This window comes from Onychomys torridus, chromosome 6 (genome assembly GCF_903995425.1).
Source record: "Onychomys torridus chromosome 6, mOncTor1.1, whole genome shotgun sequence".
NCBI classification, from domain to species: domain Eukaryota; kingdom Metazoa; phylum Chordata; class Mammalia; order Rodentia; family Cricetidae; genus Onychomys; species Onychomys torridus.
This window is the reverse complement of record NC_050448.1, coordinates 105173367-105295262: the sequence shown is the minus strand read 5'-3', so window position 1 is coordinate 105295262 and position 121896 is coordinate 105173367. Positions and strand designations below refer to the sequence as shown.

At 43.1% G+C, this 121896-nt stretch overlaps 5 protein-coding genes across 6 annotated transcripts in view; 3 read left to right on the top strand and 2 right to left on the bottom strand.

Moving 5' to 3' along the window:
* Positions 1 to 659: 659 nt before the first annotated feature.
* Pla2g12a (phospholipase A2 group XIIA) lies at positions 660 to 17082 on the bottom strand. 2 transcript variants are annotated; one of them, XR_004945213.1, is made up of 5 exons: positions 16757 to 17082; positions 7386 to 7462; positions 5753 to 5918; positions 4070 to 4370; positions 1527 to 1588 (listed from the first exon to the last, which is right to left on the bottom strand). XR_004945213.1 is itself a non-coding variant. In XM_036190369.1 (4 exons), the coding sequence occupies exons 1-4, from the start codon at positions 16971 to 16973 to the stop codon at positions 1470 to 1472; spliced, it is 579 nt and encodes a 192-aa protein (XP_036046262.1). In that variant the 5' UTR covers positions 16974 to 17082; the 3' UTR covers positions 660 to 1469. The 2 variants fall into 2 exon arrangements, 1 of the variants encoding a protein (XP_036046262.1); XM_036190369.1 differs by lacking the exon at positions 4070 to 4370 and having other exon boundaries at positions 660 to 1588.
* A 5561-nt stretch (positions 17083 to 22643) lies between these two features.
* Positions 22644 to 75283, bottom strand: Cfi (complement factor I). Its single transcript, XM_036191381.1, has 12 exons — positions 75227 to 75283; positions 52947 to 53226; positions 49996 to 50149; positions 46416 to 46597; positions 41898 to 42011; positions 41534 to 41644; positions 31485 to 31529; positions 29097 to 29200; positions 28827 to 28930; positions 24702 to 24979; positions 23193 to 23297; positions 22644 to 22861 (listed from the first exon to the last, which is right to left on the bottom strand). Exons 1-12 carry the CDS (start codon positions 75281 to 75283, stop codon positions 22644 to 22646), a joined length of 1752 nt encoding a protein of 583 aa, XP_036047274.1.
* Gar1 (GAR1 ribonucleoprotein) lies at positions 75243 to 82214 on the top strand. The gene is made up of 7 exons (XM_036191530.1): positions 75243 to 75496; positions 75714 to 75939; positions 77345 to 77499; positions 77892 to 77951; positions 80018 to 80174; positions 81210 to 81278; positions 81624 to 82214. The coding sequence occupies exons 2-7, from the start codon at positions 75726 to 75728 to the stop codon at positions 81635 to 81637; spliced, it is 669 nt and encodes a 222-aa protein (XP_036047423.1). The 5' UTR covers positions 75243 to 75496; positions 75714 to 75725; the 3' UTR covers positions 81638 to 82214.
* Positions 82215 to 86064: 3850 nt separating this feature from the next.
* Positions 86065 to 98698, top strand: Rrh (retinal pigment epithelium-derived rhodopsin homolog). Its single transcript, XM_036189443.1, has 7 exons — positions 86065 to 86189; positions 90160 to 90350; positions 93770 to 93869; positions 94401 to 94554; positions 95347 to 95515; positions 96471 to 96649; positions 98539 to 98698. Exons 1-7 carry the CDS (start codon positions 86081 to 86083, stop codon positions 98633 to 98635), a joined length of 999 nt encoding a protein of 332 aa, XP_036045336.1. The 5' UTR covers positions 86065 to 86080; the 3' UTR covers positions 98636 to 98698.
* Positions 98699 to 103582: 4884 nt separating this feature from the next.
* Positions 103583 to 121896, top strand: part of Lrit3 (leucine rich repeat, Ig-like and transmembrane domains 3) — a 19673-nt gene continuing 1359 nt past the window's right edge. Inside the window, exons 1-3 of the mRNA XM_036189783.1 lie at positions 103583 to 103698; positions 106981 to 107453; positions 119930 to 120235. Coding sequence (XP_036045676.1) covers positions 103583 to 103698; positions 106981 to 107453; positions 119930 to 120235 — 895 coding nt within the window. The remainder of the gene's footprint in view (positions 103699 to 106980; positions 107454 to 119929; positions 120236 to 121896) is intronic.

Here is a 121896-nt window from a genome sequence, read left to right as displayed (position 1 = left end):
CTATAGCCCATTTCAACATATATAGACTGCAGTTAATTTCTGTGACTTTGGAACAATGTAACACAGTGTGCACAGAAAGATTCTTGCCTGTTTCATTCCCCTCCTGAGAGAGTCAGTTGAGGGCCCCATGCATTTTTACTGGAGCCTGGTTGGCTCCCTTGGCCCCAAGGCACACCCTTGCTTTGTCCAATAGCGGACACATCCCTCATCAAGGTGGGTGCCATCATCTCACCTTTGAGAGAAAACTCCATCAGGGCTGCAAAATGCAGCCTTTCTCGGAAGGCCGTTCCTTCCGCCAGGGCCACCTGGAATGACTTACAGAGAACCACTCAGCACTGTGTTCTCTCCTGACGTTCCAAGCAGTGGACCTTCGAATTCCAGTTACATGTTACTTAAAAGATACACGTGGTTTAGTGTCTGGGATGGGGAAACTCAGCAGCCAATGGCCAGTACAGCTGAACACTCTGAGGCTATTAAAAACATTTCCAATATTCGTGGACATTTTAAGAGACGGCCAAGGTTTTCTGGGATCAGCTCGCACACCTGTTAATTTTGGTGTAAATAATAAGAGGTCCACAGAAGGCAGTTCTACGTGGCCTTCCCACCCTCTTTGATTCCACAATTAGAGATGTGAAAACACTCAAGAAATAAGAAGAAAACATTATCAAGAATAACTTTTATTAAGATCTCCATTAGTAAAAGGTCAATCTTTTAAAAATACTCCAGAATATAAGATGAGGAATGGGTATTGGGGAATAAACATCAAACCCGACAGCGTTCTCTGATTTGCCTCATTAAGCCCATCTTTTCCTAGGAATCCTAGGAAAAGATGACATTTGTTAGAACTGGTTTGTGAAATGGAAGTGCCATGTTTCCGAATGTTGTTCACATCACAATACTTAGGTGTCCTGGGTTGTCCCTGAAGAGAAGTACCGGCCAGGGTTCCAACTGTACAAGCAATGCACACCGAGAGGCTTTGTTGCTGGACCAACATAATATATTCTATCTCAGAAGGCTCTAGAGAAACAGTAGTTCCTTCCTCTCTGCGTTGAGTGCATATTTGACATTTCAAAGTAAATAGTACTTCTAAGGGAAGATTGTCCTATATGTCAAAATAATGTTAGAAAGTCCTTACAACGAATTTTACATCTGCTCTCATTTTTATTGTTAAGTACATCTATGAAAACCGAGTCACAGTCTCCAAGCTTTCCATCCTGTTTTGGAGAGCCACCAAGATGGCGACACTCATGAAGGCAAGCACGCTTTCTTCTCTACTTCCTCCCAGCCCCGAGCAAGCTCTTCTCTCCACTTCTTCCCGCCCCCCCACTCCTTTCCACTTGGAGGTTTTCAAATCAAAACACAGTCTAGGAAGGTCCTCAAATGACCCATCACAGAAGTAAGGCCGCTTCAGGCAGTTCTTTAACTGTCCTCCTCTCTCATCTGCTCACCAGCCGACCGACCCCGCTTCCTTACAGATCAGTTTTTTCCTCATAACGGCACCAGCATGCGGCTCGCTGGCTGTCCAGGTAAGGCTTGCAGCCCAGATGTATGACGCTGTCGAACAGGAGCTCCACCGTTGTTTCACACGCTGCAGAGTAAAGATTGGTCATCACTGCCGGGCCAGGGTCAAGCGCTGCTCCGTCCCCACCTCTGTTCCTGCTGGAGCACAGGCTCACACCCCTCAGCGGGCACTCAAACGTGTGGCAGGCCAAAGCCATGCCAGTCCCTCACACCAGAAGCACACCCTCCAGATTCCATTTCAGTCTCTTATCATAAATATAGGAATGCATGCTCCATCTCCATTGTTCACAACAATTTTTTTGTGGGCAGTAATCTTTATGAAACACAAATTGGGTCATAGGTGTTAGTTTTCCCTTCAGCTGGGAAATGTCATCACAACAAAGATGTCTGCCACACTGGATGGTGGTGGCGCATGCCCGTGATCCCAGCACTCGGGAGGCAGAGGCAGGTGGATCTCTGTGAGTTCGAGGCCAGCCTGGTCTACAGAGCTAGTCTAGGACAGGCTCCAAAGCTACACAGAGAAACCCTGCCTCGAAAAACCAAAAAAAAAAAAAAAAAAAAGATGTCTGCCAACTGCAGAGTTTACATGGTAAGGGAGGCTCTGCTGTGGCTGCTGCTGGAGGGCGAGGCTGGGCCTCTGACATGTTAAGCACGTGCTGTCCTCTCAGTCTTAGAAGGAAGCTTTAAAGAGGAACCTCTGCACTAGCGGCATGACTCTGGACAAAGAACCAACCCCAGGAGCTGTGCCCCGTGACCTCCACACGTGTGCTGTGGTCTATGTGCGTGCACATGCGCGCACACACAAATTTAATAAAAAAAAAATTAAGACAAGCAAAAAAAAAAAAAAAAAATCTCAGAAACCTCAACGTGTCAGGACGACCAGTGGCTTCTAAGAACCAATCACACTTATTGCAGATGCTCATACTAAATGGTACCCATTCTCTTTCTTGGACTAATTCTAAAATTTGGCTTCTGGGTGGATGCTCATGGGAATCCAAAGCAGTTTCTCCTGGTAGGTTTAAAAATATTAAGAAAGTCATCGACTTACCTTTCCTATTCTAAGAAAACTTAGACATGCAACATTCACAGAGCTAAACCACAATAGCGTTCAGCAGCCAAAACAACCTTTTTCAAATATTCATATGAAGGAAGAATCCTGCTCTAAAACTCATCCTTTGTAACGTTCTCCGAAAGACTGCACCATTAGAGCACAATCAACCAGAGAAACACAGACTGAACTTCACCTGGCTCCACTTCTCTGTCCTTTTGAGGTAGGAAAACAAGAAATCCATCCACGTACACTTCAGTTTGTTACTGTAGCCAAAAGCAGGCCAGTGGGCGGAAGAGTCAATTCAGGCTTCACCTGAGGCAGAGGCCCCTTCCTGGACAGTTTTTCCTGGGGTTTCAGAACAGGAACTATGGCATGGAGCTGTCTAGAGCAGCCAATAGACAGAGCATGGGCTCCAGATTAGACAGAGTCGGTCAGACAGTAAGTCAAAGGCTTACTCGGGACAAGTTCCTGGCCTCACTGTCCTTCCCTGAAAGATACAAGGGTCCTGTCCAGCACTGGGGGTGGGGTGGGGTGTGAGTATCAAAAGAAAACATGAATACATTATCTAGCACAATATTTTAAGGAAAATGCATAAAAATGTTTTTTTCTTTCCTACTTCTGACTTTAGTGTTTAGTACATCCTTTGGCTTTACAGTAGAGAGTCTTATAAATGTTCATATTTGAACAGTGATGGATATCTCCACAGACATTTCAGGTCAGCTATAACAAGGCTGACTGGAGGTTGGGACTCCAGCCATGCAGCTTTTGTGAGTCATCATCTACTCTAGGTCGGACGGCCTATTGTGGGTAGAATAGTTGGCCATGTCCCTGTAAGTCACACAATAAATTTACGGGTTCACCACAGACTTGGATGGAATCCTTTCTACTGCCGCTGTGTGTCCCACATAACTGGACAGTAAGTCTCCGGGTTAGAGGACATGATGAAACAGGGTTGGGAGCGATCTGGAAGCCTCTCCCCTGATGGCTAACATTTGTAGGTCGGAATAGGACAGCTTGTTAGGGAAGTATTGTCAAAAGCTGTTCTGCTTTGGTATGGCCCTCTATGCCATCAACATGCCATGCAAGAAGTGCCCACTGATGCACCGTGGAACACCAACTGCTTTCTGATCAGATTTAAGTGAGGCCTGTTACACACAGGGAACTCATGTTTGGTATGGGAGTCAAGGCAAAACCCTGGGGAAATGGCAGGCTGCACTGTGACGAGTATTACTACTGTTTTGTTACACAGACGTGATGTGCTTGTTAAACTGCCAGTTACATAAATGTTCCCTCTTGTTTACACCCACAGATTCTTGCTGCTCTCTGTTTCGTTCATGGAGGAAGGTTTATTTTTACAGCGAGTATGACTTATCTCATAACTGGTTAAACACTGAGGGTAAGCATCTGTTGTCATGGCACAGAGATACATTGCTCAGAAAAGAATTGCCCAAATGCGCGTGTGCGCACAGACACACACTCTCTTACATACCCACCTACCTCTCACTTCTCCAAGGCTCAGGCAGAAAGGGGCAAGAAAGAGCAAGAAGGATGGAAGAGCTGAAGAAAGGGTGGAGTGTTGCAGTGAAGCTGCTTGCTCTGGACCTGCCCCGACCGTCAGTCATCATGAAGCAGAGACTGCTGTGGTGACCCACAGAATGCCTTGGCACCACGGTCATGACCATAAATAAGCAAAACAATACAGTGTTAGCTAGTCTGTGGTAATAGTAGAGGGGCTGTTAACATTCCTTTCCTGAGACTCCAGTCACCTTTTCCATGTGCGTCCCAGCTGAACTTGGTCCTGAGGATGCAAGTGTACACAGGAGGAGGAAGGTTGGGACCCAAATGAAGCAGCATTCCCACACCCTCATCACCCATGCTAGAGTGGAACTTCCAGTGAGATGCTGTTTCTGAGTCACCTGTGTTCCCATAAGTAACCTCAGGGAACTCACTGTTCAAGCTGGACTCTGAATAGAATTGTTTCCTTGGTATGTTATTGGTGCCCTATCTAGTATGAACAGATGTTTCTTTACACATCCCCAGGAAAGGCCATGCAACCTGCAGCCTCCTGAATTCTGGGATTGCGAGCACATTAGCCATCAATCCAGCAGCTGTACTGCACCCTTAAATTCACTGGTGCTGCGAATGTCTATCATTGAGGGATATTTGTTCGCATTGACACTCTGAGGCTGATAATAAAATTTATCTTGAATCACAGGGTGGAGTTAGTGACTAGCTGACCAGAATTGACCATGGAGGATTTGGAGGACCCAGGATACAGATAGAGAGACACAGGAAGTAGTAGGGAGGGACTTAGGAAGATTCATAGCCCTTTTGGATCAGGGGAAGAGAGAAAAGAGGTCTCTGGTCACTTCTCTGCTCAATCAGGTTTTTACCCCGATATCTGAAACCTGAGTTTATTTAATAATAAAAAAATATACGCAAATGCTTCAGTCTATGTTCTTCTGAGAATTATCTGTTGAAGCGTTAGCCTCCAAGGTAAAGGAATTAAGGTAGTGAGGACTTTGGGGAGCAATGGGAAGTGATTAGGTCACGAGGGTAGCACACTCATAAATGGGATTGGTCACATTAAAAACGGTATTCCTTTAGGACACAGCTCAGGAGGACAGGGCCTGCCCAGCATGATCCTCAGTGTAATCCCACCACGTGCCACACAACAGGAGTGCAGGCAAATGAAACAGGATCCTGGAGAGCTGCTCAGTCCTTCCCCCAGGCACCATACAGCTGGAAGGTGCAGAAAGCTGGATAGACAGTGACTGCTCACGCCCTCAGCTTGTACTCAGCCTCCTGAACTATGAGAACACATTTCTGTTGCCTTTGACCACCTTCAATCTATTACACTTTAGTACAGCACCCCAGCTTGCTTTAAGCCTTCAATGTTTAGTTTCTGAACGCTTAGCTATAGTCCAGGGCACAAGGGAGATGAATTCTTCCCTTCTCTGCCTCAGACACTCCTCCGAGTTTTCTGAACACTGCTTTTGTAGCTGAATATAATTTCAGATTACAAAACGATGGGCTAGCTCCTCGCTCCAGGCAGCTGAAGAGGCTGCATCGTCACGGCTAATGACTGTGCAAAGGCTCCTGGGGTGTGCTTCTAGACAGAGTGTGTGTTCCCCACAGTATTAGAAACACCGGAATCCCGGCCGGCAGGCCCGGCCTTACCCTGGACGTGCTGAGCCAGGCCTAGGGTCTTCTGCACATCGCGGCAGATCCTGGAGAGGCAATACTGGAACTCCTCATCACAGTCACTCTTGCTCCTCCTGCAGGTCTCGTAGCACCTGTCATGCTGGTTGCAGCATTTCGTCAGGGAGGGGATGCCAATGTTCAGCTGCGAGATGCAGTTCGATGAGGGACAGTCAGTGAGATGCGGACCTCCTGGCATAAGGGGACTTCACGGAATAAACGGCAACGGCCCGGACAGCCCCAGACCCACGTCTACCTGTGAATGCGTCCTGCGTTACAACCTCCCGACTCTCCTCATCCATTCTTAGCCATCCACACTCCTCTCTATTTTGCAATGTGAGTGCAAACTGTCAGTGACTTTCACCTATCCAAAACACAACACACAACTAACTAACTTTCTCCCCTTATTTATTTGTGTGGGGAGTCTGTGGGTGAGGAACAGCGGCCACAGGAGGGCGGCTCCGGGGACATGGAGTACCCCCTCTACTGCTGTCTGCCTCACTACCCTGAGACACATCGTCTAGCTGAACCCAAAGATCACTGTTTTTGTTACAGGTGATCTAAAGAGCTCCCAGGATCTGCCTGTCCCCATCCCTCAACATTAGGGTCACAGGCACATGTGGCATGCCTGGCTCGTATGCTGGTGTGGGGGATTCAAACTCAGGTCCTCATGCCTGCATGGAAACACTCTTACCCACTGAGCCATCTCTGAGGCATAGCTTTAAAAAAAAAAAAACAAAGAAACAAGTAAGCCTACACACATTAACAGACTTCTCCAGGGCCTAAACAATTAAGATCTTAGGATATTTCAAAGTATTTTGTGTCTCCCCCTCCAAAGAAATGTACTTTCCATGAAATGGTCCACAAAAGTCTTAGCTGCCTACACTTCAAATGGTGGTTTTTTGGTTTTTTTTTTTTTAACTTTCAGCATTTTTCCATTTTCTAGAGGTGCCATTACTTTAAATTTATAACTGATCTTCAGTTATTTCAATTAACTTACCCAGCCCTCACACAGGTCCACCTGTGGCCACTGGCTTGTCTAGTCTCCCCAGTAACAGTTGCTATAGTAACTGCACTGCCAGCCCCAATCAGCCCTTGCTTTAGAGAGAAAGAGTACCTAATCTCCTTTGGTCTTCCCAAGCAATTATCACTTTGCACTTGAAAATTTTAAGTTATGTGTGTGATACTTAGAAAATATGATTTCTGTGACATCTATACAAGATAAAATAAATCATTATTTTAAACCCATTTAGTATTGTTTAGTTGTTCAATGTGTTTTATTAGAAAACAATAATAGGGGCTGGAGAGATGGCTCAGAGGTTAAGAGCACTGACTGCTCTTCCAGAAGTCCTAGAGTTCAATCCCCAGCAACCACGTGGTGGCTCACAACCATCTGTAATGAGATCTGGTGCCCTCTTCTGGCCTGCAGGCAGAACATTGTATACATAATAAATAAATAAATCTTTAAAAAAGAAAACAATAATAAACACAATCATTATAGAAATCAAAAATTATTTATGAGCCTGAAGACAAGCACACTTAAGTCTTGTATTACTAAAAGCAGTAGACTAACAGTCACAAAACTTATCAAAGGAAAAAAAGAAGTATTTACATGAACACCGAACAATGGGGAGCCACATCCATTTGGTGGGGACGGTTTGTATCCGTATCGTGGAAAAGGCTTCGATCCTATGTGAAATACAAAAGATGTCATATTTAGTTTAAAATATGGATGAAATAAAATACATATTTATAAAGGTAAACAAGGTGCTTGACTAGCCTTGAGGATGTTCAATATTTAGTTGGATAAAACAAATAATGATGTATTTATTTTGATGAGTACTAGAATGATTGATCATGGAATTATTTTTAGTTCTCTTGTAAAGGATGCAGAGCATATACAAATGTGCAGCATTCATTAAGGTAATTACTTATTACCTTATATTTATATATATTTATAAGCATATATGGTCAAAACATGCAATAGCTTATCCTGGACCGCTGGAGATCTCAAAGTTACACATTATACGACATTACATGTGTGAAAGAGCAACACAGCCTGTCTTCCTGCACGTCTAATACTTGAGCTTTATGGGTAAAAGCCTGTAAGGAATGTGCTGTATCTTTCTAACCTCCAACAAATCTTTCATTGCACAAAAAAGGCCATATAACCATCAACTATCAGGGGCTTAGCTAGAGCCTAATCTAAGAAAGATGAGGTTATGCCATGATAACCTAAGAATTTTCATAACCCACCCAGATTATGGCATTTTTCATAATAGCCCAAGCAGACTAACATTCACATTTCGGCGTGGCTTTTCCTGGCGACACTTTTGACTCGTATGATTTCTAACACTCACGTCATTAATCTGCCTACTTCATTTACTATTTGTTTCCTCATTCTGAAATGTAACCTGAGGCAGGACTTTTTCTAGAGCATGCACATGCCTAGCACAGTTTCTGGCATGTAGTTACATTCTCAATGAATACTTGTTGACAAATGGTCAAGTCAATGAACACTGGGTAGACTTAGAAGAGTAATCCCCATGGCAACACTAATATTCATTGTGAATTAATAAGTACTATTGCTGTTTACTTCTTTTTTTAAGATTTATTTATTATTATTATGTACACAGAAGAGGGCGCCAGATCTCATTACAGATGGTTGTGAGTCACCATGTGGGTGCTGGGAATTGAACTCAGGACCTCTGGAAGAGCAGTCGGTGCTCTTAACCCCTGAGCCATCTCTCCAGGCTTTTAAGTTTCCTGGGACTTCATTCACTGGTCTCTAAAGACTGACGACATCTAGCTTGTTACATCTCTTTGAAATGTGACAGCCAGGGGCCACCAAGATAGCTTAACCAGTAAAATATGTTACCCAGCTTACCTACCTGAGTTCAATCCCCCAACAACCCACATGGCAAAGAGAACAGATTACCACGAATGGTCCTCTTGACCTCCACATGCACACCGTGGAATGCATGCACCCATATACAAACATCATACACACAAGAGTGAATAAACTGCAAAACGTGGCACCCCAAACCTGATGTCATTTATATGATGGGCCCTTTTTGAGGCAATAAAACATTCATTTTGACACGGCTTATGGAAGCTATATCTCAGGGCTAAACTATCAAATGATAGCAATGAAAGAAAAGCACTTCCTAAGATTGAGCTTTCAGAATATCTACTCCTAGCTGGGTGGGTTGGCGCACACCTTTACTCTCAGCACTCAGGAGGCAGAGGCTGGAGGATTTCTCTGAGTTCAAGGCCAGCCAGGTTTACATCGAGAGTTCCAGGACAGCCAGGGCTACATAAGAAAGATGCTGTCTCAAAAAAAAAAAAAAAAAAAAAAAAAAAAAATCAAAACATAAATAAATACCTACTTGTAGAATTTCATAATTTCTGTAATTATTTTTTTCGACCAGTTACAGAATTTCTGTTGGCTTTACTCAGTCATCCAGCAATGTTTCACCCACCATTGTTCAGTGAACTTTTTATCTGGAGGTCTGGAGTCATAAACTTGAGCCATAGATATTAATCTGGACTAAGGCCAGCTGTATCTTGCTATAGATAAACCCTCTCTAGAAGCAGTTATGATGTTATTAATCCAAACCTTTGGGGAGACCACTCAGCCAGTCGAGACTTTGCTTAAGTCAAGTGATTGCTAGTTTACTGTTCCCAGGGGACTATCATGAGAAACTACACATTCTTATCTACAGTTTAAAGTCTTAGTCCATTTCTCTCTCTCTCTCTCTCTCTCTCTCTCTCTCTCTCTCTCTCTCTCTCTCTCTCTCTCTCATAGTTTTGGTGCTGGGGAGTGCCTGAACTCAGGGCCGTGTGAATGTGAAGCCAGTGTTCTAGCCCAGGCTACACCCCCAGCCCAGGCTACTTCCTGCTGCTAATATCAAAATGGCCGAGGTAATTTTTTAAAGGTTTGTTTTGGCTCATACTTCGGGTCAAAGTTCAGGAGCTGCAGCTAGCTGTGGTCTTCTTTCTGGCTTCACCTCTGAGCGGGCAGAGCGTCACGTGATTAGAGACCAGAGCGGGTGGGGAACCAGCCAAAGAGGTTTTACTGCACACTCAGTCACAAGATAACCCCATCGATCCATGAAGTAGACACAGACTAATCAATGCATGAGGACAGAGTCCTCTGCATCTTGTAAAGTTTTCATCTCTTCCAACTGCACCTTGCAGTGGAGATGAAATTTCGGTTTTGGAGGGGACAAGCCATACTCAAACCACAGCAGGAAGAAAGGCTAAATTGACAGAGTTCCTGGGAAACACACTCCAGTTCCTTAAACATCAGTAGAAAGCTTTCTCTTGAACAGGTTTTAACAGTGAGTGATTTCAAATGCGTACAGGTCTCTAGAGCAGCGGTTCTCAAGCTGTGGACCCCCCTGTGGTTAACAACCCTTTCACAGGAGTTACATATCGCGTATCAGATACTTAATTATGATTCATAACAGTAGCAAATTTACAGATATGAAGTAGCAATGAAATAATCTTATGGTTGGGGGTCAGCACAACATGAGGAACTGTATTAAAGGGTCGCAGCATTAGGAAGGTTGGGAACCACTGCTCTAGAGATATACACTAGTTAACGAGCCAGACTATTAATAATCTTCTTTTTTCTTTGAGGGGAGAGTCAGGTATCTGGAACTCTATATTAATAATCTTTTTTAAATACACTATAGTGTGTTCAAATCGGAAAAGAGAGGGCATTTACTATATATAGTTTTTCCAGGTTAACAACTGTTTTAAATTCAGAAACACATCACCTAAAAAACTGTCAGGAAAACGGTGCACTTAGCATTTGAAATGACAGCTTGTCCTGTTCCTACTTGTTCAGATGACGTGTACATTCCCCTCCCACCTACAAGTCTCCAGGTACCTGGTACCATTCATGTCCAAACATTACCACCCTCAGACAGCTGATACAAAGCAAAAACAAAAACAAAACTGGAGGTAACTGGAGGCTTCTAATATCCTCTTAACTGTCTATTGTTTCCTTTTAGAACTAGAAATGTATTTCTTTTCCTGCTCAGACAACAGTACTTCTACCTTTGCTTCTCTTTGTACCTTATCTAATTTCTCTCCCGTCCCCATCTAGAGAAATGCTTCCTGACATCTTGATGACTGTAGGGACAGTGACCTAACACAGGCATGTAAGTATTCCACTAATACACGGACACACTTTCTTCATAAGAGATCATTCCTGTTGAGCAAGAGGCTGGTCAGAAGCAAATGAAGTTATTTAAAAAATCCCAAATAAACATGCCTACTCTGGAGACCTGGCAGAGTGGGGAGCAGAGGCAGTAGAGAAACTTCATGGGCAAAAAAGAATGTGATGGTGTAGCGTTGCCATCTCACACATGCCGGTGCTTCCTGCAGAGGGAAGCTGTTAACACTGAGCGACAAAGAGCCGCGCCTACTGTATACGGGACACTGGAAAGAATACTGGAATAAATGCTGGGGCTGACTCCCTAACATTCGCACCGAAGGGGGCAGTGCGTGGGTGTTTGGTTAGTCTGGGGTTTCTGTAGAACAGCTAACTGACGTCATTTCTCTCACAGCCTTCCCAGCTCACCCCATCTTGGCTTCTGTATCTACTGTGCACACCAAGGCCGGTGGCTTTTCTTTCTAATGTTTCTGAGCCAAATCGGCAGAACAGTTTCTATGAAAACAGCTTTGTCCTCCTTTCCTAGAAGATGCCTAGCGTGTAATGAGTGCCCAAGAAATCACCGGATGAGAAATCGGGAAATCCTCCGCCAAAATTAAAACTTCTGTTTTATTTCAATGGAACGGAGACATAGGCCTACCAGAACGTGAGAGGGGGCTGTTTTGCTCAACCAGCTCTGTGTTTTAAATTTCTAAATTCACCTTACATTAAAATAGTATTTCAAAGCTTGAAAGATGGTTCAGCGAGCAAAAGTCCTTCCTCAACAAACCTGAGATTGATCCCCAGATCCCACAGTGACAGCAGAGAGCCGTTCCCAAGGTGTCCTCTGACCTCCAAATGTACACCACGGCATGTTCGTGTGCACATTCTCCCTCTTCCTCTCCCTCTCTCCATCTCTCTCTGACCCCCCCCCCCGTAAAATTACATGGATACATAATAAATAAGTTAAATTTACAAGATAATTATTTAGAACAAATTATATAGAAAGCTACTTATTAAAAACGGGATTGATTCATGAGGCCTGGAGAGTTGGCTCAGCAGGTAAGTACACTTGCTTCTCTCGCAGAGGACTCAGATTTGGTTCCTAGCACCCATATAGAGGCTCACAACAGTCCCTAACTCCAGCTCCAGGGTCGGTGCCCTCTGCTGGTCTCTAAAGGCACGACATGCATGTGATGAGCATACATACACACAGGCAAAACACTCACACACACATAAAATAAGATAAAATAAATATTGAGTCAAGTACTATTATTTAAAATATTGTTGTAGGTGGTGTTAAGAAATGCTGAACATTAAGACTTTTTTTTTTTTGAGCTGAGGATTGAACCCAGGGCCTTGTGCTTGCTAGGCAAGCACTCTACCACTGAGCTAAATCCCTGACCCTAAGACTTTTGTTACCAGCTTTTACAAAGTAACAGCAGCTCACTGATGGAAGGCCCACAGTAAGAGTCAAGGCACAACGTCATGATGTGCTGTGGCCACGCTCCCGGACTGCACACAGACACAGAAGAAAGAAAAGTAAGGAAGAGCTAGACCCAAGAGTACACCGCGCGGGAAGGCCGGTCACTACTCGTACCGTCTGACATGAGCCAGCGCTTCCCAACCTGCGGGTCAAATGACCCTTTCGCAGGGTCACCTAGGACCACCCTGCACATCCCACAGATACATTATGACTAATAAGAGCAGCAAAGTTACAGTTATGAAGTAGCACCAGATAATTGTGTGGCTGGGGGTCACCCAACAGGAGGAACTGTCTTAAAGGGTCACAGGATTAGGAAGGTTGGGAACCCCTGACATAAGCGGTGGACTTCTTAATGTTTTCCCATCGCCCCATGCAGCCAAAACCCAAGTATTTACAGGAACTGAGAAACTCACCATTCTCTCATTCTCTGTCTGTCTGTCTGTCTGTCTGTCTGTCTCTCTCTTCCCCCACCCCACATTATTTTTGCCAAAGCTGATAAAAATGCTCGCGAACAGACGCACCCATGAATGAAGCAGGTGAGAGTCTCGAGGAGGGAACTGGGTCACAGAGAGATCTTTCACTGGGTTTGTAGGACGTACAGCGGGGACTCCCAACCTGCTAAACACTGAGCCTTAAACCACTCAGCTCCATGTGGCCCTGAGAGTAACTCTCTCCTCCGAGGCCATCCACTTCTTAGTTCCCTCAGGTCTCCCGACATCATTCTTTGGACTTCTAGAAGCTGATGGCTTCGTTCCTTCTTCCCTGCAAAATAGGCAATCAGGCCCCACGCACCTACCATGTGCGCCCACATCCTACCTCCACCCTATTAACGGGGGAGGCTGCCTGCTCCTGGCCAGCCTCTTCCTTTGCACACTAGAAACTACACTTTTCAGGTGTGCAAGGACATGACTCGAGTATTCCCCTCCATCGCCTCTGCTATCATTTCCTGCCTTAGTCACAATCCCTGCTAAGCCAACAACAGATCCTTCAGGTTCTTCCTTCAAATTACACCTCAGATTCAACCCTCAGCACTCCATCTCCTACCAGCTTAGACAAGATCACTGTGACCTTTGGTCTGGACCCTTGCACACAGTGGCCTAGCTCTAGTCTGGCTTCCTTACCTCCGCTGAGGCTTAATTCTCAGTGCAGCACTTAGAGGCTCCTGTTAGCACACATATCACCAGAGGAGTGAGCAACTTACTCAAAATTCTAAAAATACTATTTTTAGAAACAGAAACCGCTGTCTAGAAACAGCCATTTTCCCTCTTTTTCTCAACAGAAATGGAAAACTATTCTCCATTTCCTTGATGTCAGAGAGGAAAAAAGCTACGGGCTGGGAAGCTGGTTCAAGTGGTAAGGGTGGTGGTTACGCCACATGGAGTCAGCTGAGTTCCCATCCCTAGCACCCAGGTAAGCGGCTGGGCGGAGGAGTGTGTGCCTGCCTGTTGCGGGGCAGATCCCAGGAGCTCACTGGCCAGCTAGCCTAGGCAAAGTGAAGTACGCTTCACTTTCAGAGAAGACAAAGGTGAAGAGAAAAAGTCAGGCAACATTCTCCCTTTTAGCTTCTACATGTGCACACATGGGCCAGCACCCAAACACCCACATGCATCATGCATCACACACACATACACACACACACACACACACACACACACACACACACACACACGAGTTAAGGGAAAATGGCAAACATAAAATTGCTCCCATTAAAAACTGCACATAACTCACTAAGGCCTTTCCCCATTCAAGGGAAGAGGACCCGAAGAGGTCCCTAACACTGAGCTCTCGGGGAGAGGGGAGTTACACGGAAACACACACGTCTGCGGCATTCAGCAGTTCCTGCCTTACCTAGGAGCCTGGGGGCAAGTTTTGTGAGACTTGAAGAAAATGAAAACAAGGAAAAGGGAAGTTTAGGTAACCCTTCAGAGGAGTGGTATCATTTTGAGGTGTTCTAAATGTAAACACTTCTACAGCCCGGGACGCACAGCTGTGTAGGAAGACTGTACCTTTGAAGCCATCCTCCTCTCTGTAAATAACAGCTGCATCTTTTCGTTGCCACAGATGGAACCCTCAGTCCCCTTGACAGCCCTTCTGATGGTCCTGTCCCCTAGAACTGTGTACTCCTCGGCCTGGGGTGATCTTTCCCTGATTATCACAGAGCACTCTTGCTACTTTCCAATTCTGAGACGTTCTTCTGTCCTAAAACATCTATCTAAAGGGCAAACAGCTCCCAGTCCTTTGCAGTACCCCTGCGCCAACCTTCTATTCATGTTGAGAAAGTTTATTGTTTAAGGCACTGGCTCACAGCAGGTCAGTGACCACACAGTTCTTCCGTCTCATTGCCTGCTTCTCCCCAACAGAACAGGGACAGGGATTTCATCTGTCACCACTGAATCCCCAGTCTATCAGCCACTGACATGTGGTCAAGACTAATATTTGCAAAATGGTCAGGAATTAAGTTAGAACTTTTGCCTTAGCAAAGTTATTTAATCCTTGTTACCCATGAAGTCCCCAAATACATTTGGCACTCACTGGTGGAATTTCAGAGGCAAAGGAAGATCGTTAGAAGCAATCGTTGGTCTGTTTTCTATATGAACGTAAAGGCGGAGATTATCTGGAGACTCACAGGCTGCAGTTGGCATCACAGTTTTACAGGATAGAGGTTTTTATTAAGATCACCAACTCTGCAATCACACTATCTCACTGAGGTCATGGATTTCCCTATTATTTTCAGCTGGTAGCCTTGGCTAATCTCATAAGAAACTTGATTTCTAAAGTTCTATCCTAATATTTTGAATTTCTAAACTCCATACACCCCCAAAATTTTAAATGCTAAAAAGACACCACTCAAACAAATAAACAGCAAAAAACAAAACCCCCAAACACTGAAATCGCTGCCTTGAGTGCTGGTTTTATCACCATCCACACTGCCATCAAGCAAGTTCTTGGATTCAAATAGTTTAAAACCATGAGGGCTGGAGAGATGGCTCAGAGGTTAAGAGCACTGACTGTTCTTCCAGAGGTCCTGAGTTCAATTCCCAGCAACCTCATGGTGGCTCACAACCATCTATAATAAGATCTGGTGCCCTCTTTTGGTCTACAGGTGTACATGCAGACAGAACACTGTATACATAATAAATAAATAAATCTTTAAAATAAAACCATGAAAGGAGTAAGCATACAATACTGACAGAGAGTAAGGAAGAGAAGTCACTGATATCCAAGGAAAGAAAGTTACAAAATGGACAAGGTGGGTGTCTCATCCCAGTACCTGAGTTCAAGAGTTCAAGGCCAGCCTCAGCTACACCAAGTTCGATGCCAGTGGGGGCTACCTGAGACTCTCAAAAACCAAAGCAGAACAAAGCTTCAACTGTTTTCTAGAAGTTAGAAGAACCCTTTCAATCCAGGACACCTCTCTCAAAAAACAAGTACACCAGAAATCTATACAAAAGCCACAATTTATTTTTCCTTAGCTTTGGGGGGGATAACAAAATGCCACTTAATATCAACTGATGGCTCGAAAACTCTCGTTTGGCTTTATATGCTCAGCTGACTCAATTACAATGTGTGTGTGTGTGTGTGTGTGTGTGTGTGTGTGTGTGTGTCCGCCCGGGCTAAAATCAGTATGTTCCACTCCACTTCCAGCGTTCCTACATCTTAGGCAACTCTGTGCAACTACCGGAAAAGAAAATGGGGAGGGAGGGAGGGAGGGAGGAAGGGCGGAAAAAAATAATACCAGAAGGAGCAGAGCGCAGAGCGCACTCCGGCGACCTCTCACATTTGTTCCCAGCTTGCTCAATCCCAAGGACAGCACACTCCAAACGCGGCTCATTCTTTCCACACCCAGAGGACGCCCGTCTACGTCTGCCTGACACCTGTTCCCCCATCCCCCCTGCCCGCACTTGCCCCTCCATCCCCCCTGCTCTGCACTTGCCCCTCCATCCCCCTGCCCCGCACCTATCCTCTCATCCCCCTGCCCCGCAGCTGTACCCCCAATGCCCCTGGCCCGCACTTGCTCCTCCATCCCCCTGCCCCTCACTTGTCCTTCCATCCCCTTGCCCGATACCTGTCCCCCATTTCTCCTGCCCCACACCTGCCCCCCATCCCCCTGCCCCGCACCTGCCCCCCATCCCCCTGCCCCGCACCTGTCCCCCACCCCCCTGCCCCGCACCTGTCCCCCACCCCCGTGCCCCGCACCCGTCCCCCACCCCCCTGCCCCACACCTGCCCCCCATCCCCGCACCCGTCCCCCACCCCCCTGCCCCACACCTGTCCCCCACCCCCCATCCCCGCACCCGCCCCCCACCCCTCTACCCCGCGCCCCGGCGGCGCACCGTCGCTGCACTTGTACTGGCAGAGCCCGTCCTCGCCGCCCAGCAGGTCGAGCGCGGCGTTGAGGTACGTGTCGATCTTGTGGATGCCGTTGCGGATGGTCTTGAGCGTGGCCCTCCAGTCGGTGGTCTGGTCCTGTTCCTGGCCTCGCGCCGTGGCCAGCAGGAGCAGGAGCAGGAGCGCGGGCCCCCGGGCGGGTGACGGTCGCGGAGCCACCATCTATCTGCAGGGCCGGGCGGCCGGGCTGGGCGGCGGCGCGCGCTCCGGCTCGGGTCCCCGCCTCCTCCGCGCCCCCCGGGGTCGCACCCCGTCACCCAGCTGCGCGGAAAGGCAGGCTGCGCGGGCGCGCGCCGCTGCCGGCTCCCCGGGGCCGCGTCCTGCACAGTGCGCCTGCGCGGGAGCGTGGGAGCCGGGAGGGTGAGGCGGAGACTTCCTCGCCCACGTGGTCTCCGGAACGCTCCCGGTTCTTTCCGTCCTACCTCTGTGGAGTCATTAAAAACGTCCACGCCCTAGACGGATACACGCACCGTATTGAACTTTTTGGGTTTTGTTGTTTGTTTTTCAACCGTCACATCGCGCCCCAGTGGAGAATGACCCCCGTGGCACAGCCTGACTTGTGGGGCTCGGCTGGGCCTTTTCTGAGCGTGGCCAAGGTCCAGTGCAGGGGCTTGTTTTGAGCACGTGACTTGGTGGGCGGTGCTTGCACTCTACAGAACTTGGGTCCTCATGATCCCTTGCAATCCAAGCACTGTAAGTAGCTTCTCCGTCTGAGGGTCGTCGAGGATGGACCCCTTTCTCCATCAGAGAAGTAGTGCCCAACCTTCCTATTGCGGAGACCCTTTCATACAGTTCCCCATGTTGTGGTGACCCCCCAACCACAAAATTATTTCGTTGCTACTTCATCACTGTAATTTACTACTGTTATGAATTGTAATGTAAATATCTGATATGCAGGATATCCTCTGTGCGACCCCTTGAAACCTAAAGGGTCGGACCCACAGATTGAGAACGGCTGAGCCAGAGCATTTCCTCTAGTGTCTCTGTCTAATTTTATGGAAGGAGAAGTTCACAATCACCCCTCCTTAAAATTCTAAGTACCATAGTGAAAGGATAACCACAGATTAGGGAGAAGACACAGAGAAAGCAGAGATCATTGGATGTTACTGCACTAGCTGATCGCTGAGGTCCCAACCGACGGTATCACCAGAATTTTAAAGCAAGGCTTGCCTCATTTAATTCTTCTACCAGAGAGATGTCCTGGTCCAGGAATATGTCTTTCAGAACAGCACAGAATGCACTAAGATTATGTGGGACCAGCCCTCAGTTAAAACCCAAAGCCCTTTTGGTTTATTTTTCTGGGACAGGATCTTGGCTTGTAGCCCAGGCTGCCCTTTCACTTGCCTTAAACACACCATCCTCCTCCACAGGCCTCTCTAGTGCCAGGATCTTGGTGCCAAGCCTCTCTCTTTCCTATTTCTTTAAACAGTTACATCTTGGTGTACTAATACCTTTTACCTTAACAATAACTTGCCCTCTGAGAACCCAGTTTGCTGTCTCTCTCTAGTGATTACATTCTCAAATGCAGATTCCCTGGATCCTTGTCTGCTCTATAGCACACTGCAATCTCACTGAGCTCCCATGTGAGATCACAAATTCAAAGTAACCCAGCTGGTTAAACCTGCTTCAGTCCCTCACTTCTTTTATTTATCTGCCACCCATGGCCACACCAATTACTTCATAATTAAGAGAAAATCTCATAATTGTCATAGACTCAAATGCCTCTCCCTGGTACCATATTTTATCTAACGTCTGGGTCAGTTTCTCTGACCCTGCCTTGGCTTCTGTCTTCCTGGTTTTCCCATTAAATAGTCTAAGATTCTCCTGTCTTCCATGTCTTGACTCAACCCTCCACCCTCCACTACACATCTCCCTCCCTGCCTCCTGCTTGGACTTTCTAGAATTCTTCAGTGGTTTCAGCTCCTGGAGGCCACACCCGGCTTGTTCTTTTCTCTGATGCACCCTGGGCTCCAAGGACACTGAGCTGCTCTCTAACCTTGTATGTGGCTGGCTCCCTAAGTTGCAAGGCCTCTTTGCGTGTGCTACTCCTTGGAAAGCTCTTCCGAGCCTTTGTTTTCTTTTCTGTTGCCATGAGAAAGCACTCAGGCAGAAGGGACGTTAAGGACCAGTGAGATAGCTCAGTAGATGGCAGTGTTTGCTCCATGAGCTGGATAAGCTGTTGAGCCACAGAACCCCATGGTGGAAGGAGAGGAGAGAGTCCCCCAAGACATCCTCTGCATCCTCTGACCTGTACATACATGTTCTCTCTCTCTCTCTCTCTCTCTCTCTCTCTCTCTCTCTCTCTCTCTCTCTCACACACACACACACACACACACAAATAATTAATATTAATAATAATAAAATATAAAGAAAACACGTAGGGAGAAGTTTTGTTTTTCTGGCTCAGTTCTAGGGTCCAGTTGATCATAGTGAGGAGGACAAAGAGGCTGGAGCTTGAAGCAGCTGGTCCCATCGCCATTGGAAAGCAGAGAGTAACAAATGATTCACTTTCTCCACTTTATATAGCCGAGGATCCCTTGCCTGGGAAATAGTCCTGCCGTCTATTGAGATAGGTCTTCTCACATCAATTAATGTATTGAGGATAATTCTGCACAAACATGTGCAGAGAATCATCTCCTTAAATTATTTTAGATTCTGGCAAGTTAACAATATTCTGGCAACTAACAATAACCATCACATTCCATCAGTCAGATTAAGCCCACCTCTTTTGACACCCCAGGCTAATCGATACTGAGTTTTTACTATTATTCCTGCAAAGTCCAACTTCATATTTTATTTTCCAGTTAGTCCCATATGACATAAGAATCTCAATTATGAGAGACTTAAGAGCCTAGTTATATGACCCAAGGGACCTAGACATGGTCATCAGATCAATCTGGAACAGTAGCTCTGAGTTTATTGTCTCATGCCAGTGAAGAGTAAAGATACGGACAGTTGTAGGTTGTGCTTTCATAGGAAGAACTACAGAAAAAAATAGCAATTGAGGAAAAGTGAGAGACCCTCCCAAGAGTGGGAAGCATTTTGAAGAGAGGAAAAGGCCAGTGAACTTTGTCTAAAGGTTCTAAAAGGGCTGTGGCAGAGACTGGACACACGCTGAGATTGCCATGAGATTTATTAGTTCTCTGAACTATGATGAGCCACGCCAGTGGAGGGTTCATATGCTCTCTGCATGTCCGCCTGTCCCAACCAGAGAGATGATCATGAATCGTGTGCTGCCCACCCAGGTAGTGGGTGGTTGAAGCCCCGCTTTAACCCGACTCAAGCTTTAACATTGACACTGACTGTCCGCTGGCTGATAGTGGGCAGGTGTTATTACCACCGCCACCATCACCACCACCCTCTACCCCCACCTCACCCCACCCCCATGACTTCAGGATGCGCACCCGTTTGGTTTGATTTCTGTTGCTGTGATAAAGATCATGATCAGAGGGAACTTGCGGGTGAAGGGCTTCCATCCTCTTATAGTTCTGGGTGATAGTTCATCACTGAGGGAAGTAAGGGCAAGAAGTCAGGGCAGGAGCCTGGAGGTGGGAACCGAAGGAGAGACCATGGAGGAACACTGCTTACTGGCTTGCACTTCCTGACTTGCTCAGTGTTTGTTCTTAAATGTCTCAGTCTCACCAGGAGTGACACCCGCCCCCTACCCCCAGTTTCCCTGGCCCTCCCACATTAATGATTTATCAAAAAATTGTCCCACTGACTTGTCTGCAGGCCAGTCTGATGGAGGCATTGGATGGATGTTGGCATTGAGCCAATGGCATTATTGTGATTCAGGATCCTGAGAGAGACCTCCTGATAAGACCCTGCGCTCAGACCCTCCCATCCCCCCTCTACTTGGTCTTTTCCGATGTGCAGCCACTCCGTAGAGCTGTCTCATTGCCCTTCGGAAAGAACCTGACTCTAGTCTGTCCCAGGTTTTTGTTTGTTTTGCAGGTGTCAGGTCCCTGCAGAAGGGGGTTCTGAGCCTGCAGCCTTTACCACTTTTACACTTCCACATGCAGGTAGCCTCGAAGGTATCTTCCACACATTGTCCCGGAGCTGTGACAGCTCTCTGCTAGCATCTGGTTGCTACTATGAGTTCATGGCAAATTGTTCCATGTTGTTAACACAGAACAGACAATAAAGCACCCCCTTTCGGGACTCTGCATTGTCTCACCAGGACAGTTTCTGGAGGAGGATGGGACAAGAACCCAGTTGGGGACCGATGTCTCCACTCACTGCTTCAACAATGACAGCATTGATTTTACATCAAATCCTAAAGTCAGTTAGTGCCGATTTACTGAGTATCTCTGAATTAAGAGCAAGAGCTGCAGCCAAGAGGAGGTCCTTTGGGTGACAGCTGGGAAAGAGGTAGTAAACCAATAGAAACAATGTTGGGAGAATGGTAAGTGCTGTTTGAAGATTAAAGCAGGACAGGGTGATGGAGATGGAGCTCTTGCTGAGGCCTCAGAGGATGGTGATGTCACGTGCAGAAGAGCATGACTTGTTAAATGCCTGCTACTCAGTGGCACAGTCAGTCTGCTCTTCTAGGACATGTCAAGGCTGGGCACATGCACGCATGAGTCCTTGGACTGTGAGTAGAACTGGACACTGAGTCAAGATGCAGACCGTCGTCCGAGAAAGCAAAGTAAAGGAAGCAACCAAAAGGACGTGGCTGCCGAGGAGCCTGAGAACACCTGAAAAGACTCCGTCTGCTGGCCTGAGAGTCTCGTGGCTGTGGCAGTTTGGGGGGCTGGGGAGGGGTTCCAGAAAGGGTCGAGGGGTGCTTGTGACATGAAGGGCAAAGACAAATTGGAGGAAAACGTTTCAGTACTTAAAGAAGCCGAGGAATGGGACAAGAGCTGGGAGATTGCCCTGTGACAGAGACCACAGCAGGCTTTCAACATAAGCACAGGGTTTCATCCTCACACAGTTTCTTGTGGGCTGTCCTGTGGCTTTTCCTCCTCCCTGAGGAAGGAGAGAGGTTCATACAGGGCAGGAGACAGAAGAGACTCAGCAGATGCAGGAAGCTCAGAAAGGTCCAGGAATCACTAGGTCCTTCGCCTAGGGAGTGTTAACGGTAAACAGTGGCTGCGAGAGGAGACTGTCTTTCATGGAATTGCCTGCAGATTGGATGGGGAGCCCCAGAGATGCAACTTTTGTGAGTTGTTGCCCATGTTTGGTGAGCCTCTTGGTGTGCCAGCTGCCTTAAGTAACTGCTCCCCCACGTTCCTGTAAGGAACCCTAATATATTCATTGGTTCACCAAGCTAGACTTGGGTGGAAAGATTTCTGTGGTCTTCAGTTGGTGCCCTATCTGGGGTGAACAGATGCTTGTTCATGTCTCTCCAGGGGGGAAAATATCACAAAATACAGATGAAAACAAGACACAAAGAAAAGACTAAATCACCCAAGGTCTAATACAGTAGGTGGCAGATGTGTGGCGTGAACAGTCTTGTGTGATTCCAACGTCACCGAACTAGCTCTGCCTTTCCTGTAGTCAAAGCATCATTCCTGCCTGAAGAGTTCATCTCGTCCAACTTCCTGTAAATAAAATTTGTCGGTCAAAGGTGTAGCTGAGTGGTGATAACACTGGAAAACAAACCAAAAAACAAAACAAAACAAAACAACAAAAAAACCTTGTATGCTTAAGCAGAATATTTATTTGGAAAGTATACAGCAGAATTCTAAAATGGCATAAACTTTGAAGAAACCTTTAGAACTGGCCAGCAAGACTCGCTTCTTGCCAGCTCTGAGAAATAATCACACAGTTTTATTTTAATTAAAACATGACTCCTGAATTAATAACTGTAGAAAGAAGGAGGCCATAGCTTCAGACATTGTGTTGGGAAATAAGGGACCTTCCCACATGATTGCTAATCCAGTTAAAATAATTAGCCACTCTGGTGTAAACCCCTGGGAATTCTGGTTTTCCACAGTTTTCACCCCAACTCACAATGCCCCACACGTAAGTCACATTGTTGATATCCTTGCAGACCAAGGGACCTCCAGAATCTCCTTTGCAGGCATCAATGGACCCATCGTTGGTACCTAAGAGAGAAAATCACATTTCCTTCCATGTGTCAGGGCCGCCATGCCTCTTTTTTGCCACTCACACTGATGCATGGGAAGACTTGTACTTTTTAAAAACCTTTCCTCACAGGAAATAATGGGATGCCCTAGGGTCCCTCTTGGGATTGCAGATTGAGATGCAACATAGGAAATAATTCATAAACCTTTTGTTTGTATCCCTAAGTTAGCATAGTCCTCTTGCTTGGCATACGTACTTTACAGCACAGTGTAAGAAGATGCAATTAGAAACTGGCAGTGTCAAAAGCAAACTAATACAATGCATAGCCCAGATTAACCCCTTGGCACTTACCTGCACATTGCATTTCTTTTTCATAGTAGCGATTTGCATAAAACTGAGAGCAGTTGCCTATCAAGTTAACTTCGCCCCACCTAAGTGAGTAGACTTTTTGGTTATCTACACAAAGTGAGAAAACAGACATTTAGAAGCCACAAATGAGAAATATCAATAAAGGTGGTCATAATTTAGTAAACAATTAAGGAGATAAATGAATATACATGACTAATTATTATGTATATTAATTATTGAGGGCACTTCCTTAGCATATTTACACCATATTCAAATCATATTCTCTTCATAGCCCTAGATTCTAGAATTACATTTCTAAATTTAAATGAACAGTGAAGGAAGGTTATTGAACACGTGGCCTGAAACACAGTCATTTAGTAAAGCATTGACCCTTATGACTGAGGTGCAACCCTATCCTATTGCTGGGTTCCATAGGGGATGGTGTAGAAGGCAGTGATGCAGCTATCTCATGTACACATCTTGGATATCTTCTCTTACAGCTAGTAATTTCCTTGGAATTACTATTTGAGAGGAAGCAGCCTTGAAGAAGTTAGAAGTTGAAGTTGTCCGTGTATTCATGTTTTTGTGCTTGAGGAAGGGTCTGTTTAAGTGATCTGAAATGACGCACATGGAGATAGAACATCCTTACATTTAAGTGAGTTTGCAGACTTGAACATCTTTGGTCTGTGGGAAGAGAAGGGCCATGTGCTACTGAGTGATGGAGCATGGGAGAAGAGAGAAGCATAAGCACGCAGGGGAGACAGATGGAGTGGGGAACGAGACTGGTCCCTTCTCCTCTCTGCCATTTTCCAGATCACAGAGTTTTATGATGCAGCTTTTCATTCCGTGTCTGCTTATTCACCTTGCAAAGTTCCAGAAGCTCGGGAATTAGGCCTGCCTCATTCCTCACCAACATCCAGAATCTTCTTACACAAAGTAGTTTAATAAATACTTAACGCAATTAGTGACTGCATAGAGTCACAGTGATTTCGTTACAAACACCTTACAAATGTTTGATGCCAAATTACTCTCCTGCCTGCATCTCAGCACTGTGCTGAGCAACACAGTATATGGAACTGTGATCTCCCTTCTGCACTTCATCTCACAGGAGGTCCATTTGGAATAAAGCTGCTTAACACCTCTCTAGGTCAAAAATGGAGCAATCTTACTGGCCTCAAGGATGGTTTTGAACTCCTGATCCTCCCGTTTCTGCTTCTGGGATTATAGATGTGCGCTATCACAAGAACACATTTGGTTTCTTGTTTTCAGTCCTGGGGATCAAACCCAGGAACTTGCACATGTTAGACAAGCACTCTGGAATTAAGCAACAACTCCAGTTTCATGTCGTCCTTCTGACGCTGGGGTTCTGAGCAGCTACTCAAGTTCTGAGCCCAGGCGGGCGGCCCTTCCTGGATGGGCACTCCCTTTTCTGTACAGGATATTTCTCTGAGTACTAGAGTAGTTTCCATCCATTTCCAATTCAATCCCCACCCCGAGAGGTAAAGTACATACCTCTCTCTCGACCCCATCCAGAGATGATGCATGTCTCATTCGGTTGGAATAGATACGGAGACCATGGGACGCAGGCAGGGACAGAATTAAAGAGCTCACATTCTTTCCTTCCTCGGAACTTTTTCATTTCAATCAAAGCTATGTCATTTTGGTAGGTGGCTCCATTATAGTTTTCATGAACAATAACTCTGCTCACTGTTCGAACTCTCAACTCAGCGTTAGGATTCAGCCAGTCTAACAGCGCTGTCCATACTTGGTAATGGGAAGCTCTACTGGGTCTGTAAGAGAAAGCAAAGGGAAACAAAACATATCAAGAAAAAGCTAGGGGTTTTGACACTTCATCTTTATTTTCTTCCCTTTAAAGGATAATTTTCAATTTCTGAATGTTTTTATCCTCATTGATATGAAGCTGTAAAATTAAATTTAGTTAGGACAGGATTAGCTGAGTGGTAAATGGAGAACGTGATCATTTTCCAACTGTTCCTATGATCTTACTGTGTAACCTTTCCAAATAATGAAGTATCACAAAATGGAGTGTCCAGAGCAAAAAAACTTGAACATTTACAACATCTTAAATTATATCATCTGTATATCTCTTAAAAATTGTCTGTGATCTTCTGTTTTCTCATCAAATAGCATAAACTGAACAGAATTTGGCTTCCTATAATAACGACTCAGATAGTATAGTTCAACAGCAATGTCCGAGGAGATAATGTGATGTTTGGACGTTTTTATTTATCCTTAGGTGTTCTGAGAATGCTGGCATCCTCGTTACTTTGGGTTGTACGATAGGCTTGGGGATCATAACTATTTCTTGAAGGTTAGCTCTGTTTGTATGGCTTACTGGGCACATATATAGTGTTTACCAACTGCATAGACAAGGTGTTGTACTGGGCACAGGGGTGCAGAAGTCAGCAAAACCAGAAAGCATCTATAAAACATGCATCACCAAATGGGTGATCACAGCGATGCCGAGATATATTCTGTGAGAAGTGAAAAGAGTAGACAGGAAAAAGCTTTTAATAATTTACCAGGAGGGCTTTGGTGAGAGCCTTCAGGGGAGATTCCGTACAGAGATAAAGGGTTGACTCTAGATCTGAGTAAAGAGCAATATTAACTAGGTAAGAGAGTCAAGAGATCATTCTAGGAGGGGAAAGAATATATAAAAGTCCCTTCACAGAAGGGAGCCATTGCTTTTGAGCATCTGAGGAAGCAGGGGTGGGGGGGGGGTGGATCAATGAGCAGGAAGTGGTGCTGTGTGCACAGTGGGATGAGACCTGCAAAGAGGAAGGCCAAATCATATAAGGCCTTAGATGATTTATATGTGTTGACATTTTGTTTAGATGCTCATCTGAAGAGGACTGTAGAGCCCTTGAATTGCCATGGCTACACAGTGGAGGACAGACAGCTAAGGCAGTGGGTAGGCGGTGTATGTAGGTAAGGCAATTGGAGGCAAGTCATGTAATCCAGATGACAAGCAGACGCAGGGTGATAGTGAAGGAGATGAGGTCTGAGAAGTGAATGGTGAAAAATTAACATTAAGAATGCCTGTGCCTGCCTCGCAGTGATGGCGCACGCCTTTAATCCCAGCCCTCGGGAGGCAGAGGCAGGCGGATCTCTGTGAGTTTGAGGCCAGCCTGGGCTACAGAGTGAGTTCTAGGAAAGGCCCCAAAGCTACACAGAGAAACCCAGTCTCAACGCCCCCGCCCCCCCAAAAAAGAAATGCCTGTGCCTGAAGGTTGAGAGAGCAAAATATGATGATTCTTAGATTTCTAGCCGGGTTAATCATGTAAATGGTGTTTCTTTAGACAGGGAAATATTTAAGAGAAGTGGCATATAAGCTAGGCCTTGAACATTTGGAATTTGATTCTCTCTCTCTCTCTCTCTCTCTCTCTCTCTCTCTCTGTGTGTGTGTGTGTGTGTGTGTGTGTGTGTGTGTGCTCATGTTCATGTGTGTGTTTACAGGTGCACATGCATATGTGTGCATGTGCAGACCAGAGATCAGTCTTGGGTATTGTTCCTTAAGCACTACTAACCTTGTTTTTGTAGCAAGATCTCTCTCATTGGTCTGGAACTCACCAAAAGTAGGCCAGGCTGGCTGGCCAAGACCCCAAAGAGCTTCCTCCCCGGTGCTGGGATTACAAGCACATTCCACTCCACCGAGCTTAAACGGTCTGTAATATGGGTTCTGCAGCTCATACTCAGGACTTCATGCTTGTATAGCAAGCAGTTAACTGAATGAGCCATCTCTCTAGCTCTCAATTTTGATGTAGCCAAGGTAACTATGGATGGCTGTTGACTATACGTCAGTGGTTGGAGGAAAGGCTCTACTGTGGCTACCGTTTAGTGACCTTAGAGTGGGATTTAGGACCACAGATAATTTTAGGAAGAATGAGTAAGAGGAGAAGAGGAAGCCAGGCTGAACATTGAACTTCAACTGTGATGCAGGCACAGAAGAACCTAGTAAGACAGGTGAGGGGGTACAGCGGGAGGGGCAGGGAGAAACCAGGGGCATGCTGGCCATAGAAACTAAGAGAGGAGCATCTTTAAGAAGGAAGATAGAAGAAGGGCTTTCTGTTCCAACCCATGAGGATTTTCCCAGGTGTCACTCAACACACACTTCATCATTCAGTGTCAATGCCACCTCTCAGAAAGTTAGGCCCCCTGAAACTCCACTAAGGAGGCATGCATCTCAATTGCAGTCAAATGCCAGATGATGTCCTGGCTCTACTGTCTGACTGGTTAGTCTTCAGCTAAGGCATTATTTAGCTCCTCTGTTCAGTATGCTTATCTGCCAAATTGGAATAATCTTAGTTACCCTTTACAACGGCTGAGAATACTGAACAAAATGTCACCTGTAAAAGTGCCTGACCTGGGACCCAGTCTTTCCGTAGCGCTCACTAAATGACACTGCATTCACTCTAAAGTCCAAACGGAGCAGAGAGTCCTGAGCTCTGCCCTTTTGCAAGTTGACCGTGGTTTGTCAGGCAATCACTATTATGGGATGAATTTTATCTGCTGCGTTGTGGAGGTCCTGAGCCCCAGGGTGACTGTCTTTGGAGATGGTGCTTTTAATCAGGTCATTAAGGTCTAATGAGGTCGTAAGGGTTGGGTTTTCATCCAGTAAGACAGGGGCCTCCATGGGGAAAAAGAAATCTCAGAGCTACATGTGCATAGAGGAAAGAAGGGTGCTGAAGGGCACGGTGAGAAGGGAGCACATGCAAGCCAGGAGAGATTCCAGCAACAACCAGCGCTGCACACTGGTCTTGGACGGCCAGCCTCCAGAATGGTGAGGAAATCAATCTGTGCTTTTAAAGCCAGATGCTCCGTGGTGTCTGTCAGCAAACTAATACAGCTACTTATGCTTCTGAGAGAACCCATGTCAGACGTGTATTTCCCATTTGTCACATGCCAGAGCCGAGTCCACATTATGCCTACCCTCTTTCCCTGTCCTAAGAATCTCAAAACCCTGTCAGAGGGGTCCACCATATGACTGATCTTCCTCTGACGACTCTGCCAGCTGGCTCTTCAGCAATTGCCTGCTGCACTTCAGGATCTCCCCAATAGCAACACAAGTGGTACCTGGTACAATGCCTTGTCTTCAAAGCAGCTTTGAGTCATGGACATGTGTAAACAATTGATCCAGACTCAAGGAGTGGGTCAGCCAATGATGAGACAGTATATCAGATAAATGGCGCTTACCTTTGGACACGTCCTTTATTGCCTAGAATACACATTAAATTCATTTAAGGGTATGTGGATTTGAAAAACTCATCTGTGATTGTGGAGTAAAACTAGCTCTTTAATGTCCTTGTGGAAAAACCGGAGGGGATGCCATGTTAGTGTCACCCGTTCATAAATGCTCAAACTCTTCTGGACAGTGTTGTCCTAGCACAATGCAAATGAGCCCAACTACGATCCTACAGTATCAAAGCTTTACCCTCATCAGAACAGATTCTGAGGGACTAGTCCCTACAGTCCTGGTCATGCATACCAGAAAAATACCTTCTGATGACAGAGTAGAACTCAATTTCTCACATAAGCTTGTATTTATCATCTATCACCATCTCTATTATTTATTTCTCATGTATCAAGACATCTGAAACATACTGAAGACATTTTTACCTGACACAATGTGCCGCAGTCAGAACCCAACAGCCACCAATATAAATTCCCCCACAGGTGATTCTTTCGCCATCCTTAATTGCCACCTGCCATGGGTAGTCTCCCTGTAAGAGACATCGTGTGGTTACTGCCCTTCTGTTGGATGGTGTCACAGACAGGCAACCCTAGACATCTCCACGCAAGGTCTTGATCCCTGTCAGCACACCATTCCCTCACTTTTGCCTGACTCAGGCTGATCCGTGGAGGACTGTGATTTTCATGCAGGCTTACCACGTCTGCTGGCTTCCCTCCAACCACTCTTCTCCTTCGAGTGTGTGTGTTTCTTTTAACTCCACAGGATACTTTAGGCAACAAGGACTTTATTCGTTGTCTCTCTTCAAGAAAGGAAGAGTCCATCATTATTTTCATGAAGCCATTATCTTGTGGATAGACACTTCTTGGTTCTATCTATCTATCTGTCTGCCTGTCTGCCTGTCTGTCTGTCATCTGTCTGTCTATCTATCCACCCATCTCTTTCTCTTGGTGTGTGTGTGTGTGTGTGTGTGTGTGTGTGTGTGTGTGTGTGTGTGTTATATGTATTCAGGTGCATATACACATGTCTATTTGAGACCAGAGGTCAACTATCAGATGCCTTCCTCAATCACTTTCCACCTCATTTTTTGAGATAGTCTCTCACTAAACCTGGGATTCACTAATTGGCTAGGCTGGCTGGCCAATGAGCTCTGGTTATCTGCCCCTTCCCTCACCTCTGCACTACCATTACAGACGTGTACCACCGCTGGGCTTTTTACATGGGTGCTGGGATCTGAACTCAGGTCCTCCTACTTGTTAGTAGATTATTTATATAATATATGCATACATATTATATAGTATATATGTAATACATATATACATATTATATAGTATGTGTCAAAGCAGGCCACATTCATTAGTAAGTAGTTTTGGAGACTAAACTGTACTGTGTACCTTATTGGGAAATTCTGGCTCAGCATTAAAATTGACTTGATTCTCTGAAGTTCTGTCTAAAAGTGTACTTGGGATGGAAAGCTGGCTGAGAGGTTAAACGTTTAAACAAACCCTGACAGACAAGAGATGCCACATGTCCAGGAATTCCACAGTGAGATCTCAGGGTGGAGTGCGGGTCACGTCTTGAACTCACTAGAATGAGCTTGTGATATAGAGCAAGGCATTTTTCACTGTCATGTTTTTCACTTTCCAAAAGAAAATCTCTTTTCAATAATATCAATGTTAGCATTACGATAGCAAGTACTTTGTGGATGGGCCCATATTGAACATCCATATGTATTTTGTCTCATTATAGAATTAGTATAATCAATGATTTGTCAAGATATATTAATCAAGAGAGGCCATATGCCAGGGACCCTGGATGGTTGGATCAGCAGGCCTCATCGTACATTTGCTTCCCTCCTAGGTGAGTGGGTGTGTACGATGCATATGTCACCAAGAAAACACAGTAGAGCAGGGCTCAAAGTGTGGGGTGCAAGAGAATGCCTAAGAAAGGAAAAAAATGGGAGTGTAAAGATGTTTTCTTTATTCTTTCTCTGTATTTGCCATGGCATGAAAAGTTTAAGGAATTAGTTTCTTCAAATGAGAAGGACACTTCATATCAATGGTAATTATTTTGGGCATATCAACAAGAGGTAGGGTCCCAAAGAAGAGAAGTTGTGAATGAATATGGAGAGATTTTGATAAAATCTCTCACCTATCCTACAAACTGGGTTGAGGGAAGAGTGTGATGATCTAAAGTTTTTGTTTAGACTCTAGAAATTAGAGGTCCTCATTCCCTGAAGGCTGTGAAACCAGGAGAGATGGAATCTGAAAACAAATGTTATCTTCAGTAGACAAAAATGGTGTGTGTGTGTGTGTGTGTGTGTGTGTGTGTGTGTGTGTGTGTGTGAAAATCCTTCTTGCCTGGCATCTCTAGAAAATTGTTTACTGATTTGAGACCCTGGAAATTAGAAGTTAATATCACATGAATTTTATTTTAAAATCTCCCCAAACCAATTGGCTATATAATCTAAGTTGAGAAAGGTGATAAAATTAAATAGTTAATAAAAATGATGGAATCAAGCTCAAAAGTCAGTCTTGCTAACTTTAATAAGTCACTGCCTTCTCCAGAACTTCTATCTAACTCGATTTGGCTCTTGGTGACAGCTGCCCAGGGTACAGAGGTCAGAAACTTCGTAGTACCATGATTTATAACACAGAGAAAGGACAGGCTCACTTAGCTAGTGTAGATTATCTGCCATTTTAGAGATGGATTGTATGTCATGCTTGAAATCAAGTTATTTTTGACAAAACTAAACTGGCAAAGCTCTTATCTGGTAGGAAAAACTTTAGGTAAGACTCTAATGTTTCATTTCAGAATCAGTCATTTGAACTAACCTGGCTTTAGAAGCAATTCTCAAGCGTAACAAGTTGAGTTTGCTCTTCATAAAAGCAATGAGGAAGGAGAAAGAAAGTGTTACATTTTACTTAAACCTATATCAAAGTCATTTTTTTCTTGAATTGATTTTATATGTAATACATACACATATATTACATAATATGTGTATATATTATACACATGATGTATACATACTTGGTATTAACATGCTAGCTGAAACCAGTGAACTAGCACAAAAAAAATTAACTCACCTGTGTCCATATTGGGAGTCAAAATTTCTGTTTCTTCAGTTTCCTCTCCTGTGATAAAACAACAGAAAATCCAGGTGGTTAATGTTATGTCTCCATTCAATCACTAAAATGGCTTAACTCTGACGACTTAAAATATGGCCCTCTTCATTTTATAGACAAGTGCCCAAGCATGTCATCTGGTTTCCTTCCTAGAGCTGGGCAACTGGAAAAGATGCAGATGAACCTTGTAGACATTCCTGCTGGTGATGGTGTCTGTTGGTGCAACGGAGTAGCGAGACTCAAGCTCTGCAGACAAAATAAGAAAGAGATATTTCCCTTTCTGCCCTCTCATTCCAGCTCTTTCTATGAGGAAGAGAACAGCCATTGGACCTGACCAAGGAGTCCAGGTGGGCATTAAAAAGTCCACCCTACATTGTACATCATCAGGTGCCTCCCTCAGGAGCCATGTGCCTAGAGATGTCTTAATGACATCTTAATTTTCATGTATGAATGGTTAGTTAGCATTATGATCTAGGGTGCCTCCTTAAACTTTTTTATGGATCTTTTCACCCTGCCATCCCAGGATACTTTGGCAGACAAGACCATAATCCCTATGGCTTGGAGATCCAGAGACAAATTCCTACCAGCATGTTGCTCTGTTTGGGATGAGGATAAAGCCGGGGACAGTACAGTCCACTATAGCAACTTTGCTTTGAATCAGTGGTCTTGGACTTTCTCAAGTGGTCCTGGGTTTCTCAAGTCCTCTTTGGAACAGACATACAGGGGGTCTACTGAATTACATACTTAAGTTGTGTCTCAGGGCATGAAGGGTTCTCTCAGATATTCACATGAGTACATGTATGAATCAGAGAAGACTCAAATAGTAACATTAAATGCTCAGCAAAGGCAAGGGGGAAAGTCCAGTGCAGCTGAAGGGTCCTGGCATTAGAAGAGCATGACGCTTCAGAAGCACAAGCCATGGGAAAAATGATTGATGTCTTTGGTGATTAAAAAAAAACAAAAAAAAACAACTAAGTATTTCATTTTCTACATTGATTTATTTATTCACTACTCACAATGTGTGAGTATTGTGTAGGTGTGTGTATGAGCACATGTGTGGAAGTCAGGACAATTTAAAAGTCAGTTCTTCCTCTGAGTTCCTGGGGATTGTACTCAAGTAGTCAGGCATGATGGCAGCTGCTTATCCACTAATCAATCTTGCTGACCCAAAACTAAGAATTTCTTTTCGAGAGATTTCATCGTGGATGGAGCTAATAAACAGATGGGGGACAGAATGAAGATGATATCTGTGATGTCTAAAGCTGGCAAAGGGTTAATGTCTAGACTGTAAAGGGGACGCCTTCAAATCCGTGAGAGAAAAGGCTACAGTGAAAGAAATCTAAAATTAAGCAGAGCATGTGAGCTGGTGAGGAGACGTGGATTGGTGAAGGAGAAGAAAAGGCAGGAGGCAAAACTCTCAAAAACACAAAAAACCTGGTAGCTATGCCGGTGTGAATCGGACCCAAGCCATTGGCTATTACCAGAGTCCAAGTTACTAATTAACAACGCCATCACTTGGCAGTTGGCAACTGGCTCAGTGTAAAGATGGATAGTGTTGGTGGGCGAAGAGAAAGTTCAGACTGTGTAGCCGGATGTGAGAACTGGTACTTAAAAGCTCTGGCAAAGCACATTCACTGTCCGTTAAGGAGCTGCTCACCCCAAGACTTACGCTCTTGCCAGGTAGATGTTTCAAAGGCATTCACACATTCTGAAGAAGATGTTTATCACAGTGTGGTGGTGGGCCAATAGTCCATTGCTCAAAAGACTGAGTAAGTTGGAAAGCTGAACATGCACTTTATGTAAGCAGCCAGAAGCAACAGAGTAGATGAACACACGGTAACATAGACAGAGCCTTCAGAGGCAGTGCTTTGGGAAAGAAAGATAAAGGAAACGTAAGACACACAGCGCAGTGACAGATGTGTGATCACAGATGTGTGAACTGGAGGAGAATGCACATAAACAAACGACACAGATACTCAACCACACAAGAGTGGTCGGTGGGAAAATAGGAAGTAGGGGTAAGAGGTAAGCAAGACGGGCCCAGAGAGAATAGTCATGATCACATAGAAAAGACCTGAGCAGTATCATTAATTCACGCCCCCCTCACCTGTGCCACTGATGATCAAAGCTAGAGAAGGAAGAGGAAAAGAATGGAGGGAGAAAGAGGAGAAGAGGAGGAGGAGATGGGGGCAAACAGCAGCTGCAGAGGCGTGAAAATGACAAATGAGACAGAGCACGAGGTGTTCATTGAGATTGACATTTAGGGCAAGGGTTGATTCTGAAATGGCTCCTCCCCAGGAATCCCAAGACACTAAGGAAAACCAGGAACTTGTGGTATTATGTGTGTTGGGGACTTGAGTTGTTTTATATGGTAACTAAGCTAGGGGAGGTAAGGGAGGGGGGTGAGGCAGGAGAATCTACTAAAACACACTTTGTTTGAAAATGTCATAATGATAGCTAATAATTTATACGCTTTTTTTTGTTTGTTTGTTTGTTTTTTGAGACAGGGTTTCTCTGTGTAGCTTTGCCCCTTTACCTGGAACTCACTTGGTAGCCCAGGCTGGCCTCAAACTCACAGAGATCTGCCTGGCTCTGCCTCCCCAGTGCTGGGATTAAAGGCGTGCGCCACCACCGCCTGGCATATGCTATTTTTTTTTAAGTGGCTCCAAAGAGTTCAAGGATTTGAGGATACCTAGCTTATAAAATAGATATCAGAATATGAAATGCTTTGTATTTCTTCCAGTGGCAGTTGCTTTAAAAGCTTGGTTTGGAAGGGGAAAAGGAGAAAAGAAAGGTCCCATGTATGGGGGAGCACCCCCTGTGTGTGGTTTTTCCCATCAGTGTGACTGAAAGGCTATATCATAGTGAACAAAGATCTCTGGTAGCTGAACTGAGAAAACTGGGGTCTTGCTTGTACGTACTCAAACCATACTCAGTTCATATAAAATACAGGAAGACAAATATCACCTGTTTTTGCAACATCCCAAGGTTTTAATAAAAGCTTACGTTGATCTGAACGTCCAAGTCCTGAAGAAAAATAAAATGCAGAAGCAGAGTTTTATCACAGTGAAGAATAAAACCTTCAACTAGGGGAAAAATAAACCCCACACCATGTTATTACACATATACCCCAAACTAGAATTATAAATTTTCTATTGACAATGGACTTACCTTCATGAATTTGAGGATGTCTGGCTTCTAAAAACAAAACAAAGCATTAGCATGAAGAGATTATTTTTATTTCAGCAAAAAAACATGCAAATCATTAATATATCAGAGACAATGTAGCAACTTAAAATTAATAGTTACAAAAGGTTGAATAAAGGAGCCAAATAGCATGTCATTTTAACTTAATGTTAATTCTAATAAGATTTTTATCTTGCATTTATGCATATGACAAGTTCACTTCAGCAAGAGAATTAAGTTTAAAAAGAGATTAGTATTTTAGTTACATCTGTACACATACTCAAAAGGAAACTTACTATACAGTTATATGAAGTTATAATTATTTTTAACTTACACTAACAAAGAGGGGGTATCCTGGCTGGTTTTTGTCAACTTAACATAAACCTAGATTATCTGGGAGTAGGGAATCTTAACAGAGAAAATACCTCTGGGGAGACTGGCCTGTAGGCAAATTTATGGGCATTTTCTTGACTAATACTTGATGTGGGAGGGCCCAGTCCACTAGAAGCAATGCCACCTTGGGCAGGTGGTCCTTGGTTAGAAGAAAACAGGCTGAGCAAGCAAGCCATAGAGAACAAGCCACACGAAGCAAACCATTAAGGATCGTTCTTCCAGGGCTTCTTCAGTTCCTGCCTTTGGGTGTCTGCCTGGACTTTCCTCGGTGATGAAGTGTGACCTGAGGGTTTGTAGGATGGAGTAAACCTGTTCCCGCCCAAGTTGCTTTTGGTCATGGTGTTTTAATCGCAGTAATAGAAACCCCAGGTATGACAGGGAACTTATACAAGGTAAATGCAATCAAGAGATGATATGGATTTGATGTGACTTAGTGATTTTGATCTGGCCACTTAAGAGTCAGAGAGCGTTAGTAATTATACATCTCTGCTCTCACTTGCTCTTTCTTTAAAAGGGAAGCAATCGGAACCATTTCTGGAATATGAAAGGTGGCAGTCATCCTAAAGTAGGGTGGTTGAAGTAACAATGGTATTTTACTGAGTATATGATAGACATTCTCAGAAAATCTGTAGGAAAATAAGCTTGGCGTTTTAGGTAGTTACTCTATTGCACATTTTGTCCATGAAAGCTAATGGATTGTGTCCCTTGACCTTAATTCCCATTATTTTAAACAGGAGAGGAAAGGAAACACGAGGGAGGCGTTACATCGGCAATGAAACTGTAGCTTCTGTTGCAGCCTGGCTCACCATCTCCTCTTTGGGGCTTTTCACTTTCTTGCTTCCTTTAGGATGAACTAAATTTAATAAAAATAAAGGTACTTTCCCTCAACTGTTCAGATGTTCTTTAAAAGAAATGATTTAGGGCTTGGAGAGGTGGCTGAGCACTTAAGAGCACTGGCTGCTCTTCCAGAGGTCCTGAGTTCAATTCCCAGCAACCTCATGGTGGCTCACAACCATCTATACTAGGATCTAATGCCCTCTTCTGGCATGCAGGTATACACCCAGAGCACTCATACATAAAATATAAATACATAAAATTTGAAAAAGAAATGTTTAATCTGATATCCATCCTTAAAAGGATTTTAAAATATAGTTTATTAAAAAATATTTTTTCATATGACATATTCTGAACAGGATTTACCTCCAAAAATCCTCCGAGATCCTCATCACCCACCCAACTCCATGCCATTTTGCTCCCTCTTTCTTAGAGAAAAAACAGGAAAACAAACAAAAAACAAACACACACACACACACACACACACACACACACACACACACGGAGGGAGGGAGAGGGGGAGAGAGGGGGAGAGAGAGAGAGAGGGAGAAATGTGTTTAAGAACTGATTGTCTCAGTTTCCTTCCAGGTTGCTGTGATAAATTCCCTGAAAATAGCAGGTTGGGGCTGAAAGGGTTCACTTTAGCTCACAACTGCAGGTGACAGTCCATCTCAGCAGGGTAGGAACTGGCCAAATCAGATCTATAATCAGGAACAGAGAAGGACCAGTGTATGCATGCCTCTACTCAGCTCTTTGTCCCCTCTTACACAGTTCAGAACTGCCTGCCCAAGGAATGTCACCACCTATAGTAGGCAGGTTTCCCCTCTCACTGTGGTCATGATAATCCATACAGACATGCCCACAAACTGATCCTATCTAGACAATTCCTCATTGAGATTCTTTTCCCAGGTGATTCTAGACTGTGTCGTGTTGACAAGTAAAACTGTCACACTGATATTAGTGGGAAATTAAAAGTCCAGCAAGCCTAAAACCGGAACATCAAATAATGTCCAAACACAATGTCAATCCATGCACATATGTTAGCATGTATTTACTCCTTACATTTGACAAACTTGTCCTAGGACACTATGAAAACAGTTAAATCGATTCTACTAAAAAGATAAACACAAGTAGGAAAATCTAATGGGTACTGGTGCTGCCGGACTCCATCCAGAGAGTTTGTGGTACCTGCGGTTTCCTAGCTTCTGCCCATGGCAGCATGGCAACCACCTAGACTCCCCCATGGTGAGCATAAAACTGGCGAAAGCCACACATCAGGTTTTCTTTCTCCCTAAAGCTGATTGGAAACACTCATGGGCACAGTGCTAGAGCAGATCCACGAGCAGGGAGGGTACCCCGCCCCTCCCACCGCTTTCCTCATCCCTACAGACAACACTGCCAGCCTTCATCTCTCAGGCTAGCACCCCTGCAAGTCACCTCCACTGCTCATTTGCTTCAGTCCTTGCAGCCAGTGGCAAATCTTGCTGGTTGCACCCTCTAAATATATCCAGAATCTATCGGGGGAGGCAAGCGTAAGCAAAATGCCATGATATTTATGCTTGAAAACATCACAGTGAAATTTAACACTTTGTATGCTAACTGATAAATTGAATTTAACTTTAAAATGCATCACAATTATTTGTTTGCTTGGAAGGTTGTGCTATGACATACATGTGATGTACATGTGGAAGTCAATGGATACCTTCACAGTTCTCCTCTTGCATCATGGGGGTCTCAAAGACTGAATTCAGGTCATCGAGGTTGGCAGCAAGCACCTTTTACCCACTGAGCCATCTTACTGTTCTATGATTTTTTTTAAAGATTTATTTATTACATATACAGTGTTCTTCCTGCATGTATCCCTGAAGGCCAAAAGAGGGCACCAGATCTCATTACAGATGGTTGTGGCCACCATGTCGTTGCTGGGAATTGAACTCAGGACCTATGGAAGAGCAGCCAGTGCTCCTAACCTCTGAGCCATCTCTCCAGCCCATTCTTCCATAAATTTGATTTTTTTTCTTTTTTTTTTGGAGCTGAGGATCAACAGGGCCTTGCGCTTGCTAGGCAAGCGCTCTACTACTGAGCTAAATCCCCAACCCTAAATTTGATTTTTAAATCAAACCACATACACAAGTAGACACCACTGCTTCTTACCACTTCCGTTTCTAGCAGCTTGTCCTCTTTGTCATTTCCCTGCGTTACTGCGATAGCTTCTGAGCTGCTCCCCACATCCCCCCTGGCCTGTAAAGCCTCTTTCCCACCTAACACTAAACGTCATCCCAGTTTAAGATGGCAGTCACATCGTGCTTGCCTGAGTCACCTTTTCCTCACAGACTTCCTCAGGTCATTGCTCACAGCTTCTGCCGATCACCCCAGGTTGCTAGTTCTTCAAACACTGGAACTTTCCTGTGCCAGGGCCCCTGTGCTGACTGTTGTCCAGCACACTCTTCTGTTAGACACCTGCTTGGCTGTCCCCACCATTTCCTCCAGCTCTTCATCTGGAAGTAATCCCAGAGCACCTCCTCTAAAGTTTCGACACCTCTCCACTCATATTCCTGTCCTTGCTTTGCTTTTCTTCACAACACTTACAGATTGCCATATTTGATATATTTAAGGGGTGTGTGTGTGTGTGTGTGTGTGTGTATGTGTAATATATAAGTGCGATGGTTTTTAAGTAGGAATGCCCCCATAGGCTCATATATTTGGATGCTTATTCATTACAAAGTGGTACTACTTGACAAGGACTAGGAGGTGTGGCCTTGTTGGAGGAGGTGTGTCTCTGCAGTAGGCTTTGGGGTTTCAAAGCCAGGCCCAGTGTTTCTTTCTCTGCCTTCTGCCTGCTGATCCAGATAAAGGACTCTCAGCTCCATCTCTAGCACCATGTCTCCCTACATGCTGACATGCTTCCCACTATGATGACAATGGACTAAACCTCTGAACTGTAAGCCAACCCCAAATAAGTGCTTTCTCTTATAAGAGCTGCCGTGGTCATGGTGTCGCTTCACACCAGTAGAACAAACAGACTAAGACAGTAGGTACACATGCCACGGTTCATGTTTAGAGAGGACGACCTGTGTGTTAAACTCAGGTCAGCAGGCTTAGTGGCTAACACCTTTACCCTCTATGCCATCTCACTGGCCCCTCTCATAGCACTTTGGATTTCACTTAATATTTTACTTATTTCTCTTATTTGCTGTCTTTAAAAATCTATAAATAGGGGTTGGGGATTTAGCTCAGTGGTAGAGCGCTTGCCTAGCATGTGCAAGGCCCTGGGTTCGATCCTCAGCTCCACATACAAATAATAATAATAATAATAAAATATAAAAAATAATCTATAAATAGTAGAGACATTTATATTTATTTATTTTTATTTATTTATTTATTATTTATTTATTTATTTTTGGTTTTTCGAGACAGGGTTTCTCTGTGTAGCTTTGCACCTTTCCTGGAACTCACTCTGTAGCCCAGGCTGGCCTCGAACTCACAGAGATCCTCCTGGCTCTGTCTCCCGAGTGCTGGGATTAAAGGCGTGTGCCACTACCGCCCAGCTCATTTATTTATTTTTTGAGATAAAGTTTTGCTCTGTAGCCCTGGATGTTTTCGAGCTTGCTAAGTAGACCAGACTGACCTCAGTTTTACAGCCATTCCCCTGCTTCTGCTTCCTGAGTGCTGCTTCTTGAGTGCTGAGATTTCACGTCTGGTTGGGTAAGGATTTTTAAATGGTATGTATGTTGTGACCCTGGTATCTAGAACAGAGCCAGGGACATAAAACAACAAATACTTAGGAAAGAATGGATGTAATGCTGATATTTTTCCTTCAGAATTCATGGATGAGAACAAAAAGTCAGTATGTGTGGCACAGAACAGGTACATAATAACTGAGGTTTTTGTTGTTGTGTTTTTGTTTTTTGTTTTTTTTTCCATTTGGAGCTGTCCACAGCACTGATCTATTGAGACTTGGTAAATAACAAGAAAGTATTACACATTATTATACATTTCTACTGTGAATTCTATCCTATGGAAACAAACAGGGAGAGAAAGTTTACTTCTATGGAGTTTCAGTCAGTAAACACAGCAATCATGATGCAATCAGAAACAAACATTTTGTAGCTTCTTGCTGGCACACTGGATGTAGATGACAGTTTCAAGTCTGCCAAAACTATAGGTGAGTGACTGTGGGGGAATGTTTCATCAGACTTACAGGGGGGAGGCGGGGGTGGGGGGGTAGGAGGGTGGGGAGTGTTAGCATTAGCAGAAGTGAGATGAGGAGGCAAAAAGGATTCCCTCTAACACCTCATCAGGAATCCAAGCCTAAAATATTCAGCCATACCTCTCACCAAGTTTCTGAATCCAGAATAAGCAGCATTCCATACGAAGATGACCAAGGTTATCACAACAAAACCTTTTTTTTTCTTTTTAGCTGAGGATCGAACCCAGGGCCTTGTGCTTGCTAGGTGAGCGCTCTACCACTGAGCTAAATCCCCAACCCAAAACCAAAATCTTACTGATACAAAAGAAAAGTGGAGTGAGGAGGTTGGGGTAGCTGTTGGAGCCCATTTAGGCTTTACCCAGCAGGTCCGCATAGAGGATGACTGGACCACGGCCTGAGTGCAGGTGTCTCAGACGGTCTGCACTTGGCTGTGCTGGGGGAGGTCTTTTGCTCCACCCTTGGGCATTCCTTTAAAAACCCCAGGGCAGAGACAGTCAGGGCCCGATGGATTAGGATCCAGGCCCTTCCGAGGGTACCCTGTATTTTCTGTTTCTCTCCCCTCTTTACTTCTAATATTTCCTGCTGCTCCTACTCTGGGGGAAAGTGGGGATGGGATGGCCCCCCACAGGGAGCAAATAATAAAAGCTATTTTTAAAAGTTAATAAATGTAACATTCAAGTTCTTGGGTATCTTGGTTTGTACACATTAACTCAAAAGAAACATTTTTGAGTTAGGAAAATTTGAACATGGCTGGTATTAAATGATGCTAGGGAGTGTTACTATTTTCAGAAATACTTATAAGAGAGTAGTTTGAAATGTAGTGTTCTTAGTCAGTAGTGGTGGTGTACATCTTCAATCCCAGCACTCGGGAGGCAGAGGCCGGCGGATCTCTGAGTTCAAGGCCAGTCTGGTCTTACAAAGCAAGTTCCAGGATAACCAAAGAAACCCTGACTCAAAAACCCAAAATGTGTGTGTGTGTGTGTGTGTGTGTGTGTGTGTGTGTGTGTGTGTGTGTGTGTGTAGTGTTCTTATCCACGAGAGAGGTCTATAAGTTAAGTGGCATGATATCTGAAACTTTTCAACTATCGCAACAAACAAACAAACAGGCTGGCAGATAGAATCAGCGTGGTTAGCAAACATCAGTAGCTGTCGCAGTTGGGGGCAGTTCCCAGGAGCTCGTGCTAATAGTGTCTTTTGTCATAGGATAATTGGTAATGAAAGTGCTGCTATCACAATTAGGCGTGCAGAGAGGGTCAGAGCACTGTTGTTCACATGCCTCAGTTACAGTCCTACGATGCTCAACTTCAGGGTGAGATTTACCTAAAGAGAAGTCTCTTGCTTCAGGGCTCAGGAGTGAAATGAAGTGACGACAGGAATTTCGGATTACCTTTACAACCACTCTCGTCTTCTCCCGTAATGCAGTCCACTTCACCGTTGCACTCATACTGCTCCGGAATGCAAACACCCGACTTACAGAAGAAAGCTTTACCTTGGCAACCTGTGTCAACACAAGCAGAAGTTATTTCCACTCTTTACCATCAAGAGAGGTGGGGGCTGAGGCAGTAGCTCAGTGGTAGCATACCTATGTGAAAGGCCCTGGGTTCAGTCCCCAGTACACACATAGACTCGTGTGTGCAAACGTGCATGTGTGCGTATACATACACCCCATATGCGTGCACACATATGAAATGTTTTGACATTTTTAGTCAGAATAATGATCATGGGGGATTTGGAAGGTGGTTTATCCCCACCTTTGCAACACAGCTCATCACTTTGATCTCCACATTCATTGACCCCGTTGCAGACACTCTCCTGAGGAATGTGTTTTCCGTTCACACACTGGAAGGACTGATTGGTTGAAGAATCTGTAAAGCAGGGATCATCTTTGTGACATTTATTTACAGATTTGTAGTATAACATCCTTAACACATTACAGGATACAGGGAAAACTAAGATAAAAATATGACTTCCAGAAATGATATAAAGGAGTGGGCATGATTGCACATTTCTCTAATCCCGGCACTGTGGAGGCTGAGACAGAGGGATCACTGCAGACCTGAGGTTAACCTGAACTAAATAGCAAGATCCCATCCCTTAAACAAAAATAAGTTAATACATTAAAATGAAGGAGCAGCTTACAGAATGGCAAATACTTGCCAGTTACACATATGATTAATTTTAATACAAAAGATGATATTGATATTAATACAAAAGATTAATATATAGAATATACAAGACTTTTTTGGAAATCAAGAAAACAAGCAACATAATCAGAAAACAAGCTATGGAACTGAACACAGAGTTCTCAAAAGAAGAAATTCAGGTGGCTGATAATCACTTTAGAGAGGGTTAAATGTCATTAGCCAGAGGGAAATTCAAATTAAAACTACTTTGAGATTCTACCTTACCCCAATGGAATGGCTGTTAGAACCAAGTCAGATGACAAGAAATTCTGGTGAGGATTTGGGGGAAAGGGAACCCTTGTTCACTTCCGGTGGGAATATAAGTTGGTGCAGCCACTATGGAAATCAGTGTGGAGGTTCCCTTTAAAAAGCTAAAAATATGCTGGGTGGTGGTGGCACACACCTTTAATCCCAGCACTCCGGAGGCAGAGCCAGGCAGATCTCTGTGAGTTCGAGGCCAGCCTGGTCTATAGAGTGAGATCCAGGACAGGCAACAAAACTACACAGAGAAATCCTGTCTCACCAAAAAAAAAAGCTAAAAATAGAATTTTCATGTGACTCAGCTAGATCACGCCCACATGTATATCTAAAAAACTCTATACCTTATGATAAGGATACTCCCACATCTGTGTTCTCTGCTGGTCTATTCACAATAGTTAGGAAATGGAATCGGCTTAGTTGTTCATCAACTGATGAATGGATAATGTGGTATACATGCACAATGGAATTTTATTCAGTCATAAAAATTAAATTGCATGGAAATGAAAATGTTTATGCTAAATAAGACAGTCTAGGCCCGGAAAGACAGATGCTGTATCTTTTCTCTCAAATGTGAATTTGAATTTCTAAATTTCTGTGTGTAGGTTGGCATGAGTGTCAGTGGAGGCCAGGAAGCAAGAAAGGAGCCATGGGGTGGTCGGAGGCAGCAGGGGAAAAAAACAGATTGTGAAAAAGCCATATAGAAGCCTACTTTATAAGCTAGTTAAAAATAACAAAAAGAAGTTGGCACAAAGATATCCTACGTAGGTCGATAATGCTACTCTCAGACTTATGAAATTGTTTTAAATGAAAACCCCTGCACTAGGCGTGGGAGACCTCCCTATGAGTTTTTGGTCAGAGAGGTCCCAAGGAACTCCCCAAATAGTAAAGACTCCTGCCATTATTCTTGGCTGTTCATCATAACTAGATTGTAAGGCCCTGTTGATGATGACACCACACTTTGTCTGCAAGCCACATAGAAATCAGGCTGGATCTAAGCTGTGAATTTCCTCCTCGATGGCTAGCTTACATGGTGCCAGAAAGTGCTATGTAAGCTGCTGGGGAAGAAAACGTACCAACAGTCTAGTGGGGACTCTGCATACTATAATATCAACCGTCTAGGCAAGATACGTCCACTGGTGTGATAGTAGCCTGACTATTTGGGGGGCAATCACCAATTACTGATTGGATTGAGGCCTACTTTGTAGGAGGGACTACATGCCTGGTACTGTAAGCCAGGTGAAATCTCTATGAATGACAAGTCATAGACCCTAGGGGAGAACCTTCTTATAATCGTTTGAATAAGAATGACCCTCATAGGCTCATATATTTCAATGCCTGGTCACCAGGGAGTAGAACTGTTTGAAAGGATGAGAAGGATTAGGAGGTCTGGCCTTATTAAAGGAAGTATGTCACTAGGTGTGGGTTTTAAGGTTTCAAAAGCCCAAGACAGGCCCAGTCTGTCTCTGTCTGTCTGTCTGTCTGTCTCTGTCCCCCTTTCTCTCTGTTTCTCTCTCTTCCCTCTGTGTGTGTCTCTCTGTGTGTCTGTCTCCGTCTCTCTCACACTCTCTCTCTGTAGCGCTCAGCTATTTCTCCAGCATCATGTCTGCCTGCATGCTGCCATGTTTCCTGCCATGACGAAACCTCTGAACTGTAAGGAAAGCCCCAATTAAATGCTTTCTTTTAATAAAAGTTAGCCGGGCAGTGGTGGCGCACGCCTTTAATCCCAGCACTCAGAAGGCAGAGGCAGGCGGATCTCTGTGAGTTCGAGGCCAGCCTGGTCTACAGAGGGAGATCCAGGAAAAGTGCAAAGCTACACAGAGAAACCCTGTCTTGAACCCCCCCCCCAAAAAAAAAAGAAGTCATGATGTCTCTTCACAGCAATAAAACCAGTGACTAAGATATTACTACTATCATGTGCTAAATGGTCATATTGTCCAGATACCTTCAAAATACTTGTTTATATCCATGGACTAGTGTGACTCTGCCTTGGGGCAGAGACCTCCTCTGTGATGTGGATGAAGGTTGATGCTGCAGACACTTAGGTCTGGTTAGTGTGCTGAGAACAGAAGTGGCTACGGAGTGCTCAGCCATAAACAGGACATATCTCCATCACCCTCTCTAAGGCCGAGGGACCATTGCAGATGAGGGGATGGAAAGAAAGTGCGAGCTGGAGAATTGGGAGGAGTGCTGAGAAACACTGTCATCCACATAATGCAGTAGCTACACACACACACACACACACACACACACACACACACACACACACACACTCACGTACATGCACACATACTGCCAGTAGTTCCTCAGGAAGGAGTGTGGCCTTGTAGACACCTCTTCTGACCATGAAGAAATGCTGAAGGACCTGTGTGTGTGTGTGTGTGTGTGTGTGTGTGTGTGTGTGTGTGTGTGTGGTTTTCTTTGGTAGTGTAGGCACTGGTGAGTTGCTCATGCTCCAAAAAAAAAATAACTCCTTGCTTATGCTTATACAAGCAGCCCAAACTAAACTTACTGTGGGGAGGGGTGAAGGAGGAGAGCTGGGCACGTCTTTAACCCCAGCATTTGGGAGGCAAAGGCAGGCAGAGCTCTGTGTGTTCAAGGCTAGCCTGGGCTACAGAGGGAGTTCCAGGACAACTAAGGATACATAGTAAGACCTGTCTCTCAAAAAAAAAAAAAAAAAAAGTAAAGAAAGCAAAATGGAGACTTGTTGGCAAGAAGAAAGGGTTCACAGGGAAGGGATAATAATAGAGGTTACTAGGGAGTAATTTAATCACAAAATATTGTATATGTGTATGATTATTAAAACTAAAAACCAAAACAATCTGAAAATAAAAATAAAACAAATCATTAAGTGTTCTAGTTACTAGGACAGAGGATTCCGGAGCCTGGAGTATCACCTGTCATGGGGAACGACTGTTCACTCCTATTCTTTTGCTCCTGCACTAACCCAGCCTCCACTTTTTTGGACACACAAGGGCCAGACATTTACATGTTCTAGTACTTTGCTTTTCTTAGAACTAGAAAGGGTATAGTTCTGGTCTTTGGCCCCATACATATGCCAAAATATTTCTAAGTTAGGGGAGAGAAACAATGCAGCTGTGGTTTCTGGGGAAACTGAGGCAATGAGGTAGTCACTTAAGCATTTTTAAAGAACTATAATGATATACATAGGATTTAATGCTCAAAGAAGTGCCAAGGTGTCTATTTATATTTAATCAACGTATTTGCTATAGTATTTGAGTCCATATATTCAAGGAAGCAAAGAGGAAGCAGATAATTTTGCTTCCACAAGGGAACCTGGGTGACAGGTTTCGAGTGACAAAAAAAGAACAATGGAGGTCACAAATATAGCTTCTTGTGGTTGTTTGAATGTAATTGCCCCCATAAGGTCATAGGGAGTGGCCCTATTAGGAGGTGTGGCTTTGTTAGAGGAAGCATGCCACTGTGGATGTGGGCTTTGAAGTTTCATATATGGTCAAGTTATGGCCAGTATCTCAGACCACTTCCTGTTGCTTGCAGATCAAGATATATTAACTTTTAGCGCCTCCTACAGCACCATGTCTGCCTGCATGCTACCATGTCCCGCTACAATGATAATGGACTAAACTTCTGAAACAGTAAGCCACTCATTTAAATGTTTTCCTTTATAAGAGTTGCTATGGTCCTGGTGTCTCTTCACAGCAATAGAAACCCTAAGTAAGACAGTTCTAAACCCCAAACTTAACAGAGGTATCATTGTCTTCTTGACTGACAATTGCATATCTGTCATTGTTTACTTAGTATAGGCATTTATGAAAGAAGCAATCTTGATGGAAATACTCTGCCAACCTGCATCCTTTGTGTAACACACTACATCGGCTAAGCCCTGGTAAGTGTTAGTTCTTCTCTTGGTAAAGATGCACTCCGACAAACTGGTCTCTACTCCCCGGCAACGTACATGCAGGCATTCAGTGGAGTTGATACGGAGACTTCCAGGTATATTAAACCGTCTTTGTATGACAAGAGCACCCCTGTGAACAGAATGAGTGAAATCTGATGGGGGAACAATTCAACTTTGTGTTAATAACCTTATCATAGGAAGTGAGGGGCTACAGCCATTTTTCCCCAAAAATGATTTACAAATTATAGGAGACACTAACATTCTCCTTCTCTTTGCCTTAAAACCTTCACTTGAACCATAATCTGGGTTTTGTAACGATGAACTAAAATAATCAATTTCAACCAAGCAGTCAGAGTTGAAAACATGGAGTCTTATTTTCCAGCTTTTACTAAGGAAGAATGCTTCCTTTACATTTGATGTTTCCTCCCATCAGAGAGGGTCACACCTGACTTCGTATCATGTTATTACTTTTTTCTTCACAAAACAGAGTGGATTGCCTTGATCTGAGGATTCTGGAAGTATACGTCAGAAACTGTTAGTACAAACTTCCCATCTTTTCTTTTGAGGAGTCTTCACATCTGCCCCCCATTTTGGAACCCTTACCTGGTTGATTTGGGAGGCCAACTTGTTTGAACTCTAACAGTTTTGTTTGGTTTTTTACAATAAACTACCTCTTTGTTTCAGCCTTGATAGTATTGAGGTGGTATTTTGGCATCTCTGAAGATGAATTTTGGTTGTCAATTTTTAACATTCTTTTTAGGAAAGCACACTGATGGCTGTGTCTGTGAAAAGGAACATTTCCAGAGGGAACTAGTCATGAAGACTCTGACCTAATGAATAATTTAATCCTTTGCTGTGTTCATAACATGATAGCCTTATTTCGAATGGTCAAAGGGTGTTGTCTTATTGGAGGAAGCAGGTGAGTAGAGGCATATGCTTAGGGTCCCTTGTTTCCTGTCCACCACGAGTATCCTCTGCTCCACACATTTCTACCCCCTGATAATCTGCTCACCACTAGAAACAATGGACCTGGTCATGACAGGCAGTTCTCTGAAACTGAGAGCCAGAATACACAGTTCTCTCTTATACTTTTTTTGGTCAGTGCAATGCAAAAAGCAATTAATATAATGCTATTCTTTGAAGTCTCAGTGTGTTCAAAATAGGTGAAAAGAAGCTTCTCTGTTTTACCCGACAGTCCAGAAATGATGACTCATGGTGAACTGTTATTCTAGGATATTCAATTGCTTCCTGCTTCTCCTTATAGAGGAAAATAGGTTAAAATTAAAAGTTGAGCAAAGATGCATCAGAAAAGGAAATAAAAATAAAATACTAATTGCAATGTCAGGAGCAGATTAACTAGAATGAAAGCAAAAAGAACAGAGAAGTATTTCTAGTTTCTCTGAGTCTACAACGAAGATTCAGAATAATCATACCAAAAAACAAACAAACACACAAAAAATGAGCCATTGGGGGCAAATTGAGAAGTAAATATGAAAACTTCACATCTAAAATTATTTTTAAAAATATGATAAATAGTGCTGAGGTGTAGTTTAGTTGGTTGTGTGTTTGCCTAGCTGGATTTCAGTTCCAACACTGTATGAACTGGGTGTGGTGGCACAACCCTATAATCCCAGCATTCAGGAGGTGGAGGTAGGAGGAACGAAAGTTGAAGGTCATCCTTGTTGAGTTTGAGGCCAGCCTGGGCTACATGAGACCCTGCCTTAAAAACAAAACAAAGACGATATAGTAAATACCAACAATCCTCACTGGCTGAAGTCAGAGAAGTCTGTCCAAGAACTTAGGCAATTTATGGCAAAAGACAGTTATCATGTAGTTAAAGACCGAGAGTTCACCACTAGATGGAAAAGAGAGGTTGCAGGCCCCAAGTATGAAAAATCAGAAGTATGCTGTGGCCCACTCAAATAATAAAGGCCCACTCAGGAACTCACAGCAGCTGTGGTTATCTGCTCAAGATCTACACCAGGTCAAGCCAGGAAAAATATCCAGAATGGGTGGAGGGACTCCTGAGGCCCTGCCCCTAGCTGAGAAGCTATTGGCAAGTGATAGCTCCTGGGGAAGGGGCAGTCATTTTTCTTTGGGGGTGTAGCCACTAGTGAGTTGTCCATGCTTCAGTACGTGACTCCACCCATGCACATATTGGCAGCATTAAAAGGACTCAGTGGGTTATAAAATATGGGAGAAATAAAAAGAAAAATATATGGTGTTGGGAGGAAGGAACTGAAGGATCAGTTGATACAGGGACAATATGGATGGATATGACTAACATATATAGTAGACATGTATGAAATTCTCAAAGAATAGTATATTAATTAATATATTTAAAGAAGATAAAGACAGAAAGAAAGAAATGGAAAGATTTGAGAAAAACAGTTAACAGCTTGCTTATTGTACTGGATATCTATTTCATAGACCTTTGAATATAAGTATTTAAAAATAAAAAAACAAATTTCAACAAATGCTTAAAAAATAATAAATGGGGTTGGGGATTTAGCTCAGTGGTAGAGTGCTTGCCTAGCAAACACAAGGCCCTGGGTTCGATCCTCAGCTCCAAAAAAAAAAAAAAAAAAAGAATAATAATAATAACGATAGAGGGACATTCTGTGACAATATAGTTTAAGTAGGAAATCAATAATAAATAGTTAATTAAAAGAAAACTAATGTATTCACTTGGAAAAGCACAAAAGAAACTTCAAAACTGCATAAAAATTGCATTAAAAATTAGGATATGTTATGAATAACTTATTAATAAAATGTTACTTATGGAAATATAAACATAAATGTTATTTATGTTATGAATAACAATAAATAAAATGACACTTATAGAAACATAGAGAGTATAGATGAAGCATTCCCAGAGGGAAATGTACCTTCAGTACATCTGTCAATAAAGTAAGAGTACCTGCAAATGGTTTAAGTTAAGCATTCAACACAAACCAGAAACAAATCAGAAGGGTGGGCTGGGGCTGTACTGACTCATGGACATGAGGCCCTGGGCTCAACCCCCGGCACTGTCCCCTTAATATAAAAATAAAAATAAAAATAAAAAAAATAATAATAATAATAGGGAAATTAAATAGGGAAATGGCATAGTTAAAGATAGCAGCAAAGAATAAGGATATAGAAATAAAGAAATAAGAGCATTTGCAAGTACAAACATCTCTGCAAGGCTAACAGGATAAAAGGGAAAGGCCATAAATAAACAATATGAGATCTGAAAAAAATGGACACCACTCTAGATGCATGAACTCGAACAGTCAGGAGTGTATTTGAGGGTGTAAAAGTCTCCACAGGATCTGTCCAGAAGCATGGTGCTCTCTGCTCACAGAGCTCTCACAGCTGGGCAAACTCAGACACATTCAGTGCTCAGCACAGTGCTGGGAGGTGGGTGGTTAGATTCTCAGCTTACATATAAGGGCATTACAGCCCAGGGAGATTAACCAGTCAGAAAGAAAACGGCTGGAACAATGAAATTAATTGTCCAGCAACTCCTCTGAGACAAGCACTCACTGTTGAAATCCAAGGTCAAAGCAGGCTACATTGGCTTCTGTCATGCTCCAGCTTTTTTTACATATGAACATTTTCTCATCTTGGTCCACAAGTTTGACTTGAACAATTCCCTCCGCATCTGTAGATCCATAACTTAAGGAAACATTAAATTTCCCTAAAATAAAAAATCAAAAGGTTGGACAGAGAATATTTCATTTATTTTCTTCCTTTTTAACTTGTCTTTATTAAAATACCTAACTTCAGATTTACTTTGAACATCATGATGGTTTTAACAAATGATAAGCTATTATTTTATGAGTCCTAATCGTGTTAGTGGCCATGTTGTTCATTGGCATAAACCACTAAATTCTCATACCAGCTCTTAAAGATAAAGTTATATTTATCTTCAGTTGAAGACATGAAGCTGAGAAGTGGGATTTGCTTTACTAACCGTAGTGGTTTGAATGAGAACAGTCCCTCAGAAGCTCATCTATTTGAACGGCTGGTGGAACTGTTTGGGAAGGTGGAGGAAGTGTGTCACTGGGTGGGAGGTGAGGGTCCAAAAGTCCATGCCAGGCTCAGTCAGTCTCAGTCTCTGTCTCTGTCTCTGTGTGTCTCTGTCTCCCTCTCCCTCCCTCCTTCCCTCCCTCCCTCCCTCCCTCCCTCCACCTTGCAGATAAGATAAAAGCTCTCAGCCTCTGCTCCAGCACCATGCCTGCCTGCCTGTTGCCATACTCCCTCCCTGCCATGAAGGTCTTGGACTTACCCTCTGAAACTGTTACCGAGTCTCCAATTAAATGCTTTCTTTTCTAAGTCACTTTGGTCATGGTGCCTCCACAGCAAGAGCACAGTAACTAAGACACTACACTTTTCTAACGTTACTCCAACACCCACCCGCTTAGAAGGAAGGGAACAATGGAAGACAGCATCTGAAGGATCTCTGCAGTCTCACAAATGTAAAGAATTCAGTGATTCAGGAGAAAAGTGATGCTGAGCATGTCAACCGCTGCCTTCTTGCCCTTCAGCAGGTAGTAGAGACTGACCCAAAGGGGAGCCTCATTCCTCTGTGCACAGTACCTCACCACTTTCACCACTTTTACCTAAGCACCACACAATTACTAAGCTACTGTGAGCAGACCTGGAGCACGGTACCTTTAAGAGGGATGTCTTAAGCATTCCTGTCCAAATACAGCGTGTGAGATAACTTTGTATCTGAGGACAGAGCCTGGGCTTACTGGGATAGCTAAACTGTAATAAGTCTTTGCCTGTGCAGACTTTGCAAAGAGCCTACATGCTTCCTTTTATTTACTTCCTCCAAGAGTCTCAGGACTTACAGACTGCTGCTGTTCATACTTTACAGGTGATGGAACATGGGGCCTGGAGAGGTTACTAAGTGTGTCTGTCACTCAACAGCTGGGTAAGCTTACAGGAACTTGAAATTAAACTTGACTGGCAGTGAGGTCCCTACTCTTATAGACTTTATAGATTCCTGGGCTGCATGCCAGGATCCTAGCTGCCTAGTTCCATCAGGCCCCTGGACTGAGTGTAGACAAGCTCCTGCCTTGCCTTGGTCCCAGGCCAGCAGTGTCTCCAGCTATCCTTGGATAATCAGTGTCAGTGGGGTGGGGCCTGGGTAGGGGGAGGACAGTGTTGAGGGGACAGACACTAGAGACATTACTGAGGTTAGATTTCCGGTGGGTGAGCTGAGGCCAGGGCAGACTGTCTCAGTACCAATCTCATGGCAATTGTAAGCCACCTAACAAGGGTGCTGGGTTCTGAGTTCTGCTCTGGAAGAACAAGAGCTCTCTTAACTGCTGGGCCACCGCTCCCGCCCTCCATAGCAAGACTTTTCATGGAACTCTGAAACAATTGTGTGGCCCGGTGAACAGTCCCTTCAAGCAAGTGGAAGTGAGAGTGAGGACATTCTGAAGGGCCGAGCAGCAGACAAGACAGCAGCACCTCAGAGCCACGGGGACTCAAGAAAAGGCTGTGTTCTGGTGACCCCTGGATTATTCCAGATGTCACTTCAGTCACTACTACCTAAAAATAAACGGTGGGTCATGGCCCTCCACGGAGTTGCTTAGTTGATTGTGGATGGCAAAAGTTGGTTAAAAGGTTCCTGAAAACACAACCAAAAGTTAATCAAAGATCAAATGTGTAGCTGGCAGGTGGTGCACACTTTTAATCCCAGCACAAGGGAGGTGGAGGCAGATGCAGGTGGATCTCTGAATTCAAGGCCATTCTGGTCTACAGAGTTCCAGGACAGTCAGGGCTACATAGAGAAACCCTGTCTCAAAAAGAAACAAACAGAACAAAACAAACAAACAAACAAACAAAAAAGAATAAAAGGGGGAAAAAGAGAGGAACCATCATATGTGTGCAACGCTCTGAGGCGTCTCTAGCAGTGCGTGACCCTGTTGCTGCATGTGACTTCACAACATGCTCTCTTTCCACAGGGCATGCGCCATGCTGGGCAATGTGGATGCGTGCTGCCTGAAATACCCTGGTTCAGATCCAAGGCCACTGGGACATTTTTTTTTACTGTACAGCATTGAGGGGCTCTAGAACCAAAATACTGATCAACTCTGAAAAACACTGAAGATTATGCCCTACAATGTCAAATATTCAGACAGGATTAACTCATGTTAAGTACATCCATCTCATTAGAATGCAAATTTGCTTTCATGTTTAATAAATGGTAAAATTATACCCATATCAAAAACATTTTTAAATCACCTTCTTAAAATCATTAGCCAATATTTGATTTGTAGCCCTTTTCGTATATGCATATACTCGGAGTCACCTAAAAATTCTCCTGAGTGAAAAGGGGGTCATGAGTGGAAACAAGTTTAAGAAGGCCTTGTGTAAAGATTTGTCATTAGAATATGTCACAGAGGAAGCCTTTGTGACAGGAGGGATGGCTTGCCATTGCCCTCTCGATAGAGTGACTTGGTCACACCCGTCTTCCCTACCTTCCTCTGTGCACGTTCCATTATTTGAGAACTTTGTCGCTGGATTAAGACATTCAAAACTCTTCTGGTGACAGTACGTGGGGAACTCCCTTCCGTTGGTGGCACACACTGGGGTGCCGCTCTTGGGGCACATGTAAGGGAGTTTGCAGACACAGGTTCCGTCGACACATTTCTGCCATGGCTGGCAGAAGACTTTGTTACAGGAACGGTGCGTGTATTTGTTCAGCAAGCACTTCCAGTCCACCAGATCTTTCCGAGGCCGTCCCGATGTGAAAGTGCGCTGTGAGCAGGGAATAACAAACGAAAGCTTTTTGTGTTCTCGAAATGTGAAGAAGTGAAGGAAAAGAACAAAACAGACCCAGCCAGCAGCATAGGCCAGTGGTTTCACGAATCAGATGGACCTGCCTCCTAGCCCCAGTGGTGGGTACTTTGGGCACGTTACCCTCTTGAAGAGTGAATGTTCTCATCTGCACAGTGAGGGTAATGTCCCCTACTTTTAGCGGTTTCACTGGAAGGATTAGAAGCAATATCAGTAATGGTTGGCAAGTTCCAGGAATGCAATTAATTGAGCTATTAGAAGGCCCGCATAAAAGTGGGTCTTGGAAGAGATCAGTGAATCTCAGTGCCATGGTAGAGAGTAACACATCTGATGCTGAATACATCTCACAGGATTAATTTGAAGCTTGGCATTTATTAATCCTGTTAATTAAATGCAAAACCGCTTAATGAACTACTACTGCACGGGAAAACCATGTTTGTTGGTATGGAAAAACACGTTTATGTTTTGAAGTAGAAATAGAGAAGGCTTCGGCTATTCGGGGCCAGCCACTTGTGTGAAACTCATCTGAGGGTCGGACACTACTTCATTTCTTCATGCCGACACCCTTTCCCTGTCTCAGGACTTGAACCTCAGCTGCGGCACCCTGCTGTCATTTAAAATGACCCATCACGTCGAATGCACTGTGCCAGGTCCAGGAAGGAGAAATGCTCTGCTCTGCACCCTATTTTAAAAAAATTCCCAAGAAGCAGGGCAGATGTTGCTCCCTCTCTGGAGCCCTCGCCCATTATCTATGGGGCTCTGGCTTTTTAGCTATGAATGCTTACGTGCTATCTTTGTTGAAATAAGTCTTGTGGACTGCTTATTTCTGGGCCTCCAATTCTCTATTTTTTTGGAGAAACAGACCACAGAGGAGCTAGCAGGCAAGAAAATGACATGCATACAGGAGAAGACGCAAACATTTCAGGTCTTGCTGACAGTTGTGGTACAAGGCATACAGTCATTTTCATTTCATTCCTCAGCACTCCCTCTCCCTTGCAGCAAGGGGTAGCTCCCTACCCTTGGACTCTGGGCCTGGACATGTGACTTTGACTAACCAATGGGAAGTTGACTACTAAATAAGAGAGAAAGGCCCTTCCCAGCTGAGCCCATCATAGTTCAGTTGGTTCCTGTTCCGTCTACAGATTTGTGTACTAAATAAGTTTATACCAATGATATTTTGAGGTGATCTAATTATTATGGCATGATCCAACTGGCACAATGATTTCCTTGGAAAACACTAAGGAAAGTAGGTAGAAAGGTCACAAAAAGAAGCAAGATGAAGCTTTGTCTCTTTTTCTGAAGAGAGTAAGTGACCTGGATCTCAAGAGTAAACATCCATCCCAGAATCCTTCCCAATGAAAGAGTGTTGTTAGGTCCACTCACTATAACTTAATTTCTCTCACTGTGGTCTTCAATTGTAAGCTCTCTCACTGGGTTGACTGGTCCATTCAGTTTGCCTCATCCTTAAGGGAGAGCCCATGGAAAGTCATGGTCCAAATACCCCACAACTTCTTACCCAGCAATTAGTATGATTAGATTCAAAAGTAGAACATCCCTTTATTAGTACCAAATAATGAACTGTTTCAACTTACAGAGGAAGTTCAATATGGTCTTTATTGCTTTGGCTGGTATTTATTATTATTATTTTTAAGTAAATATTCCTCCTTTCCCAGAATCAGAAAGCCATTGGCACTTGTGGAGAGATGACTGAACGGTGTGGGCAGGAAGAGTGGGTCTTGCATACTTATCCTCAATTGCTCCAAAGAAACAGGATGTATTGTTTTTAAATCAACTCTATTATTTTTGCTTTGGGGATTAAAAAAAAAATCATTAACCTAGTTCTTGTAGTTTTCCAGAGGTCAGTAGTGCATACATGAGATCCCCTGACCATTGCAATTTGCATCTAATGGCCCCATCTGAAAAGCAATTTAATTTGTTCCCTTGTCTCACTGCTGTAAATAATGCTACAATAAATTTACCTATTAATATATGTCTCCCACTGTGCTGCTTATATCTGTCAGACACACATCTGGAAGTGAAATGACTGGATCTAAAGAATAAACAGCTTTAATACTGGAAGGTATCACTCAATTTTTCCCAAGAGAGGTGAAAACCTCCCAGCATTCTGTTCCTGCTGCCTAAACTCCTATTTCCATGTCTCTACTCTCCGTCATAGACTTCTTTCCCTTGGGAACTGTAAGACCAAATAAACACCTCCTTTTATAAATTGCCTTGGTCACGGTGTTTGGCATTTATTTATTTATTTATTTATTTATTTATTTATCTATCTATCTATCTATCTATCTATCTATGATCTCACTATGTAGTTCTGGCTGTTCTATGTTGGGGGATATTCAATCACACTGTGAACCCGAGTTTGCATTTACATTAATTAAATAAAATTAACCTTCGGTCAAGAAGCTGAGTTGGCAACTAGTTGACAGAAAGTAATCATAGAGCATCCAAGGGCATCTGGAAGAGGTAGAGAGACACACCAGGAGTAGTAGGGAGGGGTTTTGTTTTGGTGGAACAGAAGGACGAGTTTTTTGAGAAATACCAGAAAGGAGAAAAGGTTAGCTAGTTGCTACTCAGCCTCTCTGAGCTAGCAGGTTTTCACCCCAGCCTTTGAATCTCGAGTCTTATTTAAAATAGAATGGTAGAGATTTAGTTAAAGCTATCTTTAGTGGCAGTGACAGAACCTGAATGGCTAAGCTACTGCCAGAGAAGCAGGCTGCTAAGTGTGGAGTTGCAATTGCTGGCTGAAATAGCAGTAGATTAAGGTGCAGCCACTGTGCTGAAGATAAAACAACAGTCCTGGAACTCACTATGTAAATGAAGCTGGCTTTGAACTTGCCTCTGCTTCCCAAGTGCTGGGATTAAAGGTGTGCAACATGTCACCAGAAGGTTATGGTATTTTAGTACAGCATCAGAAAAGTAACTATTACAAGTCCCAAGGCAAAGCAGATTAAACAAGTAGAGCTAAACAAAAACAGTGAGGACCTACAGAGTTCTTAGAACTTTTGAAGCAAATAGATCATACATAGATATTGATACAGAGACAACAGAAACGGCATAGCTGACTTTCATTGGTGGTCTAGTTTGGTTTCTGTTACTGTGATAAACCACTGATCCAAAACAACTTTGGCTTACAGATTGCAGTCTATCACTGAGGGAAGCCAAAGCAGGATCCTAGAGGACTGACTCAGAGACCACGGCAAACATTTCTTACACTTAGACAGCCTAGACCAATCTGCCCAAGGGATGGTACCTCCCACAATGCACTGAGCCCTTCCCCATCAATCACCAGTTAAGAAAATGCCTCACAACATATGTCCGCAGGCCAATTTGTTGGAGGCAATTCTTCAACAGAGGGTTCTTTTTCCTAGTGTCAAGTTGGCAACCAAGGTGAACTATCATTAATTGGCTAGAGTACCCCCAAAAGATAAAATAAGTAGCAAGAGATAGATAAAGCCCTACGGATGCCAGTGTTTCAACTGGTCAAATCTGCCTGTAACGTTTTCAGTAGCAAGGACCAGGTTTAAGAAAGAACGGCGCATCAAAAGATGAAATTAGCAGGTGCATGGATCAAAGACCATTTAGTCACTTGCCACAAGGAATAACTAGACCTATGATAGAAAACCCTGGCCTATGGGCGGTGGTGGCACATGCCTTTAATCCCAGCACTCAGGAGGCAGAGGCAGGCAGATCTCTGTGAGTTCGAGGCCAGCCTGATTTCCAAAGCAAGTTCCAGGAAAGGCACAAAGCTACACAGAGAAACCCTGTCTCGAAAAACCAAAACCAACCAACCAAACAAAACCGAAAACCCTGGCCTAATCCCCAAATTGGGTGGGGCACCCTACTGTGAAACCTTTAACCCAGTGCCCATTTAGCCAGCACAAGGACCATTAAAGACTAAGAACAAAGGATGACCCCACTTACTTGGAACTCTTTTCAAAAACTTTATGTTATTTTTAATCATATGTAGATGTACATGGATGCAGATGCCCTCAGAGGCCAGAAGAGTGCATCTGATCCCCTGGAACTGGAGTTACAGTGGTTGTGAGCCACCTGATGTGGGTGCAGGGAACTGAACTCAGGTATATTCTCAAAGAGCAGAAAGTGTTCTCAGCCCGTGAGCTATATCTCCAGCCACACCTAGAATTCTTGAGGAGAGTGGACAGTGAATAGTTCACCAAATGCAGAGGTCACTGATAGTGAATAAGAATGAGTTCTGGAGCTCACTCTGACCTCACTCTTCCTGTCAGAACTTCCTTCATGGAGCCCTAGTGACTAGGATGGTGAGAGACACACTGTCAGATTTTCTCATTGACACAAGGTCAACTCCTCAATTTTGAATGTAAGCTTCTTAATCCTTCCAGAAAAACAAAGACTCGGGGGAAACCTCAAACAAAACAAAACAAAACAAAACAAAAACAAACAAACAAAACCAACCCTATTTTCTTTCTTCTTAGACGTCAAATGAGAAACACATACTAAAAGAATAGTTTCCAATGAATGCTAAATGTGCTGTTCAGACATTGGGATGAGATTTATTGAAAACCATGCCAGAGTGCCCCTTGAGCTGATGAATGGACATCTAACTGCCACCTGAATAGAATGTGGTGGCCTCTAAACTGAAACGAAGTTAAGAAACCTTCTAAGAGGTAAGACTGGACATATGGGAGATGGGAGTCTGAAATGGGGGGAAAATTTTTATTTTGAGGAAGATCTCATGAACATTTACATTTGTCCCACACCAAAAAGAAAAAAAAATACAAATTTGAAGCTGTAGCCACTAAAATAATATAAAAAGATATAGAACTTCTACTGACTACCTTTCTTGTACATGGCCTCAGGTATCCTTTCTGGTCCCACTTAATACCTGATTTTACTACTACAAAAGCCAAGACTTAGGACATTAGCCAAATTGTCGAAGATGGTGACCCAGTGGTTTCAAACCCTAACTTACCACCCTGAGTGGAGATCTCAGTTGGCCTATAGTTCTGGATCTCAAAGTTGCTTTTTCTTCCATACTATCCTAATATCATCCTGGAAAAAAAGTCACAACATACTAAAGAACCTGCGTATGCTTGTGTCCAGGTTGAATGAGTTTATTCTAGCCACCCTGTTCTAACAGTCCTGCCATGGGACGTCCACAGCTGGAAGTGGTGCTATGGAACAAGAACTTGTCAAGATGAGTGTCCAGTGGTGTCATACAAGAGTGGAAACAGAAGCCCCTTCATCCAGAAGATGGAATTTATAGCCCTAGCAAGGACCCTCCATCTGGGTAAGGCTGAGAGAGCACAAAATGTGCTTTTCCCGGGTTTTTTGCCCAGGAAATCATTGCTGTTGGTGGTGGTGGCGGCTGAGGCGGAGAGACACTGCCAGCAGCCGCCATGACAAGAGAGACGTAAGGTACTGGTAAGCCACAAGCCACGTGGCAAAGTATAGATTAATAGAAATGGGCTACATATAAGAGTAAGAGCTAGACAATTGTAGGCCTGAGCTAATGGCCAAGCAATTTAAATAATACAAGTGTCTGTGTGTTTATTTTATAAGTGGGCTGTCTAACAGGGCTTGGTGGGAGCTGGAGAGAACCTCTCCAGCCATAGGTGGTAGTCATAGTGGTGGTGCTGAGAATCAAATCCAGGATCTGGCACATGTTAAACAAACACTGTAACACCAAGCTATACTCCAAGCCCCGTGGATCAATTTGGAAAGAGACAGACTGTTAAACACTTAAGGGAGAGAAATTTAACATGCTAGCAAGCTTCAGATCTATTTGAAGTTGTCCTGGACTCACTGGCCATTGTCTATGACAACAGAAGTTGCATAATATTTGTTTAACTATGCAAAGATGTGTTGCATTTGTTTAACTATGTAAAGATGTGTTACTGCTTTATCTTGCCTGCCTAAGGCACCTGATTGGTCTAATAAAAATCTACCAATAGTGAGGGAGGAGCTATAGGTGGAACTTGTGGGCAGCGAGAGAAAGTAGGAGGAGAAATTTAGGCTCAAGGAAGCAAGAAAAAGAGAAGACAGGGAGCCGCCAGGGGCCAGACAGACAGACATGGAGGAAGCAGGAAAGTAGAACATAAAGAATGAAAGAAAGGTAAAAAGCCCTGAGGCAAAATGTAGATGAAGAGAACCAGGATAAATTAAGTTAAAAGAGCCAATGGGATAAGCCTAAGCTAAGGCTGAGCATTCATAATTAATAATAAGTCTCCATGTCTTTATTTGGGAACTGTCTGGCAGCCCAAGGAAAATTACAGATACTGATAACAAATTACCTGCCTGTTCAAGGAAGCAATAGAGCAAACCAGAAAGCAAAGCTAATGGCCAGGCCTGAGAGGCCCTAGGTTCCCCCAAAATGTCCCTGATTGTTGATTCTTGGGATTTCAAGAATATTCTCTAAGAATGGTCCCAAGGGGCCTGGGGCAATTGCTGAGAGGGTGAAGTGTTTTCTGTGTAAGCAAGAGTACCTACCTGATTTTGGAATCCCAGCACCAGTGTGAAAGCCAGGCATGACAGGAGACCCTACTCACAACATAAGCTGGAGAGCAATTGAGGAAGACACATGAAGCTGACCTTTGGTTCTCCCACTATGCTCAAATAGGTGAGCACACATGTATAGACCACACACAAGAATATTCCTGGGGGCTTAAGAAGAGCCCACAATGTGGATTCGATTGGAGTTCTTCCTACTCCCAGACCCAAAGAAGGCTGGGTCTCTTATATAACATAGAAGATAAAGTCTTCATCCGTGAATGTGTCATGAAGCATGTAGTAAGTCAAACATACCAGAGCACCCTATATGGGGGGGGAGGTCCCATGGATAAAGAAAACATTACAGGACTTCAAAATGTGTTCAAAAGGGGACTCAGAGATACATATAGCATGTCCTGAAGCAAAGGGACTCCCCTCAGAGCAAAAGCTTAGTCCAGAGGCACCAGAGCTGGAGAATTTCAGCAATTTTGGCAAACTAACTTTCCTATGATGCCCAGAACCAATGGAGATTTTATGTACTTAATAGAATTTGTAGACACTATGGTTAGGTCAAAGCTTTGCTTTGTGAGTCTCAAAGGGCTTCTGAAACTGAGTGTTAAAACCCTACTGAGGTTCAAGCTGTGTCAGAGTGACAATGGAAGAGACTGTGGCAAAAATAAAGTCGAGAAGTATTTGGTGGCTCAGGCTTCCATCAGGAATTACAGAGTTCTTGATGACCTCAATCTGCTGGCCAGGTGGAAGAGATGAGTCATACTCTCTGTTTGGACCTAAAGACCCATGGTTGAAGCCTTGGTTCCCAGCTTATAGCGTGACAGGAAACTTCTAAGTGGGACCTAGCAGAAGAAAGTAAGGTCATGGGAAGTAAGTTAATAAAAATTTTTTTTTTTCAAGACAGGGTTTCTCTGTGTAGCCTGGCTGTCCTGGAACTCACCCTGTAGACCAGACTGGCCTTCTGCCTGGGTCTGCCTCCCAAGTGCTGGGATTGAAGGCTACCATTGCCCAAATGTAAGTTAATATTTTATTTTTCATTTTTTCGAGACAGAGTTTCTCTGTGTAGTTTTGGAGCCTTTCCTGGATCTCGCTCTGTAGACCAGGTTGGCCTTGAACTCACAGAGATCTGCCCGACTCTGACTCCTGAGTGCTGGGATTAAAGGCGTGCGCCACCACCACCCGGCGTAAGTTAATACTTTTAAAGGAGATGTTGGGACCCTTACCCGGTCCTATTTCTTGTTTTCTGGTCATCATAAAGTGAATGGGTTTCATCTACCAAGCACTCCTGCTGGAGTGTACTGTGCTGCTCCAGGCCCAAGACAGCAGTCCCTAACAACAAGGGACTAAGACATCTGAAACTCTGATTCAAAAAAACAAAAACAAAAAACAAAATCCTTTCTCCTTCTAAGTTGATTACCTTGGACATTTTCTTTTCGCAGCGAACAACAGATACTCTTAAAAAACACCTCACTTTGCTGGAAACCATTGTAACTTGGGCCCAGGCCTTGGGGGTTGGTTTTCTTGCAGAGGTTCCCTACACAGACCGTCCAATTGAGCCCTTATGGAATGTTTTACAGAAGCCCTTCTTGAGTTTCAAGAGACGATATGGGAGACTTGGAGAGAACTTGAAGGTGACAGAGTGTCAAGTATGAATAATCATTGGATCTACTCTAACTGCTATACAATAGGGTTGCTTCTAGCAGCTGAAGTTTCCTACAAATGGCCCCCTGTACCACTTCTGTCCTAGAGCCTGGGTCCTCACGGCATTTAGGAAAGCAAGCATCGAGATTAGCTCCATTGTCTCTGGGCTGAACTTTATGAAGTACTACTGATGGCCAGTCCCTTGGTGGGACTGAAAGGGGTCCAGCCACAGATCTATCATCACAAGTTAAATTTATCTTGCAAAAGTTTATGATTCTAGTACATCCCATCTATAGGAACATTACAAAAAGGGGGGCGGGGAACCATGTTGTGGGAAATACTATGGCTGAAATCACCCAAATTTGATTGCCTTTGAACTCTAGACCTTGGATTCTCTAAGTGAATTCCTGATTGAGCTCAGGTTACTGTCCAGAAGAACCTACTAAAGCTCAGTATATAATGAATGAAGAGTGACCAATTGGATGACTGAATGTATATGTTCCTATTGCTAAGCCAGTGGGGGTGGTCTTTAATGCAAACTCACTACTCACTACCTGAATAGTTCCAAATGCATGCCAAGCAGTTCCATTCCTCTGACTCAGACCTACACCATGGTTTGGTAGGAAGTACCAGAACCAGTCCCTACCCTGATTCCCTAAAGAGTTAGAAATAGGCAAAGCCAAGGGGAAGGAGGATCTTAAACTGAGGAGAATCTAGAAAACAGCAAACCCCAAACCACTCCAGATTGAAGCCCCTCACCTGCTTTTACTTATTTTCTTTAGCTCAGCCTCTGACATGTGACTAGCAAGGTAAACTGCTGGAAGCATCTGACTATGTGTGCTTCCTAACTTCCAATCTCCTGCTGCAGTCCTCTGCTGTAACCAGCCCGAGGAGAGGCAGACACTAGTTCCCCCTGTCTACAGCTGGGTGAACAAGCTCTCTGTTACAGTCTGCCATTTCGTTTATTTTGGCTGTGAGCCTAGCCTTTAATGGCTGAGCCATCTCTCCAGCCCCAGTCTGTCATTTCTATGACCAGAATATTGAACAGCAGGCAAAGTGGGTCCTGTTTGGTAACATTCTTTCTTGGTTCTTTTTTGTTTGTTTGTTTTTTTTGGTTTGTTTTTGTTTTTGTTTTTTTGAGACAGGGTTTCTCTGTGTAGCTTTGTGCCTTTCCTGGAACTCGCTTGGTAGACCAGGCTGGCCTCGAACTCACAGAGATCTGCCTGGCTCTGCCTCCTAAGTCCTGGGATTAAAGCTGTGCGCCACCACTGCCTGGCTGTTTCTTGGTTCTTAAAAGCAACTTATGTGTATCTTACAGCCCTCGTTGACCTAACCATTTTCACGCCAACCTATCATGATGTTCTGATTTAAGAAAACCAAATCAGAAATCTGAGGAAGAAATCTACCTCTAGCATTAAAAATAATAAAAACGTCTCCCAGCTGACTATAATTTCATTTTGAGAACACAGTTCAAGCTATTTGAACACATTTAGGTTGCTTCTATAAGAAACTACATTATAAAAGGTGAGATAAAAAATTTCACTTTCTTTCAAACTAATATTATTTAAACTTCTGAGATTTTTGCAAATTTTATAATAACCTTTCTTTTATTTCACTACATTTATTTATTTTTGTGGGTGGTGGGGTGCATGAGCCACAGCCTGTGCGTGTGGAAGTCAGAGGACAACTTGTGAGAGTTGGCTCTCTTCTCCTGCCATGAGGGTGCCAGGGATTGAACTCAGGTCATAAGCTTTGGTGGCAAGTACCTTTACCCATGGAACTGGCCCCAAATGCTGCTCTTAAAACACTGAAGAAAGCTTTATTTTTGGAAAACTGTTTAATAAAAGAAAGACACCTTTTCTTTCTTCAAGTGGGGTATTACTATATTTATTTCATTTTTAAATTTGTTCCAGGAACAAATGGGACCATATTGATTAATTTTACCTGCCAACTTTACCCAACCCAGAGTTACCAGAGAAGAAAGTCTTGATGACCAAGTATGTAGATCAGGTCGGCCAGAGTGAAGTGCATGTCTGTGCGGGGTCTGTCTTGGTTGCTAATTGATGTGGAAAGACCCAGTTGCAGGCAGCTCCATTCCCTAGGAAGTGGTTCTACCCCAGTGTGTAGTGGATAGCCATCCCAGCGTTGGCCTGGAAGTTCCAATCCCCCTTGAGGCTTCGGTAATGGTCACGCCCACAAGGCGGGGCAGAGGAGGAAACTGAAGACCCAGGATCGAGAGGAGGTCTCGCTCTCAGTTCTGGGACGCTGGACACAGGAGGTAGACTGAGCAGAGTTCTCCAGAGAACACCGCCAGACTGCACCATACCTTTGCCAGACCCTACCTATCCCTTCATTTGTAAGTTACCCCACAAAATAAACCTCCCTTTTAACTACGTGGAGTGGCCTTAATAATTTCACCAATACCAGTGTGCCGGGGGAGTCTTGCTAAGAGCAAACAAGGATTCGTGTATCTGTTCTCTCTGCTCTTGACTGTACATGTGATACTTTACTTCTCTGTGTTGACTTTCCCACAATTATGGGCTATAACTTGAAATTAGAAACCAAATAAGCGCTTTCTTTTAAAGATGCTTTTTGTCAGGGTATTTATCACAGTAACAGGAATGAAACGAGAACACAGAGAGAGATTTTAAATAAAATTTCTAATTATAAATGTTTTGACAAAAATAGCTTTTTTGAGTCGTGAAATTTAGAAATCTAGAAAACACAAACCAGCAGTGAACCCAGTTCCCAGAGATAACAACTGTTAAATATTTGTCGGGAACACTGCAAGAACCTTTTAATGGTCGTGTATAGAAGCAGTTATACTATACATTTATGTGCTGTGGTTATATAGCTGTGCACATGGGTGTAGGTGTATTTTTCTATAACAAAATGTACTATATTTCAATCCATTTTTATCAATAAATGTTTAGCTTAGTCCATTTAAAATATAACATTTTAAATGGTATGTGTCAAATAAATAATTCAGATCTCATAAGTGGTTTTTGATTACATAGTTGCTTCTACAAGCTGCAGGAAGACAAAACATTTTGGCAATGCCAACTCAAAGTTCCTTGATCACCAAAGTTGACAGTCATCAACAGATATTTAAGAGTCTTAACCATGTTTAGTGTTAACAGACAATGTAGTACTGCAGCTTTATCTTCTTTTGGAGATTGCAAAGCCTTTACTCTGATGGGATGGATTTGCTTATCTGGAAGAGAAGTGGTACTTAAAATATCAGCTCCCTTTTCTGCCTCAAAGCGCTGCAAAGCGTCGCTCTTTCTCACCGAAGATCCAGTTGAATCTGGAATGACAGTCCAGCCTAAATCCCTCTTGTCCAATAGTCTCTTCCTGACCTCTCAGCTTCGGGTGATTTGTCCTCTCACCAAAGTTATTTGCCAAGTGGTATTTTTACAGAGATATTTTATAACCCTGTTCTTTACAATAGTGTGAAAACGATACATATTTAGGAGAAAACTATGCTACAAGTTTTTTGTTTGTTTGGTTTTTGTTTTTTTGAGGTGGGGATCAAACCCAGGGCCTTGCGCTTGCTAGGCAAACGCTCTACCACTGAGCTAAATCCCCAACCCAACAAGTTTTTATCTTTCTTGGACTATTGACATCCTGATGAAAGACTGGGCCACAACTCCCCATCTGCCACACGATCATTAGGTGAGCAATACCATCATGCCAGTGTACCCTAGACATTGTGTTTTGACACCCTGACATGTATACAAAATGCCCAGTACTCAGAACTGTAAATTAGTGCTCTATCAAATGGGCTTTTATTAGGTGGTTTTCTCCAACTTCAGGATATGCTTTGAGCATGATTAAATTAGGCAACATTGTGAAGTTCAGTTACATTGAATACATTTCCCACTTAACAATACTTTCAATATATGATGGGTTCATCAGGATGTGATACCATTGTGAGTAAGGAATATACTCATGATCTTGTGCTAGTCCCCCATTTTGCATTTTCAAATGTAATTTAAGTCTGGTTTATTATTTTCCATTTGACATATTTAATTCTTCGTACAATTTCCTTAAAAGGATACTGAAAGAAGAAACAGTCTTACTTTCCTATGCCTTACATACAGAAGCATAGTGAATGTTTAATGATTTAATATATCAATAACTTATAGCAATGAATCAATGAAGCTCCTGTTCAGCTCAATGTTAATGAGCATGTACAAGCATATAAAAAGCTGTTTCCTTAAACTCCTCCTATCAAGATACAAATAGGGACATCTGCTAGTGTATATTTGCATTCTTGACAACTTACCTAAAGTAATATTTAAGTCTAAATCACATCTTTTAAGGATTTTCCTGTATTTGTATAATCTTTAAGATGTCTCCTTAAAAGAGTTTCCATAATGATCTCGTCACTCACCTTGCAAGAACTCAAGTGGAGGTACAAAAGTAACAGAAGAAGATGAGCGGGGTTCATGCTGGAGGTGTGCAGGCTGTCTCCACGGAACACTCTTGTCTATCCCATATACTCCCCTCAAATTTAATTTTTAACCTCTGAAAAAATATTTAAAAAAGAAAAGCCTCCTAGAGCTTTGTACTTTTGAACTCTAGGAGGATTTGGCTAACATTCAGAGTTTTACCGTAACTGAAACAAAAAAACAGCCTTTGCAGTATCTGAGGCAGGCGACCAATAGGAAGTGTTTGGACCAGGGGAGACTGATTGCTCCATCTCGGCCCTGACAATGCCCCAATTCTGTTTTCCATGGAACACAGAAAGTACCATAGAAGCCATTTTTTTCTTTTATGTCTTTTGGCAAATAAAATCACACCCTTTGCCTTAGGATTGAGGAGGGGAGATCTGTGGCAGCTGAAATGCCGCCTGTCTGCGTTCTCTAGAGGCAGATATAAGACAGTCTTGGTGTAAGATTCCCATCAGGCACCAATACCCACAGAAGAGAGAAACAGCAGGAAGCAAATGGAGAAATGGGGTGCCTGTGTGGGTCCAACAAAGCCTTGGCCTGCTTATGAGGTGCTCTGGAGAACTGTGATTGGCCAGTTCCCTGCTTCAGAGAAAAAGACTGGACGATTACATCCCACCTTGTTGGGTCACAGGCGCTGCTCAGGACACCATGCCCTTTGATAAAGCAGACGCAGACCTTGAAGGATCTAACAAGTACTTGTCATCGGGTGTTTTCTGGCACTGTTCGCAGCTAGCCGGCAAGTCCTTCCCTTCAGGACATGTCTGGGGACTCACCTGTCTCTTCTGGTCCCTTTGATACCCTTTGAATGCCTTCCATATTATACTCCAAAAGCAGTTCTTCCAAAATTCCCATGGGCCTCTCCTTCCTGAGAGAAACTTCACAAGAGGGAGTTATTGGGAAAACTCCACTAACTCAGGCATGGCATTCGATGCTGGGGCCAGTTGAGGCTTAGCTGCTGTCTCTTCTTCATTGATTCCCTACACTTTCCCCTCTGAGCTTGACCTCTGTGGTTTCAGCGGCTTACCTGGCAGTGTACCCCACAGCCTCTTCTGGGCATGGGCGGAAGTCCTGGCTTCCATCTGAGCTCAAAGTTGCTGTTCCTTTACTGTCAAAACAGGCACTCCAGCAGTCACGTGACACAGGACACATACTCCTTCCACCCTTACCCACCACCCCCACCCCTGCTGTGATAACAGGAGCTCTGCTTCCCCTGAGTTATGAAGGCCAATTATCCCATCCAGACCAAGGCTCCTGTTCCTTCTTCCTGATCCGTAGACACAAAGATCTCACTGTGCACCAGGAAACAGCCTTAGTTTTCATTGGTTCTATGGGATTTTGATAATATTGAGGCAGGGTATCAGTCTCACAATGGAGCCTTGGCTGGCCTGTCCCTTACTATGCAGACCAGGATGGCCTCAAACTTATAGGGATCCTCTTCAGTCTGTCTCCTAAGTGCCAGGATTACAGGTGAATGCTACCATTCCTGGTTCAAGAGAATCCTTACTATACCCCTAGTGAAAGTGTGGTACTTTGGGGGACCAAGAGTGTAACTCCATAGAGTATACAGTTGTAAGAACAGGAAGCATTGAGCGCCCACCTAATCACTGGGAGTGGTGGTAAGTGTGGTCATTCTTGTATTCCCTGGATGTTTCCAGACCGTGTATTCTTCCTATTAGAGTCACACTGTTAAATAACAGGCCGTCGTTAAATGCACATATTGATTCCTGGAACACAGCTGCAGTCTTCTCAGAATGCCATTAACTAGCACCTTAGCTCTGCACACAGCAGGGCCTCCAATGCTGTACTACCTGTTGCGGGTGTGGTATGTGATATGATCAGTGGAATGCATGGGCATAGGCCAACTTCTGTATCGTTTTTTTTTTTTTTTGCTGTCACGAGAGTACTCTTATCAGGCAGGTTTTTATGTGGGCTCTCTTGCTGGAAGACGTGACTACTCTGAGATCCTTCAGTTTATGCTACTAACTAGATCTGTAGGCCCCAAAGGCACACCCATATCTCAAATATATCTACTGTGGTGATAATATACGACTCTTGTTTCTAGGACTGAAGGGATCTGATGTTGGACCTTGGTCTCCTTGATGAATTGTGCCATCTTGTGGGCACAGTGTTAGACTCTGGATACTGGATTGAGCATTTGTTGATGGCAGTGGCTAAATAAATAGTGGCTAAATACCTTGTGGGTAGCTGCCATCTCTGCTTCCAAGGCCACATCTGCCTTGTGTTCATTATGCCAGCGCTGGGCTGACAGATGGCTGAGTCTGGATAATATCAAACTGTCCTAAAAATTAGTGTCTTTTCTCTTGGAGTGCTTTTCTGATAGATGTTGTAATGTGGTTCTAGACACATGATAACATGGTATCCTTGGCTTATTTATTCCACATTTATCAGGAACCAGAAGAGTACAGGTTGCTTTAGATGAAGTCTTTTTTCTTTTAAAGTAACTTTTTAAAAAGATTTATTTAATATTTATGTATAAATAATAATAGAAGAGGGTGCCATGTGAGTGCTGGGAATTGAACTCAGAACCTCTAGAAGAGCAGTCAGTGCTCCTGACCTCTGAGCCATCTCTCCAGTCCCAGAGGATTATCTCTTTTTTTGGTTTTTCGAGACAGGGTTTCTATGTGTAGCTTCGTGCCTTTCCTGGAATTCACTTGGTAGACCAGGCTGGCCTTGAACTCACAGAGATCCACCTGGCTCTGCCTCCCGAGTGCTGGAATTAAAGGCATGCACCACCACTTCCTGGGGAACAGTCTTATTAAATAAGAAACACAGAGCCAATTGCAGAGTTAAAAGCCCAAGAGGTCAGAGCAATAGCTGAGAGCTGAAAACCCTTTTTACCCTTTACTGCCGCTGCTGTCTTCCCCTCAGCAAGAGACCTACTTCCTGTGTGTCTGTCCTTTTATTGACATTCTGTTCTGCTTTCTCATTGGTTGTAAACCCAACCACATGACCTCCTCGTCACTGCCTGTCTACACAAACCTCCAGATCTTCTATGGTTGGTATTGAGATTAAAGGTGTGTGTCATCATGCTGGCTGTGTCCTTGAACACACAGAGATCCACCTGGCTCTGCTTCCCAAGTGCTGGGATTAAAGGCATGCACCACCACTGCCCAACTTCTGCTATGGCCTGCTATTAGCTCTGACCCCCAGGCAACTTTATTTATTAACATACAAATAAAATCACATTTCAGTACAAATAAAATATCACCATGGGTTGCTTCTCAAAGTGAGTATAGTTCTGTTTTTGGTGGACTGGCCTGTCCTGTCTCCTCAATGCTGCATTCCTGTCTCTCACTGAGTCCTCCTCAAATACCACACACTGTTCTTCTCTGTGGCTGAGACCTCATGATATCTTTGGGTTTTCTGTCAGTTAAACGAGTCTAAAGAGTCCCAGAAATCTTACTAGGTGGATGTTTCTTTGGGGGCGGGGCATCTTTCACTGTAGAGAGGACATTCTGACATTATGGCTGTGCCCAGGCTTCCTCTCTTGTTCTTAGGAGTACACATACCTTAATCAAAACACTTGCATGCTATCACTACTCACTGCAAAAACAATAGCATGTTTTATGGAAGTCCAGAGGACCCAGATTTCTTCTGATTTTATGATGACACAAAATAGGAGATAAGACTTGTCTAACTTAAGTTCCCGATTCTGTGATTGGGACCAAAGCAACCTGGGGAGGAGAGGGCTGATTTAAGCTTTCACTTGTCAATCATGAAGGAGGGGAAGGGAATGTACTCAAGGCAGGAACCTGGAGGGAGAAACTGAAGCAAAGGCCGCGGAGGAACACTGCTTTGTCCGCTAGCGTGCTCAGCATGCATTCTTACACACTCCAGGACCACCCTCCCAGGGGGGGCACCACAAGCAGTGGGCCAGGCCTTCATTGTCAATCATCAATTGAGAAAATGCCCCACAGCCTTGCCTACAGGCTGATTTGATGGGAGCATTTTCTCAATTGAGGTTTTCTCTTCTCAGATGAGTCTAGCTTATGTCAGGTCAACAAAAACCTAATGAACACAAGAACTGAGGAGACACAGAATGTACACTATCCCAGGGAATGCAAACTCTTTCTGATTCTCTTTTCTGCTGACAATTTTCAGTTTACCTTTTGTTACCATGCTTTAAAATACTGCTAAGCTAGAATCAAGGTTGTCATTTGTAAGAGAAATCCCACTGGACAAGTTTTAAACCTTAGGTAATGAGTAGAATTTCTTTAGAGAGAGAGAGAGAGAGAGAGAGAGAGAGAGAGACACAGAGAGAGACAGAGAGAGACAGAGAGAGACAGAGAGAGAGAGTGTACCTTGTGTATTCAGGTGCCCAGGAAAGTGCATTGAATTCCCTGGAGCGGGAGTTTCAGATGACTTTGAATCTCCGGAAACAGGTCCTGGGAACTCAACTTGGAAGAGCAGCAAGCACTCTTAACCACTGAGTCATCTCTTGAGCCAGTCAGTAGAATTTCTAAGCGTAGGAACAACAGAAGAAAGTAATGTGAAGAGACGTTTATACATCTAAGTCATATTAAATGTTTTTGCAACAAAAAACACTTAAAAGTGAACGAAGGCACACAAATGAAGATATTAAAAAGAAAATGATGTAAAGGGGACCATTCCAGTGTTCAGAATTATAGAGAGTAAAACAGGGCATGATGGAGGATGAAGATCTAAGAAGGTTTCACTTTCAAGGCCTGATCATTGGGGCTGAAGAGAGATGGCTCAGCACTTAAGAGCCCTGACTGCTCTTCCAGTAGGGCCTGGGTTCAATTCCCAGCACCCACATGGCAGCTCACAACAGTCCAAAACACCAGTTCCAGAGGATCCAATGCTGTTCTCTGGCCTCTGAGGGCATTGCATGCATGAGGTACATAGACATGTTCACAGGAAAAACATCCATACATATAAATATAAATTTTATAAATTTTGATAAATTGAGATTGATGTTGTGAGTCTGAATAGCACCCCAAATCCCAACCACCTCTCACCCGGGGTGATGGACTATCAGTTCTGAACAAGGGCTGCATCTGTAAACTCAAAATTCTAATGGAATTGAAGGGAAAATTGATATAAAATGCTGCCTCCTGCAGCATGGGACAGTGAAGATACACTTAATGATGTCTTCCTTTGGGAAACACAAGGCATTTCATGGAAGAGCTGTGCTTGTGCTGTAACCCATGATGCCTGTCAGGGATAGGCTCCCTGGTGGTTTCCACTCCTGTGACAGAAAGACACATCCTAATAGATTCACAGCACACTGCTTCAACCCCGCCCCCAACCCTGCAGAGAAATGCTGGTGTCAGAAATGTTTTTAAGGGTGGGGAGATTGATTATAGACCCTGGTTTCAGAGTGTCAGTCTGCCAAGGCAGGGAGGGCATGGCAGAACATGGCACAGCACAGCAGTTCACCTTACGGTCTCTAGGAAGCAAAAGAGGAAGGGAAAAAAGGAGGAAGGGATTGAGTAGCCCCTGCCACCAACTCTCTTCCTCCATTCAGGCTTCACCTCCCGGAGCTGTGCCGTCAGCCAAGTTCAAGCATTCAGTACATCAGCCTGTATGGAATGGTTCAAAATGAAAACATAGTATTTATCAAACTTGGGCCAGTTCCCTCAAGAACGTTTTTAAAAACAAACTGGTCAAAACCCATATAAATCTCTTATTACTCGCACAAATCCTATGGCTGATTTCTGAGAGAGGCCACTAAGCGTCCGTGTAATTTATTACGCTGTAAGATGAATGCTGGTTTGAGTTCTTAAGAGCATGTCTGAGTTGAAAAGTGTGGGAATAGTTCTCAGAAAACAGCTGGCCAGGGGTTCCCACGAGACTTGCTGATCAAAGGTGGCTGTAGAAATAAGCGTCCATAGCAGACAGTTTACACCGCGTGAACAGTTTTCAGCAAGTATCTCCAAATCTCTGGGAAAATATCTAGACTCGGCTTTAAGATTCTTGGGCTTGAATAGATGAATTTTTGAAAAAAGTCATACTGCAGAGAGACATTTAAAAGCACTCCAACCCTGCTTAGATTTGAAAGCGAGGAGGTCTCATGCCTTATTGAAATCCATGTAGGGGAAATCGTAGCATAAACTGAGCAACGTTTTCCTTTTCCTCAGACATGACATCCATGTGACTGGATGAGAGCCCCTCTCCCAACATTTTCTCAGCCTGGCACCGGGCTTCAAGAGAAGTGGAAGAGCTGCGAAGGCCTGTGACTCAGCAGGTGATGAACTGTCCTAGATTGCTTGTTTCTAAGTTCTGGATTTTAGTACGAGAAAAGTCATTCTGCCCTTCACAGGAACAGAATAGAAAGTTTACCATGCTTTTCAGTTTCTTGTTTGTGCAAGCAGGCTTCTCCTCCTGTTGTTGTTGGACATCATGAAAAGCAATCAGAAGCACAGAAGGTGAAATCTGTGCCCATGTCACATCTCACTGGGCATGGAGCACCTATCTAGCGAATCATATGCAAATATCTCAAACTAAATTGGTAAATTTGATTATTTTTTTGATTTTAGAATACTACCTTATATATACATCTTGACATGTAAGAAGAAATTACCATTCCTTAAAATCAAATTGCAATCTTTGCTAAATTAAAAGGAATTTTTTCTCTTCCACTTACTGCAATAGTTATGGTTAATTGACATTCGTAAAGCCTACCTAGAGTAGACAACAAGTTGAACAAAATAAGCAGATTCAAATTCTCTCTCATTTGTATATCTCTCTCCTCTCTCTCTCTCTCTCTCTCTCTCTCTCTCTCTCTCTCTCTCTGTGTGTGTGTGTGTGTGTGTGTGTGTGTGTTTATGCACATGTGCTCCCATGGGTACACACACACTCATGGATGTTCGTGTCAAGGCCAGAGAAGATGTCAGATGTCTTCCCCTCTCACTCCCCACATGCTTTTTTTGGAGACAGTATCTCTTGCTGAAGTTCACTCTTCCGACAAAGCTGGCTGGCCGAAGAGCTCCTGGGCCCCACTTTTCTCCCTTACCCAAAACTGGAGTTGCAGGCATCCAGAGCAAGGTTCATTTTTTTATTTGTGTGTTTGGACTTCTTGCTTGTATAGCAAGTGCTCGTATCCACTGAGCCATCTCTGTAGCTCCATAGTTTCACAGTGAAAACATTGTTTTCTATTCAAAAGAGGACTGTATCGCACAGCTGTGTGAATGCACTTAATATCACTGAACAATTTAAGAATAATGACAATGGTGACACTTGCATTATGTGTATTTTGATACCGTTAAAAAAGCATTGGCAACTATTTGGTCATATATTGCTCACTGTGCTATCTTGTGCATTCATACATGTGTTGTGTGCATGTAACTTATGAAGGGGCCCTGAAAATGGTAAAATTATTTAGAGCATTCTTCTATGGCCAAAATACAGGATTGTTCTAGAGGATGGAAAATGGAGCTTCTTCAGGAAAGAGGATGAGTTTTGACAAAGGCCAATAAAGACAAGTAGGCAATAATTCTGGCCTGATGGGCCAGAGGGATGGTTTGTGCAAACACCAATTAGTAATCATATAGAAAGCTTCAGTAATAGGCTTGAGACATACTCCTAAGGGATATTGTAGAGATACCTGGTGGGCTGAGAAGGAGACTGTACAAGACAGCCATTTTACAAAGTTCACTATGTCATCAAATGCAGGACAGATTTGTCTGAAGATATTAAGTCTGTAAGTGTTTATTTATTCTGAGGTAACAAGCATCCTCAGAATGTGAGGTGTTGTCTGTTGTGATTTGAATTCTTATAGATTATATCGAGTGATTTGGGGTGGGAATGAAACAAGTGACAGTGTCCAAAGGCCTGTACTCAGCTAAAGACAATACAAAGTCACTTCACAAGGAATCGATAGAAACCCATCATGTTTGAAAAGACACAACAAGCCTAGGCTAGGGGTAGTGATAGTGCTGTTGAGAAAAGAAGAGTATGCTAAAGGTCTGAGCTCAGGCATTGAAAACCAAGGGTCTGATGCTGCTACCATGAGGACACACGGGGGCATTGAAAAGATCTACAATCTGGGAGAAAGAAAGAGGGGTGGGCTGGAGAGATGGCTCAGCAGCTGTGAGGCTTCCACACGGCAGCTCACAACTCTCTGTAACTCCAGTTCTAGGGGACCCAACACCCTCACACAGACATGCACGTAGGCAAAACATTAGTGCTCATAAAATAAAAATAAATTATTTTAAAAAAAGAAGGGAGAGGGAAAGGATGGCCTCCTGGGAGTTTGAGGTTTGAGTTGTCCCCCTTACTACCTAGGGAGGTTTCTTCTCTCCTCTGAATGTCAGTTCCTTACTTAGATATAAAATGGTCAGCTACCAGGTGTTCCTGAAGGTCTTGTACAAGTTGGGCGGTTTTATCACAGAGTCGGAGATAACAATGGGACATCAAATGGAGATACAAACATTGAACTTAATGTTAGATGACAATGTCAAAATCAAAGATACAAATAACTCCACCCTCCTATGATGTACCTATATACAAATGTATATATCCAGCTATAACATCTGAATTTAAAATACATTTGCCAAATTCTTCATATGTGGGGCTGGTATGTACTTCTAAAGTTTATAAATTAGGGTAAATGACATACTTGAATTCCTAATGTTTCTGTATCTTTTACAAAGTTCTTTCAAAATTTTATTCGCAATAACCTTCTGATATGGGGATCAATATTTGCCTTCTTTCAAATAAAAAGTGGTCTTGTCAAATATCGAGATGTTTCAGACGATTCGGATATAGAACAAATCAATCAAATTTAATAACTAAAGGTCACTTCCTTTATTATGTTTTAGCAATGTAGAGAAACCAGTGTCGGAGATGAGAGAGTCAAAAGGAGACGGAAGGTGAATGTGCATCTATAGACTGGTACACAGCCTGTCGGCGTTCAAAACATACTTGATGAATGAATAAACTACCTGGGACTAAATATTAAAAGATGGTTACCTTCCTATCAGATCACACACACACACATTTTCCTATTTTAATAATAACAGGGGGGGAAAACACCCAATACAGTATACAGAGTTACATAGTTTTTTTTGGGGGGGGGGGGGGGAAGGCAAGAAACTGCAAAGAACGCAGTTGGCGGTGACAGGTTCTGACGTGCCCCGGCCGGACCCGGAGCGGAGCACCGCTCAAACTAAGATGTAGCCACCCTCTGTGGAGCTGAGTCAGGCTGGGACCTTCTCGCAGCCCGTGAAGCGACAGACACCAACGACAGCCAAGCTGTCACGGCCAGAACGCCTTGCGGGTTATTAGAACGGAAGGATTCAGACGCCTGCTGTCTCCAAGGGCAACGCGCGACCACACTTCCGGAAACGTCGCGTGCGGAGGGCGCCGCTGTTTTACGTCACTTCCGCCACCCCGGGCTTGGCGCATCTGGAGAGGTTGCGGTGGGGGGGGGATTCCATTACGCGAGATTGTTTCTCTTCCGGTGCTGTCCCCTGTATTAGGGAAGGCTTTAGGGCCGCAGCGTCCGCTCGTGACAGGCTCTTCCCGCAGAGCAGTCCTTTCCGTTCCTAGCCTGGTAAAATCGTACTGGTACGGTGGCCGAGGAGGTTTGAGCGCGCCGGAAGTGTTCCCCGGCGCTCGCGCCTAGCCGGGCCCGAGACGCACGTGGCGCGGTGAGTGCTGGGGCGGGCGGGCGAGGGTGTGGGATGGAGCGGGCCGGGATGTGGCGGCGAGGCGGGGGCCGCGGGGCTGCCTCCGCGCCCCTCACTGGCTGTGTGGCGGGGGCCAGGGCAGCGTTCCTGCTGTCCCCGATCTGGTGTCCTGAGTGGAGCTGAGGGGACTGCTCAGAGCCCGCAGTGACCAGAAGGAGCGGGCCTTCTCTTTCACCAGGCCGGAGAGAACATGTCTTTCCGAGGCGGAGGTCGCGGAGGCTTTAATCGCGGTGGTGGAGGCGGCGGCTTCAACCGTGGCGGGGGTAGCAACAACCACTTCCGAGGGGGAGGCGGAGGCGGCGGCGGCAATTTCAGGGGCGGCGGCCGAGGAGGATTTGGACGAGGGGGCGGTCGTGGAGGCTTTAATAAATTCCAAGATCAAGGACCTCCGGAACGTGTCGTCTGTAAGTCGTCCTCAGAGCTTAAGCGCCTTTGCCGTGGGAGTGGAATCGGGCAGTGGGTTGTGTTACCAGCACGTCTGGTGGTAAGGCTCCGAAAGGCAAGTCTGTAGGGCACACTGACTGAGAATCATAGCATATAAGGAAGTGATCGTGAGAACTGAAATACGATCGGAGGTGAACTTGAGTTTGGACTGAAAAGGTGAGAATTAGACAATATTCAGTGCCCAGCCCGGACTAAGAGAGAAAATGATTCAGGATTAACTTTCTTTGCTATCGTAGTAAGATTGGTGCTGGGATCCCTAGTGACAGTTGAAATACAAAGCCACGTTTTTTAGCCTCCATAGCCCGTACAGTTGATTATCAAAAATCAAGGGAAATGGGAAATTTGCTTGGGAGAAGGCAAGGAAAATGCCCAACTAAAGTAATTTTGAGTAATTATCAGAAAGGTGTGATGAAGTCATGGGAAGAGGAGAGAGGTGGATCTGTATGCGCGATTGGTTTGCTGGACAAATTGGTAAAAGTCAAGGGGATGGTGTAGTAAGCCACATATGAAATATTTAGAGCCATGTTCAATAAGGTGGCATGAAGGAAAAAAATGGAAAGCTAGGAGATATGTCCAACCTTTTAACATTGTCATCTACAAAGTTCACACTACAGAACTGTAGTCTAATTAGTACACACACACACTCCCTTGCGCAACCGTGCAAAAACATGTTTTAAATCAGTGTACCGTTTTGTGTTGGGCCACTCTCAATTCATAGCTATCTTGAAGGCTGTGTATTGCACACATGGATGAAAAAGAAATTTCAAAGAAAACATAATAAGTAGAACTTGCTTAATGCTGAGAATAACGGTTTCTGGTTGTTAAGGGCGGGAGGGAGTTTTGTATTCTTACGGTATTTAATTCTAGGTTATAGAAACAGTGGTACTTATTTTGTAATTCTAGACTTCCCTGAAAAGTCTGATCGTTGGTGAAGAAGTGGTGGTAACGAGTTCTAAGGGAGGAGGGGACAGTCAACAAAAACCAGACTGATTCACGTTTCTAGGCTGGGGAAAAGGAAAGTGTTTAATGAAATTGTAAAAGCCATGGCAGGTAACTGTCATTTATTTGATGGATGATCTCCGTGTACCAGGCACCGTTCTAAACACTTCATTTGTTGTTCTGGTTACTCGTGTATTAGGTGTGGCTGCAGTGAGATGACTAGCTTCAAGTACAAGGGTGCAGAGAAAAGGGGAGTCTCTTCTAGGTCCCAAGGTAATGGTGTGCTAACTTAGGACCACAGTGTTGATAACTAAGCTCTGCCTTAAAGGATATCAGATACGGGGAAAGACCAAGTGACCAAGAATGCGTCTAGCAGTTGGTCAGTATCTGAAATGGTTCCATGTCTGTTTTCTTGTGCTGTTCCAGTATTAGGAGAGTTCATGCACCCCTGTGAAGATGACATCGTTTGTAAATGCACCACAGAGGAGAACAAGGTGCCTTACTTCAACGCTCCTGTTTATTTAGAAAACAAAGAACAGATCGGGAAAGTGGATGAGATATTTGGACAACTTAGAGATTTTGTATCCTTTCTCAAGGGATGAGCCAGTGATCTCATTGAGGAATTACTGTCCCTCCCCTCCCTGCAGTTAAATATCAGTTAAAGCAAATCCGTTGCTTCGTTTAGTAGACTGTCCTTTTGGGATGTTCTGGGAATGGTAGCCCTTTGGACAAATGCCACAGAATTGTAGTGGCTCTACTGTTGCTTTGCATAGGATGGTTCCACTGGAATATTGTGCTAGAATTGGGGTACTGATTGTGTGTTTTTGTTTTTGTTTTTTTAAAGAAAATATCATTTCCTCTTGGAAATTTCTTTGTTTCTGATAGCCAGGCATTCCTTTTAAATGCTTAAACTCAAAAGTTTAATGTCTTCTTGCATCTTTATTTCTTAGTTGTTCCTTAATGTAATTAATAGTATTTTTCAGTTAAATTGTCAGAAAACATGAAGGCATCTTCCTTTAAAAAGCTACAGAAGGTGAGTCAAACTTAGAATTACAGTTCTTAGATTCAGAAGAGAATGGTGTGTGCCTTAGGGATGGTCTTAACTTGAGACCCTTAGGTCTCCTGCACTGTGATGCAGGGAAGCTGTGGAGCTGGGACTATTGGTTTGCAAAACCATGCCAGGCTAAAACATTACTTTTCAAGACTAGAGAGCTTAGACTGGGTGCAATAGCACATACCTGTAATCAAAGAACTCAGGAGGTGGAGGCAGGAAGATCACATCAAGTTTGAAGTCAACCTAATCTCAATTAAGTGAGTTCCAGGCCAACCAGGGCTACAACACAGAGACACTTGGAGAACAGTAAACTCAATGCCTGTGTTACTGTGCACCAGCTCCACAGCATCCCTGCATCAGCTTTATAAGTCATGAGAAAGAGTAGGTTCTAGTTTTAGCACTGTTTCTAAAGGGTGAGCTTGATCTTTACATTTGTGCTTTAAAAGAACACTGGAGAAATAAAAAAAGCCCATTGGAAAGGGGTCAGCACTTTTGGAAAGGGCCAGCCATTAGGCTATACGAAGCCATGGAAGCTGTGGGGCCCGATTTAGAGTCCATGGAAATGGAGAAGAGGAGGCGGGGTTGTGAACATATATCTAGGAAGAGGAATCAGTGGGACTTGGTAATTAACTCAGCCAGCCATTTCTTAGAAGTTTGATTTTGACATCTTTGGGTTATGATCCTGCTTACTGACTTGGGCAGCAGTGGAGAACATAGGTTGAGAGAAGATAGTGAATTTCATTTGGGATACGGTGAGTTAAGATAGTCAGAGATAGGACTGACACAATTGCCAGTCAAGAGGGAGGGGGCATAAGCATGCTCTACAGAGACATGAAAGTAGAATAGTTTGTGTGTGTGTGGGGGGGGGTGTACACGAAGTAGTCAGTGGATTCAGGAACGTGGTAGTCAGATGGCAAAGAGCTGGTGGAGTGGTGGTTCCAGAAGCCAGATTGGAACAGGAAATTAGATGGAGACAATAACTTGCTGATAGCAAGTGGCCGCTGGTTGTAGATAACTCTGAAGAGGTGTGCTTGGAGCTGAAGAGCTTAGAGAGGGCTTCTCATGGGGTGTGGCTTGAAAAAAGGAAGTTCCCTGTTAGAATTTGAAACTCTTCTGATCCCTACCTTTCTTACTGCAAGATTATTTGAGGATTTATTTAGTTATATGTCCCCCAACCTCCACCCCCTGTGTCCTGGTTTGGTTTCCAGTTTACTGCTGTCTGAGTTACCCAGCTTAGGTTGTTCTAAAGTCTAAAGGTAGCATTTTGGCCTAATTGTACTTTCTGTGCTGATGGAATTAATTCCCTTGACCAGTACAATAGCATTTAGTCATACAGAGCACTGGACACATGGAATGCCTTGATGTGTCTCCTGAACTTACGTTTTAATCCCATGTTTGATCACTGATTTAAACTTAAGTAGGTCTGCATTGTGGGTGGACTGGGCAGTGCAGATTCAGACAGTGCTTTTGAGTTGATGGGGTGTGGGAAGTTAACAAGGGTTCTGTCGATGGTGGTAGACATGACTTTTCAGTGCCACACTATTTCCGTTTTGAAGCCCTTCCTCACATGTATTTTGCATCTGGAAAACCATATACCTCCTTACATTCCAGTACCTGTACAATGTCCTATTTCGCCCTAAATATAGGCTGGACTTAGCTTTTAAATATCATATTCAAGAAATACTAATGGAATCCCTTCTTGAAATAGCTAATTTGCCAAAATTTTGAATTTTAGTGCTACAATTCTGATAATTTTTCTCTTGGCAGCTCTCTTAAATGAAGATGTAGATTTTTGGAGACATGTATTTCTAAAAACATGAGATTGAATTGACAGGTTTTTTGTGCATATGTATATAGTCTAAAGTACTGATCTATATATCTTATGATCTTCATGGAACTTTGTCTACATTTTTATAGATAAGAAAACCAGGTAATTAGAGGGGGCGGGGTATGAATGGTAGGTGTGGGATTTGAACCTGAGTAGTTTGGACTGTAGCATACTGCCCTTCAGGTTAGCGCACTAACTGCTGCTGTTCCACTCCCAGTTTTATATAGATCCCTTTAAGCTGCTACCGCTGCAGAGGTTTCTGCCTCGTCCTCCTGGTGAGAAAGGACCTCCCAGAGGCGGTGGCGGCAGCGGTGGTGGCAGGGGAGGTCGAGGAGGAGGAAGAGGAGGTGGTGGCCGAGGTGGTGGAAGAGGTGGTAAGTTCTTGGGTTTCTAATGAGGTGTAGCCACGGGTGATATACACAGTGTAGTGGAGTTTTGCATGTAGCCAGACTGCTTGCCTTTGCTTCTCTTACATGTTGTCCACATCCATAGGAATGCATGTTTCCACAGCTTAAAGAGAAGACAGAAAATGAACTTTTCAGGCCCCCACTGGGTTCTTCATGTTTTAATGGAGACTTTAATAGAGGCAGTCACCATTGCATAATGACAGATACATTCTGAGAAAGGCAGCGTTGGGCAGTTTTATCATGTACACTTACACAGATCCTTAAGTTGATCACTCAGCATGGCTTCTCAGTGCAGTGGAGAGTAGAAGGATGGAGGCTAATGCTGATGAAATGGGGCCGCTCTTTTATGATCGGCTGCTTGTGAAAGGGATGTGCTGTAGAGTCGTAGTATAACGGGAAGCAAACACACAAGCCTGTAGCAGTTGGTTTTAACCATTGTCAGGTATCGGGTGCTGTGCACAACTATCTGTGCTGTACCCTTAGATGACTAGGCTTATGTATTCCCAAAGTGCGGTGAGCATGTGAGTGCTGTCTTCCTCTACCATGTGAGATAGTAGCTTTCTAGGGCCATTACAATTTTAGGAGACATTTATGTTATGCGAAACATCTTTATGTATTATATGACTATATAGGACTTTCTTAACTAAATTGTAGTTTCTTAGTTATCAGTGAGTATTTTGATTATATGCCAAGAGCTGGTCTTATATTATTTATGTCTGTGCATATTCTTTTAATTTCTCCAATGAGTTTTCCAGTGACCTGCACATGCTGTGGCACACATGCACACGTACAGAAGATAATGTGGAAAGCGGAAGGCGGTGATGCTGAGTTTACTGCTGCTCCACTTGGGAGATGGCTGTTGTTTCATCTTTAGCTTTTAGACGTTCTGTAAAACACAATAGATGAACTTACATTTAGTTTTATGATTATAGGAATTGCAGTTTTTACAGCTTATCAGAAAGCGAGAGGCTGTCATTGTTTAACAAGTATTTCCTTTTTAAGGTGGCTTCAGAGGTGGAAGAGGTGGAGGTGGGGGCTTCAGAGGAGGAAGAGGAGGTGGAGGATTCCGAGGTGAGTATGAGAAAAGATGTCTTTAAATAACTGGATTTGTAGATTGATACCATCTCTTGATTTCTTTCCACATAGGTTTATTTCCCTCCCAACAAGTGTGGCAAACACTGGGATGTTCTTGGCTTTAACTTCATTTATAGCTCTGTTCTATACCATTCTTTATTGATTTCTCTTAATTTTTCACCAAATTACTTTGTTGTATTAATTTAAAAACCAAAAAAATGTATAATATGAATGGCAATTGTATTTGGTAATGTAAATATCAACCATGGGAACTCATGCTAATGTTAAACTTGATTTGGTTACTGGCACTGTTACAAACCCTCTTGATTGTCTTTTGATCAGGAAGAGGACATTAGATGTGGCAGTTGACAGACCACCACTTCCATTTTCACCACGTGACCTGCTTCTGCTGTGACCGAAGTCTCTGGAGCACCCTGAGGCTGCGCTGTGTCAGTGGAGCAAAGAGTCAGCACTGGGGAGAAACAAGTGGGGCAGACTGTCGGTTTGGCCCACGAAGAGCATGAAGACTCCGCCTTGTACAGTGCCTGGCACTCTGGGTGCTTAAAGAACAATAGGACTTTTCATTTGGAGCATATTTGGATATTTTAAATAAAATTTTTATTTCTTTAACTTAGTGTTTATTGAACCAACCCTATTTTTTAAAATTTAGAGGAATTTGCTTAAAACTTAAACTTGAATTACAGATAGAAAAGGTAGGGTAGGTGAGATTTGTTTAAAAATACTACTATGGTTCTAAAAGGCACCAGATACACTCAAATGAACAACTCCCCACCCCAAACAAACCAGGCTGTTGGAACAGTACCTTAAAACTACTTAGAAATGAACTCCTCATTCAGAATGCCTTTTGAAAAGGGACAGAACAGCATTTGCTGTAATTTATAATACACAGAATAAAGCTGTTTTTATAATACACAATTGCAGTTAATAATTATTTAAATTTTTTTAATCCGTTAAGATTTGAGTAGCTCTGTTCATGTGAAAACTATAGTTCAAGAAATTTAGGAAAAGAAAATTTAAGATGGGTTATTAAAAATTTTCTGAAAAATTTTTTTACTTGAAAGAGTTACTTATCTTCATTTTAAGTAAGTATTTGACTACCTATCACATGTTTTATTTCCTGAGTAGGGATGCTATAAATGCTTTGGTCACCATGCTAGTGTGCCAGCAAGTGAGGGTGCCTCAGTACGGAACCGTGTGCCAGCAAGTGAGGGGATCTCAGTACGGAACCGTTTGCCGGCAAGTGAGGCTGCCTCAGTACAGAACCGTGTGCCGGCAAGTGAGGCTGCCTCAGTACAGAACCGTGTGCCGGCAAGTGAGGCTGCCTCAGTACAGAACCGTGTGCCAGCAAGTGAGGCTGCCTCAGTACAGAACCGTGCCCCAGTGCCCCAGCTGTTGGTTCTGTTTCCTTCATTGGCTCCCTCTCGAGTTTGTTTTAGCTTGGGTGCTTGTTTTAGTAGCACGTAACTGTGCCTGTGTCTGAGTTCTAACCCCTTTTTGTTAACAACCACGGTGCTATAATTCCAGAGGCCAAGGCGAAGGCATGGTGGCAGGGGCAGCTGAGAGCTCCTGTTGTGATCTGCATGGGAATGCATGGACACACCCTCCAACAAGGCACACCACCTGATCCTTCCCAGTAGTTCCGTACTAGGGACCCAGCATTCAACCGTGAACCTAAGGGAGCCAGCCGTCCTTGTCTGCTTTGTCAGTTTGTGAAGGGCATTAGCACCAAAGGGTGGGTGTGACATGAATAAGAGTTGTTAAAATGGCAGAGGCAGTGGGATTGTAGAGACTGGTAGACAAACGGAGATTCCACACTTTTATATCTAGTTTATTTGAGACCTAATCCATATCCCAGACTGACCTCAAACTCTATACCCAAGGCTGGCCTTGAGTGCTGGGATTATAGAGTACACGACCATGCTCAGTGTAATTTCTCTTTTTATCTGACACAGTTTAGTCATTAAACATTCATTTCTGTATCTCACCAATATTTTAGTTAAATCGACCTCTCCTCCTGAACTGGAATACTGAGGAGATTTACATGATAGGTTCATATTCCTGGTTCACATTCAGTTATTAAAAACAAGCACTTTTTAGTCACATGTTTTAAAGTTCAAGTACTGGTCAGCTAGCCCAACCTGTTTCCTAGACAGAACTGTGCAAGCAGAAAGACCCTCTAATGAAATGGTGATGAGCAAGTACAGCCCTCTAGTGGTTCTGTTTCATGCTGCACTGAAATTTGGTGACGTTTAGGCCTTGTTTTGAAGTTCTGACAGAATTATATTTTAATGTTAAAAAATAATTGAGATACCCCTTGCCCCTAGCAATGCATGTTCATACTAGGTTTTTATGTGACAATATAGACTATTTAGGATTATCCTGTACTTGATAAACTGAGTGGTTGACTAAATGTGAACGTAGATGCATTGTAGTTAGAGTTTTCCTGCCTGACTCATAAGTCAGGACAAATCTCTCTCACCCACCAGGCCCATAGACGCTCAGACCCAACCAAGTAAACACACAGAAACTTATTGCTTAAACTGCTTGGCCATTAGCTCAGGCCTACCATTGTCTAGCTCTTACTCTTATATTTAGCCTATTTCTATTAATCTATACTTTGCCATGTGGCTTGTGGCTTACCGGTGTCTTTACATGTTGCTTGTCATGGCGGCGGCCGGCAGCCTTCCACTTGCCAGAATTCTCTCTTGTCCCGCCTATACTTCCTGCCTGGCCACTGGCCAAACAGCATTTTATTTATACAGAGCGATATCCACAGCACATCTCCTGTCCTGAATCATGTCTTTCTCATTTACAAGGACTCTGTATTTTACAGAGAGCTCACAAGATACATGTTCTCCTCTTCCTTGTCCCGCCTACCCTATCCTTCCTGCCTGGCTACTGGCCAATCAGCACTTTATTTATTTTAACCAATTAGAGCAACACATTTGACATACAGAACATCCCACAGCACTTCCCCCTTTTTTTTCAAAGCAAGGTTTTAACTTTTATATACTAAAATTTCAGCTAATAAAACAATTATCAAACAAGAATTACAGTTACAATATTAAAGATATCCTATCTTATATTTGTGAGTCTAAGGTTTTATATCTAACTTATCTTTATCATAACTGAGGAAATTATAACTATCTAGTTTTTAACCACATCAAAGACCTCAGAAGGATATAATATTACCTGAGAACTGGGAGAAGGATGCAAGCATTTTTTGGGAGTCTTGCAAGAGTAGACAGAGACAGCTGGCAGCCTGGACAGTCACCTAATGTTCCTTTGTAAAGTTGGGCATTTGTCTTCAGCCCACATGGCTAGAGTCTCTCGGTCACTTCTCTCAATGTCCTGTAGAATGTCTGGCAATTTCCTCTGAGAAGCAGGAACCTGAAGGACCATTTTGTCAAGCAAAGTTTAGTGGTCACCTTTCTATGGGTCCTGCATGTCTAGTCGATCAAGCAGTCCAGGCAAGAACAGTTTCTTGCCCAAATGGCTATTTCTGCCAAGGTGAAGATAAGATATGAAGTGTCTTCAATGCCCATCCTCCTCTCTGAAGTAAATCTGGTGCTGCCAGGAGCAGACATGTCTCACTGTCCAGAAAGTCTAAATTTTAAAAATATTTTAAATGCCATATTCTGTAGGTCTTTGAAGTATTTGAAGATTACCTATCTATCTGAAATTTATCTATGTATACCTAGAAAACTTAACTAACATGGCTATGAGTATGATTATCATAGATGACTAATTATTAATCTATTTTAATTATCTATTATAATTTAAAATGAGCTATACAGACATAATACCTTAAACACGAGTAGAAATATACACACAGTATAACAAAATTAACTTTAAGTTTGTATCAATAGACTAAAGTCTATACCAATGTAAAACATTTTTAAAAAGTTGTTGCTCTTTAGAAGTAAGTTCCTTAATCTACCCTTTTATCCTGTTATATCTATATCAATGCATGTTAAATTGTGGGAGAATTAACTGAGGTGGCATAGAGCATGTCATCCACGTTGTGGAACACGAGGCTATCAAGCCTAGCCTGGTATTTATGGGATGGTATTTGGGGGAAACAAGCTGCACCATGTGTGTTTGTGTGTTACATGCACAGAGACATACTGGTTACACATAGACCCCCTCATTTTTATTTGAAAGGAAAGAAGTGGGGAACCCTCAAATTCTTAGGCTATACTTTTGTATGAGTAAAAAAAAAGAAAAGAAGAAGCATAAGGATTACACCAGGCAATATTGGCACCTTTCATGGAGAGATTTGGAAGCACAGAGTCAATAGTGTATTCAAAGTTTTAGAAAAAGTAAACCCAAAGGGAATGGAGGTGAAGGAACTCACCCAATCCGTAGCAGTTCAAAAGTGCAGTCCTTCACTGAATAACTGGCGAAGATGGGGGTGGTGCTCAGTATCAGGCCGAATGATATCCAGTCAGCTCCTGACTGCTTTTCTGAGTTGTGTTGGATTGTTTTTGTTTGTTTGAATAGAATGGTTTGCTTGGTAATCTGCTTATAAGACAGGAGCTAAATTGCTTAAGATGTGTGGTGGTTGGGATTTCTCTTTAAGGAGCTTTCCCTTTGTTCTAGGAATTAAAATCTTTTCCTCTTCAGCCCAATTAAGTGTGTTAATGGAGGGCCTCTAATGAAAAAGCCTTTCTTTGAGGTCTAGAAGTGGAAATGATTTGTCCTGAAAGAACTTTCCTGACAGGCTGTCGAAGCTGCTCGCCATCAGGCTGTTCCGAAGGTGGTCTGGACGCTCAGAAATGATGAGCGACACTTCAGATTTAAACACTTCAGGCTCTAGGGATGAAGACAGTTCTGTCTTCTCAAAGACCGAACACAGCATCATTGCAGCTTACCTGATTGTGACAGGTATGGGTGTTTATTCAGTTACCTGCTTCTAGGATGGGAGAAAAGTGGAGGTGGTTGGTACAGGCATGCAGTGTGGGTTAGCTGATAACCAAGGGAGCTGTAAGAATCAGAAAATGGAAAAGAAAGAATAAATGGAAGCATTGTTAACGCTGCCTCTTAACATGGAAGACTTTTAATAAATGAGAGCAAAGGGTCAAGGAATGCTATAAGATGAAATTTTAGAATAAAAATTGTCATATATCTGGTTCTTACATTAAATGTAAGCATGAGCTGAGTGTGCACCATGGTAGAAGCATGCTTTATATCATTTACCATTCTCATGCGTAATTTGCATGGTTTTCTTCTTGGTAGACTAACTCAGGATTGAAAGGTACTGGAGGCAAAGCTCAGGTTTGAAAAAGAAAGTACCGTGTGCAGGTACAGTATGCAAATTCAGCTCCTCCAGCAGGCAGTCATGGGAAGTGGGAGCCAGAGGGGATGGTCTTTTAGTGTCTGAAAGTGTACACAAGATCTTTCACCTTCTTACTCCTGTTTTTTCTCATTTGTAAACTAATGATAATAAGGGATCTGTCACAATTGTTATGAAGAGTATAACAAATGTCATCAAGGCACCTGGGGGGCATGGATAGATGTTGGACATATATGCTCTTGTTGGTACAGATATTAGACTAAGATAAAGGCTTGTTTGTAGAGAAGAGTGTGAGGGAAATGACAAATTCTGTCAGTGCCATGGCTTTTATAATCAGCAACCACTTAATCTCAAACTTCAGGCAGTGGCAGGTTTTAGTAACGGTCACATTGGGTTCATTGGTTTTTGGATTGGCTTTTCTGAAAATTTCAATCATATTTCTAAAAATAGAGTGGGAGATATATCTCTGTGTGTCTGCTTTAAAACTGTCTAGCTTTGGGTTGGGGATTTAGCTCAGTGGTAGAGCGCTTAAGGCCCTGGGTTCGGTCCTCAGCTCCAGAAAAAAACAAACAAACAAACAACTGTCCAGCTTTTACCTCACAGTTGACTTGGGCTCCAATTTCCTTTTAATTTTAGTGGCACAGTGATTAATTCATTTGAATACTTCTGTGTGGTAAGAGGCAAAAAGTGGGCCCACATTTCCAGAATCACATGGAGACATTATAGACAAGTTTTGGTTCAGCTAATTTGTAGATGACAAAGAAAATCCAAACTTTGTTTTGGAGGCTGAAGCAGGAGAATTGCTGAGGATTCACAGTTGAGTAGGCTACGTCGTGAAACTGCACAGAGCGGAAAAGTCTGCTCACAAGATTAGTACGCAAAGGAAATTTTCTAAGAAGATCTTGTAGCTGCCTTGGAGTCTTGTTGCCTGATTCATACAGACAAAGAGTTTCAGAGATTTTCCCAGCACACACTTGTAAGTGGTACTTGGTTGCAACAGAAGCCTACTTGTCAGCACTCCCTTCTGTAACTCCATAGGTCAATTTTATCAGGAAGCATCAGAGCAGGCGGTCTTTGCTTGGTTTTTGTAGAGGAACGGAAGGAGGCACATCTCAGCTCTGCTTTGTTTTGTGTGTCAAGCATCTCTTGTTCTTCCCATCTCATTTTCCTCCATCAACAAAAAACCATTTGAGCTCCCAAATAAGAATGAAAACTGAGGAAAAGTGTGCATGCCCTTAAGAATCATTCCATTTATTATTTTCACCATGTGCCTATGGTAGATTCTTTTACTGTTGAGTTTACTACATATATATATATAATTCTTTTGAACCAGGAGCTTGCTCTATTGTCTGTACTAGCCTAGAACTATCTATGTAGCTAAGGCTGGCCTTGTACTCAAGATCTTCTCGCTTCTGAACTATGTCTGGCCTAGTTGTACTAATCTATTTTTACTTATGTGTCTCTGTGTGTCTTGATGAGTGATTGTCACATGTATATCTACAGAGGCCAGAAGAAGGTGTCAGGTCCTGTGGAGCTGCAGTTACAGGTGGTTCTGTGCTGCTTGACACAGATGCTGGGAACAAAATTGAGGTCATCTGTCTAGATTAGCAGCAAGTGCTCTTAGACACTAAGCCATCTCTACCACCCCCTAGATTCAATTTTTATTTTAATCTTTCATTTGGATTTGAGCTCCTATACACTTTTACCATTTTCCATTGCTACAGACATTTTGTTAATTTAATATGCTTGGGTACTCTCTCTTGCATCACTTAAAGCGGAGAATTGAGAGTATGATAAGTGTATGGAGTTGAAATACTTCATCATGGGTGAATTGTAAAATTGTGGTGAAAGGTTGGCTGAAAAAGATGACTGAGTACCAAACAATACTGGACCACATAACCTGTAAGATGAGTCACTGAAGGGTTAAATAGAGACCGTATCTGATTTGCATTTCAATGTGTGTTATGATAGTAGCTAAGAGACCATTAGGCTCCTGCTGTGACCCAAAGTTGGAGCAGTGTAGGGATTTAGGGGAGGCACAAAGAAGTAGACTCTTTCCAGAGCTGGAAGGTAGAACGTATAAGGATGGAGAAGAACATAGAATCCCATGAAGAAGAGGCTACTTCAGAGCTACATTGGGCTTGGCCTGAACTTTAAAGGATGGCTACCATTTACATTTATAGAGGGACAGCACAAGGTGTTGTGGGAAAAATACGAAGTCGAGATTTGTAGACTGAAGTATTTGCAGACTGCTACAACAGTGGGCTTATTTCATGAGTGTGGACAGAGGAGAACAGATTTGAGCAAAGAGCCTAGACAATGAGATTAGGATTCTGGGCTTTTCATTCTTCAAGCACTGGGGGAACTGGAAGCTTCCAGTAGATCTATTGTTTATTATTTGATGGAGTAAGCGTACCAGTCTCATGGAGGAGAGAGACCAGGGATGTGGAAGATAGGTGTAAAAGGATGCTAACCAAGTTTGATGGGAGCACCAACATAGAATGGAAGTTCTGGCTTAGCTGATCCTTCTTGTGTTGGTGTTTGGGATTCCTCCCACTGGTTTGGACAGTACCTGGGAATGCTCATCAAGTAGTTCTTTTTCCTGGGAAACACAATTCTCTTCTGTTTGTTGCATGACCTTCTAGAAAGAAGTCCAGTAATGGTTCTAGCTTCTCCATTGAAATTGATTTTGCAGCAGCCTCTACCACTGGGTCCTGAGGATGGCCTACATCTGGCTCATGAAAAACATATGCATCCTTTCAGCATGTAGGAAATGTTGATGTGGCTAACATTTGCTCCCAGTGTGTTCAATAATGGTTCTTATTGTCAGTGGCCATACTAGCATGCTGGTTAGTGACATTAGTCCTCAAACTAAAAAGCTGCCTGGGCCTGTCCAACAGTGGGACACTGAAAATGCTGAGTGTCTTGATTCCAAGACTGAGGATCACATAGCTATGGTATCATTAGATGTGATGTTCCAATGAACCAGAAATCTGTCTTGGCCTGTTGTCTGGATGGTTGAATATTGCAGTATACATTCTAGTATTATGTGCACATTGAATGAAAAACTTCAGTTTTGACATGTTGAATTTTAAGAAATATTGGGAGAGTCACATGATCTTACTACATGTTTAATGCTTAATGTGCTTAACGATAATGAACCAAATAAAAAATATAAATGTGACAGAAATGCTGTTAGGATGGAATACTGATTGAGGCTTGAGAAAGGAAACCAGGCAGAAAGAAGAGGAATTTAGTCTGCCACAGGAGAGGGTAGCTGGTCATTCCTGTATCCTAAAAACCCCAACATGTTAGAGTGTTCAGGGACAGATGGTCAGTGGTGGTGACATTTGAGCCAGCCTTCAGTGCTGGCTTCCACAATTAACAGATTCTTTGTGTTTTCATGTCATTTCTATTTTACAAGAAGAGCAGGACTTCTTCAAACCGGAGGACTAAGCTGGATTGCTATCTTTTTTTGAAGTAACTTAAATATTTAATTTTTACTCTATTCTAAATATTAACATTAAACAAAATGCATGGTTCTTTTGTGTGTATCCTTAGGTATAATAAGCATTCTCAGCAACATAATAGTAATGGGCATCTTCATTAAGTACAAGGAACTGCGGACACCTACGAATGCAGTGATTATTAACCTGGCTTTCACTGATATAGGGGTCAGTAGCATTGGCTATCCCATGTCTGCTGCTTCAGATCTGCATGGAAGTTGGAAATTTGGATATACAGGCTGTCAGGTATTGGAGATCTTTGGAATGAAAACAAAGTGAAGTAAAGAAAACAGATGCAAATTTAAATGTCTTTTTAAAAAAAATCTCAAGAACTGGGGCTGGGAAGGTGGACCACTGGGTAAAGTACTTGCTGTGGGAGCAAGATGACCTGAGTTAGGATCCAACACCCATGGAAAAGCCAAGCATGGCAGCACACACCTTTAATTCCTGCTGGAGAGAAGTAGAGCAGGCAGGTGACTGGATCCAAGGGACTTCAAGGCAAGCTGGTTTAGCCAAACACCCTGTTCAGGGAGAGACCCTAAAAAATAAAATAAAACTAAAAAGTGGAGAGCAAGACAGAAGACACTCATGTCAACTCCTGGCCTCCAAATGCTCACGTGTGTGTGTGTGTGTGTGTGTGTGTGTATACCTGTACACAATTTTACATGCACGTATATATCACACATAATCACACATACAAAACAACAAAAATCTAGTAATTTAAAACAAGATATTGCAAGATAATAGATTCATTGCTTTTGTGGAAATAGCTTCAGCAATGGTTGAGGATAATTTATTTTTTAATACTTTATATTTTATATTTGTGTGTTCTTTTGCCTTCATGTATGTATGTCTTGTACCACATGCATGTACTCTGTTTTGTCAACATACATCTTTATTTCCCTGTGACTAAAAATTTGTTCCTGAATTTTTCTTTTATAAACAGGGCTTCAGTAAACACTACATGGGAAACACATTAAAAAGACAACAGCTATGTAAATGAGTGATTGTCTCAGATGTGGGTTCTGTTAGAGGCACGGAAATATTCTGCCAGTTTGGGTTGGCAGTTAACACAGGCTTCTGTGCAACCCGTTTCTCTGAAAGCTCAGTAGGTACCCTGCTCTGTCTTGCACCACGGACTCCTTTCTGGAAGGGACAATGTTTCTTTCTACTCCTTACCAGTGTAATCAGCAAACCCCACGCATAGTCATATTAACGCACCTTTCCGCTTTTGGAAATTTCTGCTTTTCTCTCTGTCCCATCTTATCCCTTCACTGTTTCCTTATTCTCCCTCTCAGACACTGCCGCTTGAGGCTGGAGAGATTGTTCAGTGGTTGCTGCCCTTACACAGGACCCAAGCTGAGTTCCCAGCACCCACATGGTGGCTCAGAGCCACCCCTAATTCCAGTTCCAGGAGATCCAGCACCACACATACACATGGTGTACTTATGTGCATGCAGGCAAAACACCCATACACATAAAATAAGAACAATTTTTTTCCCTTTTTTCAAGACAAGTTTTCTCTGTGTAGCCCTGGCTGTCCTGGAATTCACTCTGTAGACCAGGCTGGCCTCAAACTCAGAGATCTGATGGCCTCTGTCTCCCCAGTGCTGATGTTGATATCTCCCCAGCTTAATTCTATATTCTTTTAATTGAAAATGCTAGCAAGCAAAATTGAAGGCAATGTCAAACCTAAGATCAGGTTTAATATTTCTGTTTTAAAGAATAAAGTCACTTTTTAAATTAACACACAAATAAGAATATCACATCGCTGGTATGAGGAGGCCACTCAAACTCAGCCCAGTTCCAAACTCTGCTGCCCAGTGAACTTCTGGACTATCAGAATGGCCTTTCTGAGGCAACAGAGCTTTGCTCATGCTTTTATACTTTTACTATCAGTTACATTAATTTTTTATGGTTCTTGCTACTTCAATACCCAGAAAGTTGATTTACTTATTTACCCTGAAGAAAGAAAAGCATATACTAGAGTTAAAAATAGAAAGCCAATTTGCTTTATATCCCTTTTAAATAACAGCTCTATGCTTTTGTTTATATCTGTTCTTCCTCAACACCTAGTATTACTGTCTCTTGGTCTACTTTCCAAGTTATATACTGAGCCTACATTTAACCTGTTTACATTTATTCATGTATACATTACAGGCTAGGATCCATGTATGAGGGAGAAAACACACTTACCAGGTTCACCCATTTTCCCCAAAACTTTAATTTTTCTTTACAGCTAAATAATACTCCATTTTGCATATGTGTCAGATTTTCATCATCCAGTCTTCTGTGATGGACATTGAGTTTGGTCCCTCTTCCGTGCTATTATACAATACAACAGCAATAAATATGGATTTGCATAATAGAATAACTTCAAAATTTTTAGATTTATATATTTGTCTGTCTGTGTGTGTGTGTGTGTGTGTGTGTGTGTGTGTGTGTGTGTATGAGTGTTTTGCCTGCATGTTTGCATGTATACTGTGTGTGTGCCTGATGCCTGCAGAGGTCAGAGGACAGTATCTGATCTCCCTAAGACTGGAGTTACAGTCAGTTGAGAGCTGCCATATTGTTGCTGGGGTCCTTTGCAAGAGCAACAAAATTCTCTTAACCGATGAGCCCCTTCTTTCCAGCCCATGATAGAATACCTTTTATTTAGTTGACAATTTTATAGATGTAAACAATATCTCAATAATATCCACCCCAAACCCTCCACCACCGATTACTCCCCCAGGCATTACCAGCATGTCCCTCTGCCCCCTTCATGTCCTGTCTTCCCTCTCTCTCTCACTCACGCACACTCTGTAACCCAGTGAATGAAGTTAGTGTTGCCTGTGGAGTTTTAAATGATCCTGTTGGCTTGGTCTTGTGCGGCTCACCATAACTGCTGTGCACTCACTCGTGGGTGCAATGGCGACGTCATATCTGGAAGACAGGCCTGCATAGCGTTCTTTCCCATCCCTAGTTCTTACTTTCTTTCTGCTCCTTCTTTGGTGATGTTCTCTGAACCTTTTGTAGGGGAGGGACTGATAAAGATGTCCGTTTAAGGCTGAGGACCCAATTATTCTCAGCAAGTTATTCTCAGCACTGACCAGCTAAGAGCCTCTGCATTAACTGCTGACTACTGCAGAGAGAAGCTTCTCTGGCCAGGGGTGGAGGGTAACACCTGTCTGTGTGTCTAGACCTGTTTAGAAGGCAGTTAGCAGCTCGCCCATTTAGGAAGACAACAGCGGTAGGTTTCTCCTCCTTTTTTTTAAATCATATTTATGGTATCATGCATGAATTCCCTCCTGTGGAGCAGGCCTCAAATTCAACCCCAAAAGTGATTGGTTACCTCCATAACCTTTGTTCCACTGTTCCACCATGTGAACATCTAATATGTTTGAAATGTTTTCTAACAATGAGACAAAACTGCAAGTGAGTAGGGCTGGCCAGATGGCTCAGCCAGAACATATGGTTGCTGTGCAAGCCTGAAAACCCGAGTTCATCTCTGTAACCCACGGCATTAGGAGACAACCATCTCCCAGAAATCGTCCTCCGACCTTCACACACGTGCCACGGCATGTATATGTACACACACACACACCGTATATACACAGTAAAAAAATGTAACTGTTTCATGGGAGGGCGCTGGCATAGCGGACTGTTAACCATTTGTTTTTCAGGTTTATGCTGGATTGAATATCTTTTTTGGAATGGTGAGCATTGGCTTGCTCACAGTTGTAGCTGTGGACCGGTACCTGACCATCTGCTGTCCTGATGTAGGTAATGATGCGTTTCTTGTCCTTTTCAATGAAGTCATCCATGATGTAACAGTCACTCAACATGTATTCATTTTAAAGTACAAGCATAATGGTTTGTAATCAGGCTCAGTCTTATTTCTCTAGAAACCCTTGTTCAAAAGTTTTGATGGCTCCCTACAATACTTAAAATACTCTCCAGGTTTCATTAGGTGTCCTGCAAGGCTCTGCAGGATTGGCCCTGGTTTCCTTTCATCCAGGATCACGCTCACCCAGTCACTTTCACCCTTTGGGACTTTTGTATGTCTCATTTTCCTTGGCCTGGAAAACTATTATTGTTCCTGCTTACGCTCTACACTTTCATCACTCAGATTTTAGGTTGCCAGTTTTTGGGTTTTTTTTTTGTCAGAATGTGAACCCCTGTAGGCAGGCTTTGTGCGCTCTAAGGTACTCTGTAGAGAATGTGCTTGATGACTATTTTGAGTCATCAGTGGAGCCAAAGAGAGTCCTGTCACTGTGAACGACACTAATATTAGCTTCATGTGCTTCCCACCAGGAGGAAGGATGACCACCAACACTTACCTCAGCATGATCCTGGGCGCCTGGATCAATGGCCTCTTCTGGGCTTTGATGCCCATCGTGGGGTGGGCTAGTTATGCCCCAGATCCCACTGGGGCCACCTGTACCATAAACTGGCGGAAAAACGATACGTAAGGATGTGCTTCCATTTTATAGTCAGATGCTCCTGAGGTGGACATCTCTCCCCCTTGGAAAGAGTGTGGCAAAGGCGTCCTTGGTAGTGATGGTATGATACAAATGGAGACACACAAGAGTGGATTGTGCTTGCTTGCAAGTCAAGGTTGCCTGGCTCCCTTTGTCCCTTTCTGTCCTCTGTCCTCTGCTCAGGCAACAGTGGGGACACTCCCACTCTTTACTTATCTCAGAGTTGGGTCACACGTGGGAAGAGGGCTAGTGAAGCCAGAGAGCAGGTAGTTCTAACCCAAACCTAGGCCACCTCTGTTCTCTTTTCCAGATGGTCTGGGGTCGAAGAGTATTCTAAGGGTCCCTGCCAGGATTGGCCATGACCTAATGACACTCCTCTAGATTTTCTGTGGAAATGAGGATCATTTTGTTCACTAAGGGAAATGAAAGATGACTCAAAAACGAAATCTTCTAAAAATGTTTCTGTAAAGGCTCAAACTTCAGGCAACGTGTCAGCTCTGCCATCATACTGTGAAAGTAGCCACCAACAGTACACAAATGAATATACACGACTGTGTTTTAATAAAACTTTATTTACAGAGATAGTTGGCTGGGAGGACTAACCCACAGGCCGTAGTGTAATGGTCTAAGTGAACTATGAAATATAAGTCAAACATACTTCTTAAGCTTTTTACCAATAAAATGACTGTTACTATAATTTCTAGCAATTATACCCTGTTCCCCTTTCCTTGGTTTAGGGTATTAAATGAATTGTCATGATCATTGTTTCCTATTTCCAGATCTTTTGTGTCTTACACCATGATGGTTATTGTGGTGAATTTTGTTGTGCCCTTGACGGTGATGTTTTATTGTTATTACCACGTCACTCAGTCCATGAGACTTTATGCTGCCCGGAACTGCACTGCATACCTCAACAGAGACTGGGCCGACCAGGCAGATGTCACAAAGGCAAGAAGTCAAAATCCTCAAAATGTTGTTGGTAGTACAGCTTTAAATATACATCACTGGAAAGTCCCACCCCCACCCCAGGCTCCTTTCCTTTCCCCCTGTTTTCACTGCCCTGCTCTTTCTGCTGGTGTTTGTCCCCATATGGTTGAATACTATGCCTATCTGTTCCTTGGGTGTCGCTGTGTGCTGCGACCCCTGGACTTCCTCCTATAGACTATGAGGATTCCTGTGTCAAGCCTGGTCCTGGCACCGTCAACCCTCCAGCCCTGACACACCTTTCTCTCTCATCCTGAGGTATGGTAGCAGTATTTGGTTAGATTATACAGCTTTCTGTCTCCTTTTGGTATGTGCAAACACACCGGACACAAGGTTCACATTGTCTTCCCCTTGGAGCTGATCCTTCCGATACCCTAGAGTGCATTGATCTGCCCTGGTCAGGCTGCTCTGTCAGCAGAGACTTTCCCTTCATATACACACAGTGCAAAGGGCTCCTCTGCAGGTAGTTTGTTCTGTATGTAAAACATGCCGCCACATGGTTACTGATAGAACTCACTGAGCTTAACATAGGACTGTGTTTCCACGTGGAGTTTAGAAAGTTTGTTTGTTGAGATTAGCAAATAATAATGGGGGTGGGCAGTAGTCAGTGAAACCAGAAGTGGGTTGGAGAGGGTTTGCATGCATGTTTGCTTGAAGCCAGCCTTGTGTGCTCCCCTAGCACACCTAATGAAAGGATGTGACACCTGCAGGGGTGTCACACCCTTAGCAGCAACGTCACATGTGGCTCAGCACAGCCACTTACAATTGTTACTGTAGATGAGCTCAGGAGCCGAAACAAAGAACACTGAAGGCGGAGCCCCAGCCTCTGCTATGTCACCAACAAAATTCTAGCCACTGCAGAGGTAGTAGCCATGCAAACACTCTAGATGCTAGTCCTGGTGGTTATCTCTTTTTGCAGATGTCTGTGATAATGATACTGATGTTCCTGCTGGCATGGTCCCCTTACTCCATCGTGTGCGTATGGGCTTGTTTTGGGGACCCAAAACAGATTCCTCCTGCAATGGCCATCATAGCGCCGCTGTTTGCAAAATCCTCCACATTCTACAACCCCTGTGTTTATGTTGCTGCGAATAAGAAGTAAGTAGTGTTTATTGTGTGTCTCAATAAAATGATAGCATGGAAAGAATGTTAAAGGCAGGGACTAGTGTTCTAAGACTTTCAGAGGTGACAGAAAACCTTGACAGCTGTCATAGTTAGGATATCTAATGCTGTGATAAAACACCATGGGCAAAAGCAACTTGTGGAGGAAAGGGTTTCTTCCAGCTTACAGTTCTACACCACAGTCTATCACTGAAGGAAGTCAGGGAAGGAACTCGGGGCAGAAACCTCGAGGTAGACACTGATGCAGAGGCCACGCAGTAGTGCTGCTTACAAGCTTGCTCAGCCTCTTTTCTTTTCTTTTTTTTTTTTGTTTTTTTTTTTTTTTTTGAGACAGGGTTTCTCTCTGTAGCTTTGGTGCCTGTCCTGGACTAGCTCTGTAGACCAGGCTGGCCTCAAACTCACCACCACCGCCCGGCTTTTCTTTTCTTTTCTTTTCTCCCTTTCTTTCTCCCTTTCTTTCTTTCTTTCTTTCTTTCTTTCTTCCTTTCTTCCTTCCTTTCTTCCTTTCTTTCTTTCTTCCTTCTTCTTCTTCTTCTTTTTTTTTTTTTTTTGAGACAGGGTTTCTCTGTGTAGCTTTGCGCCTTTCCTGGAACTCACTTGGTAGCCCAGGCTGGTCTCGAACTCACAGAGATCGGCCTGGCTCTGCCTCCCGAGTGCTGGGATTAAAGGGCTGCGCCACCACCTCCTGGCATTAGCCTGTTTTCTTAGAGCATGCAGGACCACCTGCTCAGGATGACACTGCCCACAGGAGCTGGGCCTCCCACATCGGTAGTCAATGAAGAAAATGCACCATGGGCTTGTCCACAGGTCAGTCTGATGGGACCATCTCTCAGTCAAGGCTCTCTGGTTCCAAAGGACTCTAGCCTGTGTCGAGTTGACATCAAACCAGGACAACAACCTAGTTTAAGCTTCTTTGGCCTATAAAACTGTTGAAAACAGCCAAGACCTTCTATATTTAGAGCTCTACGCTTGTGACAGACTCTTTCCACTTGGTGGCAGAAATGTCCTTGGGCAACCCAGACCCAAACTCTACCAGCTCAGCATCCAAAGACAGCCTTCATCTCAAATGACCACGTGACAGAAAAGTTCCTGGCTGGTCACTGGAAAACTGGGTTTGGGTGGTTGTCCCACCAAGGTATATGGAATAGTGTTTTCCAAAGAAAAGAGTAGACAGGCAGCAAGCCCAGACAAGACTCTGGGCTCTCAGTGGTAGTTAGTTGTGTACTCACCAGGAGCAGTCAATCACAGAGTGTAATAGATGAGCTCTCGGTCCTTCTCTGAACTCCTGGGTCAAGTTTAGATTATTTCATTTTCTGTTACTGTTGGATGATGAACCTGTTGTGCTGAATCCTGCTGAATCACAGACTGCTGCTGCTGGGTCTGTTTAAATGTGTATGCTAAGGCATCGATCTGAGAGAACAGCCTTAGTGTAGTAGCTATGTGAAGAACACACAAACTTGCAGATGAGGCAGAGCATACAAGGAGACCAAAGGACAGAATCTGCTGGAAGTTCTCTGGGAAAGACCAGCCATCCTCAAGCCTCCTCAAATAGAACTGGCCTTTGCACAGAGGTCCAGATCTGTTGAAAAGTGAACTTATTGCACTTGGCATTGAGGTGTCATTTTAAACATACATAGGTATTGAGTTTATCAGATGTCCTCCAGGTTTGTCGTCAGTGGCACAAAATCGGTCTTTATGCCATCTGTCTGTATTTTATAAAGGTTCTCAACTGGAGATGTTGGTTGGGTGCAGTGACTTGTTTAGAGATGCCCATCAACTGTAGTGGCTCTTTAGACAAACTGCAAATGCCTTAAATGTTTCATGTCATCATAGAATAACGTATTTTTTTCTTTTGCTTATGGCAGGTTTCGGAAGGCCATGTTTGCCATGTTTAAATGCCAGCCTCTCCAAGCGATACCTGAGACAAGTTCTGTACCAATGGATGTGCCTGAAGCCCATTGACTCCTGGAAGAATCTGAGATTTGAGAAAAGAATATACTAACAAACATTTTATTTGTTTTATTTGTTTGTTTGGTTTTGGTTTTTGTTGTTGTTGTTGTTTTTGCAATACGGTAATTTTCTTTTAAATACGAACTCATTTAGATCAAGTGCAGACAAAGACCGTTGCCTTATTGGACTGCAGGTTCCTCCCAGGCAGCCAACCCAGCTCTGTCTGTACAGTAGGTGCTGTAGAGCCACTGTGTCCTCAAGGATAAATGAGTCACCAGATCCCCTTTGGTGAACCCAGGCACACAAAACAACAGTCTCTTTTCTTTCTCTTTAAAAGACACATGTTACAGTGTATTGAGGACCTGTAAATGGACTGAGTTTTCCATTAGACAAGAAACAGCCTCTAGAATATTAGAATATTTTAGTCTTAGGAAAAGTTAATAATAACTTAATCAAAATTACAATCCTGAATAATTAATTGCTGAAATGAGTTGTTTGATGTTTCCAGCTATAAAAATATTTTTAGCATCTCAAAAATTAGAATTTAGAATCAATTATTAATTCTCATTATTTAAACACAAATTTTCAAACATTAAACACAACTGCTTTCTATCATGCCAGTCCATTGCACACATCCATTTTATAACAGTATAACATCTGTGTATTTTGTTGTTATTATTTTTTGTTTTTTGATTTTATAAGACACAGTTTCTCAGTGTAACAGCTCTGGCTGTCCTGGAACTCACTTTGTAGACCAGGCTAGCCTTGAACTCAAAGAGATCTGCCTGCCTCTGCCTTCTGAGTGCTGGGATCAAAGGCGTGTGCCACCACCCAGCTCAGTTTGTCATTTTAAATGCCTGTGACTACTAAACATAGCACAATATACCATTATTTAAAAAGTAGACAACTAAACTGTTTCGATTTTTTACTTAGCTTTCTTTGAGACAAGGTCTCCTATGTAGCCCAGCCTGGCCTCAGACTTGCAGTGATTGGCATCTCAGTGTCTGGGATTACAAATGTGTATGACCGTGCCTGGCTCATTTGTTTTTGCTTTAATAGAAACAACACTGGGAACATGTTAATCCAAATATCTTTGTAGGGGTGGGTATCAATTTATTCTATCTGAGTCTTATCCAGGCTAAGGTTATTGGATAGACATGTAAAATAATTTATTGTTACTACTGGCTATCTTTATATGGTAGGTCTGCATCATATTGGCCATGTATACACTTTCACTTCATATTCCTTAAAATCATGCTCTATAATATTTCAAAGTTATGAGTTACATACTATAGTATGGATTCATCTTATTTCACATCTCTTTAAGTGCTTGTTAGCCCATTCTCTGTGTAGACAAAGGTAAATTGCTATAGTGACTTCCTAGTTTGGCTTCTCATCTTCTGGCTTTGCCCAGGGCAGTCTTACATTAACTCCATAGCCAACTTTTAAAAATCCATTCCAGTCCTTCAAATCTTTCACACCGAACTCCCAGCAGCCTGCTGTATGAGTAACTTTCCTTGTGGCTGTGGTAAAAGCAACGTGAGGGAGGCAGGCTTTGCTCGTTGGAGGGAACTGAGTTCAGCATGCGGAGCGGGTGAGGCAGCTGGTCACATGGTAACGACAGACAGAACGCAGAATAACATCAAGTCTGGTGTTCACTTGCTGTCTCCTTTTCAGTCCAGGACCCCAGCTCGTGGGGTTGTGGTGCCCACACTTAGAGTGACTCTTTCCACCCCAGTTACCCCAACCTAGAAAGTCTCTCACAGACGTGCCCAGAGATTTGTCTCTAGATGCTTCCACATCCTGTCAAGTTTATCACCACACCTGTGAAGGAAGACTTCAAGGCCAAAGCCTTCCTCAGCCTGGCCCCAGAGAGACTGCCCTCCTCAGCCTGGCCCCAGAAAGACTGCCTTCCTCAGCCTGGCCCCAGAGAGAGACTTCCCTCCTCAGCCTGGCCCCAGAGAGACTTCCCTCCCCAGCACAGACCCAGAGAGACTTTTCAGCCTTTTGTAATTCTCCTGGGGCAACATTAAAATGTGCTGTGTTCCTGGAGGGCCCTGAGTGCACTGTGCCAGGAGCTGGTGGCTCATTCAGCCCCCTCAGTTGGGGCTGCTTACAGAGACAACATGGCAAGGGTCATGGGAGCATTGAGATGGGAGAGACAGCATTTGACACGGTGTCTAGAGAACCGATGGTGGCTTCTAGTGTGCAAAGCTTTGAGTTCACTTCTGACAACAAACAAAGGATAACTTCACTTCACTATAAAGGTCTTGAGTGGTGCACTACTATTTTAACCCAGAGAAACTTCCCTCCTCAGCCTGGTTATCAATCAGCTGACTTATACAATAAGACTGACTATAAGCTTGGAATCTAGCTCCCTATAGTCACTGGGCTCACTGGCTTGATGATTTGTCTCTAAACAGCTTTTCTATACTCAATTGGCCTGCTCCTCTAGGTCAGAACATCCATAAACCTGCTCATACAAAGACCAGTTTGGTCACTTAGCAGAGTTCTGCCACCAACCTATGTCCTTCCTCTCGTGCTCAGTAACTCAGAGTTACCATCCATCAAAACCCAGATCTACCACCCACCACTGTGTCCTGAGCACTAGGAAACCTGGGGATTATTCTTAAATCTGGTCTTCTTCATCCCCACACTTGATCAAGCGATTCTCCCACCTCTGTGTTTCTCGAAACTCTATTATCCACACCCTTACCAGCACACCAAGGTTGCAGCCTCACGGCTGTTCGACCATAGCCAGGGATGCCTACTTAAAGCCTCCAACTCCGGTCTTGCCTGCTCTAAACTAGTGGTTCTCAATCTGTGGGTTGTGACCCCCTGGGGACAAGGGTGTCAAACAACCCTTTCACAGGGGTCCCATATCAGATATCCTGCATACCAGATATTTGCGTTGCAATTCATAATAATAGCAAAATGACAGGAAGTAACAATGAAATAAACGTTATGGTTGGGGTCACCATGACATGAGGAGCTGTATTAAAGGGTCACAGTGTTAGGAAGGCTGAGAACCACTGCTCTAAACCCTTCCACACTGCTGCCGAGAAATCCCCTGTAATCTCTTGACCTGATGAGCCACTCACAGCTTAATCTTTATGTTTTTGCTGCCTGCAAGCTGAGTGTGGCTCATTAACAGGGCATCTAAAGCCCTTCCTCAATAGCCTCAGCCGCTTAGCCCTGAGCAATGGAAAACGCTTGTGTTTCTCTGAGGTTTTCTTGAGGCTTTATACACACACAGCACACTCTTTCCTGCTTCCCTCTGCTTGTGTGGGAGCTCAGGGACCACTCAACAGGAAAACTTTGCCTGATTACACAGGCTGAACATGTTCTCTTGCTTCCTCGTTGACCTGTGTCTCTATCATCCGAGTTCCTTCTGTAGCGCTTAGTGACCATGTGTTGCTTATCTTTGTACCTTCAGTACTTGGTTTGGAGGTTGGCAAGTACTCAGTAAATATTTGGTGAACAGGTGAATGGTGTAGTCTCAGCAGCTGCAATATGATTTTTTTTTTAAGATTGAACATTTTTCCAGACTCTATTGCTTATATATGATTACTATTAGTGTTTGATAACATTTCATGTAGTATTCTTATTTTTACAGAATTAAATCTCTTTTCTCATGTTTAAACTTGATGGACAGAATTATATACTATGAAGATTAAACCTTTTTATTATTGTTGTAAATTTCATTTATTTTGTGTGTAGAGGTAGATTTTAAATTAGGTTAAAATTTTCTCCCCCAGGAGTGGGGATTTAGCTCAGTGGTAAAGTGCTTGCCTAGCAATCACAAGACCCTGTGTTTGATCCTCAGCTCAAAAAAAATTTTTTTTATTTATCCCCTGCAGCTGGACATAGTAGTGCAGGCTTTTAGTCCCAGCAGAAACAGATGGATATCTATGAGTTCAAAACCAGCCTGGTCTATATAGCAAGACAATGTCTCAAAAATGATTTTGTTGCTAAATATTGCTAAAAGATATGCCAGTTGACTTTCTGTACTTCTTCTTTAGATGGTGTCGATGTATCAGACTGGCATCCAATTTGTTATGTACTGAGGATGACTTGGAATCTGATCCTCTTGCTTCATTTCTTAAATGCTGAAACTATAGGCACACCACCACCACCCCCATCCACTTTTATGTGGCTGGAGACTGGACCCAAAGCTTTGTTCATACCAGACAAGCACTCTTCCAAACTGAGCTGCATCTCCAGCCCTGGGCTCATCTTTAAATAAGATTTTGGTGCTCCAAACTTGGAATAAAATATAGTTTTGAACAGAAATAATTACCTTTGTTAGAAATGAACATGCTTAGGAAAATCATGTGCCTACAGAGATGATCTTGGAGAGACTCGAGACATATCTCACTGGAGTCGTAGCCCTGACACATCAGGGGTGAAGTAAAGAGTCTTCATGTAATGACGACGACATGGGTCTCACTTCTTTGGCTTTGGCAGATGAACAGAACGGGGCAACACTGGCAACAACTCTATTTGAAGTAAATTTGAAGTCAAGTCACACTTGTTGGTGAAGATGCAAGGGGTAAAAGACACCATGAATATATAAATAAACTACTGGGAATTTTGGCTTAGGCCAACGTACCGAGTCCTTTTAAACACTGGATGTGTTTTTAAGCTATAGTGACAGTTTCATCCACAGGAAAGGTACCTGATTAAGGGTTTCCTTGCTAATCTAGACATGGGCAGCTATTGAAATTGTCCTTAAGGGTTTGATTTTCACTTTAGAAGCAAGTGTGTTACCTGGCTGAGCCCATATTCAAAGGCTGGGTGCATTGATCCCCTGCAAGACACTTGAAGGTTAAGTAACGCAGATCTCGACTAATCTGGTTAAGCTGCTGATGCTAAATGTCGGCTGGCATCCCAGCACACCAGCTTCTACATGCTCCTGATTTGCCACTTACCTTTTGTTCAGATAGCCACTTTGGAGCGATGTGGCTCTTTGCATGGCTGTGCCTTGTGCTTAGTTTTCTGGGAGGAGTGAGCTGTACCTGTCCCTCTGAGTGCACCTGTGATTTTCACGGCAGAAATGACGGCTCAGGATCGAGGTATGCCCCTCTCTTTGCTACTGAGTATTCTTCTGATTGTCCTGGTAAAAAGGACCTCAACAAACCAGTCTGATTTTATAAAAGCAAAATTTTTATTAAAAAGCAGGGGAAGTTTAGATTCTACGGGATTAGGTTCAGTTTTTATTAGCTGGTTGCCCACTGCTCTATTATTTTTTATCATGAACAACAGAAGCCTCAAAAGGTTCTCTGAAAATTCAAAAGTACTTTCTCATTGCAAAAAATTTATTATACTCATATGCACCAAACACCTCTTGGAGAGCGATGCTCAGTGTGGGGTGGGATGGGGTGGGATGGGGTGGGGAGCAGGCTTGTTGCAGAAAGTACAAGAGAACGAGGCTGAGTAGGAGCTGCAAGCTTATCCATGTTCTCTACTATCAGTTTCCCATTTCACCTGGGAATAGTTTACACTGACAACTTGGTAGTAGAAAGGATAAGAGTAAAGTTGGTGAGGTTAATAAATTCTTTTTTTTATTATTTGAATGGAATTTACCGAAGTAAAGATGTTTGGGAAATACCACCTGTTGCAGATATTGTAGGCCCTCATAGAAGTTATTAAGCCTTTACATTGATTTAACATAGGAAGAATTATACGTGTATGATGCATGTGAATCCTTTTCCATGTAGGCAAATGCAAAACAGAGCTCTTGTTAGCTGGGCACAGTAGACTCTGGTTTTCTAAAAATTAAATGGATTCTTGGGATTTTGATAGTTGTAATAAACAATGAGTTCTGAAAAAAAATTTAATAGAATAACAACACAACTTTAGTCAAATAGTAATTAGAGCTGAGGTATAGCTCAATGGTACAGCACTGCCTGGCATGAGTCTGATATGCAACACAGCAATGCTGCTGCTGCTGCTGCTGATGTTGATGATGGTGATGATGATGATGATGATGATGATAGTGATGATGAGAATGGTGACGATGATGGTGGTGGTGATGAAGATGAAGATAGTGATGATGATTGTGGTGGTGATGATGACAATGGTGGTGATGATGACAATGATGAAGATGATGGTGATGATGATGTTGATGATGTCAATGGTGGTGATGATGACAATGATGAAGATGATGGTGATGATGATGTTGATGATGACAATGGTGGTGGTGATGATAAGAATGTTAATACTTTTAAAATTTATTTGTGAATAGTTTTATTTAGTCTACTTCTACTACCCTTTTGAGACATTCCCTGAGAAGTAAAATGCAGAGACAAGAACACAGGCTAGAGCCTGTTTTCCCAGAGACTCACTGCAATCGATGACCAGGCCAGAGAACTAATTAGAAAACTGTCAGAATGTTTCCTTCTTGGTGGTGGCCCCGCTAGGGTGGGTTTTACAAAAGCCATGGGACATTACGCCCGAGGAGACCCCCCCCCCCCGCCCAAGGATTCTAGTTCAGTACCTATCAAGGGTAAGTGAGGAAACAAAACTGCAAGGGACAAAGGTCTGATTCGTCCTGGGTCTCAGCAGCCCATGATGCAGCCACTGAGCTAATCAAGGTGCTATGGCTGCAGCTGTGGACCCAGCTTCTTCCTATGATAGCACATTGAAAGGCCGACTTAAGGAGTGGCAACGTTATCATTCTGGTGCAAAGCGACTCCAAAACTTGTGATAGAGAGGTAAAACTAAAAAGTAGCCCAGAGACCATTCATGGCTCCCTGTGGTCTTCTAAAGGAACAGAAGGGAGGTGCCGCTTCCAAGTCCTCGTGCCTCTATACTGTGTTCTCCTGTTTACACTATGGGCTAGCTAGCTTGCTTTCCTTCTTTCTTCCTTCCTTCCTTCCTTCCTTCCTTCCTTCCTTCCTTCCTTCCTTTCTTTCTTTCTTTCTTTCTTTCTTTCTTTCTTTCTTTCTTTCTTTCTTTCTTTCTAATTCACAGGCTTGCTGCGATGTGTTTCCATGACAGTCATTTTATTGTTATGCATCCCAATTTGAATGTTATTTTTTTTTTCAAAACTGCTTATTCACTTTGAGCATTTCAGATGGATGTAGAGGATAAGTAGGTAGTTTTTCAGACTGGAACAAATCTAAGATTTGAGATCCCTCCCATTTAAACCCACACACAGGACAGGGTTTTTGTTTGTTTGTTTGTTTGTTTGTTTGTTTTTTCTACTCCATTTTATTTATGCTAACAAACAAGTTCACAGCATGGTTTGTTCAAGGGCTCTTCAGTCAGTCACTGCCAACAGGAATACATTTTGCTTCTGGTCTACTCTTTAGGCAGAAAGCAATGTATGGACATTTGCTGCCCCTCCCCCAGAAGTGGTTCTCTCATAAAAGGATCAATTATGATTCTTAAAAAAAAAAAAAAAAAAGACAGACTCTCATATAGCCCAGGCTAGCTTGAAAGTCTCTATACCTCAGGATACCTCGAATGTCTGATCCTCCTGCCTCTGTCTCCTGACTGCTGTGACTACAGGTATATGCCATGCCTGGTTTATTGTGTGCTGGGGAGCTAACTCAGGACTGGTGCATGCTAGGCAAACACTTTATTAACCACAATAGGCAAACACTTTATTAACCACAAATCCCCCCAATTTATGGTTTTCAGGGGATTCTTTTTAACATTGGCTGTTTCTTAAAGAGGTTCACTCACTTTGGAGTTGGACAGAAGTGAGTTTGCAAGGTAGTTTTATAGCATCCCACTAGCTGGATGCCATTGAGAAGTCATCTGCCATTGGTGGGCACAAATTATTTTAGATGTTTAACAGATTGTTGGTAATAGCAGCAAAGCTGACCGAGTACTTACATGCCAGGAAGACATGGAATTTTACATCCGTTTAAATCAATCATCATAATATGACAATGGGACTGTGAATCTAGTGAAGTGGCATTCCCTGGCCACAGAGAAGACAACAGAGCTCAGCTTTATTCTGTCGCCTCGTATCTGCCTCTTTGGACAGGTGTTATGATTAACAAAGAAATGAATGTGACCTGTTTTCAAAGGCTGAGCATGAAAGACCCTCCATAAATAGCCATTGGATACCATGAAATTGTTCATATTTGATCAATTTTTACTGGGAAAATGGCCATTTGGTATGGTTCAGTTTAATGGTTACCATATTATGATAAGGATGAGGAACAAGGAGATGGTGATGATGATAATGGCATGACATTATGAATAAATAGGTTTTCCAGACTAAACAAATACTTTGTAAGAAACTAGTAGGGAATGAAAACCTGATACATGTTTCAAATAAGGCTGTATTTTACAATGAGTCTTGGAGAGCAAATCGTCTTGCATTGCTCTTGTGCCCCTAGGTCAGTGCTGTGTAATGACCTGGATATGAATGAAGTTCCTACAAACTTCCCCGTGGACACTGTGAAGCTTCGGATAGAGAAGACTGTGGTGCGAAGGGTCCCTTCAGAGGCCTTCTACTACCTGGTGGAGCTGCAGTATCTCTGGCTGACGTACAACTTGGTGGCCAGCGTAGAACCCAGCAGCTTTTACAACCTGAAGCAGCTACATGAGCTGCGTTTGGATGGGAATGCCCTGACGGCTTTCCCGTGGGTGTCTCTGCTGGACATGCCCCACCTGAGGACACTGGACTTGCATAATAACAGAATTACCAGTGTGCCAAACGAGGTGGTCAGATATCTGAAGAACCTTACCTACTTGGATTTGTCAAGCAATAGACTAGCCACGCTGCCACCAGATTTCCTGGACAGTTGGTCCCATTTAGCTGTGACACCTTCTCGAAGCCTGCATCTTCCACTGAGAAGAATTATTCTCGGTAAGCTCACAAGCTTCTGGGCATCCTATGTGTAGGTACCTTGTATGCATGGTTTTAGGTGTGTGTGTGTGTGTGTGTGTGTGTGTGTGTGTGTGTGTGTGTGTGTGTGCATGTGTATAAAACCGAGGATTGTAGCAGTACTTTCTCATTGGGACCACCAGCCCACAAATAACAGAGACTTGTTATTCATTATGAACGTTTGGCCTTTAACTTAGACTTGTTCCCAACTAGCTCTTATAACTCAAATTAACCTACTTCTATTAATCTACCTTCTGCCACATGGCTCGGTTACGTCTGCTGTGTACTGAATGTTTAACTTCTTCAGAGTCTCACTGGCATAATCTGAGCACCTAGATTCCTCTTCTTCCTCTCTTTCTCCATGAAATCCCACCTCTCCTCTCCGGTCTAGCTATTGGCCATTCAGTTCTTTATTATATCAATTAGAAGGCACCTTCTGCAGAGACACATCCTTATAGTGTACACAAATATTCCACAACATTCCCCCCTTTTTGTTTAAATAAAAAGGAAAGGATTTAGGCTGGGTGGGGGTGGCACACACCTTTAATTCCAGCGCTTGGGAGGCAGAGACAGATGGATCTCTGTGAGTTCGAAGCCAGCCTGGTCTACAGAGAAAGATCCAGGACAGGCCAAAACTACACAGAGAAACCCCGTCTTGGAAAAAACAAGCAAACAAATGAAGGTAATGATTTAACTTTAACACAATAAAACTGTATATAATAAGAACAATTAGCAAATATTGTCTAAATGAAAGGGAAAGGTTTTAACTCTAAAATAATAAAACTATATACAATAAAGATTATTACCAGGTAAGAATTACATTCACAATGTCCAGACCATTTATATTTGGCAAATTTGGAGAAAGTACCATATTATCTATCCTATGTTAGGGAGTCCAAAGTTTTATACCTAAGCTACTTTCTATCATAACTTGTATTACCATCCTAATTATATCTTTTTAGACCTTAAAACATCTTCTTAGATAAACAACTTAAGTTATTATGTTTCTCAACCTTATAAACTTTACATCTCTCTTTGTAAGTTTCTTCTTTGATTTTGGTAATATAGAAAATGATATAACTATCTAATATTTAACCCCCATCAGAGACCCAAGAAGGATATATTACCTGAGTAAACAAGAAGTGTAGAGCAAACAACTTCCCAAACTATAGAAATGACAGAGACAGCTGGCTACCTGAATAGTCACCCAAGATTCCTCTGCAAGGTTGGGGCATCCATCTTTGGCCTACAGGACTAGAATATCTGATAGACTGTTTTGTGAGGCAGGAACTTTGAAGGACTGTCCTACCTTGTCTTGACGAAGTTCAGCAGTCACCTTCTTTTGTGACCTGCTTGTCCAATTGGACAACATACCGTCAGCCGTCAAGGCAAGGGGATTTTCTTGCCCAAATGGCTAGCTTTGCCACAATGAAAGCAAACTCCATGTGGAGCTTCTTCAATGCCCATCATCCTTTTTTGAAGGAAATTGGTGCTGTCAGGAGCAGATGTGCCTCACTGTCAGGAAAAGCTTTGTGTTATTAAAACATCTTAATTCTGTAGGTCTCTGAAGTGTTTGAAGACCATTTATCTATATACTTGAACTTGAAAATATACTTAACATGGCCACAATTTGATTGTTAGATGACTAACTACTAACCTGTATTTCTTAATTATCTTAAATAGTTTATAATAATAGCTCTCAAGGACTGCATAGGTACAATACCTTAAACAAGAGTAAAAACATACATACAGTATAACAAAAATAACCTTAAATTTTATCAATCTACAAAAATCTATACCAATGTAAAATATTTAAGACAAGTAGTTGCTTTTTTTGGTTTAAAAGTAGATTCAACAATCTACCTTTTTATACTAACATTTCTATATCTCCCTTTTTCTTTTCATAATGAGATATCTGAATCTAATCTCCTTTGCTCAGCTTTCTCTCTGACCATGACCAACAACAACTTTAACCAATGCCACTGAATGATGATAAACATCCATAATCCATTGAATGACCAAAAACCACTACCCCACTTCTTTGGAATGTGGGTGTTGTGCTGTTGTGCTCTTAAATTATTTCCTGTTGTCTGGGGGTGATAGCATCTTTAAGGGACCCTGAGAAAACTGAGATAATGATTAAGTACCAGGAGAGCTAGCTGTTGTCCAGTCTCAGTGTGATGGGAAAGTCCTGGCCTAGTAGTCTATGAGGCTGGGCCATCTTAACTAACCACCTTGAAGTTGTCCTGAGCAGTTTGCAGTTCAAAGCAGATCTTTGAGTGGTGTTTGTCAGCTTAGTGGTATTACCACAATCCAAGTGGATTCATCATTGTGGGGCCCCATCATCTTCTTAGGGACCTCAAAGATCACTGTCAGGAATGGTCACAGGTCACTGAAGAAAGCTTAAACATTTTAAATTGTCATATGCAGCAGATCTCAGAGAGGTTAGAGGACCACAATCTATCAATAAACCTGGGGTATACAAACTTAATTCCTAATTACCTGCTTCAGACTCAAGCCTGAAATCATGTATAGGAAGCTAGATGAAGCCTATTTCTAGAATTAGTTAGTACTCTATATGACCATTAATATCACAACAGAAAGTTTAAAACATATATACAACAATCTTAGAAGTTTAGAGATAATATTTATACCTTAAGAAAAGTTTTAAAGAATCAAAATAAAAGGGTGCCAGATGAAGCATTTATCTAATTATTCTTTTATCAATAAAAACTTGGGAGTCAGTCCTAATTGATAGGAGAAGCAGTGGAGAGAAGTGACCAGTGACCTCCTCTCTCTCTCCTTCATCAATCCAAAAGGGCCAAGCTTCTCTCTGAGCCCCTCCCTACTACTTCCTGTGTTTCTCTTCCAAAACCTCTCTGGTTAATTTTGGTCAGCTAATAGCTAGCTCTACCATCTGATTCAAGGTAAACTTTATCATCGGTCTCAGGCGTGTCAGAGTGCAATCAAAATATCTTACAATAGAGGATCTAACCTAGGGCCTTGCACCTGCTAAATATATTCAGCCCCTATCCTGAATTCAGTTAATCTACACCTACTGACCTACTTTTTCTATAAGATGTGATGGCTGTGCGTGTGAGTACATGTGTGTGCAAACCTTTCCTTTACTAAGTTGCCTTGTCACAGCAGCGGAAAGGGACCGATGTAGAAGATCAGTACCGAGAGCAGCTTGTTGCTGTGATAAACCTGATGCTGTGGTTTGCAGACCTTGGGCATTGGTTTGCAGGGCTGCCCAGCACTGTTGGAGCCCAGATGATTCTGTCAGGAGTCTGAGATGCTGGATATTGAGCCATGGCTCACATATACAGCCACTCTCAAAATAACGAGATGGAATATTTATGAATGAATGAATGAATGATTGAATCAACCATAACATCCCACCCATCATTTTCATCTCATAATGCAAATGCATTGAGTTCACATCTAAAAAGTCTCCCAAGTTGTTAACAGTCCTAACACTGTTCCAAAATCCAAAGACTCTTCTGAGACTTCAGGCAATCTCTTAAACGTGGGCCACATGTTAAATATAAAATTTTTAAAAATTACATACTTCTAATAGCCAGTTGCATAAATAATCTTATTCCAGTGGGGAAATAAAGACATAGTAAAGAAAGACATATAGGGCCAAAGCAAGACCAAAGCTTGGGAGGGTAGATATTGAACATCCAGCTCCTGTGGTTGCAATTGCTGCTGGTAATAGTTGGAGGTTCTACATATGCCTACTCTTCTGGGCTTGGGTCTAAACTTGTGGTAAGGACCATGTTATTATAACACATAACAGATAAAGACACAAGGCACAGTCAACACTTGCCCCAACTCTCTCACCACACAGTGGGGAAGCTGGGGTAGGACCTGTGCCTCTCGCCATTCCTTTGTGATGTAGTATGGAATGTATGCTCATTTGGCTGCCCTTTTTAGATTGTGTGTTTATTTAATTAAAAGGAAAAAAAAAACTAGGGACAAAATTTCAGCTGCTCTCTCTCGACTATGTGAGTAAAAACACCAACTTAGGACATTGTAATGTATTGATAAAACCCCAAACTAGAGTCATGTGTGTAAACATTTTAATTAACTATGGAATTCCAGTTAAAGATTTTAATACAAGTAAATTTCCAAACAGCACATATGTAAAGACAGCCACTGTTTACCTTAGAGGGGAAAACTCATGGTTGGAGAGGCACCAAATGCTTTATTCAGTGTTTTTTCATTGGTACCTAAATTTGCCCACTTGTTAACAGAATGGAATTTGCCTGAAGGGCAGTGGCAGCCTGAATGTTTCCACAGATTTTTCCCGAAGGCATTAATTCAGTTCAACAACCATTTTCCAGAGTCTATGAATACACTCTGCCTTTTTGCCAGGTCACAACAGCCTAGGGAGGTAGGTTTATATTTATCACCACTCTCTTTAACAGCTGAGAAGGACGCATAATCAGCTCTCAAATTCATAGTTCATCTCCAAAGACATCATTTGTCTTTTGTAAGCTTCTTTTTTAAATTGAGGGACTGAGACATGCTTTGTACATTGTAAAATACAAGATCTGATGTATACAATTTGCTAAATTCTTACAAATGCATACCCTTGAAAATGATACCTTCATCACAATGGAGAATATTCCATCACCAAAAATGGCCATTATTTTGATCTCTTGTGCCACTTCCCAGTGACACTCTCATGTTGTGTCACCTTTATGCTGATTTCCATCACCTCTCTAGCACGCTACAGGAATGTTGTCCTGTAACATGCATGCTTGCGCCTTGGCTTCTTCATCTCAACAGCTTGCTTCAAGGTTGCCTCATGTCATTTCACCGTCAGCCACTTAGTGTAGCATTTCACTGTGTGAACCAGTCATTCAGCCTTTCTCTGATTGTTGGATGCATTGATTCTTTCCAGTTTGGGTTTTTATGAATTTGACTCTATGTATATATTCTCATACAAAGGATTTGTGTGTGTGTGTGATGTATAGTTTTCTTTCTCTTGAACAAGCTCCTAAGATCAACATTGCTGTGCTAAAGGATGATGAAACATGTCAGTTTTAAAGAAACTGCTCATTTCCCAAAGGAGAAATATAGCACTATGCTCTGTCCCTAGCCCTGTGTGACAGCCTGGGTGTTCTGTATCATCCCCAACACTTCATAGTGCTGAGCCTTTCCATTTTAGCTCCTCTGGGGAGTCAGCAGACCAATCAGGGAGCTGAATCATTTTGCTTTACTTTAGTGACTAATGATGTCAATGAGGTTGCCATTTTCTCCCAAGCCACTTGTACATAATCCTCCATGAACTGTCTGTTCAGGTCTTTTGCCTATTTTTAAAAGTCATTTTCCACTTTTCTTTACTGCTGAATGTGTATCTTTAATCAGTTATAAACACTTTCTTTAATTCTGGCTTACCTATTCATTTTTTACATAGTGCATTTGTGGTGATATTGTGTCCCCAATATATTGTGCACCTTAATAAACTTATCTGGGGTTAGAGAACAGAACAGCTACTAGACAGATGTAGAGGCCAGAAAATGGTAGCACACACACCTTTAATCTTAGCATTCCAGAGGCAGAGATCCATCTAGATCTCTGTGAGTTCAAAGCCACACTGGAAACAGCCAGGCATGGTGACACATGCCTTTAATCTCAGGAAGTGATGGCAGGAAGCAGAAAGGTATATAAGGTGTGAAAACCAGGAACTAGAGCCTGGTTAAGCTTTTAAGCTTTTGAGCAGCAGTTCAGCTGAGATCCATTTGGATGAGGACTCAGAGGTTTCCAGTTTGAGGAAATAGGATCAGTTGAGGAACTGGCAAGGTGAAGTGGCTGTGGCTTGTTCTGCTTCTCTGATCTTCCAGCATTCACCCCAATACCTGGCTTCAGGTTTGTTCTTATTAATAAGACCTTTTAAGATTTGTGCTATATATATTTGGCCAGAATGATTTAAATTTTGGTAATGTGATTTATTTTTATTTCACCCTCAGTGCCTTCTGAGAATCATTTTAAAAACATGCACCCACCACCAGATCACAGAGGTACTCTGCTTTCTTTATAGGCAGAATCTTTAAATTCGGTTTTTAACATTATATCCTTATCTATTATGCTTAGTACTATGACCCACCTCAAAACAGCCTCTGTATGTGACGCAAAGCAGGAGTTGTGGTTTATTCTTTTCTAGATGTCTGGTTGTTCTAACAAATATCATTTGCCCAGGAGGCTTTCCCTTCCCACTGTGTGGCTGTGCAGCGGTCTCCACAAAGTCAAACGAGGCCTCAGCTTTGCTGGGAAGGGTTAGGGCTTGCAGAATAAGCTTTGCTTAAGAATCTCTCTGTGCTTTCCCAAACACACACCACACACACACACACACACACACACACACACACACACACGCGCGCGCGCGCGCACACACACACACACACACACACACACCACAAAGAACCTATGTGACCCAACTGTTTGATGCATGACAACCACTGAATTTCTCTTTCTGAAGGGATCAAGCAGCACTCAGTGGCCCCATCTAGTACTCATGAAACAAATTAATTCATGCAAATCACTGTGGTTGTGACTGGTGTATTTCCTTCAAAGAATGCAAGTAATAGTTTAACCTTGGTGACTTTTTGTACCTTTGTCCCCATGAGGAAAAACACAAGGTGAATGCATGAACGTGGACTATGTAAAACTATGTTTATTCCCCAAATGGTACCTTTCCTTCGATGTTACAAAACTGGAGCAAATAGACTTCATGTTTTTAAGGAATTTAAAAATCTGTCCTCTTGGTTATATAGCTTTTATATGTAGCCAGTAGAATTGATTTTTAATCTTTTCATAGTGGAAATATTTTAGTAGTTTTAAAGTATGAATGTAACTGTTAATGTCTAGACTTTCGTACTGCAGATAGATACTGCTGTTTTGACGTTGTTACTTAAAGACAGTAACACAGCCACCACCTACAGATGTAGATGTTTTTGGATGACAGAGATAAATTACGGTAGAAGGCTTATTAGATTAGGAGGCTAAAGAAATGTGGGGTTACTTGGGACACTAAGCAACTTAAGAAGTCAAAGTGGTGATCCCTCTGTGCTATAGTCTCTCCTGGTGTGGAGTCAGAAACACAAAGTCTTCCCAAGGTCGCAAAGAGGTGAGTGTGGTGTGAACCACAGCCAGCCAGCATTCTGGATGTTTTAAGACCCAGGCACGTGTTCAAATCCTGCCCGCCCAGTTGCGTGACTTTAGTCCGGGTTCCTCTCCTTCCTGAGCCCTGGTTTGCCTTTCTTCTGGAGGGTCATGGGGCTGTGAGAACTGAGGCTACTTAGTGTCCTCATTGGACAGTTGGCTGTGCTCGGCTTTCTGCATGTCTGAGAGGACAAGTGAGAACCAACGCTCCCTTCTATTCTGAAGTGAGAACCGACGCTCCCTTCTATTCCTCACTCTTTGTTAAGATTTCTGTTAAAGAAAAATCTTTGTAAGGTAGAGGTAAGACTCCTCCCTCCCACAGCTCATTGCCTGTGTAACAAAGATAATTATTCTTTACATAGCTGTGATGATCAGATCTTCAACTCTGGCTGAAGTTCCAAAACACAGTGGCAGGCTGGCTTATCCAGACTGAGAGGTTTCCCAGGGTGTGGTTCTCAGTGTGAAAATCAGTAAAATCCTGGGCAAACTGAGATGGGTCACTCATCGTGGGTTGGGGTCAAATCTTGGTGCTTTTACAGTGCTTGATAGGTGCAATATTTGACATGTGGGAAAATGTCCGGCATTGCCGGACAAGGAATTTTTTAAAGAAAAGTGCTCTTCACATATAACTGTTATAGGAAATGGTGACTTTGATCTGTGGGGCAGATTAAACATCCATCTCAAAGTCAAATAATGAAATAGCTGGGGCTAGAGAGGTAACTCAGTGGTTAAAAGCACCAGTAGAGGACCTGAATCCAGTTCCCAGATCCCATGTCGGGCAGCTTACAATTGTCTGTTCCTCAGTTCCAGGTGACCTGATGCCCTCCAGCCTCTGTGCACAGCTGCACACATATGATGCACATGCACTCACACAGGCACACACTCAGAAGTTTAAAAACAGGTACTGGCTGTTATGAGCATAGTGTTATACACTGAATGTTGGCCCAAACTGATTGATCTAAAACATAATGCTATTCATATTTTATGTCAGTATGAATACCGTCATACTACCTCTTTGTCTTGTCTACACTAAGACGGGTGTACATATGTACCACTCTGAATCATTGGGTGTCACATGTTCCTTCTCACAGTCTTTGGCATGGTGACAGCATAGACACAGTGGGAAACACTTGATCTGTTGCATCCTGCCTCCCTCTTATCCTTCTCACTCGGGTCTGATCTCTTGAATCAGTGAGCAGGTCCATGACTGGATGTTCACTCTGAGAACTGACCATTTGTGAGGGGGGAGCCATATATCTGTGTCACTGACCTATTACCAATTACAGTCCATGCTTCTGGAATTCCAGTTGACTTCTAACCTTCTGTGATTTTTTTTTGCAAATTTCTGACACTGTGTATACCAACGGGTCCAATTAATTTGCTCAGCTGTATAGGTCAGAGTGAAAAAGGTCCAATATTATTTGTTAAAAGGGAGGGGTGCTGGGGATTGGACCCAGGGCCTTGCACATGCTAGGCAAGTGTTCTACCATCAAGCCGCATCTCCAGGCTAGTTCTTTTTTCAGTGATCATATATTAGTTGTGACATTGTCAAGCATACATACAACGTATTTTAATCAAATTCATCCCTGTCCGATCATCTCTTCCACACCACTCCTTCGTATCTCCTTCCATATCCTCAACAGTCTTCCTTTTGCCTTCATATTGTTTTCCCTCCTTCTACAAGAAAACACGATGTTTGTTTTTTTGAATCTGGCTTTTTGGATGAATACGATGAGCTCCAGGTTTATCCATTTTTCTGACAATGATAATTTCATTCTTCTATTAGTATGATAAAACATCATGACCAGAAGCAACTTGGGGTGGAAAGGGTTTGTTTCATCTTGTGCTTCAGGTAACAGTCCTAGGCAGGAACTCAAGCCGGGCAGGAACCCGGAGGCAGGGACTGAAGCAGAGGAAGAATGCTGCTTACTGGCTTGCTTCTCGGGGCATGCTTGTTTTGCCCACTCGTACCATCTAGTACAAGTATACCACCTGCCCAGGGGTGGCACCGCCCACACAGGGCTGGATCCTCCCACATCAGTCATCAATCAAGACAACACCTCACAGACTTGCCTGCAGGCATTTTCTAAGGAGGTGTTTTCTCAAGACTCCTTCTTTCCCGACAGCCCAAACTCGTGCCAAGTTGATGTAAAACTAGTCAGCATGCCGAATAAAGCTCCATTGTGTGTATATGGCACAGCTTCCTTGTCCATTCATGTCTTGATGGACACCTTGACTGAGGTCTTCACTTGCTTGTGTGAATGGTAATATGCAAACCTGGGATGCAGATATCTACAGCAAGCTGACTTTGATTTTGGGGGAAGGGGGTAATATATGTCCAGAGGTAGCATCATATGTTAGTTCTATTTTTAATTTTTTTGAGACAGAGTCTCAGCTGTCTTGGAACATATAATCCTTGTGACTCAGTGCTGGCACTACAGGCCTGTGCTACTATACTATCTTTTGAGGAAACTACACACTGATTAGTAACTGTGCTAATTTATATTCCCACCAATAGCATATACGAGGCCTTCTTCTCCTGCATTCTCCCAGAATTCATACTGTCTTGTCTTCCTCTCCTCTCTTCCCTTTCCTTTACCTCCTGTCCTCTCCCCTCCCCTTCTCTCTCCCTCACTTCTTCCCTCCTTCCCTCCTCACTCTGGGAATTGAACTTAGGGTGGCAAGCATGGCAGGCAAGCTAGGCAAGGCTTCCCTCAGCAGGCTACATCCCAAGTCCTCTGCTTTCTTACTGTTAGTCATTCTGACCGGAGTGAGATGGACTCTCAATTTCAATTTGCATTTCCATGATGACTAAGGACAGTAAATATTTTTTCATATGTTTATTGACCACTTATACTTCTTTGCTTGAAAAGTGTTCAGATCATTTGCCAATTTATTTATTAGATTATTTGTGTTTGTGCTGGTTACTTCTTTGAGTTCTTCATGAATTCTGGTTACTAATGCCATGTTGGTCTTCAGTTTTGGAATTTTTTTTTTTTTTTGTACAGGCTGATGCAGAAAGGTTATTTTAGAGGTTTTCTGGTTTACCAAATCATAATATTTAATTTTCCCTAAATCTCCTTTATTCTAATTAAGTGCATTCTCCTATGTAAATCTATGGCAGAACAGCTGTCATTATTTACGTTCTGGGAGAGGTTACTGCATATTGTATAACATTGTGGAGCTTTCGAGAATTAGAATTTCAGCCTAGGTATTAAGTCTCATAGCCACACTCCGTTGTTCAATATAAGAAAGAAACCAAGTAGTCTGCTTACAGCATACAACCGGTGAAGGAGCAATATTAAAAGAAAAGAGTGCAAATTAACATTAATTAGCGGATTAGTCACAGATTCACAGGATTTAATGTAAGAGGGAAGAACTCAAGGTTATTCACTCGGAGGAGAAGAACAAACTTCTCAAATAGGAGATTAAAAAGTAACCAGTCCGGGCAGAAGAATGAGCCCTCATGGCCTGCTGTCACAGTTCCCATGGAAACACAGCCCAGAAATGGACAGTTCCAGCACTGACGGACTTCCCTAAATCACAGTGCTCGGTTTTCTTCTCAGCCCAGATGCCATGCTATCAGTAAAAGCTGTAACTACAAGTCTCCAAGGCCAGCCTTGTCTCAAGCTTGTGTTGCAGGAAAACATCTTTAATGACATAAAGAACCTTCCTGGGTCTCTCCAAGACTTTCAAAGTCTCACTATGGATTGTTTTGCTCTGAATGCATTTTTTGAGGGGGGAGGGGTTGAGACAGGGTTTCTCTGTGTAGCTTTGCACCTTTCCTGGAACTCACTCTGTAGCTTAGGCTGGCCTCAAACTCACAGAGATCCTCCTGGCTCTGCCTCCCAAGTGCTTGGATTAAAGACCTGTGCCACAACCCAGCTCTGAATGCCTTTCTTAATTTGGTAATTTTGGAGAGGCTGGGAATGAGCCCAATGACTCTGGCTCTTTTCTATTGAAGGGTTCTTTGGCTGTGGCCCCCTTTACTAGCAAGAAGCCCCCTCCCCAGAACCAGCTTCTGTGTTCTTCCTGAGCATTCCCTTAAGCAGAGAACATTCTGTACATAAACATGCTTTCTACTCTTCATGCTTACCCCCAAGGACAATGCCACTGAACTTTCTGCCATGCTGTGGCAAGGATTTTTCTTCTCCCTTCTGATAACTCTACACTCAACTTCCTTTGAGCTCACAGTGGTAGGCTCCTTTGAGGGCCAAACGATGTCAGCTCACAGTTCCCAAGGCTCAGGTAGACACTGAAGGAGCTCAGCTCGGGAAACCTTCCGCCTCTAATGAAAGGTTTCCGGATCCTGAAATTGAGTTTCTCCACTGATGTAATAAATCAGATCAGGCTGAATTAAAAGTCCAGGTTTAATCTGAGCAAAGCATTCCTGGGTGGTCTTGGGAAGAGGGGAAACCACAAGGCAAGTCCATGGGCTAGACCTTAAATGCCCTAAACACCCTGGAGGTGTGTTCTGGAACATCTCAGGAGGAGGAGCCACTTGGTGGGCTTTCTCAGGGCCAGGGTCTGGAGAGAGAGAGAGAGAGAGAGAGAGAGAGAGAGAGAGAGAGATCCAAGGTGGGACTTCCACCGAAATGTCCATGTCCCTTGCAGCTGGTGTCTCTTGCACTGAGATTTTGGGTACATCACCGTGGCAGCCACCATGTGTGACATCCGTGAAATGTCACTTTGTGCTCTTCTCTTTCCTTACTGCTGGTTCGGCCCCACCAGCCTCATTTTACCTCAGTATGTCTTCAGGTTACACAAACCCATGACCATTGCAGGCTGAGCTAGGCAGCTCTTAGCACCGTGTGATGTGCTGGAAGGTACTTTCTGAGCACTCCAGGACTATGCGTCTCTATCCCTGTACTTATTGGCATTCTCTGGTACCTGGGTTCGAATCTTGGCTCAGATACGGATCAGCTATATGATGTTGGTCAAGATTTTGGCCCCTCTGTGCCTGGGTTTCTTCACCTCTAAAATGGAAATAGTAATAATAATAATACCGACTTCCTCACAGGATCCTTGGGATTAAATGACAGTAAAGGTTAGCATTTGGAGTGGAGGTCAGGAAATACTAATTAGGAGCATTAGCAAGAAGAGGATGTGCTCACCGAGATTGCTGGCTTTTAGGCAAAGTTGACGTGCAGGTGACTGTACTTTGTCCCCCCCAGAATCTCATTTGTTAGGGAGATATGTGGCAACCTTCTGTCACCAGAGAAGCTGTGCTGCAAACTGAATTCCTCAGGATGACCCCAACTGTCCCTTTCCTCTGCGTGCTTTAGGTTTACAGGACAATCCTTGGTTCTGCGACTGCCACATTTCCAAACTGATGGAGCTGTCGAAAGTTGCCGACCATGCTGTCATACTGCTCGACCCTCTGATGGTCTGCAGTGAACCCGAGCGTCTGCAAGGGATCTTGTTTCAGAGGGCAGAGCTGGAACAGTGTCTGAAGCCCTCAGTGATGACCTCAGCTACCAAAATCACGTCTGCTCTGGGTAGTAACGTTCTGCTGAGGTGTGACGCCACTGGCTACCCCACCCCACAGCTGATGTGGACCAGATCCGACAGCTCACCAGTTAATTATACAGGTATAATTAGTATTCAGGCATGAACAAGTTTACAAAAATCTGTATTTCATCTCATGTTTTTTGTGCAATTTTCCCCCCAAGACAAGCTTTCTCTGGCCACTAGCTCTGTAGACCAGGCTGGCCTCAAACTCAGAGATGTGCCTGCCTCTGCCTCAGAGTGCTTGGATTAAAGAAAGGCATGTGCCTCCAAGCCTGGCTTTTTTGTGCATATTTTAAATTGCTGGTTAATTCTTTTAATGTCAAGATTCATAGTGTTGTTTTGTTTTCAATGGTGGGAACTGAGCCCAGGGCTTTATACATGCTAAGCAAGTGCTCTACCTGCAAAGATACACCTCCAGCCTACAAATTCAAATGAGATTTTGTTCAATGCTTAGTCTCAAACCCAGGGCTTTCTGAACTGTACTTCTAGTTGTCTGGACACAAGGCATTTCAAGAGTACATTTTATTGATCAATATTTTCTCACTTTATATAAATACTTAGAAAAAAAGTTAGACCATAGTTGTTTTGTTCCCTTATGCAGAAACTGCATGTACAGGTAAATAAATGATTGCCACCAAGGCTTTTGTCTTGTCCTGTTACCTTGGGTACACTCACTTTAAAGTGCAAAACCTTGGGAACATTTTTAAAAAGGCTTTCATATTGAACAACCCCATTTAAATACTAAATTATGCAGAGAGCTTATTATGGGGCAGAAATATACTCTTTAGAAATATCAGTTATATAGGCATTTCAAACCCTGTGATTATCATGCTCAGGCTTTTGTCCACTTACATAAAGATAGGATTAGTCTTGGGACTCTTACAATACAATTACGATCAAGGTTAAAAAAATAAAAGTTGATGGAATAGAGACGTTAAGGTCTAATATTCCTGTAGATTGCTAGCAAATGGCCCACAGTTTAAGCTACTGACTTCACATCTGGGCTATTGGTACCCTGCTTTATGTAATACTATCCTTCAGGAAGCTTCTGTCCTGATTTCAGATAAAATTTTAGTGTTCAGCAAATAAATACTGCAAGTTTCTGCATATTTCTATATATTACTCTGCAAACAAGTGAGCTTATAATTCTCTAGTTCATCTGAGTTTAATATGGGATGGATGACAGGCAGTTGTGGCACATAACTTTAATCCCAGCACTCAGGAGGCAGAGGCAGGCAAGTTCTCCAAGTTCAAGGCCAGCCTGGTCTACAGATCGAGTTCCAGAATAACCAGGGTTCACAGAGAAACCCTGTCTCAAAAAACAAAACAAACAAACAAAAAGGGATTAATGGTTTGGAATAGAATCATAAGTCCCCTATGCCCAACAATGACCTCTGGTGCCTACTGGGCATGTGCATAGATGGATTAAATTACAATGAGAAAATGTCTTGAGAAATAGTTAAGTAAAGTTTTGTGGTGGTGGTGGTGGTTTTGGTTTTGTTTGTTTTCTATGTAACCCTGAGTAGAGTGCCATGATAAACATTTTATAGATTCACAATCGAAATTGGGAGGCAGCTTTGAAGATTAATTTTTCTGATCCTCTTGTTTCATAAATGCAGAGACACAGGTCTGTACTTAACAGTTTCCTTGTGTACAATGCATACTGCTTAGGAGACAAACGTTTACTATGACCCGGATCTCCTGATTCCCACCCCCACACACTTTTAAACAATCATTTCCC

What these genes read in the sequence shown, in the direction of transcription:
- Pla2g12a (XM_036190369.1), bottom strand. Translation starts at nt 16,973, where the DNA reads ATGGTGGCTCCGCGACCGTCACCCGCCCGGGGGCCCGCGCTCCTGCTC. An exon ending in CCAGTACAAGTGCAGCGACG is followed by an intron (nt 7,463 to 16,756) that starts GTGCGCCGCCGG and finishes TATTTCACATAG; the next exon opens with GATCGAAGCCTTTTCCACGA. An exon ending in CCCCATTGTTCGGTGTTCAT is followed by an intron (nt 5,919 to 7,385) that starts GTAAATACTTCT and finishes TGCATCTCGCAG; the next exon opens with CTGAACATTGGCATCCCCTC.
- Cfi (XM_036191381.1), bottom strand. Translation starts at nt 75,283, where the DNA reads ATGGAATCCCCCCCCCACCGCAACCTCTCCAGATGCGCCAAGCCCGGG. An exon ending in GAGGGAAGCCAGCAGACGTG is followed by an intron (nt 28,931 to 29,096) that starts GTAAGCCTGCAT and finishes TGTCTCTTACAG; the next exon opens with GGAGACTACCCATGGCAGGT. An exon ending in TGGATGGGGTCGAGAGAGAG is followed by an intron (nt 23,298 to 24,701) that starts GTATGTACTTTA and finishes CACTTTGTGTAG; the next exon opens with ATAACCAAAAAGTCTACTCA.
- Rrh (XM_036189443.1), top strand. Translation starts at nt 86,081, where the DNA reads ATGATGAGCGACACTTCAGATTTAAACACTTCAGGCTCTAGGGATGAA. An exon ending in TTGGATATACAGGCTGTCAG is followed by an intron (nt 90,351 to 93,769) that starts GTATTGGAGATC and finishes TTTGTTTTTCAG; the next exon opens with GTTTATGCTGGATTGAATAT. An exon ending in AACTGGCGGAAAAACGATAC is followed by an intron (nt 94,555 to 95,346) that starts GTAAGGATGTGC and finishes TCCTATTTCCAG; the next exon opens with ATCTTTTGTGTCTTACACCA.
- Gar1 (XM_036191530.1), top strand. Translation starts at nt 75,726, where the DNA reads ATGTCTTTCCGAGGCGGAGGTCGCGGAGGCTTTAATCGCGGTGGTGGA. An exon ending in CCTTTAAAAAGCTACAGAAG is followed by an intron (nt 77,952 to 80,017) that starts GTGAGTCAAACT and finishes TTCCACTCCCAG; the next exon opens with TTTTATATAGATCCCTTTAA. An exon ending in CCGAGGTGGTGGAAGAGGTG is followed by an intron (nt 80,175 to 81,209) that starts GTAAGTTCTTGG and finishes TTCCTTTTTAAG; the next exon opens with GTGGCTTCAGAGGTGGAAGA.